Genomic DNA, 144,179 nt, shown 5'->3' with positions numbered 1-144,179 from the left:
TGTAGTAGCAGTCATATTTAAGAATGAGTTAATGAATTTCCACTGTTTTTAAGAGTCGCTACCAGCTTTCATTCTTTTCAGATTTATAATATTTCTGTTCAGTGGCTTTGAGGAGCCTTACGACTTTTTTGCTCTAAGTTTTATGTCGCGTCTGTGGTGAGTATTAAATGGGTGCTTCTTAGTCTTTTTTATACCTGTTATTTTTTTTCGAAAACATTAAAAAACTTAACGTTAACCATAAATTATAAGGCTTGGAATGCTGTTTTTTGCAACATATCACTGTGCTAGACGATGCATCAATGGCTTTAGCAAGAGTATTAGAGTTCTAGGGGCCCGTGTACTGTACGATGTCAGTGCACGTTAAAGAACCCTTGTGGTCAAATTTTCTGGAGCCCTTCACTACGGCGTCTCTCATAGCCTGAGTCGCTTTGGGACGTTAAACCCCCATAAAACAAAAAAAAAGAGTATTAGTGAATGATTCAAAAGGATATTCAGGGCTATTGATCATTTTAATTCGTAAACATTATGTGTTCGGAATATTTTCAAGAAATAGTGATGAATTCAAGCTTTTATTCGTAACCTTCCCGAGATCATCAATAAAGGCAGATTTTATTCGCAGAAAAATTGGCTGATGATTGATTATTTCGACTTCGACTACACCAGCATCGGGGCAAGTAATTAGGATGGAAAACAGATGATCAATAAACGAACTAATGCCGTTTCTAGAGAATCATGTTGGATCCTTTAAAATACGTTCATATCCAAGGCCATTGATACAGTTATTATATTCATGACAAATACAATGTTGCAGGATCTAGGAGGTTGATATTTAGGTCACCCATGTTAATAAAAAATGTTTTCCAGTGAAAAAATATTTCAAATTTAATTCAAGGACAAGCAAATTTCACTTACGAACGATGAATGTGATCGATATATGCGTCCAATGTTAATCTTCTTAGAATCTTGTGACACAAAGTATTTATAAGCTCAATCTATAGAGACTCACAATTAGATGCATTCATTAATAAGTCGGAGCGTCTGTGGTAATGAAACTGAGAGGATATGAAAATAGCAGCACCACCATGGTTGCTATCATCTCGATGAAGTACTCGGCAGTGTAAAATAGAAGAGAGTGTATGTTTTAATCGCTTGAGCTTAGCCAGGCTTCACCGATACAGATAATGGAAAAATTGTTACGAATGGATGATTAAAAATTAGAGGTGTCATTGGAATGTTTGGAAACTAACGCGCTATAAATGAATATATTAACGACAAGGCGTAGCAAGAAAAGCTTCAAGCTCTGAAGGTGAGAAGACGTCGCCATTGTCAAAAAAAGGGTGATTACCTAGCACAAAAGGGCAAATTTACGAAAATATAGAAAAATAAGATTTAGAAGAGATACGGAACAAGTCGCTGTCGTTTGTTTGGCGTTTGCTATGGATCTCCCCGGAAAACACTCGGATCGAAAGAATGCAGTAGGCGACAGGTGTACCCACAAAGACGTACGTTTAATACACCCTACGTGACACGCACGCTAGCACACATTGCTAACAAAATTAACACAAAACCGAAAGACAATAAATACACATGACCTGAGAACACTGCTACCGGCATCTACTACAAGCGTTCCACTGTTAGTGTTCGGCGTTCGTGCTCACGGTTGGTTCGGTGCGGCTGCCGTGTTGTATGAATCCAGCAGCCGGCGTCGAGATGGCGTTCGACGTACTGCGGCTGGCGTCGCTGGCGGCGTCGCTGGCTGCTCGTATAAACTCCCGGTCTAAGCGCCCGTGGAGGTGATGCCGGTGTTGTTCGAGCTGGGATCACCCCCCGGATTGGTGGCAACAGCGCTGGAGACACCCCTGGCCGTAGCTGGTGGTAGCGTCCTCCGTTGACTCCCCGCAACGGACTCAGGAACAGCAAAAAATCCACGAAGCGAAACCGTAGAACGCGAGCTCACCGGAGCAGTGGCCGGCGTCGCTGTCTTCCAGCCGAAGCGTCCCTGACCCGCCGGAGCCTCCGCTTCTCTGATCTTCCCCCACGTGCCTCGATCTCTCTCGCCCTTTTATAGCCTTGGCGTTAGGAAGGAAGGAAGGTAGGCCTCAGACGTTGCTGGCACATACCCACTACGGGGGAGTGGCCAAGACACAGGCGGTTAATGGCTGGGTACAGAAAAGTTTTGACGAGAAAAGGAGTGGTAATAGTATGTGTTGGAAGACGGAAGGAGAGGGGCCCTGTTAAATTGGAGATTGCGGACGGGATAATGGCTTAGTGTGCATAACACTATCCAATGCCTGTAATGATTCAATGTCGTACTGGCTGAGAGCGGGAAAAGAAAATTTGAATGGGAGTCGCTAGGTTTCTTGAAGAAAATTTTGCACAGCAAAGCGCACACTCCTGTCACTTCGTCCAAACAAAGAAGCCCCAATCGAAAGAACAGCCTCGGAGGACACAGGCAAGCCCCGTTGATGAAATGAAATTTGCAAAAGACGCTTCCTCAAATTAGAGAAGCGGCGGCAGAACAGCAGGAAGTGATCTATTGTCTCAGGTTCGGCAAAAAAGGAACAGTGAGGAAGCCGTCAGGCCAGATCTGTGAAGGTAGAAATCTAGAAGCGGAACCCGGCAACGCAAACGCGTGAAAGAGACCTCTATACTGCGCGAGCGCCAGTCTTTGCTACTTCAAGGATGCAGAAGATGTTGATATTTTGGAGATGATGTATGATCTGAGGCAGTAAGTTCCTGAAATATTTTGCAGCGGCGAAACCTCACCGCAGTTGTAGGTGCACACGTTGGCAGGACTGCAATATTTGGACCGCAGAGAGAGGCTCTTGCTAAGGAATCTGCAAACTCATTTAGATGAAAGCCCATGTGACCTGGTACCCAAAGCACGCTTACCTAATTTAGATGGAGCGGAATCAGGAACTTATAGAGGCGTAATGCCAGAGACTCAGTGGGTGAGGATAATGAAGAGCATATGGACAGAGAGTCTGTCATAACCATGACATGCGAAACGGTAGTTTCTAATTTTCGTAAGGCTAAGATTACTGCTAATAATTCAGCCAAATAAATACGAGTAAATAAGGAAGACGGAGAGAAAAAGACCAATCCAGTGAAGGCGATAAAATTCCCGCACCTGCCTATTCGCGATCCTGCGAATCATCGGTAGCAATAATAACATGAGAGGGAAAGGACCTTAAGTGGTCCTGCAACAAACCCTGAAGAAGCGGGAAGAGCTGCAGCTTTGCATTCGATGGGAAAATGTCTTCGGATTCAATCTGGACAGATGATGTGTTGTTATATATTTGGCGGACATCTGTGAAATGAATATTTATGGGATCAAGGAGGGACTGCACGTAACATATCTGCGGAGTATAAAAACGAGACCAAACGGCACTAAAAATGCTAGAAGGTCGACTAAGAAATATTATACTGGAAGCGTGAAGAGGTGAGTGGCACAATTTTAAAATGTTTGAGCTGTTATAAGACGAAACCTAGCTGATAACGATCGGATTCGCGCCTCAAGGTGCAGAACAGCGTTGGCGACAAATTTTGGAAGCCCCAGACAAAGGCGCAACGCCTCACGCTCCAACAGCACAAGAGGGCGAAGTTTATAGGCAGGAGCTCCTGAGAATAAAACACGCCCAAACTACAAAATTGTGCGGACGTACATTTTATAAATCAACAGAAGTGTATGCCTTCTCATACCTGCCCTATCACTAAAATGCCTGCGTAGGATGCCAATGGCCCGAACTCCTTATGCAGAAACTTGCTGAATGTGTGGCCGCCAGGATAGAGTACAGTCGTATATTACTCCGAGATACTTCACCGTCTGAGCTTGAGGTATTATGCTATTTCTATAGACCAGGCAGATATTTACAGGAACAGAAACCGGAAATACTAACAATGCGCATTTCTTCACATTGAGGGACAGAAGAATTCTTCCTAACCAGTTGTCAAGAATATTGAGGTAATTTTGCTGGGTTCGATAAAGAGTGTGAATGTCGCCTGCTGATGCAAAAAATGCAATATCGTCTGCGTACATAGTAGTTTTCACATTCTCAATGCATGAAATTGAGCTTAGAAATATGTTAAAATGAACAGGTGAGAGAACTGATCCTTGCGGTACACCTCTTGTCTCTTGAAATGTCCTTGAGGAAACGGCATTTTGGCAGCAGTAATTTTCTCTGTTTTCCAAAAACACAGAAATCCAGGTTATAAAATAGCTTGGGAAGTTCAGTTCCTGTAGTCTTAGTAAAAGAGCCGGAGTGCTCAGCGCTGTCGTATGCTTTACTGACATCCAATGTGACAAGTGCAGCAAACTGTTTTCTATTTCGAGCTACTTTATTACGACTGTCTAGGTCAGTATGAGCACACTTAATTGAACTACCCGGCCAGAAAGCAATTTGACATGGATTCCAGAGAGCATTTTCTGAAATGATTGACATGACACGGTTGATATGATTGACATGACAGGTTCTAAGAAGCAAATAAAGGAAAAAAATTTCACTAGGTTCGATTTTAATAAAATAGGGCGTATGTTGTCTAAATTTAAGCCCTTCCCATGTTTTTTAAGCAATGGAAATATTTTAGCAAGACGCCGCTCATGAGGTATCCAAGGACACTCAATGGAATGGCTAACTAGAGCCAACATATCTGCAGGAGATTCATTAAAAAAATTTTGATCATAGAGTAAGTGACGACCAGACGAGAATACAAAGAGATCAGACTACGCACGAGCAACGGAGCAACCATCCCGATAGTGCACAGAATTAGGGTCCTTGGCATGATAATCGAAGCCAATTGCGCCAACGGCGAAACGATCAGTAAATTACAGCACAAGACGGCTAACGCCATGCGAATCCCTAAGAGAATCACCTGCAGAAGAAACGGAATGAAGGAGGCGAGTCTCACACGACTCATACACTCTTTCGTCATGAGCCATATTGCATAGGTCGCGGCATTCCAGAACTGGTACAAGGGAGAAGAAGCCAAGATAACGTCCTCATCCGCAGGCAATACAAGATAGCACTGGGTCTACCCGAGTCCACCAGCACGCAACGCTTGCTTCAACTCGGGCTTCACAACACGCTTATCGAAATCGCCGAGGCACAGTGCAATTCACAACTAGAAAGATTGGCGGGTACGAGAGCAGGACGCCAGATCATGGAAAGTGTCGGCATCCCTTACCATGCACAACAAGGCCAGAAATTCGCTGTTCCGGACGTGATCAGACAAACCTTAAGAGTCGACCCGGTTCCACGGAACGTCCACCCAGAACACAACCGGGGAAGAAGAGTGGCCAGGGCCAGAGCTCTCCTACACAGCCAAGGAGACGAAACGGGGACAAGGTAGGTTGACGCCGCGGAATACGTAGAACGCTAGCGATTCGTGGTTGCGGTAAACCTCGCCCTCACGGATCCGACGTGCACCACAGATCAATGCGACTCGCGCCAAATGGTCAAAAACTTCGCCAAAGGATGTATCTCTCAGTCAGCGGCCCGAATCCTGAGCAATCGAAAAGTCCAGTGGGAGGAAGCTTTTAAAACCAGAATCCAGTGGTTCCCGGCGCTCAGGGGAGCAGTATCGAACACATATCGCAACCGAAACGAGACGGCACACGCCAAGGCGCGCGAGGTCGCGAACCTCGCCGGCGACCGTCGTCCACGGGACGGCACCAAAGACAGCTTGACCACATACAACGAAATAACCAAGGCCCTCTGCTTGGCCCGCCGAACCTTCCCTCCGCCCAATGACAAGCTGAACAGGGCGCACGCGGTGGCCCTCAGACAACTGCAGACGCTCACGTACCCCAACCCGGCACAATACCAGACTCTACTCCGGAACATACCCGACGAATATATGCAAGGTCTGCCACACTGCAATAGCAACTTTACCCCACATGCTCTGGGACTGTAGCAAAAACCCTGACAGTGCTAACTCCGGAACCCTCCCGCCACGGTGGGCCGCTGCCATGCGCAGCCCCAGTCTCGATGACCAACTCTGGGCCGTCCAGCAGGCCCGCGAGGCGACGGCGAGGCCACACCTTGACGTCCCCACGTGAGAGACCTAACGCCCCGTCGGCGAAAGCCCTGCAGAACTTTTGAATAAAGTTATTACCAACCAACCAAAGATGAAGTGATCTTATCGGGGCCACGAGCCGCTGGGGATAAGTGCAGAACAATTTGCGACATCTCAGGCATTGAGACCTCAGTGAAATCACTTGAGGTGCATGTGAATTTAGCAGGAGAAGGTAGAGCAGATGTAAAGTGTAGCTCTAGGCTACACGCAATGTCCTCTAAGTCTTTTGCGACGTCAGCAGGGGACTGAACGAAGGATTCAATGTTGGCAGCCGGTGGAATCACCTTGCGGCGCCTCGTGAAATAAACAAAGCTCGTTTATTTCCTGATTGTGAAAGTAAATCTTATTTATTTGTATTATACTCCTTCTTTGCACGGGCGACAGTGCGCTCAAATGTTGCTGCAGCATGCTTATAATCCAACCAATTTTGTGGGAATTGATTGATGAGAAGTTTCTTCCAAGCTGCTTTCTGTCGTCTGTATGCACGCGTGCACTCGGCATTTCAACAATTGTTCGCGGTTGCACCCTTGGCTCCCGTAATCAAAAATTCAGACTTTTGCCTTGCATGTCCAGTACTGAACATAGATGTGCAGCCTTGCTATCGGCACTTGTCTGATCGCAAGGGTATGAAGTGATTTGGAGGGCTGATTTTAGCGTGTCTTTAAAGCAACTGTAATTTATTACCGTGCGCTGATGTCGCTCAGGAAGAGTTAATTTACACGCAAACTTAAAACTAATCGGTAGCTGATAACTGTTTGTTGCACAGTCAACAGGCGCCCAAGACATAACACAGACTCCTGAGGAGGAAAAGGTTAAATCGAAGGCAGAGCGGCATTGACTCCGAACAAACGTAGGCAATGCGGAATTGTGGAGGATCAAGTTGTTTTCAGCAGCCCAATCAAATAGTCCAGAACCAAACCTGTCTGTTTTAAAACCCCACGTCACGTGACGCGAATTGACGTCTCCAAGTAATAGAACCTGAGATCGGCTAATAGACATGAGTGAGTCAAGGGGCCGAATGTTACGCACACCAGACAGGAAATATGCATTAGCTACCGTAAAGGGCTGTTGACCTAGGACACTGGTCAACCGCAAGGATTTCACATTCATTGTCAACATATGGGAAAGAAATGCATGGCCTGTGGCAAAACTTTGCAGAGATGAGCACTAACAACCCTCCCCCTCGTGATGACCGGTCACGCCCGAACGGACAGTAATCCTTGAGACTATAATTGAAATTTGTAGTTAGCCATGTTTCCTGTAAAGCAACTAAATCTGGTTCAACTAAACTAAATCTGAGCATTTTGACTTGCGTTACTTTTATTTGTCTTTGACTGGGGGCAAGATGGACCAACAATATTCAAAGGAGAACGACTTCGTTTCTGGGCGCGGAGATTAGACTCCATATCCATACAGTTCATAGAGGATGCGTCCATAACGCTGTTCAAAGGAGAGGCCTGAGAGGTCTTTTGTTGCTCACATTGTTTTTGGCCCTGTGGAGCGGAATCGATTACTACAGAAGGAGTAGCCTCCAATGCCAAGCAAGGCAAGAGCGGAGCGGTGGACGCCTGCAGAAGATTGGTCATCTGAGCAGCTATGACCTGCGAAATGCACGTTGATACGGTTTCCATAATGCGATCCATTGCATTTGCCACAGCTTTCTCAACTGCCGCTGTAATAGCCTGGGACCAACTAGAATCCATTATGGGTGGGCATATAGCGGACACACTAGAGTAGCCTGAGGCTCTCTCCTTGACTGCGGCAAAAGCCTCTCTCCGCGTGCATCTGCGCTCGTCTAAAAGCTCAAGCACCTGAACTTCTTGTGCTCGTGCAGGACAGTCAGGCGAATCAGCAGGGTGAGCACCACTACACAAACATTTCTCTTGCTGTTCTGAACATTCCTCTCTGCAATGACGTTCCCCACAGGCACAGCAGCGTAAGGCCGAATTGCAGGCTTTGCCCTTATGGCCGAATCGCCAGCAGTTTTGACACTGAAGGGGCCGAGAGTTAAAGTCATCTTCTCGAAAAACTAATAACCAGATTTTAATCTCTGACATGCAAAATATTCCTGCAAATGTGGCAATGACGGACTTCGTAGGAATTTTTACTCCGTCAACAATCCTGCTGCATCGATGGACAGCAATCACTCCTGCAGGCGAGAGGTTCTCAAGCGTTTCCACAGGGCTCAATCGAGAGTCGAGCCCTCGGACCAAGCCTTTGGGACACGCTAGATGACGCGGAATGCGATCACCGGGTGCTTGGCGAAAGTGGTACACTTTAGATGGTCTTCCATTCAGTATTTATCTGGTGACCTGCACAAAATACCACCCCTGCCGAACTGCCGGACATCAGTAATCCGCATGAAGTGTTTGGAGCTGGATTTAAGAGCCAATGTACTGCCTCCGGATTGTTCAGTCGGAGAACGCCTCCATCGGAAGGCACTAAAGCGACCGGAATGCTCGCAACTCCACTGCGGAAAAAGAGATCAATTGGGAGCTGGTCTTGAGGAAGAGATGCCGACCAAGGCGAAAACCCCTGGCAAGGAGAAGAAGACATTAAGCCCTCGTCCCGCGCCCTATCACCCCAGAAGAGGAGCAAGCAGGCACAGACAAAAAGGAGAAAATGAAAAAGAAGCAGTCCACGTAAGCCTTGTCGTCCCACTCTTCTTCTTCTATTCTGCACCAATCACCTCTCTCCACCTCACCGAATGCGTCTTCTTCATCTTCTTTAGTCTTCGGTTATTCCACTTCAGCCTTATCGCTATCCTCTTTGTCTTCTTAAAACTTCTTTCCTTTGTACTTTTATTTCAGACGCCCTAATATATGTGACAAGGGCCCCATCTCTCAATATGTTTTTCGTGAGAAAGTGATTACGTTATCCTCATCTTCAAGTCTTCCATCCGACCGACTAACTTCTGTGGCGATTCTGGACCCAGAGCACTAAACACCGCACATGTTCAGCACACACCAAAAGCGCACCACTAACACAACCCACCAAACTGCATTTTCGAAACATTAACCACCAGTGCCGTTGTCCGTACAGAGTACTTAAAATGCAAGTTACCGCCCACAACACACTGTCTTATATAATCTCATAACAATAGCAAGAACAAGTCAGCAACAACACCAAAAACATACCATCCAGAAATAGCTAGAGCCGTTTAGTTGGCTCAATCTGTAGAGAGGTCTAATTTGCAACAAATGACCTCCAGTTTGCCCCGCACATCTGAAAACACCTCCCCGTTGATTTGAAGTAGCGCTGTGATCGCCTGTCTTCATTCATATTGGGGTTAATTAGTGCCTGATCCCACCCTGCCCTCTTCTTCCCACTGCACATGGGCACCTATTCAACATCATCTGTCCTCGTCCACTACCGAGCATGCTACCTTCGGGGTGTACCGCCGTACGGGACCTCTTTTTTCATAATTCTTCAACATATTTAGACAAAAAATCTTCTTTGTATCATTTATAAATAACACATAATCCAACTCAATTTTCTTATGCGTCACAAGGTAAGGGCCCTTCCACTGCATCAGCAACTTGTTATGATCCATGTATATCAGGATAAGAACCCTGTCGCCCGGATTAAGATTTTTGTGAGTGGCTTTCTTTTCATAGTATTCCTTATAGCGTTCGCGCGCCCTTTCCAGGCCTTGATGCGCCAGCCTGCATGTTTCATCCCACTTGTCCCGCAACTCAAGAACGTTTGTGTATGTTGTCTTGATATCTTGTGCAATTTCCTTATTAGCCCACAGCTCCTTGAGTATTGTAAGTTGACCTCTAACGGTTGTACCATGCAACGTCTCTAAGGGCGAGAAACCGAGACTCGTTTGCGCTACTTCGCGGTAGGCGAACAAAAGAGCTGGGAGATATCTATCCCAATCAGTTGGCCTCTTTTGGCACATTTTATTGATCATATTTTTGAGGGTGCCGTTGGACCGCTCTACAAGCCCATTACACATGAGATTGGAAGGTGTCGTCTGTAACTTCCTCACTGTCAAAAGGCGGTTAACCTCCTTCATTAGTTTTGATGTGAAGTTCGAGCCCCGGTCACTCAAACCTTCCCTCGGGAACCCATAACGCCACGGCCAGGGTCATCTCCAGCGCTGTTGCCACCCATCAGGGTGGTGCCCCCAACGCCAAAACCGGCTTCACCTCCACGAGCGCTTGGACCGGGAGTTTACACGACGCAGCCAGCGACACCGCCAGCAACGCCAGCCCAAGCACGCTGAACGCCGCTTCCATGCCGGATACTGGATCCATGCAACGCCCCAGCCGCACCAAACCAAACGTGAGCACGAACGCCGAGCACGAATAGTAGAACGCTAGTAGTAGACGCTGGTAGCAGTGTACCCGGGTCGTGCGTATCTATAGCCTTTGTGTTTTGTGTTAGTTTTGTTAGTTTTGTGTTCTAGTGTGTGCGTCACGTAGGGTATATTAAATGCGCGGAAGGAAGAGGCGATGCTTCTCTATGACGAGGAGGGAAAGAGGAAGAATGAGGAGGCAAAGATGCAGAGAGAGGAGGCAAAGAGGCAGAGAGAGGAGGCAGATAGGCAGAGAGAGTAAAGGGCGCAAGCACGCGCAGACGCTCGCGAAGCCAAAGAGCGCGAGGATAAAAGAGATCGCGAGGCAGAAGAGCGAGAGGCTAAAAGGATAGATCGGGAGAAGAATTTTCTTTTGTGGAAACAGCCACATGTCGCGGGAGTATATGAGGAGATCACGGTCAGTGATCAACGTTACTTAGGGGGTAGAGAATCTGCTAGACCGACCAGAATTTGTCCAAGGAAGCTGATGGCTCTCTTCTATGACAAAAGAGATGATTTGGACGCATATCTGCAACGATTCGAGCGGATAGCTTTGGTGCAAGGCTGGGAGCGCAGTGATTGGGCCACGGCATTGAGCATGTGTTTACTCGGAGAGGCGCTGAATGTGTTTGGAAGGATGCCCGCTGCTGATTCAATCGACTAAGATAAAGTCAAAAAGGCGCTCCTCCAAAGATGCAGGCTTACGGTAGAGGGTTTTTGTGAAAGATTTCGGACCGCGAAACCTGAGAATTCGGAAACCACTAAGCATTTTTCCTGCAGGCTGACCAACTATTTTGCTAGGTGGATTGATATGTCAAACACAGAAAAGAGTTCTAAAGGGGTGCGTGACAAGCTGGTCACAGAGCAATTTTTAGCGTGTTGCTGCTCAAAGCTGGCGCTATTGCTGAAAGAAAGTAAGTTATGTTCATTTGAAGAGTTTGCCTACACTGAAGACCAATTCCTCGAGGCTGAAGGGCTAAGAAATTTGAGTAAGGCAAAGGAGCAAACCCAAAAGATCCTAGAGAGAGAAGCGGCAGAACCAAGAGCATATGGCGGTACATCGAAGGCACCAGTAAGGTGTTTTCTCTGCGGCACGGTGGGACACCGTGCAAGTGCCTTTCGGACTAGTAGCGCTGCCCAAAAAAACACAGGTTGTGTGTCAAGGCTGTAAGAGGAGGGGTCATACCCTGGATGAGTGCCAATACAGAACGCAGTACCGAGCTGCATGCGTTGTTGAATCTAGGGTAGAACTTGTCACGCCACCCGAATTTCCACAACTTAAAGGAGAGCAAACGCCGCTAGAAAATGAGGCAGTGAGTGGAACACCCTAGTCGAAAGCAGCAATGCCGGTGGTGGTTGGGCAAATAGGGAACCGTCCTATATTGGTGCTTAGAGACAGCGGAACCAACACAGTCTTGGTTCGGAGAAGCCTGGTAAAGGACGAGGATCTTACAGGGGAAGCATCGGCCGTCACTCTGGTAGACAGCACAGTAAGGTACCTTCCTGAATTCAGGATTCTAGTGTCCACGCCATATTATACTGGGCAGGTAGTGGCAAAATGCGTAGACCAACCCATCTACGATCTCATCTTGGGAAACATTACGGGTGCAAGAAGTGTCGAAGGCCCCGATCCCGAGTGGAGGATGCTCGACGGTGAACAACATACAAAGGAGGAAAGGCCCGCGACAGCTCAGACGTGTGCAGTCAATTTCTCCTCGGCAGTAGAGACAAGAGCTCAAGCGACAGCCCGAGCAACGCAGCATCCGCTCTCTACTCCTGTTACGATGTGCCTGAGCGCAACACCGGGCGACATTGCGATTAGCAAAAAGAAGACCCGAGCTTGAAGGCCTGCTTCGAAAGAGTCGGGGAAAATGTGAAAAGAAAGAAGAGTCGGACGTCATTCGAATATCAATTGTCAAATGGTCTTTTGCACAGTGAATGCATAGTTAGAAATGAACTGAAGCAGAATTGACATCTGAGCTAGTTGGTTTTTCATTTTCAAAAATTATATAAATCGCACTTAGGACAACAGATATGGGAGACCAAACAACACAGGCGCTTACTCGCAACTGGGCGTTTATTCGAAAAACACAAAAAAGGAAGAACAATCAAAAAAGAGAGTTTTCTTATCCTGACGCACCTGCATGAGCCCTTTTCCTGTTACGCCTGCGCGATGACTTTTGCTTTGTTTGTGATTGTTCTTCCTTTGTGTGTTTCTCGAATAAACGCCCAGTTGCGAGTAAGCGCTTGTGTTGTTTGGTCTCTCTTGTCTGTTGTCCTAAGTGCGCTTTATATAATTTTTGAAAATGCATATTTAGTTCAGGAAGGCGGGTCCAATAGCTGGTGTTACCATGAGATATGCGGGAGACCGTGCTACGCTTAGGCCATGACGCCATTATGGCCGGGCACCAGGGTGTCAAAAAAACGGTGTCTAGGATCACCGAGGAGCTCTTTTGGCCGATGTTCAGAGTGACGTTAAGCGCTTTGTTCGCTCATGTGACGTGTGCCAGCGCACAGTTCCGAAGGAAAAAGTTGGTCCCGTACCTCTGGCCAAGATGCCAGCCAACGACCTGCCGTTTCAGCGAGTGACGATTTACATTGTGGGGCCAATCTCTTCAGTATTCGCCAAAGGTAATAGATATGTGCTTACTCTGGTTGATGTGGCCACTCAACATATCAAATCAATTCGATTTATTTGAGTTCCTGCGCACAGGGGTCTTCTATTAAATGAATCAGCTGACGCTCTAATGAAGGCAGCCCTGAGTGGACCGATTGTTGACCCCCTTCCAACAACTGCTTACATCACGGCGCCACTATTTCGAATGTACACTGTAATGAAAGAATTTGGCGCATTAGCGCTTACTTCATTGGACGACTTCCAACACCTCCTGTTCCCTTGGAGAAGCACAGCAAGGCGATTGCGCAAACTTGAAGTTTCCTTCACGCGTCTTCGTTGCCGGGTGCCGCAACTAAATTTTTTCCTCTACAGGTCATGTCTGGCGATGTCCCCTTTGTGTCCGTATTGTGTTGAGACGGAAACAATAGAGCACTTTCTTCTCTTTTGTCGTCGCTACTCATCGATCCGGAGGCAACTATTAGAGGTCCCAATGCAGAATCTCAATTTGCGTCTGTCTTCTGCGGTTGTTTTGTCTCTTGGCGCATCTATGCTTGGCCATACCAATGGGAATGTTTGCTCTGCCATTCAAAATTATCTCCTATAATAAAATGGTCTACCTTCATAAGCTTTCGTACTGCCCATACCAGCATAAGCTTTCGTGTTTGGGTAACTACTTTTTGCATTTCCTACTCTCTCTCTCAATCTCTTTTTTTAACTCTTTCCCTTACCTAATATTCAGTTTGTTTGGTCGCCTTAACCTCCTGCAACCTCCTTTGCTACGGAAACAGAGTTACACAATTTTTGTTAGGTCATCCCACGCTTTCCATATGCAATCTGCAATTTAAATTGTCTCCGCCTGGTAATGACCAATCCCCCTTGTGGGTATGTGCCATTTTGAGAGGGAAACAACACCAACACTTTATGCTGACGGTATTCCACTAAGAACGATTGACAGTATCCAAGTGGCGGAGGGTTTCGTGGAAATGTTTTCGCGTTATGGGTTCCCGAGGAAAGTTTTCAGTGACCGGGGCTCGAACTTCACTTCGGAACTAATGAAGGAGGTTAACCGCCTTTTGTCAGTAAAGAAATTGCTCACAGAGCCTTACCATCCCATGTATAATGGGCTTGTAGAGCGGTTCAACGGCACCCTCAAAAACATGATCAAGAAAATGTACCAGGAGAGACCTGCTGATTGGGATCGATATCTCCCAGCACTTTTGTTCACTTGCCCCGAAGTACCACAAACGAGTCTTGGTTTCTCGCCTTTCGAGATGTTATATGGGAGAACCGTTAGGAGTCCACTTGCAGTACTCAAAGAGCTGTGGGCTAATACAGAGATTGCATCAGATCTCATGACAACATACACGTACGTTCTTGAGTTTCGGGACAGGTTAAAGGAAACATGCAGGCTTGTACATCAAGGCCTGGAAAAGGCGCGTCAACGCATAAGGTATATTATGAAAAGAGAGCCATTCACAGGAATCTGAATCCGGGCGACAGGGTTCTCGTCCTGCTACCCACGGACCATAATAAGTTACTGATGCAATGGAAGGGCCCGTACCTTGTGACGTGGAAGAAAAGGGATCTGGAATTATGAATTACTAATAGATGACACTATGGAGGTTTTCCATGTATATATGTTGAAGAAGTACGAAGAAAGGGGTCCCGTACGGTACGCCCCCAAGGCAGCATGCACGGTAGTGGCCGTGAAGACCGATCATGTTGCCGAGGTGCCCACGTGCAGTGGGAAGAAAAACTGAGGTACTGATGAAGCTCAATTTGAAGGAAGATAGATGATTACAGCTCTACTCCAAATCAAGGGGGAGATGTTTTTGGATGGACCAGACAGAGCGGAGGTCATATGTTACAAATTAGAGTTGTATAGAGATAGAGCTAACTGGACAGCTCTGGGTGTCTCGGGGATATATCTTGTTGCTAAGTTAATGTATCTCTGGGATTTACCTTGTTGTCGGTGTTGCTGTGGTTGGTGTTATGTGATTATACAAGGGAGTGTGTTGTGGGCACGAACATGTTTGTTAAGACTGTACGGCAGCGGCAGTGGTGTGTTAGTGTTCTGAAGACGCCGTTCGGTGTGCTATATTAGTGGTGTGCTCATGGTGTGTACTGGATATCTTCGGTGTGGTTTGTGCTGGGTCCAGAATCGCCACAGAAGATAGTCGGTTGGCTGAATGTCTTGAACATGAGGATGACGTGAGCAGTTTTTCATGAAAAAACTCTTGAGAGAGGGGCCCTTGTCACATATAATATGGAGCCTAAGTTAAATTTTAAAGGAAAGAGGTCTGAAGAACACGAAGTGGATTAACGGAAGAATAAAGAGGAAGAAGAAGCATTCGGTGAGGTGGAGAGAGATGATTGGTGAAGCATTCGGTGAGGTGCAGAGAGATGATTGGTGGAGAAGAGAAGACGACGACGACAAGGCTTACTTGAACACCGATGCTGTAAAAGGGCGATTGAGAGCGAGGAACGAGGGGAACAGTAGAGAAGTGGAGGCTCCTGCGGGTCAGGGACACTTTGGCTGGAAGAGAGCGACGCCGGCTACTGCTCCGGTCAGCTCGCAGTCTACGGCTTCGCATCGTGGTCTTCCTGCCGTTCCTGAGGCTGTTCCGGGGAGTCAACGGAGGAAGCTACCACCTGCTACGGTCAGGGGTATCTCCAGCGCTGTTGCCACCCATCCGTGTGGTGCCCCCAACGCCAACACCGGCATCACTTCCACGGGCGCTTGGACCGGGAGTCTACGCGGCGCAGCCAGCGACGCCGCCAGCAACACCAGCGCAAGCACGCCGAACGCCGCCTCGACGCCGGATACTGGATCCATTTAACGCCGCAGCCGCACCGAACCAACCGTGAGCACGAACGCCGACCACGAATAGTAGAACACTAGTACTAGACGCTGGTAGCAGTGTGCCCGGGTCGTGTGTATTTATAGTCTTTGTGTTTTGTGTTAGTGTTGTTAGTTTTGTGTTCTAGTGTGTGCGTCACGTAGGGTCTATTAAATGTGCATTTGTGTGGGTATACCCGTCGCCTAGTCCGTTATTTCGGTCCGAGTGTTCTCCAGAGAAATCCGTGACAACACTAGAATCCTGGCTTAGGAAAAGTACCTTACTGTGCAATCTACAAGCGTGACGGTTGACGCTTCCCCTGTAAGATCTTCGTCCTTCAGCAGGCTTCTCCGAACCAATACTGCGTTGGCTCTGCTGTCTCTAAGCACCAATATAGGACGGTCCCCTATTTGCCCAAACACCACCGGCATTGCGGCTTTCGACTTGGGTGTTGCCATCAGCGCTTCATTTCCCAGCGGCGTTTGCTCTCCTTTCAACTGTGGAACTTCAGGTGGCGTAACAAGTTCTACCCTAGAGTAGACAACGCATGCATCTCGGTCTTGCGTTCTGTATCGGCACTCATCCGGAGTATGACCCCTCCTCTTACAACCTCTACACAACCTGTGTATTTTGGGGGCGCCACCTGTTGGGGGCACCACCCGGATGAATGGCAACAGCGCTGGAGACACCACTGGCCGTAGCAGATGGTAGCGTCCTCCGTTGACTCCCCAGAACGGGCTCAGGCACGGCAAATAGTCTACGATGCGAAGTCGTAGAACGCGAGCTCAGCGGAGCAGTAGCCGTCGTCGCTCTCTTCCAGTGTAAGCGTCCCTTACCCGCCGGAGCCTCCGCTTCTCTGTTCTTCCCCCCATGCCTCGCTCTCCCTCGCCCTTTTATAGCCTTAGCTTTAGTCCACGTAAGCGTTGTCATCGTCCCCTTCTTTTCTTCTCAACCAATCATCTCTCTCCAACTCACCGAATGCTTATTCTTCATCTTCTTTAGTCTTCGGTTACTCCACGTCAGCCTTATTGCTATCCTCTTTGTCTTCTTCAAACCTCTTTCCTTCATACAATTATTTCAGACTCTCTATTATATGTGACAGCGTTCCTTGATGCGAGAGCTGTCATTAGAAAGAAAACATCACTTGCTTTCGTTTTTGAGCTTTAGGGCTTTCGGCAACAGCTTTTTGTTGTCTAGAGAGAGATGAACTTTAAAAAACTGGGTTCTTGTCTTCTCCTCGGAAACTCGAACCGCTAGTGCTCAGTCTGGCCTTTTGAGCCTTCCTCACAAAGCCGCTCCTGTGTGCCCGAGAGTATAATCGTGCAACAATGTTTTGGTCATCCGATTTTGTCGACACACGATGAACGATCTCTACATCAGCGGCCACCACAAGGCAATAGATGTTCTCGCCAATTGTTGTCACGATGGCCTTGAAATTCTCACTGAGTGTGGGGCACGCCCTTCATCTCGACGTTGTTGAGTCGAGGGTATTGCTCGAGATCTATTACTCTTTTTCATAGAGCATCATTCTCAGATTTTCGATCTTTGTTAGAGGCGGCGATGTCAACCTGCTGGTCGCGCACGTTTTCAACGAATTTGTTGAAGATCTGCCGAACCACCTTCGTTCCATCAACTTCTGTTTTGAGGCCACTGACATGGAGAACGTCATACATCAATTTTTCCCTCACACTCATCAGAAGCTGGCCGATAAGTTCTTTTAATTTTTAACTGAAGTAACTTGGAGGTTTTCAGTTTGCATTGCAAGCTCATCATTCGTTGGAATTGTGAGCAAAAACAGTTAGATGCACCTAGATCGCTTAAAATATCTCTTGAACATATATTCAAACAGGTGCAAAAGAGGGGAGCAGCAGGAGCATCTGTGGTTAAATAAGCGAACAAAGATTGCAAAAAGGGTGCCAATGGCACCAATCTCTTCTAGTCATTAAAAGCTGCGTCTGTTGTGAGAGCTGTCTTTTTATTAATAGCTGTTACAGTTTGAAAGTTTGAAATCTTTTTATTCTTTTATGCGATATGTGTTTAACAGCCCCCTAAATTACGGTCGATTTCCGTAGTTAGGCTAAATGTTAATTAGTTGCACTAGCAGTTTGGTTTTCTTTTCGGTTCCGTTGTTTAGAGTCAGTGCTCACGGGTCACAGTTGTTCGAGAAGCGTTACTGAGTTGAAGACCATATATGCGGAAGTGGTCACTTTCTACATTAACAGGTCTCCGCAACTCTTCCTACTTATCCTGGCGCCCTGAAGCAGTTATCATGCGATGGGCCCGTCTATGGTATTTGTTGTGATGGATGGGACTTGGGTTTCTTTGCTTCAGATGTGATCTAGGTTGCTCTTCACGAGCAGCATTTCGTGATTGATTTAGCTACCACCTCACACGTTGAGCAGGTCAACAGCCTGTCGCCAACCCGGAAAATAGATAAATACGAGGAATAGCCACTGTGAGTGCCAGCGCGCTTAAACAGAATGACGGCAACCGGTTTGATACGTTTACTTAGCGAATTCCTTCTAGATGTGTATACCGAACAATTTTTCATTTCCTGTGTAACCTCGCCGTTGTACTCTTGTTCTCGGGAGGCGTAAGCATTCCTTTGTTTTTCGAGAGCTCTGTAAAGTCTCCAACTTAAATCGACAACTGACAAATGTGCTCTAATTCTGTTTTTGGTGCCAGCATATTTGTGAGAAGAAACAGAATGCCAAAGAAGCTTCAGAACATACAATAATATCACAGTTCGGTTGCAGCTCTGTAGAAAAAAGAAGCGCAGAAGCATAGAAAGAGTGGAGCCCGCGTTGCAACTTCCCACTTGTCAGCTTTGGTGGTGCGTAACAGGAGCGGCACCAGTGGAAGAACCTTATTTTGTAAATAGCAATAGTAAAATAGCTCTCACCTCCTGTTTTCCACTAATAAACAAAGCCTCCCTCCCTTGCTCCCTCCCTTCTTTTACAGAACTCTTCTGCTCTTCAGTCATTTGCTCCGCGGACGAAAACAACGAATGCCGTGATCTCGGAAACAAGGCATTCAAAGCTGCTGCTGTTAAAGTATCTGTTTCTTTCCCGTCGCTGAAGCTCAGCTGCACATCTTTCCTTTCGAACTACTTAAAAATATGAGCGCATAATGCGAATATACAGAAGTGCTTCTCTGCGTGACCCAGAATGAAGCTTCCGGAGCCTGCCGCGAGCCGAGCACGAGAAGCGTCCCTCGACTAGAAGCAAAAAGAAAAGCATAGCATCAGTGGTGGTGGGGGTGTGATTGATGCTGGGAGAGTCACGCTTAATACGAGGTGGTGGTAGGTTCCACTATGCTAGGCTTTTTTTTCTTACATTTCTCTCACTAATCGTTCCAACTAAACAGTATTATCTGTAAATACAACATTTTTCTTTGCATAAAAATTCTGTTGACTTCACGCTCACAAATTTTTCATTCTGGACTTGTATTGATTCGTCATCGTCTTGCTTTTGAGCCACGAATCTTCCAATCACTTCGAGCCAACCTCTCCGCAGATTCATTCCCATCACCTTTGCTGTCTGTAAACTTTAGTTTTTGCGCAGCTACGCCACCAAGTGAGCAACGAGCACAAAGAGAGAAAGAGAGCGCGGATGATCGGAACAGGCCAGCGAGCACTCGGTTGATACTATAGAGCTCACGAAGTAAAATAAAATATTCGTAATGTAACAAATATAAAAGCACAGAAGATTTTTACCAAACCCTTAACCCAGCCAAAGTAAAGCCAAATGAAAATTCACTGAACTTAAAGCATAAACTCTTTAGCGAGAAACTGCTTTTGCAACAATGTAGCAACGCTGAAGTGAAATACATTGTCGTAACTTTAAGCCAATGGCGTGAGAATAAAGAAAAATCATGCAATAAAAATAAAAAATGCAAATGTAATAGCTTAAAAGGACATTCTCCTTGCTCAGTATATTGCATCAGTCCGTCAGCGTATTCCAAGTTTCCAGGCCAGCTCGAACGCACTCTTGGAGTAATTAGGCGCGTTATGACATTAGCCATAGACATAGTTTCACACCGCGTACAAGCAAGCAACCGACTAAACCTTTGAGGTCTTGGAGTGGTGTACTTAAAACCAAGGGCTTACAACAAAGAACGGGACGAGAGGTGACAGAGAAAACCCAACTAGCCGCCGTTGAAGCATTGCTTAACCGACTTAAGCCTACTAGGGGCTGCAAATTTATTTGACCTTTGCCACCTGAGAGGGGGCCTTGCCTATGTACAACTGCTGGACGTTAAAGAAGCATCTACTAACGAGGCACTGAGCATATCATGATATTTCTTAGTTTCGAGAAAGTGCGCTAAAGGAATTCCTCAGGGAAGACAACTGAAAGCCACTAACTACTTGAATTATTTTCTGGAACTTCTTGCAGCCCATTTATTTGTTTTCCTGCAGGATGTAAGACTTATTGCACCTAAGCATAATCGAAACCGAGGAACACGGCAACTTCGGTGGGCACCAGAGAAAATCTTTTTTTTTTTAAAGAGGGGTTTTGAAGAGAAGAAAAGGCGCAGTAAATGTTTGAAATCTCAGAAGACACTCGAACCACGCCGTAGTTGCTGGCAGAGGAACATAAAATGATAGAATGTGGGTGCCTGGGTCACACAGAGAGATTACTCGTGGTTTTGATTTGAAGAGAAGAAAAGGGAAAGTAGAGCTGGGGAGGGAAAAGTGCGAGCCGAGAGTTGTCGCAAGGTCGTCTGTTGTTTTATGAGGGATGTGTGTGGCGCGGGGTGAAGTAAACGTTCATTGCGTTAGCGTAGCGTGATGTCGTGATTAGTGATCAGCCGGTCTCTGGCACTTCCTGGGTCTTTCGTAGGCGCCGCTCGGTTGAAGTACCCTTGAGCAGCGTAAAGGGCCGCTTCGTTACCCGGGATGCCTCGAATGGGCCAGTACCCGAACTATTTGGGCGGGGCGCGGTGGTTGGGGGTCTGAGGTGGAAATTTTATAGGCGGCAGCATATATCTGCAGGGGGGCAAAATTTTGAATGGCGGCTTCTGAATCACTCAGGATAGCAGTGGCAATGGAAGACGATATTGCTAGTGCTATGGCTGCTTCTTTGGCTTATATTGAGGTGTTTGCCTTGATAGAGCCCGATGTCGTGTGCTGTAGGTTGTTGGTGAGTACGCAGAGGGCGTAAGCAGAGGAGTGTGTGTACTCTGCGGTGTCTACGTAAACTTCAGGTTCGTTCTCATGTGTTGTTCAATGCGCGGGCGATGGCTGCCTGTCGAGCCTGGTGGTGGACTGAATGCATGTTTTCAGCTTGGCGGCAAATAGTGAGAGAGTCCATGATGTAGAACCTTGTGGCAGTTTATGGGAGGTGGGCTGACCGCTCCGAGCTGGACTCAGGCTAGAATGTGGCGTCTAGTAGTACTGAAAGACAGTCAGTCATTCTGGGCTATGCGGTGTGCTCACGTCAGCTCATTCAGCATGTTGTCGCCGCCTTGTAGGCTTTTCTAATTAGTGAATCTACCTTTTTTTCTCCGTTTTAGTGAGGTAAAGGTAAAGAAGGGAGCATACCATCCGGCTTATCACGAATCGCTGTATTCTGAGGTAGTGTTTGCGCATGCCGCGGAGTTTATTGGAGGAGCGATGTTTTCATGAGGCTGCTGACCCAGCCATGCTAACATCGTGTCCCCGTGAAATGCTTAGCGACGACTCACGTTACCCTATTTGGTAGGCGCCGACGACCCCTATCGAAAAGGGAAGGAGGAGGAGAATGGAAGTGCTCTGAACGGAAAAGAAATAGGAATACTGTCAGCGGCCATAGAATAGCGAGAGAGGGCTGGCCGAAGAAAACACTGGGGAAGTTTTTTAGCGCTACATAAACGACAACTACACAAAAGAAGTAAACAGGACGAGCTATCACTGGACTAGACGTTGCCAGCTTTTTAGAAGGACAGCAGCATATTGGATACGCTTCTTTTGTAGATGGTGAGGGTCTGTTTCATTCTGTACCACATAATCACCTGTTTAGTGCTGTTAAATATTTAATTAGGAAAAGCCGTGTAATTGCCGTTTAGAGTGCAGCTGCGTGAGTGTAGTTAATTTTATGTCACATTTAGAGTTTTATATTAGCGCCACTTTTATGCAGTTTGACTACCGACGGTTTTTGCAGCGTCAGGGCATTTGCATAGGATCATGTGTCGCTCTTTTTTTGTGCAACATCTTTCTTTCATCAATTTACAACATTTTGGCTTTACTTACTGACGATGAAACAGCTGTAAAGAATTGTAGATATGTTAAAACTTTTTTAGTGAATTTAAGACGTGTTACCGGTGGTTATCAGGAAATCGGAAAGGACATTTTACAAAACTAAAGCGGCTGTTTGGGCTTGTTGGTCAGTGAACATGGTAAAAGAATGCAGCGCCTGTCCTGTCCACTTCTGTTCGTCCTTGTTTTTTTCGCGCTGCATTCTTTTACCATATTTTACAAAAGTTCTGCTGTTATGGAAAGGGCTCTCTTTCACCTACAAGTTGCCTGAACAAAGTAACCTTCAATTTTTAGACCTCAACAACAAGCTCGGAGACAGATGTTTTTGCTGGTGTTACCGCCCTAGAGCAGGGATATATTTTTTACTTTTTTATTCGGCACAGTCTAAAACTGTCAAGAGAGCTATTGGGACTCTTTCTCTCGTATCCGCCCTCCTCAACTCATGACCGCAAATCATGCAGGTGAGCTTTCAGGGCAATGTAGCTAGACTGCGGAAAGCAGGGCTCCCTGACCACGTGCTGACAGCAGTGATCGAGGCAATCTTGCCGAAAATTAAAGGGAGACTAAAGAAAGCAAGGAGACAACAACGTAGCAGCGCCAAGCCAGTGTCGATACCTTACATCCATAAGGTGTCCTACAACCTGAAAAGAAGTTGGCAACAAGTATGGCGTGCCGCTCGCCTTCTAGGCGCCAAGTAAATTGGCCAAGTTGTGGCCCTTGGTCAGCAGTTGCGGCCCTGACTGTTCCGGCAGCGAGATGAAGAACACAAAGCCGTACATCCGGTGTGCCACGGGTGTAGCATATGAAATTTCCCTTAAATGTGGCAAAGTAGACGTCGGCAAGACTGGCGGCTGTGTGAACGAACATGCTAGGGAACATGAAGAATTACTTGGTAGCGTTCCCGACTCGTTTAGATGTCAACCCGCACAGTGCCGCTCCTCGAAAGATAAGAACGATCAGCACTGCGAGCCACGACTTGAGCGTATCAAAATTCCAAGCAGAAGTCAGGACAGATTAGCACGTGAATTGTGCGAAGTGTTTTTTATCAAAGAAAGGGGCGACACGTGCGACAGCACATCAGTCTCCCTGCGAGACAGCCAATACAGATTATTAAATAGACAATAGGATTGAGTCTGCTGTACCTAGTATACCGGAAATTTCGCACCCGCATGCGCTCTGGTCATTCATTGTTTATAACTGTAGAATGTGTCTCCTTTATTAAAGATAGTTGGAGTCAGCGCCCGTCTCGTGTACTTCTTTCTGTGTCATTGTCTGTTATGTAGCGCTAAGAAACTTCTTCAAGGAACCATGCCTCAGCAAATAGCCTCACAACGTGTTTTTTTAAAGCACTGAGGCTTGAAGGAAAGGGGCTGACGGGTAGAACGGGAGACGAATCCTGCCTTGCAGACTAGACGGTCGGCAAAGTAAAAACAGAAAAAGCAGAAGACCGGAGCGCCTCCACTCCCTTAAGAGCCCGCGGTCTAGCCGTTGCTGAAGATCGAGCCCCGCCAAGCCATCCCCACGCCTGGCCGTGGCAGACATACAGCCCAACATCGAGCCGCTCATCGAGACGGTGCCACGCCACGCCAACGCAGCTCTCATTGGAGACGAATCTAATGGGTGCCGTAAGCGACATCAAGCCAGTTTACTTAATTAAACCTATTCAAATTTTATTTTCGAGTCGGTGCTTCCATAACCTTGTACGCAGGGTGGACCCAGGACCAGTATAAGCCGCCGGTTCATCACACTATGGCGTGTACTTATAGCAAAAAAGCCGAGAGATCACTATAGTGTCAATGGCCAGTTTTCATAAAACTAACTTAAATTATTGCAATTTCTTTCCTTCGTCAAAAAAAAATACTTTCTATAAAGGTTAGAAAGTGCGCAACGAATCAGGAATGGCCGGGATCACTACCATGACAGAAATATTGCTTATAAAATTCTCGCATCACATGCCAAATCTCCTTCGTTACGAAAGTTTGAATCTGCAGGAATCTGTTTAGAAGGAATTCTTCGCTAAGCAAGGCAAAAAATTAAAGTCGCGTGCGTCAATAACCAGAACTTTAGTGGAAAATGCCGCCCATACAGCCTCCGCTTTAACTTTGCAGCAGGGCATGACGTTCTCTACTTATGAAAAAGAACTGTATCAAAGGAAGCCCTCGATGAAATTATGTTAAATGCGAATGCCTGGCTTCAGAAGCCGGTTGGAATAGCGGGATTTAATTTCGCTGCTCATTGTGAACCGCGTTCCTTTAATTCTTCAGATCGAAATCGAAAACGGGTGAAGCAACAACTCCGCAAAAGAGGATGTCAATAGCAAGCGAAAGTCAATGTTTTAAGAGACAGTACAGCGGCAGGCAACGGTCAGGTGCAGCACTGGAGACTCACGCCGTGTTCATGGCAGGTTAGAACTGTCATACTCGGAAAAGAAAAAGAAACATATCAGGTCATACTCGCAGAGATCAAGGTTTGAAGGCGCTAGCAAGCAGTTGACCACACTAGTGACTGGTCGATAATTTTCAAAATGAAGCAGACATGTTTTGTTGGCCATGTCAAAAACCTTATTTTATTTGCTCCTAACTTCTGCTTAACAACGGCCACCACGATCTTGCTGACACTGCATGATACTTCTTTCTTTTGATTTTATTCGCAACAGTGCCGCGTTTAAGACACGCAGTGGCATTGTTCATTTTGCCTGGTACAGGTTTGGCATGAGGGCGATGGGACTGGGCGAAGCGTGGAGGTTTTATAGGCGATTGCGCGGTGTACCTTTTCATAACGTCAGCACAGCCGAAGTTTGTGTGCGTCGCCTACTATCTGTTCGCCCCCGTCAGCTATAGGATGAAAACATAGAAAGTTTCGCCTCCAGTGCTGCTGCGTTGGCGCACTGACTATGTTTACCTCTATATATCTACTATATCTTGTGTTGACTTAACTCTGTTAATCTTTCTGTTTCTTGCCATTTATGTTTCAATGCTTAATTATGTCGGTTTTGTATTTTAATCCATCGATCCATATGGTTTTATCTGTTTTTAGTTTGTAGATTCTTGAATTTTTGGCCTATTTATTTCTTACTTTTTCTTCTTGCATGTACCACCCCCCCCCCCCCTTGTAATACTGTAAAATTGAGGGCATTTAGGGGTATTTTGAATAAATTAATAAATAAATAATCGTGTGCGATGTTTTTTGTGTCGTTTCCTGAAACCTTGCAAATTATTCATGTATATATAATATATTTTCAGTTTAGTTGATACCATGTTCAAAAAAGAGCACTCGTCGTGGCTATGAGGTTCCGCATTCACTTCCGACGAGAAATTCCTGTATTCTCATCCGCTCCATAGAACTTCTTTCTTAGGTTTTTTCTGATTGTGTGTCCTACAAGGACTACACATATATCGCTGAAATCGGGAAAGCCTGCGCAATAAAGAAGCATAGGATCTGCCGGTTAAAAGTGTACCAGCGAAGCCATTCGTAACCATTTACTCATAGCATAAAAACAACGGCACGTCGCCAGCTTAATAAAATTCTACGCACAAAACAGTTAACTTGTGCTCGATAAAACGCGGCGTACGCTCCTGCAGTCCTCAATACTCAGAGAACACAGAAATTGTCGTGGGAAGATCAAAAAAGCATACCCGAAAGAAAGCACACCAAATGTGCTTCCATCACCTTTTGACAGTCTTCAGATTACTGCTTACTGAACTAAATGCGATTGTATTTGCTACGCATAGGAATAGAGCTGACGTTTACGCTATTACACCAGTAGTTATTACCGAAAATGCTTCTGACTTCACGTTCGACGCAATATCTAGTAACTGTGGGACAATTTTGCCCCATTAGTTAATAGATGTGTGGCGTGAAAACCCTCGTAGGCATGTAAGTTTGGTGTTGACGTCAGGGGTCACATAGTGTCTTGTGGTGTCTGATATCCCAATACAAGTTGATAGGGACATGCAAAAGAAATAAATAAATATAATTACCTGATAAAATAAATTACTTAATTACTAGACGGTGAGAAGCGGACTTTCGTCTCCGGTTTCACGATTTGAGCGCGCAGTTTTTACGCCAAAAATGCATATGCTTTCAAAATAAATAAAGTGAACAACGGAGTTGGCAAAACACCGTCTGCCACCAGATATGATGCTGTTTGAGGTTCCTTCGTATCGGGCACTGCGCACGCTACGCCCTTTAATAACACCATCTGTCGGGCTAGTTGGTTGCGACCTACATGTATCAGCAGCGCGAACACAAAGAGCAAGAAGATGCAGATAGGACAGATCGCTCTGTCCTATGCGCATCTTCTTCTTGTTTGTGTTCGCCCTGCTTATATATGTATATATAATGTATATATATGCATGCTACGCGCCTGCCAGTGAGTGCGATCTTAATTCGTTAAACCCTTTGCGTTAAATCTGTAGCGTTAAACCTTTAGCAGCAATTTGTTGTGCAGCATGGGGTGTACTGGAAGGAAAAAAACACGACCAGCTGACGGTTCTTAGGAATTTAACGGATAGCGGCCCCCGCATGGTATAGCGTTGAGATCTCATTCGGATAACCTGCACATCATCAACGTTGTTAGAATTCTCTCACGAAACGGAAGAACGAGGCCACCCGTGAATACACACAAGGCGCAATTATTTCCTGCATAGCAGTCACTTCTACACAACACGGTATTCTACGTACTCCAAGCATTATTTACTCGGACTTATGTCAGATACATCGCCATATAGACACGGCATCCTCCACTTCTTCCACAGAGGCGAGCTCTGAAGAGTTACCGAACTTGATATTAATGGTGTTTATGATGTCAAAATTCGAAAAACCAATAAAAGAAACGTGGCTGGCTTCGAGAGCATCGGCTTACTTGCTGGGCGACACAGACTCAGTTTTTCTGGAGCGTTGAAAAAAGTAAATGAAACCCTGATCAATATAGCTGGGAATATGTTCAACTGTAGAGAATTTGATAGAGTATTTTTCAGCCTTAAATCAAAGACGTGCACTTCAAGTTGGCCAATTAACCAGAAGATACATGAAGAAGAAAGAGGCAACGAAGCGAAGGTCGGCCTTTTGTTTTTTGATGAATACCGTTTTTGCATATCATATTATATTCTCCCATTTGTCTTTACATCACGCAGTTTATAATCTATTATTGTCACTCAGATGTGTGAACGATCCCCGTCGTGGGTATGTGCCCTCTCTAAAAGCATGACAACAAAAACCGCGCTCTGCGTTGTCAGAACAGCAACAAAAACCTGCAGCCAAATGCCATAGGTAAAATATAAACAGCAATAAGTTAGGTTGAACTTAATCGAAACTAATCAAGCCAATTTATACCTTCATTTCCTCTAGTCTGCGCCAGCAGTCAATTCAAACTGACGAATTAAAGAATTCAAACTAACGAAACTGAATATTCTAAAGCACCCAAAGCAGAAAATTCAAACTAAAGCAAGAAATAAAAAAACTAAAGAATAATTGCCGATAAAGTCACTAAAGATGTAATTCTACCTTTGTCTCTGGTCAGTGAATTACCCCAACAGCCTCAACAGTCGTATGGAAAGACCGTATTCACGTAAATATGTAGGCTAGATTAACCTCGCAACATGTGGAGCAAGGTAGTGATAGCACGCCCGATTATCGTAGCGATAATAATGCCTCAAATCTATGTGCCTGTAACTCGCAGTGAAAACACAGCTGTGCCCAGGGATCTGCCACAGAATGCAGCGCCTCTTTCAAACCTCAAAAATAGCTCAGGTGCTGCGTGCATTGATTCTGATGATGCGGTAGAGAACTAAGGCCGAAAGAGTCTGTACAACGGCATATTTTGCCTTATTTTGTGCAGCTTCTTGTTACGGCTCTCGTAAAACATTGCTAAGCTGGGCCGAAGCGTTGAGCATCGCGAAAATGAAAAAGATAATTGCAAAGCCAACATTCCGAGCTAAACATAGTACGACAAATATGGTGTAGAAATCGCGAAAAAAACAAAACAAAGCTGGTTGTGCATCTCATTTATGTTCTGTTCGTTAGGTTCTAGGTACTTTTTGCCAAAGAATTTGCAGTTTCATTGCGCATAGGTGATGTTGTCAGTTGAATATTTTCAGACAACTGCTTAATATTTTCTGCGCAATAAAACGCATCATAGGTACTTCGGAAGCAATAGGAAGCAATAATAGGTAAAATAAATCGTATTGTGTAATTCGCAGTAAAGTGTTGACCGACATCCTTTCTTTGCGCATAGAACAAACGTTGGTCGTGGCTGAGCTTCTCACAAAGAGAGGTATGGTTGACTGTTACCAGTTTTTCTTAAAAGATGGTTAGTTTTTTCTACTGAGATTTCGTACTGAGATTCATGCTACATGGCTTAAGCTTTCGTAAAGGGCTCACGCTGAACCTTCTTATGTACTCACTTTCGGACATTCAGGAGCACTACACTCTCGATAATGCACAGGCGGTGCTTGTCTGGCGTCATTTCAATGGCCACATATTCACTCGCAGGAGAAGATAAACACCTGTTAGATCAGCCTTCCCAGCATAATCCCACAACAACAGTGCACATTTTTGTTCCCTTAACACTTAGTGTTCTTCGACAGATGTTGTCTGCTGCCGTTGTCGGACGCGTCGAGAGGTATTTAAATTCAAGGATATCATTTCGCCTAGCCCTCTCTCATATAGGCTAATGATTTACTTCCATTTGACGGCAGCAGCGATTCCGCTCTTACCAGCGTTCACTGCGATGAGCGATCATGCGTACTTTGTGGGCGACTCTCGAGAAGGTTTAACGCCTGCTAATGCGCTCAGCTACTATACTTTTGCCTTTGTTTTCACAACAGCGGCGCACGAAGAGTAGCGAATTGTCGTTTCTCTTGCTAAACCTAGAAATGAGGCTAAGGAAGGAGACAACACAAGCGCTGTGTCGTATACTTCGTTCCGAAGTCTGGAAGAAAATACTACCACAGGAGTGCCTTCTTGATGCTTGTGTATCGTCCTGACCTCTGGGACGCTAACACCGGAAAGAAAAATTCTTTCTTTTGTCCCGACTTTCGCGCTGTTTCAAATACGGACCTTCACAAGAAGCCCAGATCACCATACTAGAAATGAGAAAGTGATCAGTTGTAAGCACCGGGCCGGCGCCTTAACACTGGACGCAACAAACGCAAATATCGTATGCAGTTACTTCTGTCCCCTAAAAAATCAGTTTGAGGAAGTGACAGGCGCAGTACAGGAGAGCAAGCTGCCGGGCTTCTTGGTGATGAATGTTGTAAACTAGGAAGCGCAAAAATACCAGACGAGAGACAGAGTAAGGGACACAAAAACAGGCTCACGAGCGCTACTACCAACAGCTTACTCATGCTGAGGGACAGGAAATATATAGGACCAGAATGTCGAGCATGCGCGTGGAAAAGGCACAAAAACCGCACATCAGTCATGCGCACAAGTTAATCAAAAAAATAATCTGAAAAGGCACATTTCGATGAATAAACATATACAGACGTGTCATTGACACAACGTTCAGGCAGCGTACATATATAATAAGCCTCCAGAAAGAGCCTAGCCTTATTATTGCCGCTCTTGCCTAGAATCGTGGTCTTCTCCAACTTTGCCCTACACTTGCACGAAGCATGGTTAGGCACGAGACTAGCACTAGTGTCTTTGTTTTCTATGTTTTTGGCATGCTCCCGTAGCCGGTCATTAATACAGCGGCCAGTTTGGCCAACGTTTGAAGCCCCACACGAGAGGGGAATACAGTACACCACTCCTATTGCACATTTAGTGTAGGCGATCCCATGTTTTTTTGTTGCAGCTTCTGCCGGCACAACCCGTGATGTGAGGGCACAGCGTAGATATCTTGTTGGGTGCTGAAAACACCAAGGGCACACGGTGCCTGCCAGCCACTTTATTTAGGTTGTGGGAGAGCTGGTGTACATATGGGATCCCCACCGGCTTTGAAGAAGGGGTTCAGATTTTTTTTGGGTGCCTTTTTGATTCTGCAGAGCGTTGCAGTGACAGCTGAAATGACCGGGCCAGGGAAGCCTGCTGATAAAAGTCGCGCAACCTGTTCATTGACACTCTGTTGCATTTTATAAGGATAAGATTTTTCAAGCGCAGACTCCAGGCAAAGCGACGCAATACCATGTTTTACCACCTTGGAATGAGCCGAGCCGTAGCTGAGCAGCTCTTTGTTGGCTCGGGGGGAGTACATCCAGCAAATATGGTCTCGGAAGAACCTAAGCTTGAGGTCTACAAAACGCAACGCCTGACTTTCAGGTAGTTCATGGGTAAAAACTAAACCTTTCCCGAGTCGATTAAAAGTAATTAAAACAAGTGAAACAATATGGTCCAGGGATGGAGAGTTCCCTGGTCTTGAAATAATTAAAAAGTCATCAACATATCTAAAAACTTTAAAAACTGGCCCCCCTTCAAAAGTCTCTGCAAGAAGGCGGTCAGTTGAAGATAAAAATGTCACATAAAATTGGGGCTACACATGAGGCAATATAGATACCTTTACGCTGCAGAAAAAACTGGTTGCCATGAGAGATAAAAGTTGCCTGCAAGTAATATTCTTGTAATCTTAAAAAATTATCTACCGAGATTCAAACTGAGTTCTGGAAGGCCACAGCCCCCGAGCCTCCAATGCTTTTTCTAAAATCTCAGCTAAAAGCTCAGCGTGTGGAACAGAATAAAACAAATCTTGTATATCAATGGAAAAGGCTAGATCCATCCGATCGTTCTTCTGCACAAAATCGGCAACTTCTTGTGACTTTTTAATCAGAAAGGGGTCATCAACAGAAATGTGTTTAAGCTTGCCGAGCAAGAAACGGCTGACGTTCTGTTGCCACGAGCCCTTCTCGCAAACAATGGTCTAAATGGCATATCCGGTTAGTGCGTTTTTTCCGGGAAAAAACATCCAGAGAATTCTATGAGCAGGCATTAATGGCAGTTGCCAAAGATGGCAACTGCAGGCCGCTGCTAAAGGCAATGAATTTTGTTTTCACCCTGGCTTGGCTTCGAGCAAAAAAGAGCTGCTCAGCTACGACTCGGCTCATTCAAAGTTGGTATTGCGTCGCTTTGCCTGGAGTCTGCGCTTCTAAAATCTGGCCCTCATAAAATGCAACAGAGTGTCAATGATCAGGTTGCGCGATTTTTATCAGCAGGCTTCCCTGGCCCGGCCATTTCAGCTGTCGCTGAAACCCTCCTGGAGAAGCAAAAAGGCGCCCAAAAAAGATCTCAACCCCCTTCTTCAAAGCCGCTGATGGTCCCTTATGTACTCCAACTCTCCCACAACCTAAAAAAGTGGCTGGCAGGCACCGTGTGCCCTTAGTGTTTTCAGCAGCAAACAAGCTATGTAAGCTATGCCCTCGCATCACGGGTTATGCCGGCAGGGGCTGCAACAAAAAACATCGGATCGCCTACACTAAATGTGCAATAGGAGTGGTGTACTGCATTCCCCTCTCGTGTGGGGCTTCATACGTTGGCCAAACTGGCCGCTGTATTAATGACCGGCTACGGGAGCATGCCAAAAACATAGAAAACCAAGACGCTAGTGCTAATCTCGTGCGTCACCTTGCTTCGTGCACGTGTAGGGCAAGGTTGGAGAAGACCACGATTCTAAGCAAGAGCGGCAATGATAAGGCTAGGCTCGTTCTAGAGGCTTATTATATCCGTAAACTGCAAGGTAGATGTACACTGGTAGCGAAGGCTCCATAGACGCCCATTGGTCCAAAAAATGGCGGCTCGTGGGCATTCCAGCGCCCCCTGGATTTTGGGGAGCAAACTACGCAAACGTGACGTAGAATGACGTCACGCATACGTATGCTTTGGCGCGAATTATAAAGCGGTCTTTCTGTAGAATCCGCGTTTTCGAGCCCGTACCTCTCGAAGGTTGCTGCCTTTCAGCGCGCCCCAACCTTTGCCAGTCAAATGTGCTCGCCTTGTGTGCTCGAGTTCCTGCTAGTTATGGCCTTGTTAATGTGCAATTGGGAACGCAATGAAAGTGACTGGTAAAGGAGGGGCAGCATAGAAAGGCAGCAACACTTCCAGACACTGGCGTGGCCGGGTTAGCCGGGTATCGAAACAAGGCCTGCAAAGACGCGCTGTAATGCACCGCACACTCATGAATAGGGGGCAGGTCAAGAGTGTTGCAAAAATACAAAATTTGCCAGGTTTTAACAAAATGACTTACCTCTTTCATAAAACAAGGTGCTAATATATTTTTTCTTTTCTATTGGCAGATTACATTCCAATTTTGTAGCTTTATCATTTCTTTATATGAGTGTTTAGCCCCCCATCCTCTGGTTGCGCTGCAGTCGCGCTAAACCACTTTTCGGCCCAGCCTTCGCCACCACTTTAAATCCGCCTTGTAAACTGTCCGAACTTTGTGTTAGTGACACGTGTGTGCACGTTTATTCATCGGAATGTGCCTTTTTAGATTATTTTTTTATTAACTTGTGCGCATGACTGATGTGCGGTGTTTGTGCCTTTTCCACGCGCATGCTGAACATTCTGGTCCTATATATCCCCTGCCCCACGGCATGAGTACACAGTTGGTAGTAGCTCTCGCGAACCTTTTTTTGTGTCCCTTACTCTGTCTCTCGTCCGGTCTTTTTGCGCTTCCTAGTTTACAACATTCATCACAGACAAATGTGATCAGGCGAGCAAACCGGCTTCAATGGCAACGTAAAATATAAAGAGTCGTTCCAAAGACTGTTACTTTTGGCCAGCTGCGCTCTTTTTCGTTTCCGCGCAGTTGGAAGGAGCAGGGCAAAAAAACAAAGAAATGTTTCCTACGCGCATACATCCGGAAGAAGGCTGCACAACAGTGTGCCTCTTTTTTTGTTGTTACATCCTGTGGTATACCTACACCAACAAATGCTTTGAGGACGCTACATCCGGTATACCTCTAGGCCAGACTTGCAGCTTGCAACGCTCTCACACTGAGACCTGAACGCGCTCGCCATGTACCATCGAAGGTAGCCTTGTGAATATAGTGAACAAGAAAGCAACCTCTACGGCGTAGCAGTTATACTGTGAGGTCACTTGGAAAACCATTGTCGGCATTTAAGCAGCGGAACAAAAAGGTGAGGGTTGCACGCAGCTACTTCTTTGTTCTTTAGGGTGGCCGCGGTATTGTGGAAAATCACAAGCCATGGAATGTCTTATCAACGAACATGAAATCCGTTCTCCTTCTAAGCGACGAGTTCAGTAACCAGCGTCAGAGCACACTTTCAGTTCACTTCTTTCGTCAGTCGTCTATCAATATTCCGCCTACATTTCCCTTTTCCTAGCGCTTTCCAAATCCGTGATGGCGATCGTCATTTGGGATCCTTAATTTTCATGATGGAGCGGAGCCTTCTTCTTCGCTTTCTTCATCTACTTAACCTAACACCTAACGCTCGTTCCTTAAACGTCTTCCAGACAGTGGCGACCTTTTTTTCTTCTCTGATTTCCTAAAGCTGCACGCTGTTAGCACAGATTGTATGACCTGAGACCTGAGTCCTGTGGCTGGCTTGGCAGCCTCAGCGACAACATGCTAAGGAACCCTTTCTAATTCGTGCTGCAGGTTGTGGCGGTTCTGCTATGAGCTGAGTTATGGTGCAGAAGAGCTTCAATTTGCACTGTTAAGTTTGTTTACTTTTGCCTGTTTTGTTAAACTGCTTAGTTTGTATCCCCCCCCCCCCTGCTAAAATCCGAACTCCGGGATTGCAGTATCAATAAATAAATAAGTCAAATATTAACATTTCTGCACCCAATTTATATATGGCTAGATATGCACAACTCTATCCTTTCTGTATAATTTAGTGTAAGTGTTGCTGGGAGTCTAATTGTAGTATAAAACTGAGTTTATTAATATGAGATCCAATACATACGTAATACAATTAACAACAAGAAATCAGACAAGTTTCAAAATTACTGCTTAGGGTCAGGCAAGTTGAAACTCAGATATTTTGTGGTTTAGGTTTATTTTAACAGTTTTGTTTAAAAGAAAGAGAGATTATTGACTTCAGCACAGGCTTAACTTCAACTGCTACGCCTTGGCCGGTATATCCGACAGCCATGGTTAAAACTTCCTTTCTTATCGGCCTGAGAAAACCAAGTTATTCTTAGGTTGCGAAAAACAGCCGAGGTTTATAGCAGCCCATCTCTGTAAAGCAGTCATATGTCTTAGTATTGAGTCATGTCTTAGTATTGAGTGAACTCTGTAAAAGCAAAACTGGGCTTAGTTTAGTGTGCCGCTCTCTGAGCACATAGCTACTGCCTCTGCAGTGCTTCTGCTTTTTATTGCGCAGAAAACTTCCAAAAGCCCATCTTTGACATACATAGCATACACAGTGGCTCCTCTTAGAAGTTTTCGATTTTTGTTGTGACGCTATCATCTCCTCAAGCTTATATGACGAATAAAGTTATTCTGCCGGTCTTGAGATATATGGAGGTCCCATCGCCTAGCTCTAAAAACTAGACGTGGTCAGCACAGGACGAATGCTAAAATTAAGGCCTCGCAAATTTTCTTGTGTGCCTTGCATACAGAAGCTGCTATCACGAAACACTCTGAGGCCTCTGGAAAAATTTCGATAAGTTCGAGAGTATTAAGATTCTGTGACGTCGTATACAATTAGAACTAATTTTGTGATATCGCGACCGTAGAAGCACGGCCATTCAGCTGATATTTGAACCTTGGTCCACCATCTAAGTGTCTTCACACACTGTTCATTTAACCACCGCTGCGGGTCTCAAGCGATTATACGTGCCGTGGTTGTACGCGTATTTTATCAAAGGTTGTCATTTCACTATTGTCTGAAACATGGTATGCACATAATTTAAAAACTATCACTATTGATTGCTATGAAAAAGTATTTCTATATCGTCCGAAAGATCGAGGTGTTGCAATTTATATTAGTGTAAAAAATTAATGTTTGAAGTTTGAAGTTTACTTTCATTTCAGTAAGAAATTAGGGACCCGAAACAAAACGTGAACGTTAATTCACTTGACGGCGCTCGGGCCCCACTTACATGGCAACACAGCGAGGGGTCGGTAGTAACATTTGGTGCACTTACAATTTAGGCAGTGCATCCTAGTACATTTACAGGCATTTTAGCTCTTAGGACGCATAGTTCAGTCTTTTTGTTGTTAAAGGTAAATGCACAATATGAATTACAAACATTATCAGCGAATAATAGCAACTGTACATAACAACAAACCAACAAAAAATCCAAAAGACACAGGTGAAACACACCTCACGAAGAGCAGAAAAAATACATTTACGAGAGAAAAAATGAATGTATTCTTTTTAAATTACATTTTCAATATTAACTTTATTTTGGCGAAAATAGTTTAACAGAGTAAGCACAGTTTGTGCAAGAATTTGCTGGCCAAACGTCGTTCGTACGAAAGGTACCGCCCAGTTATGAGCAGAACGCGAAGGATATTTTCGTGTAAGTGTTGTTAGATTGGTTATCGAAAGCATTGTGCTCTCACAGGTAGTTATATGCGGTTTATAGCGAACTGCTAAGTTATACGAGTAGAGATAGTGTACTGACATTACTTTAAAATCCTGAAAAGCGGCGCAGTATGAGTGCAGTAGCCCTTTTCAGCTATATGGCGAATAGCATTTTTTTATAATGCATATATTCGACTTAAATTTGTTTCTGTAGTTGTACCCCATACAAGGAAACAGTAAATTAGTTGAGGCAAGAATAATGAGTTATAGACATGCAGCTTAATTTTCGGCTGCAGGCAGAAATGGAGTTTTGCTAAAATACCTACGGTTTTGACAGGCGTGAAATTATTTCATTTATCTGCCTATCCCAGGACATATTTGTCTTGAAATAAACACCTAGTGTTTTCATTTCATTAACAACTTCAATAGGAACATGGTCAAAATTTAGATTTATATTTGAGAGCATGATAGGCATCGGAGACTGCATTGTGAAAAAAGCACGGCTTTTGTTTTGGTTACATTTATCTCCAGCGAATTATGTTTGCTCCAAGCGCTTAAATTTTCTAATGATTGATTAATGTTGCATACAAGCTGGCTGTGATCATTGTTTCGAAATATAACTGTGTCATATTTTGGCTTTGTGCTAATGTTTACAATGTCACTGACATAAAAGTTAAACAATAGGGGCCCTAGGGTGCTTCCTTGAGGCACGCCTGTAGTAACACGCTTAGAAGTAGAAAGATGTTCGCCTATTAGAACTTTTTGTGTGCGATGCTCCAAGTGCGAACGTATTAAGTCTAGGGGTATACCTCGAATTCTATGTTTCTAAATTTCTTAGTAAAGTATGATCATTTAAGCGGTCGAACGCTTTGGAGTAGTCAATGTATACACCAGCAACCATCCCTTTGTTTTCATATCCTTTCAGAATAAAATCTTTCTGTGCCAGGAGGGCCAGTTCAGAGGATTGGCCTCTACGAAAACCTCATGTGCGCAACTAATTAGATTACATTTTTATGGAAATTAAATGATTCTAGATTGTATTAATTTTCCTAACACCTTAGAAAAAACAGGTAGTATAGATATAGGACGGTAGCTCGACAAGTTTTTTTTAGCCCCCTTGTACAGTACGACTACTTTTGATGCCTGCATTTTCTGCGCAAAGTTTCCTGTGGAAAGAACCAAATTATATATAGATAAAAGAGGCAGCAAGATATAATCTAAAACAGGTTTCTACGGCTTAATTTGTATGTCATCGATATCACGAACGTGATATGGCGTCGGCTTTCAGTTCGTTAACCGATGGCTTTTAAATATTATCTCGCCAAAACAAAAATGAAATCATCTTTGCTATATATCGCCCGCCAGACGGAAATGTTGCACGACTCCTATCCTTTCATGAAACTTCAAGAGGACATGTATGCGACAATAATTGTCACCTAATTTGCAGCGGAGACTCTAATATCAAGGTTTTAGAACACAGTATCCCTGTAAACGAATATAACATGCCAGACCTTTATCTGGTTTTGGAATTACAATCAGCTCACCAATTAGCATCGAAATTAGATCGTTAGCACTATATCCTTTTCTCGGAAAAGTTGACACCACGCCTTTGAATGCTATACACTTGCCTGTGGTATTAGGAATCACGCTCCTGCTTTCTCGGTAGACAATGCTGGCTTGACAAAAAGTTTAAAACGCAGCAGTTCAGTTTTGAAATCATCACGTACAATAGGACGGAACTATTAAAAAAAATATAATGTCATTGCTCGGTCATTGCTCCTCTGTATAGAGTAAAACCAATTCCAACAATAACATTTTGCACATATTTATGTGAAGTTTTTCCAAAAAAAAAACTAACACGCCGTCCAAGAAAAAAATACGAGAAAGTTATGAGTTATTCGACAGCATTAGAAACATGTGAATAAAATGAGTCGTCTTTACCATAAAATATTACGAAAGCGCTCTAAAATAGTGCTAAATGAAGTCAAAATATTGCGGAACTAAACGCGGACCTTACCCTGGGAAAGCACGCACATGGCTGCTGATAATATTTCTCGGCGCCCTAACATGATCTGGAAGGTGTTAACAGCCTTGTAGTTCTGGAAAGTAAAATATGTATGGCATATTTTTAAAGGTTTATGGGGATGAATTTTATGGTTCAGCACTTGTATGCTCCTTCAGCCTTCTATTTGTAAACATCTCTGCCGCTCTACACGACCTTCCCGACGAATGAAATCTTCTCTCAAGTATTCAAGATTTGGTTTCGTTATGTTGGGTTTAATCCCCCACAGCGACTCAGGCTATGAGGGACGCGTAGTGGAGGCTCCCAGATAATTACGACGAATAACGGCTCTTTCACATGCACTGACAGGGCACAGTACACGAGCCTCTAGAATTTTGCCTCCAGCGACATGCGACCACTGAGGTCAGGATCAAACGCACGTCTCTTTGGCTATCAGCCGAGCACTATAACCAATGATCGACCACGGCGGCGGCATTATACAAAACCGCATTTATATATACCAGCACATTAATTAAAAATGTATAGCACTTTTTTGTAGTAAAGCAATACTGTATTGTAGTAAAGCATAAAATTTTATTCACCTGCCGATTAAACCAAAAATATATTTCACCGCTCATAAGTCCCGTGCTTACACATAAGTGATTATTATCCTTGAATGTGATACTTATCCTGATGCCATGAAAAAGCTTAGTCTGGGATTATGAGGGTCGTGACCGGGGTTTGGCCACTGACTACTGTGCAATATTAGTGCTGCCAATTTTTCGTAGGCAACAGAAAAAGTTTTTACAAATAAATAAGATTCTTAAAGAAAGAAACGTTACCACGAACTCAAAATTTGGTTTCAAAAATCACAGGCCGTTGGAGGCAACTCTATTTACTGTGAAACGAAGTATTTTAGGAATTATTGACGAACAGATGCTTGCGCTTTCTATCTTCGTCGATTACTGTAAGGCATTTGATTTTCTCAATCACAAAATTCTCAATAACATACAGGCTTATCGACTTCATGGAACTTGCTTAACGCTACTGAAATCTTACCTGAGGGATTGTCAACAGTGCGTATAGTAGACCATCAACCAACAGCTTAATCACACCAGCAAAAATGTTTGCAGTAACTTCGTAAACTAATTGCCTGATTCTCATCCCTCCTAATTAAATTCCTGGCAGGCAACGGCACACCACCAAGCATTGCCGGACTGGCAGGCAATCTATCGAAATATTTATCTTCACTTCTCAGCTCTTAACACTATGAAGAATTGTTAGCAGACTGTAAAAACGTGGCCGAAAAATAAAAACTTCTAGCAATTGGTGATATAAACGGCTCCTGTTCGCCGAAAAAGTTAAGGATTTCTCTTTCAGTTCCTCGAAAACATCCGAGCATGCTCCTTGCTATTGTCGGCACTGGGTGTTCTTTTTTTTCTGTGTGGAACGCTGCAAAATAAAGTGTTTTGTTTGGAAGTCTTCCACTTCCTGCCTGCTTGCCAGAGAGCCGTCTACAAAGTGACATCTGGTGGAGATTCGTGGCATTCTAGCAGTGATCGCAGGAGACGAAGAAGTAGCTGCCGTACGCTAGTGCCTGCGGGGACATGAAATACCAACTATGAAGTGGCTGCCGGGGTAGAACTCTGAATTCTGAGAAGAACAAATGAAGAGACTGCTACGTCCTCAGTGAGGCGTTTCCGGCTGAGCTAAAGAAAATGATAGGCTATTTCGAAGGCACGCAATTATGCACTGCCACAAGGCACCTTATTATACTTATGGACGAAGCACAATGCAAGTGACTGACAACAGCCGTATTTATCCTGCGACTTTCGTAGTGCTGTAGCAATTTCCCCGGGACAATATCTTAGGCACGGGCATTCTTAGCGTCAGGCGATCACCGAGCTTCCGTCGAAGCTAATACCTACTTGATTCGTTTTCCCAAGTACTGATCCTGTAACAAGTGAAAAAAATTCTGATTGCACAGATGTATTTTCTGCGCAATCACGACTTTTAAGGAAAGGAAGTATTTTTGAGGAAAGAAAAAGGTGCAGTAGCTCCCACATCTGGAGACCTAGGTGAACACCTCAACGACGAAAAAGCATATAACTGAAGGTGAAAGAGGGCAGAAAACTGAGCTAGTTGGTATACGTTCATGATGATAAATCCAGGCGCTCACAAACAATGACACAGACGGGACACAGCGCTTACTAGCAACTACAAGAATTTTTATTTAGAGGCTTCTATATATATATATATATATATATATATATATATATATATATATATATATATATATATATATATATATATATATATACATATATATATATATACTACAATAATCTAAAACAAACCCAGAGTAATCGCACGCCACATGCCGACCGATGAGCAGAGAAAAAATTATCACGCTGTTATCAGTCGCTCTTTCAAAAAACTTATTTCCCCATCAGACAAGCCAACTGAAGGGTCACTAACACAGGTATGCCCCATTTCCGCGATATGATAGGATTCAACTATCTCCCGCGTTACACGATCTCGGTTGCGAAAAAGAACACATGTTTTGGAAAAAAGAGAACATTTCTTCTTGCGCTTGCTGCAGTCACGAAAATGAAGAACCATATTGTTTGAAGTGTTACCTTTTTGCAAATCTCCAGCACGCTCCATCAGCCACACATTCAGAAAACGACCACTCTGGCGTATGTACACTTTACCGCACGACATGGGGATCCTTTACACTGTGCCCACTTTGCATGCGACATACGGTGATACATGCCTAACAGCCCAACCTCCTGTTCTTTTCTTCGCGCCCAGCTCCACCTTAGCTTGAATCGCAGGGCATAACGTTGACAGTTTCTTGGGAGCCGAAAAGACACAACAATACCATACCTGCCAGCAACGTTCTTAATTCCGTTTGAAAGTCGATGCACATACGGTACTACCACTGGTTTGCTGTGTTCTTTTTTGTCGTTTTTTCCCCGGCACTTTACTAAGCGAATAACCTTTTCGCTGGCTCTGCCGATCACATGACCTGGATACCCGCTGTTAATCAGTCTTTCCACCTGATAATCGACACTTTCCTTGATGCTATGGTGGCAATACTTTGATGCAGCTGACTTTAAACACGAGACCGCGATTCCATCCTTGATGAGCTTCGAGTGTGCTGACGCAAAATTTAACAGGCTTTTCGTGGAACACGGATGGTAACTCCAACAAAGATGGTCTGGTTTCGTTATCATTCGAAGGTCCAGAAATTGCAACTCTCCATTTGGAACCTCGTGCGTGGACTCGAGGCCCATACCACTATCCTTAAATAATTTCACTATGTCTATTACCCTGCGTACGAAGCTGTCACATTTGTCGACGATGATTAAGTAGTCATCAACGTAACGAAAGGCCTTCCGAAACAGGCCAGCTGAATTGAGACCTACCTTCTTGTCAACAAAGCCTAAGAACTTGCTACTAAGAGCAGGAGCTATCCTAGACCCAATGCACACGCCAGCGCGCTGCACGAAGAAATGGTCACCATAACCAATCACAGTAGACTTGAAATAGAATGACAGAATTTCTAGGAAGGATTCAAGGCACACAGAGCACCTTTCAATAAACACCTTTTCATCATTGTCACCAGTGATGCATGAATGGATGCACCTCATTAACATGTTGTGTGGCATCGAGTAGTAGAGGTCCTCCTCATCTATGCTGAGGAAATGGCACTGACCAGGGTTTTCATCCCTGAGGTACCTGACCACGGCTTCTGATTTCTTTATTTTGTAAGGGTCATCTCTCTTCAGAGATCCTAAATTGCTCTGTACAAACTTTGAGACGTTATCCTGCCACGAGTTCTTCTACGAGGCGATGGAACGCAAGGGCATACCTTCCTTATTCGTCTTCAAGCTGAAGAAGGCTTCCAGATGGGTTGCGAGGATGCCTTCACTGAAGACGCTAGACGTTGAAGGTTGTGGCTCTAAAGAAGTGTCACTGCCTACTTCTTCACTGCGTTTGCTCTGAATTGCACTTCTTTAAAATTATTGTCAACCGCCCCACTTGCCTTTTCCTTGAACGTGCCAGTTGGCATGACGACGAACACTCCATCCTTGTCAGCAACCAGCAGCCGCATGTCATGTTCCAGCATATATTCAACCAGCTGGTCTGTGCTCCCGTGCTTCCTTTGCTTCTCGTCCGTCCTCTGCAGCACCGAAAGGCACTCGTCCGTGATCTGGAACCAAAGTCGTTAGAGACGCACCCATACTCGGACGGGACAATCCTGTTTCAGCGGAGCATCGGAGGGTTTTACAGCTGGGACCGAAGTTTGGTTTTTAGCCCGTTCTTCATCCCGCGGAGAAGGTCGCTCTCTCAAAGTCCGTGTATGTGTGCGGCTCTGGCGACTTTCGTCCTAGATGCGCGGACGAGTGCCTTTCGGTGCTGTAGATGACGGGTGAGAAGCAAAGGAAGCGCGGGAGCACAGATCAGCTGTTTGAATATATGCTGGAATATGACATGCGGCTGCTGGTTGCTGACAAGGATGGAGTGTTCGTCGTCATGCTAACCGGCACGTTCAAGGAAAAGGCAAGTGGGGTGCTTGACAATAATTTTAAAGAAGTGAAATTCAGAGCGAACGCAGTGAAGAAGCAGGCAGTGACAGTTCTTTAGAGCCACAACTTTCAACGTCTAGCGTCTTCAGTGAAGACAGCCTCGGCAACCCATCTGGAAGCCTTCTTCAGCTTGAAGACGCATAAGGAATATGCCCTTGCGTTCCATCGCTTCGTAGAAGAACTCGTGGCAGGATAACGTCTCAAAGTATTTACAGAGCAATTTAGGATCTCTGAAGATAGATGACCCTTACAAAATAAAGAACTCAGAAGCCGTGGTCAGGTACCTCACGGATGAAAACCCTGGCCAGTGCCATTTCCTCAGCATAGATGAGGAGGACCTGTACTACTCGATGCCACACAACATGTTAATGAGGTGCATCCATTCATGCATCACTGGTGACAATGATGAAAAGGTGTTTATTGAAAGGTGCGGTGTGTGCCTTGAATCCTTCCTAGAAATTCTGTCATTCTATTTGAAGTCTACTGTGATTGGTTATGGTGACCATTTCTTCGTGCAGCACGCTGACGTGTGCATTGGGTCTAGGGTAGCTCCTGCTCTTAGTAGCAAGTTCTTAGGCTTTGTTGACAAGAAGGCAGGTCTCAATTCAGCTGGTCTGTTTCGGAAGGCCTTTCGTTACGTTGATGACTACTTAACCATCGTCGACAAATGTGACTGCTTTGTACGCAGTGTAATAGACATAGTGAAATTAAGGATAGTGGTATGAGCCTCAAGTTTACGCACGAGGTTCCAAATGAAGGAGAGTTGCCATTTCTGGACCTTCGAATGATAAAGAAATCAGACCATCTTTTATGGAGTTACCATCCGCGTTCCACGAAAAGCCTGTTAAATTTTGCGTCAGCACACTCGAAGCTCATCAAGGATGGAATCGCGGTCTCATGTTTAAAGTCAGCTGCATCAATGTCTTGCCACCATAGCATCAAGGAAAGTGTCGATTATCAGGTGGAAAGACTGATTAACAGCGGGTATCCAGATCATGTGATCGGCAGAGCCAGCGAAAAGGTTATTCGCTTAGTAAAGTGCCGGAGAAAAAACGACAAAAAAGAACACAGCAGACCAGTGGTAGTACCGTATGTACATCGATTTTCAAACGGAATTAAGAACGTTGCTGGCAGGTATGGTATTCGTTCCATGTTTTCGGCTCCCAAGAAACTGTCAACGTTATGCCCTGCGATTCAAGCTAAGGTGGAGCTGGGCGCGAAGAAAAGAACAGGAGGTTGGGCTGTTAGGCATGTATCACCGTATGTCGCATGCAAAGTGGGCACAGTGTAAAGGATCCCCATGTCGTGCGGTAAAGTGTACATACGCCAGAGTGGTCGTTTTCTGAATGTGTGGCTGATGGAGCGTGCTGGAGATTTGCAAAAAGGTAACACTTCAAACAATATGGTTCTTCATTGTCGTGACTGCAGCAAGCGCAAGAAGAAATGTTCTCTTTTTTCCAAAACATTTGTTCTTTTTCGCAACCGAGATCGTGTAACGCGGGAGATAGTTGAATCCTATCATATCGCGGACACGGGCATACATGTGTTAGTGACCCTTCAGTTGGCTTGTCTGATGGGGAGATAAGGTTTTTGAAAGAGCGACTGAAAACCGCGTGTTAATTGTTTCCCTGCTCATCGGTCCGCATGCGGCGTGCGATTACTCTGGGTTTGTTTTGATTTTTGTAGTATCTATATAGAAGCCTCTGAATAAAAATTCTTGTAGTTGCGAGTAAGCGCTGTGTCCCCTCTGTATCGTTGTTTGCGAGCGCCTGGATTTATCATCATGAAGGTGCAAACATCATCGCTGTGAACCCCTGTCGCAAGCTAACCTTCAACTTGAGAAAAACAAGTGAGCTATATGCAAAGAGAAATGCTATCACTACACCGGGCAGCGTATACGACGAACGGTTCCACAAAATTTTTGTGCGAATGTAGTCGGAAAGGCTGTCATTACACTGATGTCAGCCAGTGATTCCATCGCTTGTAATTTATCTACAACTTCATATATCAAGGGGGTTGGGATTGGTGCATTTAGCTTACTTGTCATGTGACCAGAATTTGCAATTATCTGTCAAATGTCTTTGCATGACATCACGTACATCGTTTTCACGTTACTTGATATGAAACCAGATTACACCGTTTTCATTTGAGTTGGTAGGCCGTTACACTAATAACTAATTGCTAATTCTACTATTAAGCATTATTTAGGCATGTGCAGCAGTGCTCATTTAATAGGTTAATTAGCGTTCAATAATAATGGTATTACGTAATCACCTTCAAAACGACAGATATCATTTTTTGGTAGATGTCTGAGGAAGGTGATTATGTTCTATCAGCAATTATTTAATTCTAACTTATTACATCAACACTAATGAACATACGAAAATAATGCTGAATAGTATAATTAGCAATGATAATATCCGTGTGATGTCAAATCAAGTCAAGTGAGAAAGATGTAGTGGAACGTCATACCAGTCATATGACAACGATGTAATCGGACGTCATATCAAGGAACGTGAAAACGATGTAATGTGATGTCATACAGTCATGTCAAAGATACAGCTTCAAAGGTAGACAAAATCAGAATCTTAAGGCTGTTCATTCAGGACAATGGATATAATGATGTGGTAACCAAAAGGCTCGAGGGATTCGCCACGCAAGCCCTTAGTATATTTAGAAGTGTCGTACCGAAAAGACGAGGCCTGAAGGAAAGAAGCTTTCTTAAACTAACCCAAGCATGCGTAATAAGCCGCATGAGCTATGCCACGCTTTTTTTAAATATTAGGGCTTAGGAGAGGAAGAAACTAGACTCGCTCATTCTACGGTGCATAAAGAGGGCCCAGTGTTTACCGATTAGCACCTGCACAGAGAAGCTCGTCCTCTCTATGGGAGTGCACAATACCTAGGACGAAATAGCGGAGGCTGTCAGAATTTCACAGCTAGAAGGATTAAGCCGAACAACCATAGAAAACCTTACCCGATAATCTTCCGCATATCTTCAGCGTGCAGAAAAGCAGCCCGACGTCTTTGCCGACTGCTTCCGAGACCAACAGGGCACCGACGCCAGGTGCTAAAATCTACGCCGACGACACCAAATTACCAGTCAGGTAACGATGTCTGAGCTTGGACACCCTTTCGCCTCTGTGGACTGAGTAAAAATATTTCGCCGCTATTTTGGCCAGTACAATTTCATTCGCCGACTAGGGGACCTCGGCTGTGAAGTTGTCTCGTATAGCTTCAGAAATGCCGCGCCGACCACAGTTGTGGGTGTCGTGCGTCTAAATCCGTTATATGCGCGCTAATAGTAGTTTAGTTTGCATTCCCACATTTTAATTTCGCCCATTCTGAAGCATCAATTCAATGATTGTTGAGGAGGGAGAATGTGGCGAGCTTTTATTTGTTTGTTCTGTTCGTGTTCTTCGACGACTGCCAAGCACGGTCATTGATATATCGCCGCCAGGTGCTCCTTTGTGTTCACAAGTCAGCCCAAAATATGATTTTGTTTTGAAACCTTTCATTGTCTTTCTGCTTGCCGGGCTGCGGTTACTACATCGCGAAAATATAAGTAAACGTTACAATTGAAGATATCCATTAAGTGCTGCAGCCGTTAAACCGTGTACCAGACCCCGACAAAAATTTTGTAAAATTCTGACCCATCTCGCCGAAGATGCTGCACATACACTTTCGACATTCTTTAAGAATAGTAGTTATTAGGAGAAATACTCGACGCTAGAAAAAAACCCAGTATACTATTCGTGAAACACGGAAAGCCGCCAACTACTGCTGGTGCCTAGAAGCCCATAGCTCTCACCGTTATACCCACACCTTATTCTCTAGAAAAACCCTTGAATATTCGATAGATCTTTGTTCTTAAATCCAACGGTTTCACCAATTCCGCCATGTCATTTTAAAAAGCATGTTCAACAGTTCATCATCTCGTCCACCTTGAAAACAATCCGAATGGTGTTCATACGGAAGCAATACGCTGTGACAGATTTCTGTGATATGGAGACAACTTACGAGTACACATGGAGGTATGACATTTTACATGACCAAGGAGATCTAGGCGCCCGGGAAAGAATGACTAACTGCCTGAGAGATTTCGTACCTTATGGTTCATTTTATGCCCGCCTGCGTAAAGTGCTTTCGACAAAGTTTTTGCATGCAGCCTATTAGTGTCTCAGAGGTCTGTTTTAAACACTGTACCTATTGTTGTCAAAAGAATTCCATAGCTAAAATACTTTCAATTGGTTTGGGTATTCACTCCATGTCGACTGTCTTGAAATTGCATGCACGGGCTCTAGCTTATTACCTTGTTAGAGACAGATACAACTCACAATAAACAACCTATCCATTTGGATTGAAAGAAATAGATTTAGAGTTTCTTCACAAAAAACACTTGCTGTTTTTTACTCAACCAAACCATATTTACCAATAGACTCCGCAAAGTTCCTGAATGCAACCGTGCTACCATTTAAAGTGCACCCTAAACAATGTGATCTTTTTTACCGTTCACAGATTTTGAGTTTAAAAACTGAAACACGTCGATGAAGTCGGCCCAGGTCGATGGTGCAGAACGGCAGAGTTTAATTACGTGATAAAGCTCTATCATTTGATGAATACGAGCGATAATAATTACCTACATTTGTATTTCATATTTCTGGTTGCACGTTTACGCTGCCAAGTTGAGGGCTGTCAACTAGGAAGGTCGGCCTTGTTTTTGTGTTTCTTAATCGTAAAGGGGGGCCGAGTTATTCAGCATCGAAAATGCGCACGGTCATTTTGTTCAGTCAGCTTCTTCGCATTGTTTTTATCAAATGTCGTCGCTAGCCTTTTCAATATATTGCATACGGAAGCCGTTTGTCCATTTGTGTATGTAGCGGAAGGTGCTTTGATTTCGGCGTCAATAACAAGGGCAGAGACGCTCTTTTATAGTTGTGGAATGCGGAAAAACGAACCAAATGAGCTTTGAAATGCGTATACTTGACGTTCGAGATAACACTTTGGGAATAAGATAATTTAAAAACTGGGTTCGCCTTCGATGTTGACAGCTTCTTAGGCAGTCAAGTTGACCTTTCTTCCAAAAATATAAAATAAAATTTAATTAGCCACATTCAGTTAGTAAACGTTAATAATTTATCGCTATTATGTACGTAATGCCCGCCTTTCTGCAGATTCAGCTACACAGACCGCACAGAGGCCTCTAAGAGTATTTAACATAGACCATTTAAACGGTAAAACATATGCTGAAATTTCATGTATAACATTTGGCAAAAAACTCACACTCCTTCCTAGCACAAAAAATGTACTTTCAGGATTTGCGATCACTCAATATCTTTAAAATACTTCCGTAGAGCATGTGGTGGCTGATAGGAAACGCCTTTTACACATTTATTGTTCTCTGGTAGGCTGTGGTCTTCATTAGTGGTGTGCGATGTGGCGCCCAAATGTTTGACTAATTAAACAGTGCGCGCTAAATGGGTATAATATGGTGGCGATTGATCTGCCTGTCTTATCATTGTGCCTAGAGCCTTTGCAGCTGAAAAAACGGCGTTGCTTTGTTCGTTGTAATTTTCTAAGGTCACGTTCCTGTGATTCAGCCCACTTGTTTTCATCCGATATGACGTACTTGAAAAGCGAAAGAATCTCCGGAAAGCGTGGTATAAAACTCAGAAAATCTGCAAAATATTCCCATCGAATCCTAAAAGAAGCTTTCATATATAATGCCGTGAGTTAAAAGAAGGCGTTTAATGGTACAAACACTTCGAATATAGATGAACATACGACGGTGATGAGGAATCCTGACAGTCGTAAATGAGCACAACACTAGAAATTATGCCAGAAGTTCACGAGGCTATTCACCCAGACCGCAGTCGAACAATCCACGATGTATGTATTGTTGCAGGACAGTCATAGGAAACAATGCACCCCATTTTACTGGACAATTTTAGCATAGACGTAATTCTCACAAATTTGTGGCTTGACTGCTAAGCGAAGCAAACAACTTACATTATATTTCTGTCTCTGTGCAACTCGGAAAGCTAGTCAGAGACGACACCAACTTGATCTCCAATTTCATAACCTGTGATGAATTATTGATTTGCAGTTATTATTCTCAAACGAAGCGCAGCCGTTGCAGTGAACGTCCTATGGTTCCATAGCACAAACCAATGGCCAAGCAAGAGCGCGATGTTGCTCAATTCATTTCACCCAAAACACGGGCGTCTAGTTCGCGGTAAGCTCAAATCCGCGCTGATAATTTTTCCGAACGTTCTCAAGATTGACCACACGGAATTCGTACCTTCTGTACAGGGCGTAGTTAGCGCGTTTATTTGTGAGGTTTTGAAGCGTTTAAGTGAGAGCATTCAGAGAAAATGTCCAGACAGTTTGAATAATTAGGATTGGCTTCCACAATATGACAACGCGCCCACTCACACATCATTCGTCGGTCAAAAGGTCCCGACTTCTTGAAACACGAGAGTGCTTCAGAACATGTTTCATTCGCATTGCCTGATAGTCTGTACTTTTTCTTGTTTCTGAACATGAAATTTCTCCTCGCACAGTGTCAGTTTACGCATTTGAAAGGGTCGTTTCGAAATAACAGCAGGTCCTCAAAGCACTCCAAATGCAGACACCTACGGGTGCATAAAAGCACGACAAAAATGCTAGGGTAGGTTTTACACGCTCACGGTGACTACTAGGAAGGAAACAAAGGAAACTGGAGTTAAGCTGAGCATAATTTGTTAAGCGATCAAATCTCCCTCACTTTTGGTTACCATCTAGCCTAGTGTACAGTTCAGCGAGACATTCATAATAAAATTACTAGATCAAGTAAATAATTAGGTCCGGCGCCTTTCGTGCACAGCATACAGAACGTCGCCTGTAATGAGGCTTTATTTAGAAGAAATAAGCCTTCAACGGAAGATAGATGAGGAGCACTAAAATGTGCATATGTTCTTGGAATAGAGTGACGAAGAAAACATGCTCGTTATCCAGTTGTCGCAGCTTTTCCTTCTCGAGTGATAGCAATAATTCCCTAAGAACGACGGATCGCTTTTTCATTTGTAAGAGATGCGCCGGAAAAACGGCATAACGGACGCACTACTTGACATTGTAAAAAGCCGCGTTCCACTGCTGAAAATTTACAGCTTTCCAACAATCTGTCACCTCACGTTTACGCAATTTAACAAGGGAAACCTCACCAGAACATGTAAGAAACGCATGTCTTGCACTAGAATGAAAATATGACAGCTACACCGAGTTTTATACAGAAGTCTCGAATATTTCAGTTTACGTTGAAAGCGCAGTAGTGTAGGGAAACACGAAAAAGGCTTCATATGTGTGCATAGATTTTTTGTCTTCGTAAGTGTGTCAAAATATGTAAATTTCAGCTTCTAAAACAGTAAATTATACTGGTTTCCTCTGTGTAGTCACAGTACTGCACTCCAGATGTGCCAGCTTTTCGTTGCTTAGTGATCACAAGAGCAAGGCGTCGGGCTAGTTTGTACTGCATATCGAAAGAAAATAGCGCAGGAACAAGAACATGAGATGAAAGAGGTGCACACCAGCGACGCTGTATTATAATGCATAGACGATGTGTGATTGATTGTTTGTCTGGTTGTTTAACCTTAGCCTGCTTCATGATAGATTAGCCACCTGCTCACCGGGCTGTGGGCAACCTGACACCTTCCCAACTGATTGCCGACAACTTGACAAGGTTGGGGTCTAGATCAAATACATACCGGCGGCATGCGGTTGTTGTTTCTCCGGGTATTGACAATAAATTATCTTTAGAGATTAAATATTCACTAATAGTCTCAATTGATCAACATATACCACCAATTAAAAATTCTCTACGCTCCTTGGTTTCTGATGCTGCTGGCTTCCATCACACACACACACACACACACACACATGCACGCACACGCGCACACACACACACACACACGCGCACACACACACACACACACACACACACACACACACACACACACACACACACACACACACACACACACACACACACACACACACACACACACACACACACACATGTATATATATATATATATATATATATATATATATATATATATATATATATATATATATATATATATATATATATATATATTAGGCTTCCACCTTAGGAGCGAAGGAACGGCCAGGTGACTCAGATCTAGGCAAGAATGGAACAGCCTGCCTTGGCTTCGTATTGATGTTGATGATGTCTTCGGGCTGAATGGCATGTACCCACAGCGGCGAATGGGCCAGGGTGGCTGCATGTGACACAGCACCGCGCCGTCTTTCTTGTCTTTCTCGCGTGGGCGCGCTTTGCCCGTGCTCTAGGCGCAGCCAATGGAGGGCGCTACAGGGCCCCCCGCCTAGACTTAAATTCTAATCTGCACTGATGGCCGGCAGTGAAAGGGTGAGTCGGAGATCGGAGACAGGGTCAGCAATTATACAGCAGCACTGCGAGCCACTCAATCGATGTCTCCACAAGGGAGGCTCAGGCGGTCCAAAGTGACAGAAATTATTGTGGGACTGTACAAGGAATGAAAAATAAAGTGTTCCGGTCCGTACCAGTAAGTATAACGGGCTTAAGATCCATACTGACATTTGTAAGTTTGGGGAAACCTAAAAGGAATGAAAAATAATCAGCCCTAGCCTGCACCACAGACGTACAACAGGCTTAATCCAATCTTAAATGAAAAGGCCCCGAGACAATGGCATACTTTTTCCACTCGTAGATGGGGAAAATGAAAAAAATAAGGGGGTAAAAAGCTACATACCGGCTCACAGCCGGGAGAGCGCGGGCCCGGGAGACTCCCCTGATCTCGCCAGGGACGTAGCGGAAGGGATTGGATGAACGGATTATGGGAATTTGCCTGGGAATGTGTACAGCGAGTTTTTCCTCTGACCCTTCATTATATCTCTACTCCATTACTCGCCTGCCTGGTCAGGATAGGGAGAGCGCCGAGATCGCCAATTGGTGCTGCCGTGCTCATATAATGCCCGACCACCCACAAGCGCAACGGGCTCCGACCACCGGAGAAAGGAAAAACTAACCCAGGGTCAGCTACCTCAGACCCCTCCACGACTTTCAGTCTCTTCGAGGCCGGTTTGAAGGAGGGAGACATTTCTTATGGTGTGGCGAATGACGCGGAATGGGCCGTCGCAGACCGATGTTAGCGGTGCTTGAACCGCGTCGCGGCGAACGAAAACAATGAGGGAAGTGGCCAAATCCGGGTGAACAGCGATAGTGTTGCGGCGATGAGGGCGACGCGGAATAGGCCGGTCTTTGAAACTGTCGACCGAACGCTACACGAACTCTTGCGGCTGGGCAGGTAGCTGCGTTGATGTGAAGAATTCTCCCAGGAGGCGCAGGGAACTACCGTACACCAGCTCTGCTGCAGAGCACTGTAGGCCGACTTGGTGAACAGCCCGTAAACCCAGGAGCATAAGGAGCAAGGCACAAACCCAGTGGACGCAATTGGGACGGGTAGCTAGGGCAGCCTTATGGTGGCGGTGAAGGCGTTCCACCATGCCTTTGGCGCATGAGTGGTACGCAGTGATGCGGCAGTGCGTGGCGTCGAAATCGCGGTTAATTGAAGGAAACAGTGGGCACTGAAATTGGCGCCCACGTTCCGTTGTCATCGTTCCAGGACAACCAAAGCACGACACCCACGAAGAAATAAAGGCTCGGGACGCATGATTAGCGGTCATGTTACAAATGTGAACAGCATCCAGCCAGCGTGTCAAACGATCGACTATGGTGACAATGTAACGGTAACCTTGGGACACGGGTAGAGGACTCACGATGTCGAGGTGAACGTTGTCGAAACGACGGCCGGGGGGGGGGGGGGGGAGGAAGGCCTCAGCGTGACTCTTAGTATTACGGGAGAATTTTGTAGCCTGGTAGGGGAGACATGTACGGGTCCACGAGCGCACATCACCATTAATACCAGGCGAGGCATAGCGCTGGGTGAGAAGACGCAGAGCAGCCCGAATTCCTGGGTGACAGATGTCGTGGAGCGAGTGGAAAATGGTGCGGCGAAATGGAGCCGGAAAAAAAGGGCGTGGAAAGTCTGCTGAGAGATAGCGCCACAAGGGCACAGGCAAGCACGGATGAGGCGCCGTAATCAGAGAGAACCGAGGTTCTCCCGTGAAGCGTTGAGTTCGCTGTCATCCTACTGTGCGGAATAGAATGCGACCCAGTCGGTGGTTGAAGCCGGAGTGTCAACCGGAGCTGTACGCGGGAGGGCATCAGCGGCGCTCTTGCCAGCACCCTTGACGTGATGGATGTCGGCTGTGAATTCAGAGAACTAGACGAGATGGCGGAATTTGCGAGAGACGAATTTCGATGAGTTGATCCGGAAAATATATGCCAGTGGTTTGTGATCCGTGAGCACGAGAAGTCTGCATCCTTCCAGGAAATGGCCAAAATGCTGTATGAGAGCGTAGGTGGCGAGTAGCTCGCAGCCGAAGACGCTGTTGCAGGTCTCAGCAGTGAGTAGCTTCCGAGAGTAAAAGAACAAAGGCTGCCACTCGTAGTTAATCAACTAGTGTAAGACAGCTCCGAGAGGCACGCAAGATGCATCCACCATTAATCTTGTAGGGGCGTTGCTTCTGCGGATTAGAAGGACAGCGCTACGACAGTGTGCCTGGTAACCGAGTCTAGAGATGGTGCCACCAATCAAACCATCAGTCAAGCTATGACGCCGCACGCTGACGTTTAAGTCAAAGTAGGAGATAAAATCTGAGCCTATGATCTCGTGCGAAGAAGATCCATTGTAAAGTCCTACAAACTCTGAAAGAGAGGGTGATGAAGCGAAGGCCGTACGTCGCTATAGACGACTAGTTGGCAGCACGGAGTAAGTGCCCCGTTTCGTTGACTTGGAAACGTCAGCCTTAGTCGGAGCACAGCTCTGATCTCCGCGCCCATGTCTACAAAGAACCAGGCACCAGATAGCTTGCCAATAATAACAAAAAGGGTACTGTGACGGCAAGCGAGATCACAGGCCGCCGTTAGTGATCTCGCCAGACATTTTCCGAACACGAACAGGGAGATGTGCACCTGTTGGCGCGGTGCCGGAAGCGGTAGTGGTACCAGCATAGAAGCAGAGGGTTCTCGTTGGGCGGGCGCCGGAATTCGGCGGCCGAGACGTTAAGCTCACCGATGCGGGCCTCAAGGCGCGAAATCGCATTGTAAGTAGGCGACAAGACACTAGAAACGGACGGGGGAGCCAGCTCATGAACATGAACAGCGAGGTCCACCAGGCATCGAAGGTCATGTAGCCGGCTACTGCGAAGACAATGCGAATGGGCTGAGGGAGGCAGTTGAGAAAGAGCTCTCGAAGCAACGCGGTAAGGGTGGGGGCGTCCTGCTACTCGAGAAGCTTCCGTATACTGCGCAGCAGTTGGAACCGGCGCAGGTTGCCAAGGTCTTCCGCGGCAAAGGCGCTGCTGGTGGCGGGCGCGGTCCGACAGCGTGATTCTCTCCATCTTCTTTGTCATGAGGGGCTGATGATGCATCTCTCGTGGGTCGGATAGAAGAATCGAAAGTTCGCAGGCAGCATTATGAGGAGCGCGGAGACATCCTGGTAGTTGCGGGCCGTTTTCGAGGTGATTGGGGTGCAGGGTGAACTGCGCCTTGATCTGTAAAAGCTTGACTTGCGGGTTCTGAGGCCAAAAGGGAGGGGGGCGAAGCCGCAGCGACGGGATATCTTGCTGGCGCGAGTCCTGTTCAGTGGAGGGGTTGCCCGGTTCAGTCATGGTTGGTCCTAGATCACCACTGTAGGCTAACGACTTGGGACCGAAGGAACGAGCAGCTGACTCCCACCTATGCAAGAATCAAAGAACCTGCCGTGGCTTCACTTGCCACCGCAACGCGCCGTCCTTATCTCCTGACTCGCGCAAGCGCGCCTTGGCCGTTCTCTACGCGCAGCCAAAGAACTGCGCTAGAAGAGGGAGCAACAGAATAAAGAAGGACCATATTGTGAAAATTCAACAGCCACTGAAACGAGAAGGAGCAATGGCATTTTTTCTGATACGTTATGTTGGTGAATGAAGAATGTTAGTGAATACTTATTTGCTTAAAGATAATTGATTACAAAAAGAGACCTGCGAATTACATGCCCGGTGCTCTACCAGCTGAGCTACAGCACAGCGCTGAGACATCTATTCCGTTCACGTATATTGCATTTACGCATGACCCAACTCGGAAAGCGTTCCCTAGTGTCACCCTCGCCTATAAGCAGTACTGCAGGACGTACTACGTCCGCCCTTATGAACGAGGGTGGCGCTGGTGAACACTCATGCATAGGTCATGCGTAAACCAAAATATCACTGAAACCAAACAATCTGATAGTGCCGTTGCTGTTATTAAGCTGGTAGGGCACCGCACGCGTAATTTGGAGGTCGTGCGTTCGGTTACCATTGGCGGCATGTTGTTGCTTTTATTTATCCTTTTCTGATCAATTATCTCTAAGCTATTAAATATTCACTTACAGTCGCCTTTGATCAAAACTAGAAAAATTAAAAAAAACCTATGGTCCTTGGTTTAAGAGGCTGTTGGCTTTTGGGGATCGAATTGAGGAAGACAGGGTTGGGGTGGAGGATAGAGTGCTTTGTGTAAGCTGATGAGGGGAAGCTTGAATATGATGTGTTTGCCGAGGACTGACCGGGGTATGCCAAGTCGTTACTCGGAAGGTCAGCACTGGCTTTACAGAGGGCGGTTGACGGACAATACGCCCAGGCTTTCGTTAATCGCCTGGAGAATTGTTCAGAACACGCAAATAATGTACGACGCGTGTTGGTCTCTTTCTCGGGTGTTTTTGAGACTGCCCTGTAGGACTGTTTTTTTTTTATTGCGTCAAGGGGTGATTTTTCTCAGTGTTTTTGGAAAAGGGGAGGCTGGTCCGCGATAGGGTATGAGCGCGGTTTTTATTAAAGTGAATTCACAGAGCGTTAACCGTCTGCCCGATGTACTGCATACTGAACACATTGCATTCAAAGAAATATGTAAAGTTCGAGGAATCACAATCAAAGTTGCCATTGATATTTTAACTGAAGCCGGAGGCTGTGCTTATTGCACAGATTGCTGTGTTTATATGTTTACACACCTGGCATCTACATTTTTCTACAGGGTCAACGTTCCAAACCCCGGGTTATTTCTTGTCTCGAATATTTTATTGGTCTTCTGTAGACTTTTGGTGAGGCGCTAGCTTTGTTCGAAGTGTTGAAATGTTTTCGTTTACTTTTGGCGGATTGCTTGCGAATGCAAGTATGGGATTTTGCCGGCGTTCTATTTGCGCTCTGCGTCGACATCCCTGCAGTATTTTCTCTCGGTTGAGTTTAGACGCCTTTTGAATAGAATCGTCTACAGGGAAGTGGCGCATTGCTTAACTGCTGCAGTACGTAACCAGGAGGGGTATGAGGACTCCAAGGGGCATAAGAATAAAGTACATAACAACGAATTTCGCATAGATGGCTATTACCCCATTATCGCTGCCCACAAAATTATATCCATGAAAAATATATCAGAACACCGGACCCCAAGTGAGAACTGAAGTGCCAGAGCACCTAATTCGCATTTCGCCCTAGAACACAAATCGACCGTCATTATTCCTCATACGACGTTTCTATGAGGGCTGCGCTTCTTCACACGGCACACGTACCCCCGCGCTTTGGTGGATGCTTTTGCAGAATTTCATGGCATTCCGACCACTACACCTAAGAATAATACAGTAGAGTGACATTACACACCGGGATTAAGTGGAGGGCTTCTCCTTCGGGCTCTAATTATATTCGCTAATGTTGCAGCCGAAATGTCGAGCGTTTCACAAACCGCTGTACTGTAATGCGAGTTGCAAGCACCCAGACATCCGTACTTTTCTTTTAGAAATTGAACGCTGCACTAAGGCAGGATTTCGAGATTTCAAGAAAAATTTTGAAGGACATCGCTCGTTTCAGAACTGCAGGTGTTCTAAATTATTCCGGAGACCTCCACTACGGCAGCTCTTCCTCCCTGTCTTCTTTCACTCCTTTTTTCTTTAAATCTTTTCCGCTTTCCTTCCTTACGGCGCGCTTAAGGTTTCCACTGAGATATGTGAGACAGATACTGCGCCACTTCCTTTCCTGAAACATCAATTTTAATTTTATTTTTATCCTTTCTCGGTTTAGTGGACATCGCATAAGCAGAACTATTTCCAGGAACGCAGCGAAAGCGACTCTTCTTAATGAATACCAGAACTTAATAGGCGATCAGTTACAACCAGAAGTTCGATAAATACTGATATTAACCAATAGTTTATTTTAAACTCAACGTTTCAAAACAAGCAGTGCTTTCAAAATGGCTAGTTGTTCGTCATTATTATTAGAGGGGAGCGCTCAACTTCGGAAAGCACGAAACGGACGAAAGAACACAAGGCACCCAGGGCAGACTCTCAGATGAGTTTATTTACGACGTGATTGTTTGTTTCTTTTTGACCGAAAAGAAAAAATTGTTTTTGTCAGCTTAAGATGGTTAAGAAGAACTTGTGCGAAAAGGTTTTGCCACGTCCGGATGGTATCATGCTAACTTGGTTTTTGCTGTTTGTTTGTTTTTGTCTCTGTTTTTTTTATGTTCAGGTGCGCACAAATTTGGGCCCCTTCGAATATAAACTCAGTTGATAGTCTGCGTTCAGTGTCTTGTGTTGCTTCATCCGTGTTTTCCGTACTGAAGTGAACCGCTCCCCTATAATAAAAAAAAAATTGAGACCAGCTCGGTACCTTCTTCGGAGTAATCTGAAATGCGGGTTAACAGCAGTGAGCTGCCTTTGCTTTCCCTTTCATAAGACGTGGCGAAGTCGATGAACATACTTGGTGGGGATCGTTGCCACTTTCCTGTTCTCCGCCCCCATTTTTGAGCCGAATCTGCTGTGATAATTGTGACGCCTTTTGAGCCGATTACGCTTCAATGCCAAGATGCTCAGCTCTTCGAAAACGAACCTGCGGTCGGTGTGCTCACAGTGATCGGCAAAGGGTTTGCACTGCGAATTCATTGGCCGGACGTCATTCGTGGGTTGCCTGATTCTTTGATTGGCCTTTTTGAGACTCGCCGATGCATGGGCCTCCGCACTTAGATATTAAAATTTTGTAAATGGAAACAGTAGATTTTACATTGTGCATGTAGTCTTTGAGTCGTGGTAAAAAGCATGTTATGAGACACGCAGATGTGTGCTTTTTGTAGAATGCATGCCAACGCCTCGCTGGCGCCCCTCACGTATGGAAGCGCGACGCGGCGTGTTTTTGCCGAGATGTATACGCCCTCCATGTCATCTGACTATGACGGCGAGACGAGTTGAATAGAGCCGCATGTGTAGCTATTCTTCTGCAGGTTCACCAACACGGACGGTTGCTTCTTTCTATTTTGTCTCTGCTTCAGAAGAGCAGGTGGACTTTCCTCTCCTCAGAAGAGAGTAGCTGAACGATGCCGTGCGCTTAACGGGTTGATTGAAATTATTATTTCAGTAGCGGCTAGCATGAGCTTACTCTCATACACGCCGAACTTAAGGTCTCCTGTTGTTTTCGTATATAGATATCAAAGAATGGCAAGTCGTTGATCTCTTCTCGTTGCACTCTGAATTCGATAGGGAACTGAACTAAGATATATGTGCAAAAGAAGCTTTTCATCACTGATATCTTCAGTACGCAAAAGCAGTTCTCAATCTATCGATTTAATGCTTGATTTTTATTGAAACGAATGGGGTGCTTTTTCATCAATAACCTCCATTATCAAGTTGGCAGTAGTCACTGAGATAGCGGTGCCCGTAGTAGCCATGCTGGTTTGTTTATAGAATTGCTATTTGAATGAAAGAGGTATACTATTCAAACAAAACTGTAGGAGCTGGCAGAGTTTTTCCGAGTTCAGGCTTGTCCTGGCCGCTAGGAGGCCAGCGTCAGCCTCGAAGGTTTGTTTTTTTTTGCGGCGACGGCAAAGTGCACAGGAGCGCTACAAAAGATCTAGGCCTCGTCAACTGAAAGCATGCACTCGTCCGCTTCAGTTTACGTGGAAAAGATGTTCAACAAAGTGGTCGGAGTTGCACACGACCTTTGACGTGTTGCTTGCCTGTCAGGGAGAAGGTGGCTCGATGGAGGTATGCCTGAAGCGGTGAAGTCGATTATAAAGGCCAGGAGAACACTGAATCTCTTAATCTTCGGGAGTCCGTAAAAAGTCCATGGCGAGCCACTCAAGCAGATCAAGCGTAAGTTGTTGCGTTTTGATTCTGGGTAGTATTTGAAAATGGCTGACAACCATTTGTTCACTTTTGTCTCAAGTTGATATGTTGGATGCGTTCCTAATTATTCGTAAGTTGGGCTGACGAGAAGTTTACTACTTTTTGTTCGTAATCTTCCGCTCCAGGACATCAATGAACTTCCTGTCTGCCGGGAGGATGACGACGATTTTGCCAAACGAAGTTCTAAGAAGAGCTGAAATTCCTCCTTCAGCGATGTTCTGCTGTTCGCGACCCGTTAGCGTAGACCGGACCCCGAGAGATTTAAACCTAACGTGACCTAATGTTAGATGACGCTGACTTACTCGACAGAGCACCGTCGGCGCACTCTAGACAAGGCTGCTCCCCACTGTACTTCTTAAATTTTTGATGGGCCATGCATGTGGCCACATTGCCGGAGCTGATGACAAACCGTTTGGCTATCTGTGCTATCTGCTGGCCGAAGTCAAGCCGTAACGATTTGAACGATAACATCTTCGACGGATGTCCGGCCAGTCGGGTTCTGAAACAAAGTGAAAAAACACTGAAACGAACAAAATTTTCAACTTAACCTTTCAACCCAGAGTTTCCAGACCAACTATATATAGGTGCCTTTTCCAAGGGCGACTCAAATACGTGCCAGCAACATTGAGGAGCGGCCCTGGGTCTAACTTTGTCAACAAGCGGCGAAGTCCATTAATATACTCGGAGGGGCGCGTTCCCAGAGTTCCTTTCACCATTGCTTTTGTGAGCCGGATGTGCCGTAAGTCAGTGTGACGCCTCTTGAACGGAATTAGCTCCGTGGTGAAGATGCTCGTCTCTTCGAAGGCGATTCTCGTGTCAGTGCGCTCGCAGTGCCCGGCGAAGGGGTTGCTTTTTCTAATTCATTGAACGGGTGTCATTCTTGCGTTGCGTGATTCAATGATCGAGGCTTTTTGTCCTGCCAATGTATGAGACGATAAAAGAGCGTCATCACAGCGTATTTTGTTATATTCTCATTGTGTTTTTTTTTTGTTAGCAGGGAGCCCTTAAGTGCTTTTTTATGGGTTGAGCATCGCCGCCACCCTCGTCGCCAAATCGGCAGAGCGAAGAAGCGCAGCGAAAAATGAATGAAAGGATACGCGGCGCGTTTGCTCCCTTTCTGAACTCTTTCAGAAAAAGTTCAGTTTCTCTAAGCGCAGAAATTGAATATTTATTTGCTTAGAGACCAAGCTGAGCATAGGTTTCTTTATATGCATGAGTAGTTGCAAGTGAAGTAATTTTTTTGGTTTTCTTTACAGATGAAGTTGAAGACCTTTATGGACAAACAAAACTTGAGATCGAAAGGGTCCCTCCTGGTGTTCTTGCTTTGTGCCTTGCCAGCAGCATGCGTAAGTATTTAGCGCACTTTTATTTCAATTTAAAAGTCGTCACCTTACGTTAATTCCTGAGAAAGTACAATATTCGAAGGCACGCCATGTTTTAGAGATAAAACCGATGTACTACTGGAAGAGATTTTTCAACCAAGACTACATTTCACCCCCAAGCAGCACAAGTAATTGGCCCAGCATTGGAACCGTATTGGCAAAGGCCGGCCCTACAAATGACCAACTTGGGACCATCCTGTGGAATATTGGGCCGATGACCTGTGCTTCTTGGGCCTAAGACAGCATTAATTGTGTTTACTCAAAAGAATTGCGAACGCTTCCAAATTAGCAGCAATTGTGCCTACATAGAATTTATGATTACGCATGCAACGTTTGAAAGGCACAATATCAAAAGTATTTCTGCACAGTATTTCTCCTTTGCTGCTTATCAATCTTTTAACATGGCTCTGTGCTATGTGCTACACAGGGAGTTTTTTTTTTCGGCATAGCATTGTCACTTATGTAGTACACCAGAATACAGTAAAGACATGCTTACTAGCAGGTTGGTTGAATAATAATGAACTAAGTTTTAACTATACCTATTAGGCTCATTAATTACAAATAGGCCTGTAGCCCCTTGTAATATCCATATGTGCTTTTAAAATTTCAAAAATCAGTTGCCCTCGGCACTGCGGACCAACAAATTTTAGGCATTTTGAGTAATTGCATGTGGTGGAGAGGTTGGTATGCCCACAATCTTCTCGAAAGTGCATGTATTTCAGCGCTATATAGCTAGAACTCTTGGGGCGCAGTGCCGTGCGTAACCGCCTTTTAGAAAAGCGAGAAACTGATATGTATATTATTTAAGATCGGCTACGTGCCTCTCAGTAATTAAGAAGCCTAACTGTAATAGTTAGAAAGTTAATATTAAATATCGGTTAACCATCCTGCTAGTTAGCACATCATCTTGGCTGTATTCTGCTGTACTACACCGCTTACAATGCTATGCCGAAAAAACGTTTCTATAGCATGAAAAGACAATTTTTTAAAAAGTTTTAAAGCCTTATGTGAAACACCATGTACAATAATGCACTTTATGATGTTTTTCATGAGCTCGTGTTTATTTATAAAATATCTACTAGCGAAAAAAAGACTCGTTTTCTGTTCCCTAATGACCATACAAAACGCTTTCCGAATGTCAAATAAATGACATCCCTGGAAATAAAGTCCTTAAAAAGCTTGGACAACGTGCGCCTGGATTTTCAAGGCTTTCGGTAATTGAAAAATTGCCGTCTGCTTTCCCAATGGCTACAAAAATAACCGTACCGCAGTTCTGAGTTAACTTCTAATGTACTCCTGGTCAACTAGGTAACACTTTTATCTTATCCCTGCATGAATATTTCGATTTTTCATTCCTATCATTTCATTTGTTATGCCCCTCAGGGCCAGATGTATTACAGCGGCGGATTGGTAAAAATAAAAAAATGAAGCAAGCATAAAAGTTCCACAAATAATAATGTGCACCTGAGTATACAACGTTAGCCATTCACACGCGGAACTGGTCTTTATTAATAATGCATACAATATCTAGGCTGAATTTTGAATTTTAAGTCTAACGAAACCACTCATCTACACAGAAACTGTATATATGCATATATTTGGCCTTATACAGGTTTTTTTTTTTCATGCAGTGCAATGACCGACGTTAGTGAAGTGCGAGTTCTTCAGATTATGCAAGCCGGTGTTACTAAATTTGAACAGTACTACTTTACAGCATGCAATCTATAGACGTTACATAATTTTGATCATTAGTTCCCGAGCCCATACTGCCCACAAAATGTAGGCGTGCACTTGCAGGGAGACGGAAATTGGCTTAATAGTGACGGAAGCAGCTGCACGACATTGGGTTGGGGTATCGCTTTATTCTTCCACATGCTCTTCTGTGATCGCACTAGTTCAAAACACAGGAAGAATCCATATAGGACGGTAGATGAACAAATCATTTCTGTTACCTTTTTTTGAATACAACTTTTACTTTCGCAATTTACCTGCTTCGGAGAAAAATTCCCGTCGACAAACTAATACTGAAAATATGGGTAAGACAAGGTGTTAGTAATTAAATCACGTGTTTTACAGGCCTCATTGGAATATTGCCCGTGTCCGCAGCTCTGCTATTGCTGAAGGCTAAAAAAGTGGCTACAACCTTACTGTTTGGGACTGGCTCTAGAAATACGGCTGGATTACTTCGGTCATTCATATATTTTAGGTCACAAGTGCTGGTGCTAGGGTAACCAAATGACAGAAAGCAGTCATTGAATGCGCTGCGCAACTCAGCGCCTTGAATTTCTGTCCCATCCTTAGCTATAATATTTACCGCTTCTGATGCACTTGTAATTACAATGCTAAGTGCCTTCCATACATTGTCTGTGCGTTCTTGAGTTGAGTTGAACAGGTTAGAATAATATTGCTTTTTTGCATCACGAATGTGCTTAGAGACAAAAGTTCGTATTTCTAGAATTAGTTGTGCGCTTCGGGGTGTTTACTGACTATAAGTCTCTTGAACAGTTTATCTTGATGTTTTATAAGCTTAGGGCTTTCTTTATTTACCTATGGTTTCCGGGTTTCTTCTCATGTTTTAAACGCCTTGATCGGGAAACACGCAAAGTGTATTTCAGAGAACTTTTTAATAAATAAGTTGTATGCTAAGTTGGGGCTGCTCTCTGTTAACACATCAGTCCAGCCTACTCTGCTTAAGGAGTCTCTAAAAGGAGATAGCGTTTCCGGAGTTATGAGTCTGTAGGAATACTCCGAACGCAGTTGTTTAGGTGTATTATGAACTTGACTGACGAATAAAAATATAGGCAAGTGGCCGTTAATATTGTTAATTAAAGTGCCAGCTCTAACCAAGGGAAGGATCTGAATTCCTTAAAAACAGATCTAGAAGTGGTGATGAATGGGGGTGATTCGCGTGAGCGACGTTTTGTAGATTTTGCTGGAATGACAGTTTAGTAATGATTCGACTTCTGTCTTAGCACTGGTATCGGCTAACATGTTGATGTTGAAGTCACCACCTATAATAAGTGCGTGTTTTCTTTCACTCATAAATTCTAAAAGAGAGTCTAAAAATGAAAACTGCGGAAGAACATTAATTGAAAGAGGGCGTTAAAACCACGAAAAAAAAAACAGGAGTACCACATCTAATAGCAAGGGTCTCGTAAAAAGAAGGGATGAGGCAAAATTCAGACATAAATTTGGAATCTATTGAGTTTAAGATTAACACTGCTACGCCACCACCCCTCTTTCCTGTGCGATTCATGTAGTAAGATTTGTACGTCAGAAATGCAAACACATCCTCTTTAGAGGATGTTTCTGAAATCATCACACCATCAAAGCGTATTTGCGCCTCACCGAAAAAATAATCAAGTTCATGATGCTTATTTTTACCCGATCTAAGATTAAAATGAACACAACAACAGCATTTTTGGCCATTAGAATCATATAAGCTTTTAAGCTTTATAACATCTTCTTACCCAATTGAGAAGAGAAGCGTGGTGAGAGGAAACTCAAAAGAAACATCAGGAGGAAGTTCCAAGTGAAATCATATCACAGTTCATCGAGGTCAGCAGCACAACGAATGATAATTGCGCTATCGCCCTCTCTTTTCCTTACAAGAAACTTCCCATTGCTGTGCCACGAAGAACGGCAATCATTGTTTTCTGTCCACTCTTTTGCGCAGCGGAGCAACTCTCTGTTTTGGTGCGTTATGTTTTCAGTGATCGAGACACCAGATGAATCATTTCAAAGGGCTTTCCGCTTTTCCAGCCACTTATCATGGGTTGGATGTTGGGCAAACCACACAATAATCCCAAGCACTTCATTTGGTTTTGAGGAAAGTCTATGAATAGCGCAGATGTTGTTCCCGGTCAGCTCTACCAAGTCTACAGTCTTGGCTATATTCTTCAAATTAGACAGCAAGTCCTCGTTTAGCGTAGCTCGGATGCCATGACCTTCTGTGTTTAACTTCCTGCTACAAAACTCAAGATCATTTACAGTCGCTTTCAGCTGCTGAATATCGCCTGAAGGGCAGGAAGTCTCTAATTTGCCTACACGTCTGTCGAAGCTACTGATGTCTTTCTCATGTTTAATCTGCTGGTTCAGGATGTCATCACATTTCTGGAACAATAGCTCAATAGGGTCCTTGATCTCCCCAACTTGAGTTTGCAGTCCTGCCAGAGCATCGAGCCTTCGAGTTATATCTGCCAGGAAGATAGTTAGCTCAGAGTCATTGATCGCTTTGTCCCCACAATTGGATTTTGATGGACGACAGGCTACACATCGCCATGTCCTCCGGCCGCTCTCGCCTTTGGTCTTAAATGTTGATTCTTACCATCCAAAACAAGTACCAACAAGGTAAGAGGACTCACATTCGCTGCACTTCAGGACGCGTCTGTCATCTGGCAGGGGCTCGTCGCAGGACTGGCATGTGTCTGCCAATACCACAGCTCAGTCCTGATTTACGAGACAATTTCCGGATCAAGCAGCGTTTCCCCATTACCGCTTTAATAACAGATATCCTCGAACTAAGCATCTCACCTCTCGATAAATAAAGTGATAGGAAAGTGCAAATATAGTAAGGACAAGAAACACTAAGTATTATTGGGTTTCTTCAAAGCATTTTTAACTGCTTTCGCCAGGAGCCGCCATAAGTAAAGCGGCTGCGCTCAGGCGTGCCGTCGAAACAGTTAATTAAAAAAATGCTCCATGCTTAGATCGGACCCTAAAGCCGTCCTACTCCCGTTGTTTTCGTTCTGTTACGAAGAAATCTAGGCGGAACCGCGCAAAATGAACGCAAATGTATAGCAATAAAGATAAAACTTCTACAGTTTCTCCTCTTTGCATGCACGAAGATTTCTTTGGAACTCCTGCAAAATTCGCTCAAGGAATTTTCTCATCTTTCTTGTGTTGTAATTCAGCAGCCGCCAGTTACACATTACCGTTCGTGGTTCTCTAAATGCTTGCTGCGGTGCGTGGCTACTATGGTGCGGCTACGTTCATAAGAGCAATGTTATTATTACAACCACGCCAGGACATTGCCATTGGCAGGCAAGGCTTGGCTCTGACATAGAGAACTTAATGGAAAACTGAGGACACAGTCCGTGTTCATCAAAACGCAAAATGTGAATTACGTGTACTTTTCCACTCTTTTTGCCTATACAAGAAAGGCGCTTTGAACACATCGTCTGTTAGTGGCCTTGCTGCTCTTAAAGTACCTGATGTGATCGACAAAAACGACTGTCAATATTTTCAACTATTCTACAGCAATACTGACACTAGATCCTTAATAAGCGTCAAGTTTTACTGCGTTAGCAAACATCCATGGTGTGCGTGTTTGTCTGTGCGTACGTGCGTGTGTGTGGGTGTCGGGAAAAGGCACCCACGCAGAAGTCTCCTCGCACGCATCCCCAAACTACCGAGTACCTTACGTCAACGTAAGGAAAGAGGGGCGGCAATATCATATTCAGAGATTTAATGGGAACATGACCGTTATAACAGCGAAGCGTACGGCCGATATGCTACCGCAGACTTCTCAGATCACAGTATTTTCGCCAGTGCATTTTTATTCTTGAATTATAACGTCCGCTATAACCAGGATCAACAAAACCGTGCAATTAATTCCGTTCTGCGCTGTGCAGGCCTCCTCATCAAACCAACCTCGGCCGTTGTTCGTGTTTGGACACATGGCAAACAGCTTGAACGAGTTGGATTCCTACATGGAACAAGGTGTGAATGCTATTGAAGCCGACTTCACTTTTGCCTCTAATGGAACCGCACTCAAGCTTTACCATGGCCCATCCAACTGCTTCTGTGGTCTTGATTGCGAGCAATCAACAGAGGTTTCGGCCTACCTGACATACCTTAGGGACTCTGTCAGCGAAGGTAGGTGTGAAGCACTAACGAGAAAGCATCCCGAAGAGGGCTGGTATCTATGGCAAGCAGAAACATGCAGCTTAAAGGCCGTCAGCTGCTAACCACACTGTTTTTATACCAGTGGCTTTAATGAAGGGACCGGTGGCAAAAATGTAAACTCTAGGTGAATATTTCGATTGATGTGCCAGACTTAGATTTAAAACTAGTGTTCCCTGTGGTCGGAGCAGCTGTCGCCTGTAGCAGGCTGAGACCGTACAAGCCGATGGTGTCATTCGGTCTGCCATTCACCGTGCGACACGCCAAACACCCCCTTGGCGCTCCTCCACCCGGCGTCAGTCACCTCACCCTGTCTCATCTTCACTCTCCCATTTCGCTCTCCATCGTTTCCCCTTTAAGCGGAGAGAGGAATTTCCCTCTTCCTTCTTTTCACCCGCTACTCGTCGTCTCTCTTCCTCTCATTTGCTCTCCCTCTTCCTCCCCCTCTCTTCTGAAAGTACAGAGGGTGATATAATTTCCTGCACATCGGCGCCTGCCAACCGAGGCTTCAGACGTATAGATGGATGGACAGCCTTGTCCGAAAGCGGGGTTCTGATTCCATCGAATAAAAACCTTGAGTCTGTAATGTTCCAATACGCCCCTGTTGTGTGAGACACGCCAGTTAATAGGATGCAACCTTTTTAAAACTTAGATTCTTCTACTCCGGATAATATGCAACAAGTAATTACTGAATATAGATTCGTTAGCAACATTCGTGAAAAGATTCCTTAAATAGTTTCAGAATTCAATACTCCCGAAGGAACCAAAGTTTTGAGATTTGCAGTTAAGACAAGCGAAAGTTTTTTTTGGCTAACATATATACAAGATAGTGACTTAATCACGAACTAGATGCCACGGTGTCGTTCGGCCGCCTCAGCAGCACACAGCTCCCGGTAAGGCACCGTTCGATGACGTCGGCATTGCTGGCGATAAATCTCCAGAGCAGAGACTTACTCGGAGTAAGAAAGGAAATGTTAGTGACGTTACAGGGCAGGTTTGGTCACTTGGAAGCATTCGAGAAGACACATCTTGTTGCTCTTCTCGCGCAGCCGATCGCGACCAGTCGTTACTCATGACAGCTGCCAAATTCGGCAGTTTGCTCACATTCCTGGGCAGGCTGTGATGACGTCGCAGGTTGATGTGAACTCTGTGGCCCACATTGGTTGCGTCTCCGGGGGTTTGTCGCTCAGGATTCCGCCGCTGCCAAAGGCACGTCGAATTAAATGGGCTTTTAACCCTCTTGAGTTAATAACGGCCGGATTGAAAACGCTGACACGACAAGCCTCAACATGCTTTAGCAACGTGCCTTGTAGTTTTCAATTCTTTAATTTTCCCGAATACCAAAAAAACCTCTCCCGTTATCCTTAGGGCACTGTTTATTAAAAAGTGATGACAAGATAAATGACACAATTTAAACGCTTGGCTAAATGCGCCCCAACTCGGGGCTCGGTATGGTTTGGTTTATAGGGGTCTAAAGCCCCAATGCGACTAAGGCTATGAGGGACGCCATAGTGAAAGGCTCCGGAAATTTCGACCACTTGCGGTTCTTTAACGTGCACTGACGTCGCACAGTAGACGGGCCTCTCGAATTTTGCCTCCATCCAAATTCAGCCGCCGCGCCCAGGTTTGAATCGGAGTCTTTCGGGTCGGCAGCCGAGCGCCAACACCACTGAGCCAACGCGCCGGCAACTCGGGGTTTGAACTACATCTGGCGTGTGCACTCTAGTTTAGCGCAGCTTCACTTTTTCTAGTAGAGCTCACACTAATCGAGCAGAAAAAAAAATTGTTTGCTCTACTTGCTACGATATGCTACGGGAATCTTAACGAAGACGAACTTGTAAGAATGAGATCGCACTTCCAAGAAATGCTATGAGAAACTTCCAAAAATTTTGACGTTTTGTGTACATGCCAGATATTTCGCACCCTTATCATGAAGGAGAGGAAGGCCCAAGTTATGAAAACTTCATTACCTCAGTATGGAAACCTTCATTGCGGGGAGGCTGCCTTACGTCAATCTGATAGCTTCCTTAATGAGGAGACCTTAGTAAACACTTCCTGCTGCTTCGTCCTGGCACGGACGATTGAAACTACTTAACTACTTTCTTACGTCCTTTCATTAAATTGAACGCTTCACAGTGGTGAGGCCCCAGATGACCACTTGCGCATGCGCGTTATCACCTGTTGCTGGCTAGCGCCCAGACGCCAGCGTTGCGTGAACAAAGTTGGCAGTTAAAAGCCCCTAACGCAGACGCAGACAGCGCCAGTGCTGCTATACCAGATCAAGTTTTGTTCTTTTCTGGGTAATCAGTGCTAAAAAAAGCACGCCATTTAAAAACAATTGCGATAACTGCCTCTTTTGTAATGGCTAAAGGCTTTCGCGAATAACTCACTACCCGCTACCTCGACCACAAACATGAGACATTCGTTCCATACTTAAAATTGGCTGAGGGTAGCTTTCAAAGTATGCTGTCTTTTTAAATCGTTGTTTCGTTGTATGGAAGCCTCACGCCAGATTATGAGGTGGTCAAAGGACAGGAAGGCCTCAACGTTTAGTGTCGGAAATTTTCTTCGCTGAAAGTGTAGGGCTTTCATGAGATAATTGTTTTTAGGGGACAAGTGTATGCAAGCAAGGACAAAAAGGCAACAAAAATTACGGATGGCACTTATGACTACTCACGTTCTTTGAATGCGAAAACATTGTTTTATAATTTGTTTACGTTATTTTTGCTTACCTTTTATTTATAGACCTTTTTATTAGCAGCCGCTGCTGTTGCTCAGTGGTCATGGTGCTTGGCGGCTGATCAGAAAAACGCGGGTTTGATCCCGGCCGCGGCATTCGCGTTTCAACGGAGGCTTATTGTTAGAAGCCTGTGTAGTGTGCGATATGAGTGCACATTCAATAACCCCAGAGAGCCGTACTTATCGGGAGCCCTTCACTGCGGCATTCTTCATAGCGTGACTCTCTTTCAGGCGTTAAACCTCATCAGCTTATCCAATCCTACACTATAGCATTAAGTCATAAGGCAGCACATACGTATACCAGGTTGATTTTCGTTCACAAAGATGGAACATAGTCTTGGGGCCTCTGGGGGTCGTGCTCGCCTCGCCATCTGAAAATATTGGGATCAGTTCTTAAACCATCGGAAGAAATTTTAATTTTATTTGGTACCACGGTAACACAATGTGGGATTTTTGGGACCGCTGCTGTTGGTCAGCACCAGCGCATGGTTGTGTTGGAGATGAGCCATGCAATGCTTTCTCATGAAAACAATTCAGCCAGCATTGTTTGCGGCCAACCAACCAACCAACCAATTCATTCGATCGTCACAATTCAAGCAGTAAACTATGTGGGTGCATGTGGCACGTAATTTGCACTTGTTTTCTATGCGCCATGGATCCTTCCGATGCATAAGCGGAAGGAGGTGGGGCTTGCAGGAATAAGGTGGACGCGACTGTCACAGCTAGGACAGGTATAATTGGAGAAAAATGCGAGAGGGCTTTGTCCTTGCAGTGGGTATTGTCTGGCTGAAGGCAATGATGCATCTTTCGCGAATCCTGTGGACTGGCGTTGGGGGTCGGGGTCCTGCTCTTCAGTTACCCCACCCTAATATATTACCTTCTCTCCATCTGTCTACTCTCTGGCCCCACTTTCCCAATTACGAAATTGATTTGCTCCTTTCCTTTAGTTCCTTTCTCCACTACTTAGGTTGGCTGCCGCAGCTCCTGCCTAACGCTCCCCCTTTCCTTCCCCATTTCTCCCACTCCTCATTTCTGCACTCTTCCTCTCTACTTATTCCACTGACCACATCACTCAACAGCAGACAGATTTTGCTACGATGCCTGTAAAATTTATAAGAATTCGAAACAAAAACAATCCCTATCGCCGAGAGCGAACGAAGTTTTGCCGAGCCGCTTTATTCGGAACTGAAAAGAGAAAAAGACATTCCAATACTTTAGGACACCAATCAGCCTGGAAGGAGTATTTCCGTTAACTATTTCCTGATCGCGCATATTGAAATCGTTTGTTTTCCGTGGTGGGGCGAAATGTCAATTCAACTCAAACCGCGAATCTCCTGGACAAGTAACTCGAGTCAGTATGTTGGAAAATAAGTCAATAAATTTCGGATTCAGTATTCTTGTCAGGTCTATGAGAGAGCAATTGTGAACTTCCAGTGAAGCATGTCGCCACCAAGCGGTCACGATAGCCTAGCGTACAACGTGAGTGCCTGGTATCGCACCGACCCTGCCCAGTAACGCTGTGCTCTCGCGATCCCCAGCGTCGACAGTTGACTTTAGATATGAAGCAACAGCTGTCTAAAAAAACAACATCCATTCGTCTGCTTTTAGTTCCGACCACGGGTTGTTCTGACAGAGTCCGGCAGAGCGCTGGTGGCCGTCTGCAAATCGCTCACGCCGTCAACGAAGATATTTGGTGGTCTCCCTGCGTACCTGAAGAAACCAAGCATGCTTTTCAACGAATCCGTTTCGACTGCAGTGTTACGGATCGAATTTTCTTGTATGGAGTCCAGGGTAGATCACTGCCGTGCATTGCGAAGTAGCCGAAAGCCCTTCGCTCGAGCGAATCAGTTTTTAACGCCGTTGCGTTAAATGTGCCGCCTAGAGGAAAAACCCGGCGTTGTCTTCGTCAATCGCGGCGGCGGAGTGAGCCAAAAGACCTCAAAGAAGCAATTAAGTCCCTACCTGCCACCTAGATCGCGTGGTCTTCTGACTTTATTACAACCTGCTAACTGCTTCGTGAGCAGTCTACCCAACGTGGCAGGTGGCAGGAAAACAATGATTGTTTGGGAGAGGCTCCTACGGCGGAGCTTAAGTGCGCTCTCCTGATATTTTTTAACTGATCGGAAATTTTTCATAAGCAATTCTATTGCTTAGAATTCTCGCTTTTAAAAGAGTATGGCATAAGTTGTATAATTTGGAAATTTCGTTCTCCAAATTTTTGGCTTATTATTAATAATGTGAATATTTTCGCGTCTCTAAAATTTTTCTGTAATTTTTTTTCATGGCAAGGAATGCTTCTTTCTTCACGAATTCAAAAAGAAAGTTTTAAAAACTACTTATTGCACGCTTAAAAATAAAGATTCAAATTCATGGCCGAAAAAATAATCCAGAACTTCCCAGTTTTCACAAGGTAAGAAAAGAGTCAAGATTAAAAGGCCTAATGCTGGCTAGTTCGTGAATGAGTATAGATTTTAATAACTTATTTAAAGTATCATGCCGGCAGAATTATTATTTTTATAAATGTGTCGTGCGGTTGCATAGTGATTATGGTCTTGTGCAACCAGACACGAAACAAAGAAGAAAAAACAAAGAGTGAAGTGCTCACCACCAATTAAAATAATAATATTTTCTTTATATTTATATCAGTTAAATTATTTGAGTATAACAAGTTCTGCTTGAAACACAGAAGCTAGGAGAAAAACGTTACATGCGCTGTAAAGAATATATTAAGAACACACAAAAGCACACATGACCGTACCACTAACAAATTGGCAACCACAAATGTAACCCTTTTTTTTAAGGGTTACATCAGCGAATTTTGTTATTCTGAGAGTTTCTTAAATATCTCGTGGCGTCTTGTCATTCTGCTTCCAAGAGATAAGCGTTTCGCCGAACAACGGGGCGGACTTGTGGATCCTTACAAGTTCGGTAAGGTGTGTCCCCGTAGCACTGTTCAAATGACCTTACGTGTTCTCTGACGCCCATGATGAGATACCACTCGATATGTGCCGTGAAACTCAGTCCACGATGCCAACTTACGAGAATAAACCACTCTGCAGACACAAGCCGCAAACGCAGCTCACCATTCCTTTTTTATCCCACCGTTCCAGATCTGTTGATGCACACAAATTTTGCCTTTTGTAACGTAACCTAAACACCTTAGCTCTGTGACTGCTATTTAACTGATGTGACGTGTAATTTTCTCCTCGGTTAGTAACTAGCTTGGAGCAATCACCTCTACCATGAAAAACCAGGAAGCCCCAATTATTGTCTTGTTAGCGACTAAAAAAGAGGGCGAAAATAGCAACTAGCTTTAGTTCTTGCGAGTTCTCGCACATTTCATTTTTTGTATCATTGTTCCTGTGCCTACACCTCACTTTATCTGTGTTTAGCTTTGAACAATAACCTAGAGCTTGAGAACTTCTAAGTTTAGATTTGTGTCGAATATGGCACATGTGCAAACACCCAGACACCCACAAGTGCAGAACAGAGATCGCATTCATATGTTTAGTTCTAATCGATTTCTTTCCTATTCTATGGAAATCCAAATCTGCTAGCACAAATATCAGTGCAGTACTTCACATTTCGGACAACGTTTGCCCGAACCATCTCAAAGCTGTTCTTTTTTCCTTATCGATTTTCACACAAACAAAAGGGGGAAAGTATGCTGACAAGCTGCTACTTTTCTACGCCGACACCAAGACAGATGACCTCTCCGGAGACAACGTATACCAAGCCGGAGTAAGCCTGGCCAACAACCTGATGCAAAATCTTTGGATGAATGGTAAGTTATGCTTGCTTCCTATTGCAAATACTCCTGTGTTAGGCTGTTTGTCTTTTAATGTACAGATTTTACTGATAATTCAAAAAATCTTGTTCCCTTCTCAAGTTTAATAAAGAAGGAAGAAATCGCTTGAGAAGAAAACTGGGCCGTTACTTGGAGCGCGCACAGAACAATCTCAAGACTAGGCAAAGAAAGAATAGTGAAGCGAACTATTTCACTGATAATTTACATTAGCTCTAGCAAAGCATGTGTATTAAGTTCACCTAATTTTGTTCGCGTGATATCCCACTTTCCTGTATACTATGGAGTCCAGCACAGTCTGCCTAGTTTATTCCGCATTATTTTTTTTATATCAGCCCTGGCGTACAACCTGATCTCGGTGACCTGAACCGACAACGCACTCCCTCACTAGAACAGAATTTGGCTCCCTGGAGCAGTACTTGGAAAAAACCTTCTATGAACCAACCAATTAACCCTCGGCCTTTGTCACCAGAGGCTGCGATGCAACTGACCAAGGGGGCTGTCCGACCTTTGGCGCAGCGAAGGAATAACGGTGTGGAGCGCATATGGCAGGTTCTCTCAGATCATGGATTCCAGTTTATTAATATCTTTTAAGAGAAAAGTATACAACAGCTGTATATTACCAGTAGTCACCTGCGGGGCAGTGGCAAAATTTTCAGTGGCTTAACTTTGCTCACCTTGGAATTCAGCGAAAAGCTTCTGCACACATTGTTACTCATCACGTGGCTTCACATCACCCTATCGGATGTTTTTTAGGTCAAAGGTCAACAAATGTCATAGGTCAAGGTCAGACACGGCTATCCTTGGTTGGGCGGAATGTCGTTCCCGGTCGTTGTGTTGCCTACGCGAAGACTGGTTTACCTAGCGTAGTGAAGCTTTTCAGTTAAAAAGAGTTCAGCTCAAGTTAAGGACTACGCGGCGAGCTATGGAAAGAAAACTGGTATAGGTGTAATGTTAAGAGACCGGAAGTGGGAAGAGTGGGTGAGAAAACAAACGCGGATAATGACATCCTAGTCGAAATCAAGACGAATAAATGGCTTGGGCGGGGCAGGTAGGCGAAGGAAAGATAATAGCTGGTCCTTAAGGGTATGGTAGTGGATGCCAATAAAAGGCAAGCGTAGCAGGGGCGGCAGAACGTTAGTTGGGCGGATGAAACTGAGAAGTTTTCGGGCATACAGGGGGGGCAGCTAACGAAGGACAGGGTTAATTGGAAAGAAATGGGAGAGGTCTTTGCCCTGTAGTAGGTGTAGTTAGGCTGACCATGTTGACGAAGCACTGAAACTTGAACGAAATTTCAGTGCTTCAGTGGAAGATGTTTCACTGAAACTTCTTTCAAGTTTCAGTGAAAGAAATTTCAATATATAAGTTTTAACGCCAAAAAGGTACGCGTTGGCTTTCAGGACGTCATACTGGAGGTCTCTGGAATAATTTGGAGTCCCTGGGGTTCTTAAACGCGCACTACATAGCACAAGGGCGCCTTTTGCGTTCCTTCTTCATCGAAAAGCGACCACCGCGCCCGGAAATGGACCCGCATAATTAGGCTCAGTTCTCTAGTGTCCTGACTACTGAGCCATTCTATCGGGTAACACTTTTTTATTGATTGTAGTCAGGTCATTTTATTGATCTGGTGTATGAACCTCTTAAGTGCACACCTTCGTCAATCCCCGCAGTTCTATATATGCGGAATTCTAAATGAGCCTTCCAGGTCCGTGGTTCTATTTCTATTAACTTCAATCTGTTCCTCAGCATAACGCGCCTTGAAGGTTTTGTCGTGTCGATCAATGCACAACTGGGAGCTCAAGGCGAAAACTCAACCTTCAGTCGCCCTACCTTCTGAAATGCATAGTGGTCTTTTGTACAAGCAGATTAGAGCATTTTCAGCCCTTTCCTGGAAATCTCTGTCGCTTTTCTTTTTAATGCTTATTGTTTCATCTACGGCACTACGGCTCCCTTGGAAACCAAAATCTCTAACCCTCAATCAGAACATGCATTAACCTGCATCGGTTTTCACGCGCAATTAGCTGCACCGATTGGAAGCTGCTCTGTTTAGCTCTAGCCAAGACGCTCCGCAGCAGCTGCTCGCATGGTTCCGCAGAAAAGCACAGGCTATAGGAATCCATGACTAAGGACCCTGCCCTCATGTTTTCCACCGCCACCACCGTCGACCGTGTACATGCTGCCTAATGGTCAAAAGTGCCGACTAAGATCTTTTCTACTATTGAGAAGGAGGCACTTTCAGGCACCATTTTTTGTTACCTCTAAACGGCTTCGCCTCCAGTAACACAAATAAAAAGTGCGCAAGGCGGAAATGTTGTTTTCTGAAATCCCAATTTAGGTAACAAAAACTTTTTCTCAAATAACAAAACGTTTCGAGTGGGCATAAAATCATTAGCACTCTAGTGTGTTCCCTCGAGGGAATGGATGGTATTCCGTAAAAAGCAACGCAATAATCTATTGTCGCCGTGGACGGCTTTTTCTGAGTGCGTTTGGAATTTGTGTTAAGGTACCTTTAGGGAAAAGATTTGGGTGCTAAAGCAATGTTTTTTTATTCGAAGTTTTTCCCTTGGAAGATTTGGTGGTATCCTCTTCGAATTACTTTTACGACTATTGAGGGCTTAATGGCGAAATCTCGGGAAGGTATTTTCTATCTTCAAGATAGTATTTTCGAATCAAAAACTATTTCTGCAGCTTTTCTTGACAGTGCTGCAGTCTAGGAACCTTTCAGAAACAACAGTTATACAGTACGAAACTTTTGTTGCGATGTAGTATTAGTAGTAAGTGGTTTAATAAAATAACAATAAAAAGAAAAGAAAATATTTTTGCTAGCCCCGGCATCTGTCATCGATAGTGAACGTCCTGAGCTTGGGCAGCGGAAATAAAGGATAGCAGGCAGTATGAAGAAATGAAATGAAAGAGGTGAGAGCACAGGAATAAATGATAGGGGTATTGCTGCCGTGCACATGATGCACTGTGGACTAAAACATTTCACGATACGGTAAGCAATATATTTTCGCGCTCAAAGGTTAAAAGTAGAGGAAAACTAACATATGCTCAGGGCTATATTTGACTCTATATGATTCCCCGCAATGGCAAAGCTTAAGGGGATCCGACTTGAAGGATAGGAGAGAGTTTGGAAGTGCAGTGTGGGAAGGCAGGCAAGGTCAGGAAAAGAGATATCGCGCCCGCCGAAACGCAATGGCTTGGGAAGTTCACAGATGAGGATGGAAGTGCGTATACATTGCTGAGGGGTGGCCACGTACTATGCTATTCTCGACTGTGGAAATATAGGGGTAGGGTATTTCATATATTAGGATACAGAAAACAACGTACAGAAATTTGGCAGGATTAACGAGAGGATGGCAGTTATCATAATTAGGCATAACAAGAGGTACAAACAGAAGGTCGTACATGCTTACGCGTCTACATACAGCCAAGATGACGAAATCATCTAAAGATTCTATGAATATGTTGAATCAGCAAGTACCAAATTAAAAACACAATACACTGTACTGATAGGTGACTTCGATGCCAAGATAGCAAAGACGTAGGATGGAGACCAGGCAGTAGGCGACTATGGCTTAGATTCTAGGAAATAGCAAGGTTTAGTTAGTGTTAGTGTTCGCCGAAAGAAATAGTTTATAAATCATGAATACTTTGTTCCGCAAACGAGAGAATAGGAAGTGGACGTAGAAGAGCTCCAATAATAAAATTCAATAAAAAAAAATAAAAGTGCGGCTGTCGTGTTTGCGTTCGCTGGCTCGTCGTGGACAGGACCAAGGTGCGCGCGCTGCTAAAGGAGAAACAGAACGGCGTCAAAACCAATAGGAGGAACGGCGAACGACGCAGACTTGGCACAGGCAAGAGCAGTGCCAGCAATATTCCTTAAGGGCGACTCTCAATTCTCTCATTGCCCTCTTGATCAAGGTTCATGCTAGGAGAGCCGTGCTAGAGCGAGAAATTAGTGTCAACGCGAAACAGCCGCCGCAGCCTGCGTGGAGCCACCGACTAACGCCGATTGTTTACGGGGTCATTGCGTAATTTAACCAACAGCTAATGTTTCCACACCAAAGACGACGCTCTTCACGCTGCAACAGCGCAAGGCAGAGTCGAAAATACTAAGCAAACGGCTCTGCCGGCCAGAGCGAGCTGCCATATTGGGCTCCCCGTTGAGATACACAGCGCCGCGCGCCCTAATGCACGTGGTTTTCGGCAAGGTTGTCTCCACTTTTGCCAAAACCTTAGATACACGGGGTATTAGAGTATTCTGTCTTCTCTCTGTTACCCGTTCTCACTTCAAATTGTGTATTAGAACTAATATTTCATTGTTTAAGACAATACACGTACAGTCAAAGTACAAAAACATGAAAGAGAAGCCATAATCAAAGAAATCGCAACAAGCAATATGGCAAATTTTACAATCTGTGAAGATGAAACAGCCTGCAAATAAGTACGGCCCTATTTCTCGTAAGCATATTCAAAATCGATGAAGGGTAATAGTCTTTTCTGAACTGCTGGCTACCAAGAACATCACGGCATTCTTGTGGTGCAGCACATCAAATCAAGGTTAATGCTTTTCCGGCTGTTACGACATTAATTTCCACTAAAAAAACGACTGTGCACAAAATTTTAGTGTTCATTGTTTATTTCTATTGTTGTTCGTCGGAAAACAGGAAGCATTGAGTTAAAATTCATATCAGAATTTGGTTACAGATCTCATTTGGATGTCATTAGAACGCAATAGGTTTAAGCAATCCCACGTAACTGTTGATTGTTGCCATTTCACAACAATACCCCAGTTTGCAAAATCATTTAGAAACTAAATGCACCTTGATTGGCTCCTACTTCTGTCCAGATATTTACTTGTCAATTTTCTAGTTCGCTTTCTTTATTTCGTGTCAACATTCCATATGTATAGGTATCTGAAAACTTTGCTAGTCCACTGCTTTTTCCCCATTTTTCTCAATCGCTCCTCAAATGATATCTTTATGATAGCTTCTCTGCTCTCGAACGACGCCCATCCCATATCACCCTGTACCCTCAGATTTGGAGTATTGCCATGTGCTCCCAAAGCTAGCCTTCCTGCGCCGCGTTGTTTGATTACTAAACTTGCTTGAACATCTGGTCTTATGCACAAGACCGCATTGCCGACAGCCACACTAGGAACCATCGTCCCTTTCCAGATCCCTCTTACAATTCCACCGTAACCTATTTTTCTTGACACCTGCATTCCTACTAGCTTTATTCACCAGATATTTTTTTCATTCTCAGTCACATACTCAGCACCGTTATTTATCCGCGCCCCAAGATACTTCAACTCATCGACTACTTCTAGCGTAAACTAATGTACTATATGCTCGTCGCCCTCATCATTAAATTTAATGACTGCGGATTTGTCCTTACTATGCTTGAAACCTAATCCATCTACCTCTGAACCACATATGTCTATCAATTTCTACAAATATTCCTTGTCAGCCATTACCACAATATTCACCGCGTAATTAGTCCTGCTAATGACTGTCTATTTCATTCTCCTTGCTAGAAGAAAGAAAGGTTGAAGCCTGCGCAGCTCCTCTCTAGTTTGGTCTCTAACCATTTCAGGTACACCATGAACAACAAAGGAGACAGAGGACATCCTTGCCTATAAGCCCACGCCATATGTTTGTAGGCCCTAATACATTTTTCGCAATTTATAAGCACTCTGTTGCCTTTACATATATCCTGTAAAAGATTAATTACTCCATCTTGCACATCCAATGTGCCCAGTATGTCCCACAAATCCTCGTAAATAACGTTGTCGTAGGCTCCCCTGACATCCCAAAATACTAACTATAGGGGCCTGTGTTCCTTTTCTGCAATCTCTATACACTGCTCAATAAAAGCAAATTGTCCTCCAACCTCCTTTGTTTTCAGAATCCACTTTGTAGCTCCCCTAGCACCCCCTCCTTCTCCACCCAAGCCTGCAGTCTTTCCTTTATAGTCTTCATCACCACACTGCAAACCCCATATCTCACTGTTGTGGGGCGGTAGTCACTTATGTCAGCTTTGTGCCCCTTTCCCTAATATGTCATGATCATTCTACTTAATCGATATTTATGTGGGGCTTTGTCATACACTATCATTTTGTTCGTTACCTATGTTGTTTTTTGCTTGTATTGAGGTCCTAGCTTCTTGATTACTTAATCGGAATCATCTGGTCCTGTCGACCCGCCACTAGAAACCTCCTTAATTGTCCGTCCTCACTCTGCTCAAGTGAAGCAATCGCAGTAACCGGTTACCGTTGTTGATAAATTATGTGGAACAATTTTTTTCTTTAAATTTTTTGTTATCCTTCTGCCTATGGATTTCATTGCTCTATCCCCTTCTAGTCGAGTACCCTGATCTGTAACAATAAACCTTTGCCCAAGCCTGGTGTTATTACTCAATGTGTTTAGATGTTTCCAGAATTTCTGAGCTGCTTTTCTCTGCTTTTTATTTAGTTTTGACATCCATTGGGCAACCTTTCTTCAAATTCCTCATTAATCCAATAGAAAGAGTCTCTTCTATACTTTAAGAAGGTATCAAATTTTCTGCCTATTTCAGCTTTGGTTCCCGCCTCTTCTTGGACTAGCTGTGTTCTCTGGGCGCTTCCTGACGTTTCTCTCTCGCCTTCTTGACCTCCTCACTCCACCAACTCTTTGATGTAACAGTAGCTTGGTTTGGGCTAGTTGGTAACAGTTCTTAGAAAACATAGCGCAAAAAGGACACGGACGACACAGAAGTGGACAGGACAGGCGCTAGCGCCTGTCCTGTCCACTTCTGTGTCGTCCGTGTCCTTTTTGCGCTATGTTTTCTAAGAACCACCAACTCTTTGGTTTGAGTTTTTTTCCTTTTGGCTTGACTTGCACCTTAGCTAGTTCTAGCTCAAGTAATGGAGTTAATTTGGCATAAGTCCGTTCTGTTTCATTATCCTCAAAAATTACTTCAATTTGTTTGGCGGTTTGCAATGGCATTTCTGAGTAAAAAAATGCCACCACGATATGGAAGACGAAGTAACAAACGTTGGCTGTTTAGTTTGCTAGATGAAGAAAGCGAAGAACGCACCGTTCATTTTGATAAACGGGATGTAATACCCTTTGAAAAGCGGTGAATTTCCACCATGCTCGGCTACGCGTGCACGAACGCCGCCTAGCGGAACGATCGCCGCCTAGCGCCGTCTATCGGAGAAATTACGATGCACGACTGCCCATTGTCGAGTTGCAGCCCCTGAAGATACGTCTCAAACGGAATTTGCTTCGTTTGGTGTCAAGGTGGGCCTATACTTCGGCTTGCGGTGCGATGTGGTAACGCCTCAAGTAGTAATTGCATGTATACATTTTTTACCTGTTATTTACTGTGGTTTTATTTCTATAAAACAACCTATAAGTTTTTATGTGCCTACTACATTCTCTATAGAACTGTGCCCATAAGGGTGCCCGTTGTTGTCCGAGTATATATAGCGGAACGAATGTATTCATGTATAGCGGTCTTGTGACGGGACAGTGTTCTTACCCGTTTTAGGATATTTTCGATGAGGGAGAAGGAATGAGACGACAAAACCATATTCATTGACCGCCATCTCGTCCCTTGATCCGCCATCACGTCACACTCTCACAGTTTCGCCTCCATCCACTATATTAGACCGTGACGTCATCATTGACATGTGGCAGATGGTCGTTTCTACAATGCTATTGTAAATGGCGCTACAAATGCGAGATTCGCTGTTTTCTAGTTGCAGCCACAAAGGGCGCTTTGATATTAGGGTGGTTAGGGTGCCTCGATGCCAGCCATCACCGGGTGGAGATAACTTAAGCGACGCCGCCATATTGAATCACAACTTGCCTCTCCCATATACTGCAAAATGTTCGACTTGTAGCCTAGTGTAGCTCTCGCTGCAAATGGCCATTCAAGTTAAAGCACTTTGAAGCATGCCGAGAGCATGAACGGCGCCGTTACAACCGCTAGCGCCGCTGATCCCGCGTGATTCAATATGGCGGCGCCGCTGAAGTGTTCTCCACCACGCCGGCGCTGGCATCGAGGCACGCTAAGGGTGGTAGGAGACCTCACAAAATCTCGAAACTTGATGAGTAGTTGCTACCACAGATGGCGCTGTGATCAAGGGTAGTAGCAGACCTCACAATATCTCAAAACTTGATGAGTAAGATCTAACGCTCTTAAAATTCCTCTCTGATTGTTCTTTTTGCTTCAGTCCTACATTGGTTTCTCTTCTGAAACTCAACTTGATACGTTTGTGGTCACTACGTAGACTTCTGGAACCAAATTCATCTATGTTAATTACACCTAACATATTATACATCCTATGTGACATATGTGCATAATCTATCGTCGAGTGCAGACGCCCTGTTTCCCATGTTATGAGCCCTTCACACTTCTCGGTATTGTTGCATACAATTGAATCATGCCTGTCACACATATCCAGCAGCATGCTTGCTGTCGAATCTGTGTACCCATCCAAGCCTTCTATGTGTGCATTCATGTCGCCTGATATAATTTTCTCGCCCTGTCTTCTTAGCTCATGCATGTCGCTTGCAATCCATTGTACCACTTTCCTATTTTCCTCTTTGGCATTAGCTCCTGTCCACAGGTATACAAAGCCAAGGAGTGTTTGCTCCCCTGCCACTTTTCCTTTTATCTCTAATTGTTCCTTGCATCCCAGTTTAACCATCTGAAAATTCATACTTTTCCATACTGGGAATTTCGCCCTCCTGCGGGAGCTCTTCCTACTTTTGTTTGCGCTGAAATTGCAGAATAATGGTTTCTGTTCGTTTTTTCCTTTCGTTACCAAACGATGCAAGCGCCATGCGTCATCTTTCTTCTGATGTGCAAGCGTTTCTATATTTCTTAAGATATGAGTATAATTTTGATTACAGCGTTACAGTTAGAGAGTCATTCTTCAGGGCTTGCCTAACGACCCCCTCCATTAGCTGTTCTCATAGCCTAATTATCACTTTTTTTGGTCGTAGAGATCTGTGGAAGTAAAGTTGCTCGTCCGTAAATGTTTAATTTTCTTGAAATATTTATGGCTGCATTTACATGCATTAATGAGAGCGCTAATTAGCAACAAATGGTTTTTATGATTTTTTAGAGGATGTCAAGCTCTGACCTTTCATCTCTCTCACTCCTGCAGCCACCTAACGTAGCTGCACGTGAAACAGAAAAACTAAACTAAATATTACTTCAATGGCGGAAGGCTGAGTCACGACTTTAGTTTTTCGCTGTCGCATCTCACATAGTCTAGTAAGTGTGCAGAGATGATGCGTCGGATAAACCAGTGAGCATCTGTAGAAGCTCCAACGATGTTAGTGTTTTTTTAAAGAGCATAGTGAAGGTTTTGCAATCGTGTTCCTTCTATTTCAGAAATGCCGTGCACAATAAAAATCACAACACAGACACAGAGACGGTTAGCTTTACAGACCTTAAGCTAACTTCTATTATCTCCTTGTATCCATATGCGAGTGCAATTCAAAAAAGACAACACGAATGTTACCAAGCGCAAATCTAGCCCATAGGTGTCATTCTTTTCGCCCATAGGTGTCATTCTTTTCCTCTCAGGCAGTTCACAAGCCAAGCTATAACCTTCGGTTGTGCTTCTGTTCCGTGATGGCAAATCGTGATCAGGAAGAGAAAGAGTCAGTTTTCTCTCGTTTTTTAAAGTCAGCCGGAACACAGACCTACGCTTCAGCAGCCAGCACTTCTCTTGCGACCACACAGTGCGAAGCAGATTGCGTGGGACGCATTGCCCAACAACGCTTAGGCAGCTGAACGCGCAAACACGTGCAACAGTTGAGAAAGAGCTGGGCAATCACAGCGACTCAAAGCGAGGATTTATGGGCTTTAGTCGGAAAACATGCTTACAAACGCTTGCGTTGCAGCTACGCTGCGGCAGCATCAACACAAAAAAAAATATACTCGTCGGTTTCACTGTGCTGCGTAACTAAGGAAAGTCACCAAATGCGAACCACTCGCTTTTGTGCGGATGAAACTGTTGTTCACGGACAGGTGCGGGAGCTTGTTGCTGAGCCCACAGCTGTTGCACGTCGTACAGACTTGATGTACGTACGCATGCACCATGGGAAGTCCTGAAACGTGCGCAGAAAGTGCGAGGGCACCAAAATATTACGGAGGAAACTTATACTACTTACCTAACTAAACCAGTGCCTCATTCTGAGATATATGTTGCGAGATTCATAAAAAGTAAAGATCACGAGAATAAGAATGGTGAGAAGTGCATTTGGCAGGATCTCTCAGGTCATGAACGGCAGCCTACCAATATCCCTCAAGAGACTGTACAACACCTGTATCTTACCGGTACTTACCTGTGGGGCAGAAATGTGGATTCTAACGAAAAGCGTTCAGCTTAAGACCAAGGCAGCGAGCTATGGAAAGAAAAGTAATAGCTTTAGCGTTAAGACGACGGAAGTGGGCAGAGTGGGTGAGAGAAAAACCGCGGGTTAATGACCTCCTAGTAAAAATCATGAAGAAATTGGCTTGGGTAGGGCATGTAATACGAAGAAAAGATAACAGCTGGTCCTTAAGGGTAACGGAGTGAATTCCAAGAGAAGGCAAGCGTAGCAAGAGGCGGGAGAAGGTTAGGTGGGCGTACGAGATTAAAACGTTCGCGGGGATAGGGCACCCGCAGCTGGGACAAGACAGGGGTAATCTGCCAAATATGGGAGAGACTTTTGTTCGGCACTGAGTGTAGCCAGGCTGACGATAGTGAAGATGACACATACTCATTAGCATACAGTCGGAAGCAAACACATAGACTAGGACCACCCTTATTCCCGAAGAAGCAACGCAGAATGGAGGCCTATGTTTGCTCTCACGGGCGGCTTAATTTTAATTTTTGAAACGGTTTTCATTAAAATGCCATAAGACCGTACACTGCACAGCTTGTGAGGCTAAGTAATAAGGCGAACAGACACGTTCACGCACAATGAGGACCATTATTGTTTTGTCGCTCAACATGTCCTAGTTAAGGTTAAAGAATCAATCATTTTCCAATTGTCTCTTTTGTTTAAAGCTGTCTTCCTATTTTCCGTAGCAGTACCACCCGCAGTAGAAGTAACGAAAGACAAAGCTTACTTTTAGCGCACGCAATCCCCGGTCAATTCATGCAAAGCGGCATTAGCTTGCCTGAAAATTACGTTCGAGAGTTCGAGACGGCGACGGCACGCTTGCCAGAGTTGTTGTTTGCCTCACAATAGTTCTTGTGTAAGCTCTAACTTCAAGTTACCTACATCCAAATTTCAGATTGTCGTTTTCTGCTTCAAGCGATTTTGAAATGGCTGTGTGTGAAAGGCCGGAATTCTTTATACTTGCTCATAAAACTCTAGTTGATTTTCTTGATATTTTAATGCGGCACCGTAAATTAAGATGATTGTTGAGGACATGCGCTTGTTATCAGCGTAGACCCTGACAAGCCAGTCCTGACAGTATGGATCAGCAGCGCGAACACAAACAGGAAGAAGGTGCAGATACACGTGTGCTGCAACATATGGATCGCCACCAACTAGCCCTGCAGGTGGTGTTATTTCCTGACACGTGACTACATCCCAGTTTGGTTCAGCGGTGCAGAACCATTCTTTCTCTTTAATGAGCTGCAAGCAGATTCCGGCTCGAATTTAGCTAAAGAAACATTCAAATTAAGCCTTCTGCACGCTTCATTTAACATTTGTGCCTGTTGATTTGCAAGCGTGGTTTCTAAATGCGGCAAATACTTTGGCCGAATTCATTTTTTTGGACCACGAGCAGCAGTACAAATGTTATGCTGCTGTCACAACCAGCATCAACTACAATATATTGTACAAGGATCCAAAAACTATGCAGGCATATGTTTGAAGCTGCTTCAATTCAAGGTTTTTCATGGCCTCAAGCACTTTGAGTGTTGCCAAGGTTAAAATTTTCGTTTACAAACTGTAAGCAGCTCTTGATATAGAATGAAGTCTGATCAGTAGCAGTTTCTTCAATGCGATATGCACACGCAATTTCCGGGTTTAATGTTTCGTTCTATCCTTATCTGGCCCCGAACATGTAATACGCTCTCTGAGCGCCTCTGTAGTAGGGTGAATCGTCAAGAAAAGCTTGCCTTCAGGACGGCCTCTTTCGCATGAAATGTAACCGAGCAACCTCCACCCCCCCCCCCCCCCCCCCCCCCTGTCGTGCCCTTTCGCCACCAGACCGGCCACTTGTTCCGCGCTAAGGATGGATGGATGGATGGGAGATAAGGACGTCCCCTTTGAAAACTTGTGTTTGCAGTTGCAACCATGCTCTACTTTTTATTTATATATCTTCAACGATGTTAACAGTGTCAAAATTTTCCTGTAAATTTATCAATTTAAATAAAATTTTTTAGTCCTGCAATTCTAACCTCTCTACCTTTGAGCCGTGAATCTTCCAATCGCTTTTTGCAAAATTTTACTACAGAATAATTCACACCACTATTATTTCTAAACCTTGGGGCCTCAGGGAAAAATTGTATGATAAAATCGACATAATGGAAATCTCCACGTTCTGGTATGAGGTGCTCAATTTTTTTCTGGACATTTACCGTAAACACTGAGCATATAAAGGAGCTCAAGAGCGCCTCTGCGGCAAGAGATCTGCAACTGGCATCACTTATCTCCACTAGGGGGCTGGATGGTGTATCGGGCGCCCTGAAATGAAGCCCCCGGAAGTAAGCTGCCTAGTCCCAGAAATTAGCCTTTGCCAGTGCAAAAAAAGTGAGACCTCGGCACTGTTTTTCAGTTTCAGCTTTCGTTTTCCACTTATCTTTTAGTCTTTTCGCCGTTCTTGTCTTTGCCCACGACAATGCCTACCTGTTGCGCCGTCAACTGCATGAGGAGAGCAGCAAACTCTTAGGGAAAGACGTTTCAAAAATTAGGGTCCATTGCATCGCAATGAGGCTTCACTAGCAGACAACAGGATGTCGCAGCACAAAACAAGTAGAGAGTCTCGTCTGCTCAGCTCGGTATTGTCCCCTTTGCGCTAGCGTCGCCAATTCTGCTCCTTATTGTGATTCACGTTGTCAGCTCTAAGCCCAAGTTATACCATTAAGGCGGGTTACATTGAAAAAAGAATAGGTGGAAACCTTCACCAGGCAGACGACTTTGCAGTTACAGTTTTACCGAATTATGTTTACACTGAACCGTAGCGGGGGCGAGGCTACTACGTGGTGAGGTGTCGACGGTGTTCTTCTGGTTCACATTACTGCCTCCAAAAGGTGTAGTACTGCTTTTTCGCCGGAGAGCACCAAGTACTGTTTCGTACTGTAGCAACTTATCCCTGAATGGGCTTTTGTTCGTGATGCTTAGTGCAGTTAACTTCTAACATGGCTTGTCACGTGCGCTGCATCGTTCGTATTTCTCCTCAGGCGTTTCTCTGCCGCTCTGCAGCTTAAACGTCCCTGTGCTACGTAGTTAGATTAAAACGCATCTGGAAGGTAAACGACATCCTAAAGCGATAAACATCCCCTGCCATAGATGAGAAGATACATCGTCCGCCACAAACCCGGAACTGAAACTGTGGGAGCTGTATAATGTGTGGTTCTTCTAGTGTCAGGATTTTTGCGGCATCATTCGCTTTTTCTTTGTCGCTGGAAAAATCAGTTTTAACTTTACCTAGCCTCATTGTCATTCTAATAATTTTCCTAATTACGCTCGGAAGACAAGAACCAGATGCAGGGTGAGACCTGCATGCCTGTTTTCTTCGGCTGCTCCTAAATTAGAGGCTTTCCCAAACAATTCTCATGTTGCTCGCATTGAGAATGCTTACTCCTTCCACATTACAGTAGACGTTACACGAGAACAACGCGAAAAACTAAGGACAAAAAGGCAGAAGACGCGACTGTTTGAATTGATAGAGTAGACACCAGATTTCCGGGACATGCCGCCCAACCTCCGATGGCTTCAATAGCGGCCACATCGGAATGCGGGAATGCGGCATCTAGCCACCTAGTGGGGATAAGTGATTGGCGGTCCTGGAGAAGCTGCGCCAGTCGACCGCACCTCATGCTACCTTCGATGTCAGCTAGTGGCCCGCATTGTCAGCCGTGATCACAACCGCAACCGCCGAATTACATCAATATAAAGCTACAGAAACGCGAATACTGTTTTTTATTTCTTTGTCTGTAAAAGAATCCTGTCGCAACATTTCCTATTGTCAGAACAGTGGTAAAAGTACTGGTATTCAGTCGGAACATTTGTACATCTCACCTGCTTTGATTCGTCTGCACGGCTGAGGGCATTTTCTTTAACTCATTGAAATATAATCAGCAGTTGAACTTTTCGGTTGAAACTGAAAATAACCAGTAAAAGTATGCGGCCTTCACTTTCATAAATTCTATTACCACTTGCTCAGAGCAGTTGGTCGGTTCAGCAGGCTAATCAGTTGCATGTCGAACACTGACACAAAGCAGCGCACGGGCTTCATCAACAGGTGTCTCCTGGCTAACGCGACAATTTTTTTTTCAATTCAATTCTTTTATTTTTCTAGAAATAAAGGATCCCGGAAAGGGTCAAGAGCTAAAAGCTGTCTCGACAGCTTGACTAGGCCCATGACCCCTTCTACAAGGCAGTAGTGGTTTACAGCAACATGTAGTGTCCATATTAAATAACATCAATTAAGAAATGCAAAGAACAATGAGTTATACAATAGCAGAAATGCAATTTAATTATTAACTAAACAGCATATGATTTCAAAATGTGTCAACAAAAACCGTACTTATAGTTTTGAACACAGCACGATACCAACAAGAGAAGTTAAGCAGACAGAAATAGAAAGAAAAATAGAATACATACATGTTCTTTAAAAACAGCACATGTAAAGGAAAAGGTAAACACGCGTAGCCATTGGTTCTTTGAATCGAAAAAAACATTCTCAGTTCTTTTATGCCACAACTCCTCACACATTTATGCTCATTTAGAATTAATGGCAGATTATGCTGTAGTGACTGAAATTTATAATTACTTCGAAATTTCGGGCGCACCCAGACATCATCATGACGCGTGGATAGTGCAACATGTCTTCTTTTTAGAGATCCTAGATTCATTAAAAAATCCTGAAAAAGCTACAGTGGAAAAGTAAAAAGACCGGAGCAGGCGATATGGATACATATATTCAGCACTAATGAAGTTATAGCTTATAAAAGCACTTCGCGTAGGAGACAGGTAATCAAGGTTTGCAATATGTCTCATGATTCTCTTTTGAAGTACAACTATCATTGCAACGTTTCCTCTTGTCGTTGTAGCCCATACTAGACCACAGTAGTCGATATGTGAAGCAAACAGTGCGTGATAAATTTGGATTTTGGCCTGTGTTGGAAGAAGATGTCGGCAGCGAGATAAGATTCCCGTCACTGCGGCCAGTTTTCTACAAACATCTTCTACGTGTTTATCCCAACTTAAGTTCGAAGAAAACGTAACCCCGAGAATTCTATGTTCATTCGCTACTTGAACTTCTTGGCCCTGGCATCGGACAACATGGCATCTCTTGACTAACTTATTTTTAGCTCTAAATATTACTACTTTCGTCTTCTTAGGATTTATCCTAATGCAAGTTAAATTTGACCAGAGGTGTAATTTGTCAAGTATTTGATTACATTTGATAATTAAATCGTCTACATTAGGACCCGAAATTATTATGCTGCTGTCGTCTGCATATATGATAAATTTTACGTTTGAATCAATCTTCACGATATCATTTATATATATATTAAAAAGCAAAGGGCCTAATACACTGCCTTGTGGTACACCGTTTTGCACTGGTAAAAACGGGATTTCTGATTATCTATGTGCACTGCCTGCTTCCTGTTTTTTAAGTACGACTTTATTAAGGCAATATGTGTTCCGCGGATTCCACTGAGTGAAAGCTTGTAAATTAAAATATTATGATTTAGGCAGTCAAATGCCTTACTAAAATCAATAAACAGGCCGAGGGTGAAAAGGCTTTCTTGAATATTTTGCACAATAACTTCCTTAAGCGTTAGCAGGGCGGTTTCTGTTGATCGCCCTTTCCAGAAGCCGAATTGTGCGTCACATAAAATATTCTTAAAAAGGAAAAATTTAGACATGCGAGTGAATATCACCTTCTCTAATCCTTTAGAAAAGACGGGAATGGCAGAGACTGGCCTATAATTGCTTGTGTCGTTTCTCTTACCGCCCTTGAATATGACGCTCACCCTACTTTTCTTCATTTCAACAGGATAGACGCCCGTTTCTCGAATCAGGTTAAAAATATGAGCAATCACAGGAGCTATGAATTTTATGACATACTTAACTGGTTTTAGTTGAAGGTTATCTGCGTCTAGGGCCTTGCTATTGTTTAAGTTCATGAATGTCCTGTAAACCTCTAATTCGTCGGTAGGCTAAAAAAAAAAAAGACTGTCGGCGCATGTCTTTATCGGCGTTTCTGAATTGGGTATCTTATTCACAAGCATTCTAACATTCGTGAAATGACTATTGAAATGGTCAGCAAGTGAGCTCTCTGACAGCTCACTTCCTTTATGGTTTATTCTTCCGACTGACGCATTCTTTCTGCCGCGGCCTATAACGTCATTTATCAGCTTCCAAACTACGTTGGGCTGTTTCCTCGTAAGTTCAGAAAATAGTTGCTGATAATATGTTCGCTTGGCGTGTCTAAGCTCAGCGTTTAGTTTGTTTCGTGCGCTTTTGAATGTAATCAAAATTTCTGGCGACCGAGTACGTAGAAAAGCGTGGTAAAGCTTATTCTTGTTTATCATTTTAATATCTGCGGGTGCGACCCACGGTTTTTTTTTTTTTAGTGCTTCATTTCTTTGAGAGGAAAATGTGAGGCGTATATTGTTATAAATTCGGAAATAAACTTTGTGTACGCAGCATCTGCGTCTTTTATCTTGTATAAATGGGACCAATCGTGAATACTAATGTCATGCTTGAATGTTTCCAGAGCACTATGTGATATGTATTGAATGTAAATTGGCGTTTCAGTACGACTGCAACTTTTCGGATCTGTGTAAAAGAACATAAACACAGGACAGTGATCACTGACATCTGAGGTAATGGTACCAGCTTGGTTGACGATAGTTTCAATATTAGTAATGAGCAGATAAATACAGGATGAAGTAGTCTGCGTAACACGTGTATGTGTGTTGATTAAATTCATGAAACCAGTCGACTGAAGGTTTATCAGACAACGTTGGGTTAAGGTGCTATCCTCTGCGATATCTACATTGAAATCACCTCCGCAGATGAGGCGAAAATTGTTTTCACTAACGTAGTCTAAAAATGTTTCAAAGAAGTCTATGAAGCTTGAAATAATGCCGTTCGGAGGCCGGTATACTACCGTTATAATTTCCAAGTTGCATTTCAAGGTTAACATATCATAATCACTCGTTGAAATGCAGAACTCCGGAACAGGAACGCAACGACGCTGTGTTTCAATGTATGCGGCAACACCGCCATCACGCCTGTTTGGCCGATTTATGAAATAATTGCTGTACCAATTTAGGCATAGTGCGCTGCTATCGCTATTGAACTATGTTTCGGTTAGCATAATAATACTAAAATGAAAACTGAATTGGCTCAGCAGTTCTGTTATATGGTCTTCTTTATTATTAGCTGAGCGAGCGTTGATATGTAAAACTGAACTAGGAGGCTGGTTTGGAAGCTGAACGCAAGAGGGTAAAATGAAATCGTGATATTCCATTTTGACCGTTTATGAAGACCTATCGATACCGGAACTTGGTTCAGGGCCCGCCTTGGCCGAGTCCGCTTCAATAGATAAAGGAGCACCTGTAGCTTCAGGGACGGGGCCTATCTTTGCAAGGTCCGCTTCACAAGATATATCCATAACTTCAGAGCCATCAGCCCGCCTTGCAAAGATCTTACCATTGTTTGTCCAAACTGATTTCCATTTATAGTCATGCTTCCTTTTCACTGCCATTCCTAGTAGTTTTTTCTGCGCCGGACAAAGGTGTTCGTTCACATATAGCGGTGTTTCGTCCACTAGTCTTATGTCGTTGTTAGTGAGCCGTGTCCTCTTTGCTTTCCTGAGGGCAGCGTCACGCTTTGTTCTTGACTTAAATTGAACCACTATGTTTGTTATGTCAGGCTTGCGGGTGGGCACTCGATGACATATTTCGATGTCAGATTCAGTGATAGGTTTTTTGATGGCGTTACCAATTTCGAACAAAATGGCCACAACGTCTTCGCTTTCCTTCTCGATGACCCCAAAAATCTCAAGATTTGCTTTCCGCGTTTTTCTAGCTCTGAGGCAGTCATTTCAAGAGTAGAGCATTTATCATTAAGCACATCATTTTCACTTGCCTGCTTTGCGCTTTTTGATCTTTCGTCCTTCAGTTCTTTCTTCAAATCACGGATTTCAGCATAAGCATACTCAAGACTCTGAGTAAGATTACGTGTTCCATCGCCGCCATCAGCACGCAGACCATGTATTTCCCCGCCCTCTTGCTCATCACAGCGCCTGTTAATTAACGGCAATTACTGGTAAATAAATTGTTCAGGATGAGAGAAACGCCGATACAGACATTAGGTGAATTTTGAACACACAGATTTGCTACAACAAATCACCGAAAAATGTCAATACATCATTAGCGGAAAATTATATTTCACAAAAAACCAATTCTTGCATGCCGAAATTAGAACACAAGAACGTCCGTCAAATTTAAGAAAAAGTAAACACCGAAAAGTCCTACCATTAAATATATTGTATAGAATCACCGGCATTTGAAATTCGGAACTTTGCATTTTACTTTATCCCGGATTTGCTGGCTTTCTGCAATGAAGGTTGAGTATTGCCCAAACGAGCCCTATTACAGGGACAGTAAAAGGGAAATATTGACTAATCGAAAAGAATAAACCATGACTATGGAACACCACCAACGTATTTTCTGCGAGGAAGGGTCGAAAACGTAATAACTCATCCTTTCTATTCTTGGAGCCTGTGTCGTAGTGTCCTACCGCTTGATCTCCGGTCTGCTTCTTTTTACCTACCATAGCATTAAAGTAACCCATCAATACTTGTACTCTGATTTCAAAGCGAAAGCCTTTATAGGCTCATGCCTCGCCAGCGTGTCTAATCGTGCTTTTGTCACATGTAGCTGTCAATCGAACTGATGACATTGATGACGTCATCAATGGTGTATGCCAAACCACAAAGTCATCACTGACTATATATATAGCAATACTCTAGTTAATTAGTAATTAGATATCCAGTTAATTATGATTATTTAGGTCAAATATTAGTAATAGTAATTAGGTAATTGGTCACTGAGTTTGTAATTTGTGATAGTTAATTACATTGGTGTAGTATGCCATAATTGAAAAATCGCGGCACGTTGAAAGCACTGAGCATGCGCAAGCAGATGATGCACCTGCGCTTCAGACTACGATCGCATAGTCTTTAATTTGTAGTATCAGCACACAAACAGCGACAGAGGCAACAACACCGCGCAAAAAGGCTCTTGCCGCATTGCACTTTAGGTCACCAAAGTGCCTCCTAATTTTTAGTCTGTTTATTGACGATTATCTGTTTTGATAGAAATTTCAATGTTTCAATGATCTGGCCCTCATGGCTCAAAGTAGGCGCGTAGCTCTTGATCACTCTTAGCTTGTACCTGTTAGTAAGCTGATCGCTACCTCCCTCCCGTTTATACAATAGAAATTCTCTATGCTGGCAGCTATATCCCGAATACTGAGGAATCCCGTACCTACTTCTCGCTTGTGAGAAAATCTTTGATAGCAGCGTAGATCGCCGCCCCTGTGTACTGCGTGCGCCTCCTCTGTCCTCCTAACATCACTAAGCCCTAAGACATCTCATTTAATACCCGCTAGTTCTATGAACAGCACTACTAGGCCAGCTTCACTGGATAAGGTCTTAGGGTTAAAAAGCTGCCAGGTGTAGTTTCCAATGGTGGCCTGTCCGGAGCTAGTGATTCTTAGCACCCTCCTCGGCGTCACAGGTCTGACCGCCACCATGGTCAGTTGCTGTGTGACTGCTGCGACTAAGGGCTGAGAGTTGTCGCGTTTGTTCATAGAAGGCTGTGGCCCAGTACAACACCACAGTGGCCAAATCGTGCTCTGGTTAAGGAGTGCGTTGTCAGTTCTGGCCAGAGAGATCAAGCCGCAAGCCAAGCCCGGTTATACAATTCCACCAACACGCAGAGTATTTTTTTTCAAAACCCCGGTAGAGATTCCCGCAGCACAGTGATTCGAACACCGTTCCTCTTGCACTTGAGGCGGATGGTCTAGGTCTAAAACTTCGCTACACATTACAATAATTAGTTTTAAGAAAAGGCTACTTGGTTTTGCAAAAACTTAGGGATTCTGAATGAGAGCGATTTCAAATATCAAGTTACAACAGAACAGTGTGTCCGTTTACAAAAAAACAAGGCATGTGAGGTGGCTAGAAAGGCGCAAAACTTCTCTTAGGTGCCAGTTCCAAGGGTGCTTCTCGGGCGTACACGGCCACTGTCGGCGCCCTTATCGTACGCCAGACCCGGTCAGCGCAAGCGCACTGCTGAAGACGCCGGTGAACCTGGACAACGCGCCGGTATCTGACCGTGCTAGATACCGGCGCCAGCGCACGGGCGCTCGCGTCCGCTTCGGAAGATGAGTCCAGTTTACCCCTATCGGAGAATCGCGGGGCTCTCCGTGACTCTTCTTCACGGCTTGAAGCTCTTTCGGGTTCCCCTAACTTTGCTTCGCGGTTTATGCTATCCTTTTAGCACCCTCAACTCCTTCTCTTCACGGCTTGAAATTCTCCTCATCGGCTGGAGAGGGGGAACAAGCCAGCGCAGGGAACACGGAAATGCATGCCACTTTTCGACGCCCTGTCCGGCACACACAAAGAGCTCCCGCGCGTGCGCCCAGGAAGGGCCCTTGGAGTTAGCACTACAGGGACTCTATGCAGAAGACAGCCTCCGTGGTCAGCGAGGAAAACGATCGGCAACAGCGAGATTACTCGAGGGAGGCTCGGAAAAGTCGGCTGCTTCTGTAGCCACTGGAAAGACTGGGTGTGTCGAAAGCCCACTTAGCGGGCCGGTGTGGTGGCTTCCACTTCAACCCTTCTCCTAACAGTGCCCGGTCATTAGTGACTCTAGCGCAATTACAAAGCCTGGCAGGTTCTGGTGGCGAGATCTGGTAGTTATCCATGGTCCGCGAGCAAAATTGCTAGGAAAGCTCGGTGCAGATACGTAATGACGCAATAATTCGTTACGGCTTTATACTATGTGTACTGCAGCCGATGTATCGAAAGCTGCAGTGTTGGAGCCTACCCTGCAATGCAAAGCACACATAACAAAATGAAAAATATTACTTAGCCTTCCAATTAGGCCAACGCATAAGATATAGACATGCCACGAAGCAATCAATCAGCTCCATCATCTGCTAATAGGAATTTCCTGGGTTTTATGCCATTTTACTTATTCCTCTGTTAGCCCTGAAGGAATTTGCAAAAAGTTGAAACAAGTGTAGCGCTATGCGCTTAGTCCTCCCGTGATTGTTCCAATTTTGCTTGAACATAACATGCATATTTCGTTTTCATGCAGTGTTTTGTATGTTTTTATAGCTCTTCGGCTACATTATTATTTATAATCTACGAGTAGGAGTGCATCAGATGTACCTCGTTATTCGCTGAAGCCTATCCTTCTTGCCTTATAGCAATATACTGCCCAATAGAGTAATCAAGGTGCACTTTCCGGCTTTTGCTATCGGCCTAAGCACAGCTTGGCATTGGCGACGACACGGAACGAACATCGGCTAAGCACAGCTTGCTTTTTCTGCAGATCGAGCCCTGGATACCAGATTCAGTGCCTTCCGCTGTATGAGCGTCCCGCACGTGTCAGCACCAGCGACGGATAAAGAAGATCAAAGATCCGGGGGCGTGTCAAATCACTGAAAACTGCAATCTCCAGCATCGGTTCTGACGTCACAGCAACAGAATCTACAAAAGCCGCCTGCGACCACCGGGTGCTTCACTTGGCATTGGCGACGACACGGAACGAACATCGGCTAAGCACAGCTTGCTTTTTCTGCAGATCGAGCCCTGGATACCAGATTCAGTGCCTTCCGCTGTATGAGCGTCCCGCACGTGTCAGCACCAGCGACGGATAAAGAAGATCAAAGATCCGGGGGCGTGTCAAATCACTGAAAACTGCAATCTCCAGCATCGGTTCTGACGTCACAGCAACAGAATCTACAAAAGCCGCCTGCGACCACCGGGTGCTTCACTTGGCATTGGCGACGACACGGAACGAACATCGCCTAAGCACAGCTTGCTTTTTCTGCAGATCGAGCCCTGGATACCAGATTCAGTGCCTTCCGCTGTATGAGCGTCCCGCACGTGTCAGCACCAGCGACGGATAAAGAAGATCAAAGATCCGGGGGCGTGTCAAATCACTGAAAACTGCAATCTCCAGCATCGGTTCTGACGTCACAGCAACAGAATCTACAAAAGCCGCCTGCGACCACCGGGTGCTTCACTTGGCATTGGCGACGACACGGAACGAACATCGCCTAAGCACAGCTTGCTTTTTCTGCAGGTTAGTGCTTGGATATAGTTTTTGAACCCATTATTGTTGCTTCGGTCGTCGCCATTGCCAAGTTGTTCACAGTTGTGTGTACCCTTGTCTGCCGTGGGGCGTCCTGCACAGATGGCGAAAGAACTAGCAAAGTTAAAGGAAGAGATAAGACAAGAGTTCACCCAGTTAAAGGCAGAGCTTCAGCAGGAAATAAAAACTGCTCAGGCGTCCCTGGAAAGGGATGCACGAAGTGAACTTCGCGAACTGCGCAACGAGCAAAAGAGTTTGACCGAAAGTCTTGAATTTGCACATGCTGAAATTGAAACACCGAAAAAGCAACTTACTAGTGAGGTTGAAAAAAACGCAAAGCTAAGCACTGAAAAAGATAACGCTGAAGCGAAATGTGCGGCTCTGGAACAACAGAATGAGGAGCTTGAAAAGCGAGTAGTTCAATTAGAACAGTATTCAAGAAACGTGAACTTGGAAATTCAGGGAGTCGAAGAGGAAGAAGAAGAAAACATACCAGAAATCCTTACCAAAGTTGGGATTGCTATCCATGAATCAATCACAGACAGTGATGTTGAGATATGTCACCGTGTTCCCACCCGTAATGACGGCAAAACAAAGAACATAGTTATTCAATTCAAGTCCCGCGCCAAACGCGACAGCGCTCTTGAAAAGGCCAAAAAGACTCGCCTCACAAACAGAGATCTAGGATTTGAAAGCTCCGATCCCATATACATAAATGAACACCTTTGCCCCTCCCTGAAGAAGCTTCTCAGCTTGGCCAAACAAAAGAAAAAAGAACAAAACTGGAAGTTCGTGTGGGTTCGTGGCGAAAAAATCTTTGCTCGCAAACATGAAACGTCAAAAGTTCTTCGCATACAATGCGAAAAAGACATTGGAAAGATTCAGTGAGCACAACAACTTATCTAGTATCCCATCTTGTCATTCAGAATGGCATTACAGCCTGCTGAAGTTAACAATCTTATCACATCTGGAAACATGAGAGGTCTTAAATGCTTCCATCTGAACATAAGATCAAGTCGTAATAAAGAAGACATACTTATTATTTTTCTTGAAAAATTTACCTTCCCTTTTGATGTGGTCCTGTTAACGGAAACGTGGTCTACAGCAGAATGTGATGCTATAATTGATGCAAATTATAAAACCTTCTTTTTGAACCGATCGAAAAAGCGTGGTGGCGGAATTCAATTGAATATTAGGAAGTGCTTTCAGTGTGACTTACTTGATCAGTTCGCTGTTATCAATGACTACATCGAATGTCTTGCCGTAGTTAGTGAGCCCTACATTTTCGCTGTGATTTACAGGCCGCCTGAAGGGTGCATGAGCAGTTTCTCTCAATTTCTTGAAACCACCATACTTGATTTTTCAAATAAGAATGACTACACAACAATCCTGGGAGGTCATCTTAACATAGACCTGCTTACCTCGTCCACCTCTGAGCAGTTATTACAGACAACACTCTTCTCGCAAGGCTACAGTAATATGATTCAGACTCCCACAAGGATAACCACAAAATCATCCACACTGATAGATCTATTCATAACAAACCTGCCTAAGCACGAAACAACAGCAGGTACAGTTTCATCAAAGATCAGCGACCACTTGGCTATAGTTTTACTCTGTAAAACAACACCTAAACGTACGAATACTGTATCACTTCCAAGCAGAAAAATTGAAAACATCAGTGAGTCTACAATATCTATTTTTCGTAGTAAACTTATACAAACTGGAGTGATGTTTATAGCACAACATCAGCTGATGATGCATATAATAAATTTTTAAATAAATTAATAGATGCATATTCGCAGTCGTTCCCCTTCATTACTGCAAAAAAATTCAAGAAATCACGTAAACCTTGGATTACCAAGGAGTCCCTAAAAATGATAAAAAAGAAAGACAAACTCTTCCATAGATTTCTAAGCACGCGCGATACAGAAGATTGGAAAGCCTTCAAAAAATATAGAAACAAAACAAACGCCATACTGCGGAAAGAAAAACAGCGGTATCTTTACCTATTCTTTGAGACGGGTCATACCGTAAAATCTGACGTTATGTGGAAGAAATTAAATGAGCTACTTAATCGAAACCCCCATTGTCAGAATACACCTGAATTAATTATAAATGACAAAGTTATTTGTGGACAAGAGCTAGCTGAAGAATTTAACAACCATCTAGTCAACCAGGTTACTAGTGCTCACTGTGTAGAAGCAACGGGAAATATTGCTAGAAATTTAGACAGCATTTTTTTTGTTCCCACAAGTGAAAGTGAAGTCCATGATGCATTTTAATTCTCTTCGCAACAGTTCGGCGCGGGACATAAACGATCTTCAGCTAAGGCCTATAAAAGGTGCACTTGACTTGCTTACACCACATCTCACTCATATCTACAATTTAGCTCTCTCCACAGGCGTTTTCCCAGCAAAGATGCAAATATCTAAAATAATAACAATTTTCAAAGGAGGCGATCGCAACAATTTATCAAACTATCGCCCAATATCCTTGCTACCTATCTTTTCAAAAGGACTTGAAAAAGTAATTCATATCCGCATCATCAATTTTTTTGAAAAGCACAATTTGTTAACACCGACACAATGCGGCTTTCGCAAAGGCAAATCCACAGAACTAGCATTGCTCACACAGAAAGAAATTATACTAAAAGCATTTGAAGAAAAAGAAGCAGTAATTGGCATCTACATTGATTTTTCTAAAGCTTTTGATCGTCTTAATCACATAACATTACTAAAGAAACTAGAAATATATGGAGTAAGGGGAACACCACTAGCACTTATAACATCATATCTACAACATCGAAGGCAAAGCGTTTCAATAGATAACAACATGTCATCATACAGACCTGTAACCACTGGCATACCTCAAGGAAGCATACTTGGCCCTCTCCTATTTAACATATACGTAAATGATATCACATCTGTTAGCCCTGTTCCACATTATATATTCTATGCAGATGACCCTACCTTATTATTCCACGAGCGTAACTTTCAATCCTTAGAGGCTGGTATTAACGCGATCCTTCAAGATCTCTACCAATGGAGTAAAGCGAACTCCCTGGACTCTAATACGAAAAAAACAAAGGCAGTCATGTTCACTCCCAGGCAATCGAAAGCACCACACTTCTTAAATATCACATTAGGATCCGAACCAATAGAATTTGTTGATTCAGTTAAAACACTTGGCGTATATCTGCACAAAAATATGCTATGGGACACTCACGTTAATTATGCTATAACAAAAATATCTAAATCTGTCGGAATACTAGCGAGGTTCCACTCTTTCCTACCACAAGCAATTAAACTGCACATATACAATGCCTTGATTCTATCACATATAAGTTATTGCTTTCTTGTTTGGGGGAGAACAACCGTCACAAATCTAAATCGTTTGCACGTACTCCAAAAAAAATCTATTCGGCATATCGTAGGGGTCGACTCGCAAGCCCACACAGGCGAATATTTTATGCAGCTTAATGTAACAAGGGTACATAATCTATACCTATATACATTGGCAAAAAGATACAAACAACAACTTCGTAAGAGCCAGCAAGAATTAAAATATATGGCACAGTTAACTCGAACAACACATGTACGTGATACACGCTTTTCAGAACCTTGGAAAGTTCCTTATTCCCGGACAAATTATGGGCAACAAATGCTACGTCATTCATTACCAACACTTTTAAACAATCTTTAACATAACGGAATTGACATTAACCACATTAGTATTTCAAAAATTAGGTCTTTCCTGTCGGAGCAAGCATCAGACAACCCATACTAATTAGTGCACCTGAAATAATAACATGCAATTCTGTTGCAAAACCGTTTGCCTTTATGAATATGTACCTATGCACGTTCCATTCTGTTTGTAAATTACTACAGTTTATTTTGTTCTGTCTTCGTACTTGCTGTACATATAAAAAATTGTTTAAGTTCCACAAGAGAGCTTTGTAAAACCACTCTATATTGTGTAACCTTGTACGTTTTGCTTGCTTTGTTTCATATTTCCATATTCCATGAGTATGCTTTATATAATGTCCACCTATGTGTCGTCACTGCATGCCATGTAAAAGGGGGCTTGAGCGCAATCAAGTGAACACGTTTCACTTTTTGCTCGAGCCTCCTCCGTTGATTTCTTTCTGACGGAAAATAAACTGCATTTGATTTGATTTGATTCTCAACGCCAATGTCAATTGGTTTCTTTTTGTGAGGTTTGACGTCGCGAACCGACTCGGGCATGGGGGATGCTATAGTGGAGGGCTCCGGACATTTTCGATCACCTGGGGCCCTTAGCGTGCAATATCACATAGAAGAAATTTTTCCTCTTTCGAAACTCCATCGCCGCGGCTGGGAATAAAACGCGTTTTTCCAGTCAGCATCCGAGCACTAAACTGATGAAGCCCAGCCGAAGCTCCAGATAGGTATAAGAAATATATTTAAGTTTTATTAAGTAGCATCATATTGCTCATCTAAATTAATGGCAACTAGATATACACATTGGGACGTTGCTTCTTTGAGAAAATGTGGGCCTTTCCAAAATAGTGGCTCCATGGAGTAAAGTTACGCCATCTCTGCGGCAATGATAGCATTCTATGCCATAATTTACGCTGCTCTCTGATTTGCGGCGTGTATCTGTTTGCAAGGGTATTTGGGGCTCGCTTGCGGTTACAAAGTCAAAGCAATTGAGACCATAGTATCTGTACAAATATCCCAGAGGGTGCCTTCTCCTTTAGGCACAGTAGGCAAAACGTTACCCTACCCGCGATTAGTCGTGAGGTACACATATATCATGACAAGTATATGGACTTCAGCTCTTGCTGAACCTTCATACTTACGTGGTGTCTGCTCCTTTGTGTCCAGCTCTTCAGGCTGTTTTGCGCATTTCCAATGCTGTCCTAAAGAAAAAGCTGGTCTAGTCTCACTGTAGGACACTTCATCCGATAAGGAATAAATCCGGAACTTCTTAGTGCGAAAGCCGTACTTCACAGGGTGAAACCCAAACGAGAATCTTGTGGCTTGCATAATTTTCATCATTATTATGAATACTTATGGCGCAAGAACATCTATGGTCAAAGTGCGCCATGGCCGAAGGTATTTTCGATTCTTCAAGGTGGGGTTAAAGACCCATTGTATAAGGATTTCTCCGCTGATAAGCCGGCCGCCAGGCCAGGGGAAAGCTTGTACCCATCGTATTACCTTTGGGTACCCGGCGGCACTGGGGTCAAACCATGCACCTCCCGCATGCGAGGCGGTAGCGCAATCACTTGGCCACTGCTGCTGTGTATGGCTATGAGGGTGCAGAAATAAAATAAGCAGTGCTGCGCCCCATGGTGGCGAGAACAGAGCAGCTTCGCTGGCCACTGCACGAGCACTATGCCACCGCCGGAGCCGTTCGCGCATCATGTTAAACTGCAACGCACTCTCGCGTGACGAATTAAATCGCCGTATCAAAAAAAAAACTTTCATCTGCCGCGCAAACAGACCAGATCAGCTTAACCTCGATTAGAGCTTGAATTTTATATCGCCGCCAGACGTTCCGACGCCCCCGAAAAGCGAAGCCATGAGCCAGCAAGGTTGATAAGTGTTCGCACGTCTATTCGGTTTGACAAGGTTAAACCCCTACCGCTTTTTTATTGAACAACATGAGAGGAAAGATCAGACGTCATCTTGATTGAACATAATAATGGACGCTAGGGCTATAGAGACCGACTGCACTTGTTACTGTGACGATGCCATGCAACGAAGAAAAGTGTAAGTGCACGTAAGTATAAAAACGGGCCACCTAAAGAGAATGGATGCGCGGGTTCAGAAATATTTTCGTTTTGGTTTTTTCTTTTGCCAGTTAATAGCACCCATGAAGGCATTTTTCTTACATGCATAACTTGCGCACTGCCTAAAATCAGGCCAACTGACCGCACGCACTTTCAATTTTTTTGTACTCTTCCACGCAGTTCCCTTCGAGCACATGCTCAATGTCATCGTCTCTATTTTCAACCTCAAAGCCAAGGATCTCCTCAAGGGAGCACTGGACACATTCTCGCAAGCTGAAAATTCTTCTCTTTATCTGGATCACGTTGGTAAGAATGAATTTGATGGGAGTTCTAATGCCCAGGCGTGTGATGTTATGCAGGCTGCCTTTTTATGTTGTTCAAGGAAGCATCTCCTGTTTGCTGGTATCTCATGACGCGACTGATTTCCATATAACAGTACCTATTTCTGGGCTAGAGGGTGTAACATTGTGTAATAAAAGTTAAAAAACAGCGCTAATTTTTACACAAACCACACAGAAAGACCAGACAGGATGGGCGCTGTCCTTTCTGGTCTTTCTTTGTGGTCTGTGTCAAAATTAGCGCTGTTTTTATCTTTTGTTACACAATGATTTTCATATCATTTCGTTAATAGGTTCGCATCTACAGACTGCCTGTCCTTTACTTATTTTTGAAGAGAGACATGAGTAAGCAAACGGAGCAGATTGCAAAGCCCTTCTTGCATTGTGGATACAGTTCTGAGGAAAAAAAATGTATTATCGGGTGAATAAAGTGACCACGTCGGTCGAGCTAGTTTGAATATTAAGCAGAATGCATTTCAGAAACTAGAAGAGAAGAATAATCAGGACAGACTCTTCAGTAAATGTCCAAGCTTTCTCCTCCTTCTTTCGTTTCAACTTTTGTACACGTCCTTGAGCGGTTCCCATAAAGTTTTTAAAGAGGACTTTGCAGCCTATTACTCCTGCAACTAAACTGCTTGTGAACGATGACTTCACCACATATTGTACATATTTGCATAGATATTTGTTTCCACGAAGGCTATGAGCATACGGTCAGAGCGTAGAAGTAAATGTAACTAAAACAAATTTAAGGCATTGTTCTAGCGAGCGTTGCAGCTTGGTGCTGAGTTCTACAAGCAAAAATGTTACGTTATCTGCTACGTCGAGACGATTTCATTTCTTGGTATTTTTCGGACAGCGCTTTTTCATATGATGCAAAAGAGCCGCCGACATTAACACGTGGCGTGGCTAAAAAAGCAAAAGAGGATCGCTGAAGGCGATCCTAAGTGCCGCTTAAAATTCTTTTCCTTTTAAAACTTACCCCGCCGCCAAGTTGTTAACAGCGCATCTTACGAAATTTGACGCCAAACAATGACTCGCAGAACGGTAAATATATGAAAATTTAGGCAATGCCTTGTAAGTTACAGCAATTTGCAAGAGATTGGCGTTGTGTGCGAAACAGCATGGAAAATCACAATAAATACAGTAGTCCCAAAGGCGAACAACGACGTGATCGGGAAACAGGACGATCGCTTGATTAGCAGGAGGTTTTATTTCACTAGTGCCCCTTGTGTAGTTCATTTTCACTCATACTCCAATGCACTGGCTCTATAAAGTTACGTGCCAAAAGACATCAATCAAGAAGAGGGACCATCACAGGTGTTTACAGACGTTATTAAGGCGACAACTGGGGATAATTGGTATTCCATAGCTGTAGTACAAATAGGCTGAGTGTAACAATCACAGCACGAGACACGACTGGACGAAGTGAAGCTATCAACTGAAATTTATCTTGGAAAATAGGACATAAAAAAACTAAATCCTTCAAGGACCATGCGCAAGATCCTTTTCACGCGTAAATGGCATGAGCTATTTTCGAAAAAAAAAAGCCATCTCCCTAGCCGATAGCAGCATTGAAGGTGTGCTGGCGCAACCTTCGCTACAATTAGCTTTGAAGAAAGCCTCAACAATTTCTCTGCTGACTTTGCCTGAGCGCATGGCCAGCACATGTGTTTTTTTAGACGTAGTTTTCTTTTTTGCAAGGATCGCAAACTTTAGTGATCTGCACGGGTGCCTGGACCACTGATAGTGCCCCGGTTTTTTGAGTGCTGCAATCTAACGTTTAACAGCGGCCAAGAAAGGATTGCTGTAGACTACACCCGTTTGGCAGCGCACAAACGGTGCTTTATATTGTTGAGCACACGAACTGCGGCTGCCTTGCTTCTTGATCCTGTTGACCCTCTGGCACAAGGATTTCAGTTTTTTTTTTTTGGAGCAGAGAAATCTACTTTTACGTTATGCCCGCTACCGATGTTTTTGATGCGATGCGAGGTCTTATGAACATATGGAATGACGACTGGGCTTACTCTTTTGTTCACGCTCTACAGCCGGTGGGCGCTTTCTTTTGAACCTATTCTGGCAGTCCTCCGCTACAAATCTTCTAACGTCTGCTGGGAAGTTACTTTTCGAAAGCCTGTCAACTTGTCGGTCTAAGATTTTTTCTTCAAATTCCTCAGCAAAGAAAGCTTGCTTGCACCTTGTGGTTGCTAGACTTCATCATCTCGTACAGGCATGTCTTTGACAAGCCCCTTTCAACCACATTTGAATGGCCTGATTCGAATTTTAGAAGTGGCTTCTCGCTCTTAACCATGTACAACCAGCACGTGTGATCATCTCCTGGGATTCTGCAAATGTTTAAAAATTGGCGACAGCGATCTTTTGGAACCTCCGCTATGAACAATATGCCTTCGCGCGGCGCTTCGAAATACCCCCAACCGCTTCCGGCTCAATCACGTGGCTCACTGGTGCGAGGAGTAAGAATTCATCCACGTAATGGAAGCACTTGGCAAACCCACGACTCATAAGCTCTTGTTCCAATGGTCTGTCAGCTAGCCCTAAACCCAGGCCTGAAACGATAGGCGCAGTACACGAGCGTGCAAAGACTCCTTTGCAGTGAGTGTATAGCACACCTTCATGCTGAAAAAACAAACTTCTTAAATACACTTGAAGCAAATCAAGGAAGGAATGCGGCTAAAGACGTCCCACAAGAATTATGAAATCGCACGAGGCCATATTTTTCGATGCCGGCTTTAACCGGGTTCTGCACCGGACTATGTCCAATGTTACAATAAATATCCGTTGCTTCAACGGAAATGCTTCCAGAGAAGGCGCCTTCTTTAAAAAGTCAATCACCTCAGTAGAGTCACCTTCAACGGATCGTCGATTGGAAGAACGCCCAGATGCGTGTGTAAGAAGTCCGCCACCACCCTCTGCCATGAGCACTAGTCCTTGACGATGACTCTGGGGGGACATGTCTAGAAATGCCATTTCACTCCCGCAAAGCCCTTCAGTGGTATCACTGGTAATGTTGTCTCCTGGTTTCTTGACAAAATATGCTTCTACAAGTTCTCGTTTTCTTTTTTCACGGCTGTTCAGTAACACTTTACAGTCCGACAAGCGAGGACCGCTGGTGACCCGATTCTTCATCGTGCATGCTGGGCAGTTGTGTGGAAGATACGAGTCGTTTTTTTGCTAGTGAATTCTGGCAATCACTCAACCGATCAATAAGACGTCCGGTTTGCCTAACGTATACCTTGTCGTATGTAAGCGGGAACTCATTTACAACTGCTTTCTTGCAGGTTGCGTGGGGCTTTTCGTGTTTTACCTGACACTCTTGCACTTTCATTTTCCTACCAATTTGTGAGCAAAAGACGGTGAGCTTTTGAGCGGAGCAGAGAATACTACGTCTGCCCATAACCTATTAGCCACCTTCTTTATGTTGTGAGAGGCTTGGTGAACGTAAGGTACGACCTCCGGCCTTCAACGCTTCCTTCCATCTTGTGCTGTTCGCACTCGTCATGTTCCCTTACTTCGTCCGTGTTCCCCTTTTGCGCCACTATGTCTTTCCTGAATATGTAGCAACACGTCCAGCTACAAGTGCCTCAATGAGAATCAAAATTTTGGCTGGTTAGCCTATGGCTTGACGCGGTTAATTCAGAGAGAAGCTCTCATTGGCTCGGTACCTGCTATGGCTGTCGTTCGGTTTCTGAGTTACATGGGATATCTGTAACTGACACTAAATACTAGTTACAGAACAGTGGGGCTGCGTTGTTAGTGCCTTATTTGTTTATTTTTCGCTGCATAGTGCACCGCTATATTATGAAGCTGGTCGTGTGTTTCTTAGTCTTCGTTTCCTTCTTGGTGCAAAGGTTGCACAGACCGTTATCCCTGAATATATTACTTAAACATCTTTTCTCTGCAAAATGATAGAGAATAACAGGTTGTCTCGAACAGCAGTGGGTAAACCAGATCTGAAAAGTGTCGTTCATACCTCAGCAGGAGCTTTTTTTTAACTCATGAAATGCATAATACGAGTACCCTAACATGATAGTCATATTTAGAAATTATGTTTTGAAATTAAAGCGCAGATTATCTTGAAAATTGGAATTGGTTTCACGGGTACTTCAGAAACAACTTTCAAATGCAACATTTACAGAAAGGAAAAATTAGCGCTGCAATCTTTTTCAGAGGTATACTGTCGACAAATCGCCGGTAGTCTGTAAGAATTCGTTGCCATGTTGTAATGACAAATACAAAAAACATTTAGCATAGTGTGTGCAGCCTGTGCTGCTGCTTACCGCGCACCGCTCGTCGTAACTGCGCATGCGTCAATCTGCCAGAGGGCGGCAGGTAGCACCAGGTGCCGGCCAGCTGCGCGCGGTGTACACCCACCGCTTAGGCATCAGGCAGCACGTGCGCACTTAGAATACACGGTAAGCAGCAGCGGCTGTAGTTCTGGTGCGCGCAATGCGAAATTGCTCTGTTACTTCCACTGAAAACTTCAAAGGGGTAAACAACTATAATGTAAAAGTCAACGCAACTAACCATTGTCTCATGGAAACTCCGCGCGTCGATGGCATTTTTTGGGCGCAGACAACTGAAGCTCTATTAGATCACCGTTCACTTCAAAACAATGTTCAGATTTCATTTCAAAGCTAAAATCACGAATTTTGAACATCAAGCGGGAAATATATAAATCAAACTTTCGCAGGAATAAATGGTCAATACAAATGACACAATTAATACTGAAGACACTAACTGGATTGAATGTCTTCACCCTGCTTTGAACGTGCCTGATTCAGCGTGCTTTTATCAGTTCACCACGTTTCTACCTGGTGCAATGTCTTGGACTTTTCACCCATCATGTGGAGAACAGAGATTTAGGCTCAGGTCTGCTTGGCCTTATACAATTTAAAGGCTGACCATTGCCCCTTTTACTTCACAATAGGCAGACTTGGTAGCAGCAAACTTTTTCGGAAATTACTTTAATGACAGAAATTATGAAAAGTCAACATATGCATCTGCCTGATATTGTCTGGATCCCAAATTTGATTTCTAAAAATTGAAAAGAGAGTTGCGTACGCTACATTTTGGCTGAGCGTAAAAAATAAAAAAAACTTCACGCAATAAGAGGAGAGTCGCCCGTTTGTAAAAAGAGATTTTATGTACCCTTTAGCGGAAATTGGCCTTTTCGGTTTGAAGCCAAAGGTGATAATTTGGAAATATTTCAAACTTGCTTTGCATTCGTCCTTTGCATTAAGCACTGCAACGAAGAAAAATATAATACAATCTGTGCGCAGGCTTCGACGTCAGTGGCTACAACTTTCTCGACGACATCGCTAGCACCTACAAAGAGTTGGGAATCGACAGACACAGATGGCAAGGTGACGGTACAATCAACTGTTTGATGAAGATCTACCCGTCACTTCGGATGTCCTTTGTGACAGAGCGGCGAACTGCAGAGAACTCTACCCGAAACTACGTAGACAAGGCTTATGTCTGGACCGTCGATGACACTGGAACCATCAGGCGATACCTGAGGTGGTCCATTTTTTTCTAGCTTGTTGATAGATGTCAATTCGCGGTCGAACGCTTATATATTTACAGTAAGGTTCCAAAATTGAGAGGCTGCATTGGGTTTGACAGGAATAGCCGCCCAATAGTCGACTGCGCTGATGGCATCCTTGTCGTCGAGTGAGTGCAGAAAGTTTGTAGATGTCCAAATTGAGCAAATGGTGTGAAATGTTCATTTAGCGGTAAGAATATGGTCCTAGCACTTACTATATAGATCGGAATTTGATGAAAAGTACAACCTAGTCCCTTACACCGCCCCCCATACCATATGTAGCAGTTTTAGTTGGTCATTCTACAAGTAAAAGCTAAAGCAGAAACGGCCACTCAGACTCTAGCCGCCGGGGGCTTGCAGCTGCACTGAAGAATCATTTTCGACCTAGCAGCCCTTGAACCTCAAATGTAATCAGTTCTTTTTCGCCAGGCTGCTGCGCTCCCCATAAGACACTATTCCGCCTTTCACCGCCAGCAGTAATTGTGAATTCGTGCTCGATCAATGGCATTACTGGCGCGAAGATACACGAGGCGCCGTTTGCTACACTGACTTGTGCTCGAAGGTTGTTACATCGTATTCCTGTTGATACATCTGACACTGCTGCGATGGCGCTGAACGCATAATATGCACGACTTCCATTGCACAACTATGTCGAAGGGCTCATGTTCCTGAAGAATAGCGTGAAGTTTGACAAGGACTTAAGGAAAACACATAGACGGGCGCTGATGGTCTTCCTTCGGTCCTTGTTCAAGTTCGCACTGTTCTTCAGAAAATTATATCGGTTCTCCCAAGCATCCGCTTGAAGCGGTCATGTCTTCAGTATTTGGTGGACGTTAAAGATCACCAGCTTGTCTTAATCAACCAGAGACTATTAACTACGGCGCATCTTAAAGTGTATGGTGTTGCCTTGGAACGTACAACGTTCAAGGTAATCATCGAAATCATGAGCTGACTTACGTTCACTACGGCACAAAGCGCTCTACTACACCTCTCGAATTAATCCTGTCCTTTGCCTACTCAGCCCACCTTATCTCTGATTCTTGCTATGCACATCCACCCTCATATTTATCTGACATTTGCAGCGTTTACGTGCTCTAGAAATCGACTCGTTTCCTAGTAGGGACCAGCTATTATTTTCTCTTGATTTACGGTTGCGATCGATTACCACTTTCCATTTTTGATTTCCACTAGGATATAATTACAGCGTTTCTTCTATAACACATTTTGGTCTCCTATCTCATTACGTGGCCCTCACAATTTTCCATAGCTTGCCGCGATGTGTTTAATTTATTTCAAGCATTTCTTGCTTCGAGAAGAGACATCTCTAACATTCGTGTATTCCAGATTTGCGGTCATTCCTTTCTCTTACTACAGGGGCAACAAAACAAATTCGAAGAGAGGCGCGCTCCGCTGTGTGCACTTCTTTTCATGGTGCTTGCATCTTGGTCGCAACAGAAATATGGTGGAATCGTCTATGATGTATTATGGATGATTCTAATGTCTTTTTCTACTATATAGCCCAAATTTATTCTCTGACAGCTTCAAATTTTTTGTTTTCTATTGTAGACTGGTCTTCCCTTCTCATACGTCTGGAGAGCACTATATTGCTCTTAAGTTTAGTTTTCAGATACACGGTTCGGCTGCTCCCGCTTTAGTCGTCATCCGTACTCTCAGTAGTGCGTGCTTTCATTTCCTTAGTTGGAAGATATGATCAGCAAATCGGGTGAAAAATTATCATACATTAACTGTTATCCTGAAGGCAGTTCTCTGACCAGGCCGCAAAAATCATTGTACCAACGAAGGGAGATCACTGCCAAAGTCGGCATCAACGGCGGTCCAACACTGGCATTTAAGGAAAGCGGTACCATTTTGTCAGTTTGGGCCGACAATTAAGCCCCATACCCAGATGTTTTGATTTAATCTAACATTTCACTGTAGCAATCAACATAAATTCAGATTATCCGACGGCAGTCCAAAACCTTTTCTATTAACGTTTTTGCTAACGTCAAAAGCGTTCCCCTTTGGTTTTCTACGGCAGTACTAAGTTTTCTACGTCAGTCTGAACTGTTCAATGCTTCCACTGAAAACTCTTTAAAAGAATGATTTCGCTACATAACTGTCAATATTGCTGTTAAAGTATCTTGCATTTTTCTGAATCCCAAACTCCTATCAGAAATTTCTGGGAGTGATTAGCAGAGCACTCAACCGATCGCGCCGCCAACGCTGGCCTGTCGTTCGTTGCGCTACATGGGCCAATGTTTTGAGATTGGCTTTCCAGTTTTCGAGCATTGGCAAGCAGCTTTAGAAAATCGGCATCCAATCTTCGAAAGTAGGGACCCATTTTTTAAATATCGGCAAGTGCAAAAGAAGCAACAACCCAGCCAAACACTGGAATTGTGGATCTACCATGCTACCCAGCAAATAATAATTCTAAAAAAGAACACGCTATTGCATCTACTTACAAAGGACATGCATTAGCGCACGAACAACGGCTTGCACACCGTCAGCCATCCTGGAGAGGAAGAGAAAGGAAGGCTGAAGAAGAAGGTGGCAGGTGCTGTAGGAAAACGTCTCAAGTTTAGTGCTGTAATGGTGATTCAGGTAGGACAACACAGCTTGGCACGCTGCTGTGGCACGTCTGGGGCATCCATAAGTTGCTTAATGGTGCTGTTCACTATTGAACTGATGAGTCATGTCTGAAATACTTGGTGCCGTCCTCTTGCAAGAACACTTTGGCACTCTATTCCTCGTCTAGCTCTTCCACGATTACCTCATGATACCTGGAACCTGTAAGAAGAAGCATGATGTGGTCATGATGAGGCGAAGTACTGTCATCGTAGGAGCAAGACAAATATACTTAAGAAACACTTCATTTTCTGAGACGCTACGCGCGTGAAGGTACTCCAAGACAATTTACTAGATAACTTTTATATGATGCGTAAGAAATATTACCATATTTCAAAAATTGGTACTGAACTTACTAACTATTCCTTGTATTTAACGGTTGATTTCTAATATTGTTTGACGCGTGGCACTCCCTAAAATATTATCAAAGTATCAAAAGCAAATCAATCTGGGATTTAAAGCAAATGGACGTATAGTTTTATTTTATTGTAGCTGTGTACCTCTAAGTTGTGAGTTTTCTTCTTTTATTCAAGTAAAGTTATGGCACAGGTTGCAGAATCGCCGTCAATTCCCATAAAAAGAACATCTTTGAACAAGGTTTCCTTTATGTGTGGTGAAAACGATGGCTTGCACAGTTCTGCAAAATAAGCAACCCGCAGGAAAATGAGGGTAAGTATGTTGTCGGAAAAATCTAAGCAGTTTATCTCCGTCGCTTCGCGTGGATGCAAAATAGGAAATAAAACTCTGCCTTCAGAACTACAAGAAAACACTCATCTGACTGTCCTTAGATATCACTTTATTTTTCACAGACTAAACTAGGCAAAATTAGCTGGAAAGAGAAATTCTCCATTCAGCAGTACGCCAGCAAGTACACAAGCCAAAATGAACCAGCACGGAAGTATTACACGTATGCTTACCGAATATGCCGGTAGTCGAAGAATAAGCGGTTCTGATTTCTATTGTGCGTAATGTGAAGATGACAAACATCTTCCCGAACGCATCGTATGTTATATGACATGACATTCCAGCTCGCTGATGGACACGGGGGCTAATGTGTAGTGAATTACCCTTGCCAGAAACGAAATGTAAAGTTCTTACCATTCGGGCAGCATTGGATTGCGCACTTCGTGAAGCCAGACATTTCGCAGTGAGAGAAGGTACAGAGGAGTCGTTTTCATGCTTTGAATTATTTTTTTCCTGTCGGAACAAATAAAAGAGTCCTGTAGTCAAAGCAACAATCTTTCCGAAAGTTCTATCCATTTCCTAACGTATTTCAGGATAAAAGGATGGTAGTACTTACATATAAGATCTTGCAGGCCAGGGTACTGTACTACGTCCTAGCTCTCATAACATAGACGCGGCTTTTCGCTTGCGCAGACTACGAAAGGCGCAAGTTCAGCGCACATGCTTTCTAGTCGTGCTGTACGTACGGCCACGGTGCCAGCCACAGGCAAGACTTTACGATTAAAGGCAGCGGCGTGGTGATCCATCGCGCTATTCGAAGGCACGTGGTGAGGGAGACAACCACTGAGCGTGATGAGAAGGACTTAGGGTCATTATATTTTCTGGAGTTTTTGTTGCCTCAAGAGGTTTTGCAGCTGAATTGAATATCGTGAAAGGGTGCATGAGTGGAAAAATGCGTAGCTGCGCGTGAGAAAAAAAAAACAGGTTGGATAAAGAGTGCATAAAACACAAGAAAAAGCGTTTCGCGTGCTGGGGGCTAGCTAGCACGCTTCATAGCAAAATGCGCGGCTGGGAAAAAAAGTGGCGAGATATGGACAAAGGAGAGAGAATGAGTTACGGCGAAACACGTTCAAAGGATAGACAGTTTTGCCTGAGCGATAAGGATGTCGTTCGCCAGTTTTTTTAGCGGAGCTACACTATAATAGCGCGACGCAATCTTTAGTACTGCATCGATTTTCAACTGCTGATTTGAAAGATTTCAAATAAAGAAAATTAAAAGCCAACAAAACGGATTAGCAACTATTTTTGATGCTTTTCCTTAAAAAAGGCTTGTTTTGAATTAATCAAAATCTACCAGTAAATAAGTGAACAATTTACCAAGAGCAATCTCTTATTAAAAAAATGGTAAACCACAATAAAATGCACATAAAACAACATTTTAGAATACCATGATTGCCAGCCAAGGAACGAAACAGGAAATCGAAGAGAACAAGAAGATGCCTAAATACAGAGCACAATGTACAAAGCATAGGAACCTACTAGCACGCATCCTAGTGCGTTCATGAGGCTGGCCTAATATTTCGCATCAGCGCAAAGTATAATTTTTGGCGACGTAGGCCCTCGTCGGGGCGCGCGAGCGCCCAACTGCAGGCACAAATAAAGTTTGCTCCAATCCAATTCAATTCAAATTACAAAGCCATTGCTTTGGTTATGGCCGTTGCTTAAACTGCGCACGAAGTCGGTACCATCGGCACCAAGCAATTACGTTTGATTCTGCATCTTCCTTACGCATGCATCCGCCGGGCAGTTTGGCAGTGAGGTATGTAGAGAGAAGGAAAAAATGTTTTTTAATTAAGTAATTTACTGAAATGTAACCTATTGTTTTTAAAGAAGCGCATTTGGGCTGGCTTCCATATACTGAGATGAGACAAGCTTATACAGGTCTTACGTTACTTAGAGAGCTTAAGCCAGTTTTTACGCGTTCTAAAATTTTAAGCTCCCAAGATGGTTATCTAGACAATGAAATTACGTTGTATGCTGTAGCAATACTGAGTGGTGGCGTGCCATTTTAAAAGACGGCACAACGTTGACCAACCTTTGCCAGTAGACTTTGAATATTGTATGAGTGATGGCTAGTTAACATAACCAATTATGGCATAACCAATTATGGCAAAGAGCTGGGTAGCCTGAGATAATATGACACATGACTTCCAGGTTTAAATGATCACACAGGCAATAGTGGCAAAAATCTAGAAACACTGTCTAGCTTGTCCCATGACTGCCAGACTATCATGATGGCAGTAAAAATACTGGGGATGCGATGTAAAACCACGACCAACATTGGACACGTTAAAGGCTGGAATAGGCAATATTAGCAACACATCGGCAACTGCAGGCCTCTTTAGGGCCAAGCTTTAATTTGGGTCTTAATTTCGCTACACGCCTTGTGCTACATGCGTCGTTACCTCCAGTAAACACGGGGCGAAGATTAGTCAACAGATCGCCTCTTTCTGCCTGACGCCATAAGTGGTCAAGGCGCTGTCACTTTCTGCTCATGTAACTTAACTCAGTGTGCAGTCTCTGAAGATATTTGACAACCAAGCTTTATTAGCTGCCATGAGGTTTGAGGCGCGTCGCTGGTGGAACGCATCACAGTACTTCAATGTCTCGTCATGTGATTGGTATTGTGACTTCACGGTAACATCCTAAGGTCACGAAAAAGCAAAAACAGAAATCGCGAAAGCACGGCCAGGTAAAATACTATTAAGGAAGCAGAGTTTTAAAGGATTTTAGTACCGTTTTACAGGCCTCTTCTATGCCTCGGTTACACACTGTCTCGATCATTGCTGATGCGTCCGCTGAATAAAGTGCTTACAAGTAATAAATGAAAGCTGTATACAAGGATTTCTTTATATTCCAGGTATTTCTCTATCAGCTTACTGCTAATGCATATGTGATATAATGCCGAGTTCTCTTTCCGAAACCAAGCCTGATTTTTTTAATTGAAAAAGGTCCAGTGGCGGCTCCGGTTTTCTTACGTTTGCCTTAATGAGTAGCTTCTAATTGAAGGGAGGTAAGCAGATATGTCCAATGGTGAGATGGTCTTTCCATTCCGTTTCTTATTGCATCGAAAAAATATTGCCGTCCTTTCATGGCAAGGACAGGCTAGCGGTATTAAGGAATTGCGTAGACAGAGTTGCAAACTTTCCTTGCGCAATGTCTCAACCATCCTTCATAGATATGACGTTACGTAATTCTCAGCCGCCAGCCAATTCTCCCCCTGCATTGCTTCTGAGGGAGTCTATTTTTTCTTTGGTTGTCGGTGCAATATCTAATTACTTGACTCACAGCTTCGAGCATTAGCGTTATGATTACTGATGATACTGTGCAGACGGTTGTAGATTTCTTCGGCTGAATAAATTATCTTAACCACACCGCTAATGGTATTGCCCTTCTGTGATTGTGGGTACATCTGATTTTCACCAATGCATATATAATTTTTTCTTTACCGTCTTTAGCTGCTTATATTCGTTAAGGCATACTGAATCATGTATCCGTTGTACTTACTTATCATATCTGTAATAAACTTTCACCTACTTAACATATGGCTCACCTCTGCCAGGTAAAATTTATTTCTAGGAATCAAATCCTTCATTCATCATCGAGTTTAATCGCACATTTCTTTAAAAGCGCTGCCACTACCTCCCTTGCTACCCGAAAGACTATCTTAATTGGGCATTTCAGAATTATTTCGTTCGGCGACTTTTCCTCGCTAGCATACTGAGGTCGTTACTTCACTTAAAGCGCAATATCTGCCTGCGAATAAAATCTTAAGCTGCTCTACTTTCTCACCGTAACAAATTTACGTACCTATTCTGCTCTCTTTTTCTCTGCTTTTTATCCGAATCTAAGGTCATTATAAACCTGACCTTCCTATGGTCACATCTCCCCTTGCCTTGAACGACACATTTTTCAACGCCAGGATAGGCGCACAATACTGCCCCGAATACGAGATGAAAGTAATAAAGAGGTGGCGTAGTGGAGGGCTCCGGAATAATTTAGACCACCTGCGAATCATTAACGTGCACTGGCATCGCACAGCACACGGGCACCTTTGCGTTTCGCCTACTTTGAAACGCGGCCGCTGCGGTCAGGTTCGAACCCGGGCACTCCAGATCAGAAGCCGAGCGCCCTAAACACTGAGCCACCGCAGCGGGTCATTGTTTGATGAAAAAAAAAACATTTCTGCGCAAAATGGCAACTACTAGGAAATAGAAGCCGAAGTCGAATTGCTTAATGTCCTGTTTCTTATACTTCATTATTGTGCTTAACAGCTATTTCCTTTTCGTAAAACGCACCATACACTAGCTGAGTAACCTATACGATATTCTTCATTATATAGGCCGCAAGAATTTACTGTTCACAGAAAAGGAGGCTGATTTTCCAATTTTCGCTAACCTGAAGATAGTTTTTCGGTAGGTTGAAGCTATGTTGAAAATGAATGCACATATAGGTGAAAAAAGCATATTCGTGCTACGGGGCAAGCAGCAGCTGGAAGGTAAGGGTGCATTTTGACCATGTGGGATTCCTTGACGTGCAACTGAATTGCAGTATATGGGCTTTTTCGCAAGCGTTTTTTCAGTGAAATGCAATCTGTGCATCCTTGTAAGGAGTCTCCGTAGTTGTGCTCAGAAAAAACTCGGAATGGGCTATGAACTGTTTCGGTGACATCGCAGGCATGTTTACTGCTGGCGTGTTCGGCTTTTGAAAGATTCATTGGGTGAATTTGCTTTTATTGTGAGGTAATAGTGAAGTTTCGTTATGCATGATGCGGGCATAACTTCTAACCTGCAGAGTTTATAAGCAGAGTAGCAATTTCGTAAATTTCTTAGATACAATATACTGATCAAAAATGTTATGTGCTTAATCACCACTTATGGTTAATCATTACCGGCAATGGTCTTGTGAAATAGTGGCTGAGTACCAAATACAGGCAGAAGCCATGCTCAAGAAGTTACAAGGTTAACTCAGCGACGTAAGGACATACCGTTTACCTTGTGTCTCAAGCATTGAAACATAAGTGCCCATGATTTTGTTTCTTTTTTCTCCTCAGAAATGACGTCGACGGCTTCGTAACCAACAAACCAGGCAACGTATTCAAGGTTCTCGCGGAAGATCCATTTTCTAGCAGCTACAGGCTTGCAACCAGCGATGACAATCCGTGGCAGCGGATCCCTTGAGCACCATATTTTAAAGCAGTGCTCTGATGGAAGCCTTAGGAACACAATCAAATAAACACGTCGGTAAAGCATTCACGACAACTTTACGTCATACGTTGAGAGTCTTGGGCAAGAAACAAAAACTTTCCCAAGAGGCCGCTTTGAACACACGTTATTTCTTAAGCGATTCGAAAGTTGGCCAAGTGGGGGCTTGTAATCATCGCTACAACGCAAAACACGAATACAAGACGGATACACACGCACAACTCCATGCCTGTGCGCTCGTCTCGTGCACGTCTTTTGAGCTATAGCGATATTGACTTGAATGTTCTCCCTTCTTTCGGGCATTAGGACAAGCAGATTTTTCCTGCTGTGATTATTACATAGTGTTCAATAATAATGATGGCGCAGGATTAAGGAATCAAGCGGTTAACAATGTGTGTTTCGTTCAGCCATCGCGCTAAAATATTTCATTCAGCTTGTCTGATTTTTATCCCATATATATATTCGCTTGAAGACGCGGGCAAAACAATGTGGAGGGATTACAAAGAGTTAACTTTCTTTATGTTGGCCAAACTAATACTTTTGGATCCTTGATGTGGATGTAAGGGGTTCTCGCTTCTATTGGGATTGACTCTGGTGTAGTACTTTGTAGGGTAAAATACCAGCGCAAAAAAAAAACTTCATGAACAAGCTTCATTATATTTCATAAGTTTTCGCTCACGTGGTTTTCTCCTTATGAAGCAGTCCGTGAAATAAGCCCGAAATTATGATGACCTTGAGGATGCAATAAAATTAAAAGAACACTTTATGGCCATTATTATACGTAAACTAAAAACATAAACTGAAGCATAAAAACTCTTATCCTCTCATCTACTATTCTCTTGCAAATGATGTACAGCCCTAGTCAAAATTGTACAGACCATGGGGTTTGCGTCTAGGCTGTTTAGCGCGCCTCCTTAACATATCTTGCAGTCCAATGCCTGGGACGGCTATGTACTTGAAGCCGTTCTTCTTTCTAGACATAATGGTTGCTGAGGATGTCTACCGAGGCAAGCTGCAGGCTTCCCAACTAAGCCCCTTGGGCTGCATTCATTTGACGCGGCTGTACTGACATAACAGCGGCGATGGCACTGTGACTCGATTTAAAAGTCTCATGGTGACAGTGCCAAAAAAAAGGGCTTGATGGTATGCACGGATATAAATGGCGAATGGGGGGCCCGACATAAGTCGTCTTAACTTGCACTTGTGGTCATAGAATTAAATTGCAAACAAGCACGAATAGAGGGGTCAATAAAAGTGTAGAGATGTAGACAGAGCCTTTTGTGTGTCTTGTTTTCATCGCAATTATTAAGTTATACATTGTGTAATCTCGACTGCTATGCCGCAAATGGCACATTTTCTAATGATTTCAGGGAGTTCAAATCTTGTGACTTGCATCTTTTGGCCGCAGGCCTTCTCATTGAGCTAGAATTTAAAATGGAGCTCATCATCCTGTTTTACACGGGTTAGGTCTACAGGACTTCGAAAAATTAAAGTTTACTGTAATATTTTCTTTCATTTTAGTAGGAAAAGAATTGTATCCATTTTGGTACGGGTACATTCACATTGATTAGGCGAAAAAAAATTTCAGAGATTCTTGAAAACGTTCGTATCAGCGAAATCACGGGTTTTTTTCGGCAACTGATTTTGCATCCATGAATGACACAAAGCAGGCGCCCACATGATGACTTAATCAATGTGTGGTGCTTTTTAAGCGGGCACGCCAAATACGATTTTGCTCGGGTCGAAACCACCGGATTAGTGCTGCCTAGAAGGCGCCGCTCAGTAGCGCTCGTCCTAGTCTCATACACGCAACACGCGCTCGCATACACGCAAGAGACGATTTTGCTGGGCTGTGAGTGCCCGGATTTGTGCTTTCGCCGTAAAATGGAATATGCTGGTTTGAGCAACCGAACTGAGGACATCCGCATGTCACACTCTACCACCTAAAGGCAGCAGCTGTCTACCCCTTCATTCTTCGGCGGCAGTTATGCGGCCAAGAATTGAGACCAACCTTTCAATGAATCCGCACACAACCAGAGCGACGCGAAGCATTGTAATGTTTATTTGTTCATGCAGAATGTGGGCTGGCACGCGGCTCTACCCAATTTTATCTTGTATCATCGCAGCCAGGCAGAATCGATTCTACTTCGTTAAAAACTCGTGTGGTTATTTTGCAGGCTTTATCTCGAGAGTTCGATGTCAGGTTTAAATTGAGCATGGCTGACACTTTCGCAGCAGGCATTCTGTTCGACGACATCTGAGCAGGCTTGTTTCTACAATTCCTCCTAATCATCCAGTTGTTCGTAGGCGCGAGTCAGCCAAACAGTTTTGTTTGGGAGACTTTTCGCAGCATTCCTGCTCGACGGGCCACCGCCATGACGATGTGACATCTGGTTTAGATGCTGAATACAAGAGGTGCCCAGCTATTGGTTTGTGGTGCGAAGGAAGGACAAGGAGGCGCGCGGTCTTGTTGGGGGCGAAGTTCTTCATAAGGATGCAATTTTGCAGATAGGAGGAGAGCTAAATACGCTCGAACGCTGCTGGGGGTGAAGTCTTGGCTTTAAAACCTTTGATTATACCCTGCTGGTCGGCTTCCGAGCATTGGTTTTGCACGAAGTCCCGTGCTTCGCAGATTCAAGGAGGTATCCTGGTTGTACTATTCCGGCAGCCTGTCGATAGGGGCTCGAGATGGACAGACCACACCAGTGTGGTTGCGTCAAGATCTTTAGAGGACGGCGATGTCAAGCAATTGGAGGCGCAGACACCATCAAGCCAGGCGACCGGAGGTGTCCTTCAAATAGACAAACCAGCACAGTGCGTGGTGACCGCTGACCATCTTCAATGCCCATCCATAGAGGTAGGCGTGGAATTTTGACTTTGGACTGATAATGGCGATGCATTCCTTCTGGGTTGCCAGACAGCCCTGGCTTTTGACAGGGAACGGCTAGCGTACGCGATCACTTCTTCCGGTTCGTCGCTTTTCTGAACTTCAACGGCAACTAGGCGCGCTTTGCTGGCGCTGGTACGAATTTCAGTCTCGACGTTTGCATGAAAGTATCCGAAGACTAAGGCGAATGTAAGCAATGCTGAGGTTCTCTGATGGCTTCCGCTTGCACTGCTTTCCATTTCAATGACATGTATGCATTTGTGAGATGGCTCAGAGGTTCGGCGATGCGCGGAAAACTCTTGACAAGTCATTGATAATACGCTCAAAATCCAAACAATCGGAGCACAGCTTTATTATCGACAGGCACCGCGCCAGCCCCTCGACATTCCATGTGTGACGTCACACTTGTGCGATAGGAATGTTTTCTCCCAGACACAATAACACATTGCCCTATTCTGCATTGTCTGTGATTTCGCTGATCTTGGGCACACTACCCTCCTCCTATCTACTAGCGATTGTTTTCACGAAGTGCCTGCTGCCGGGATTTATCCCGATCATGCCCACCTAAGCATGACACGCTAGCTCTCGTCGACGAAACCAAATTTTTTTATTCCTAACGTCAGCGTTTTTCTCACCAGTGACTTCAAACTCTGTTAGTAGTAGTTATGCAAGCATGGATTTTCAAAATACATTAAATGAATATCACCTCTTGCCTAACAAAAAATAGACAAATAAAATGCTTTTATTTTAAGGTGTTCCTTTCGAAATTTGTCACTCATGTCATTTCGTATGTTGTATACGTCGTTCTCGTTTGTCGCTTTCATATCTTAGTGCGCGGCTGAAACCACTACCCTTAATCAGCTTGTTGTTCAATTAACGCAGGTCCCAGCTGAAGCACTGTTGCATTCTTGTGACCCTGCACTCGGTTTTACAAATAATTAATCTGAGAAAGACACCGGCTCTATATGGGAACCGTTTCAGTTTTAAATCACGTCCAGATATAAATAAATGCGGTCTACGCGCTCAAAGTATGTGTATTTTGCACCACACGTGTGTTTCGCACATTCCGCAACATCATTAAAGTTTCAGCTTTCCATGATTAGCGTCAGTCCCTCACTATTTGCGTTCCTGATGCACTGATCTTATCGCCATCAGTCAAGATGCATTTAGAGTCGCCCACAACCATGAGCTGTACCTACAAACCGAAACGCTATTCACGAGAGTGCTCTTTCATATGTCCCATTTATGCATAGAAACCGACAATGTGGTGGTCAGTACTGCCGAATATAAAAAAGACCACAACGCAACGCATGAATGAATCCGAAAATAGGGCTCCACTAGAACACAAGCCAATTTCTTAAAGACACAGGCATGAGATGTGGCGATCGCATCGCTCAATATTGCCTGGAACCGAGACGTAAAACGTCGCACCAAGCTTCATGTCTCTTCCACCCGGACACATTTCCTTTCCTTCACGACCAATACATCAGTATCATCCAGCGTATACGTACCTACTACCTCCTTCCTGCCAAAATTCTTCCATTAGATATAGCTACTTTTAATGGCGATGCAGGAGCCAGTTTTATAAAGGGTGAGCAGACCTTGATCATGGCAGTTACCTGTCGCCTCTAGCTGACGGCTGGGCTTGTTCCAGGGGCCTGTTATCGAGGGCCCGCTTTTCCGAAAACAATTTTCGCCATGGCCTGAGAGTTGCCTCATGGCTTGGGCCGTTCACGCTAACGGGTCCGCAACGTTGCAGGATGCGGCTTTGTATCTTTTGTGGCCGGCATGAGAGTTGTGGAAATACGGGGGAAACAAAGGCCTTTCGCCCCGCCCGCACTCCCACTCCGCGGATGCAGCGTTCCCGCTCGCTAACCGCGGAGGGGTTCGTGCTCGAGGGACAAAGGGAAGGGACGACACAGCGTTATCACTCATATGCTATTTATTACACTTGCAATTAATACACAGAGTGGGCCAGCTAGCTACAAAACATCAACGAGGCATTCCTCGGAAATAGAAGGCTATGTAAGAAGGACTTCCGACTTACCGGCTGGGGAAGGGGTGCGACTTCGGCGGTAACGGCGGCGAACGTTTGTATGCGCCGATAATGGCGGCCGGGTTCTCCCGTGCGCGCCGCATTCTTGAGGCAAAGCCTTTCCCTAGCATTTGCCGGGGAAGGCGACCAGAGCGCGCGTTTGCTGCGCTCGCTTCGCTGCCTGGAACCAGAAGTCCAGCGGCATGGCACAACGGATCCCCGTGCGCCTGCCGCGGAAGGTGACGAGAGCGTGCTGCTCCAACCGCTCACGACGCTGGCCGGATCCCGAAGGGCTTCTCTCCGGTTCCGCAGAATTCCGCGTAGCCTACGAGGTGGCGCTCCCGTCGCCGTTCCCTTTCCCCCATGAGGGAGACTTCCCTCCTCGCCCAGCCGGGGGCTGTCCGTCCCGACGGCCGACGATGAAGATGGGCCGCATCGAAACGGAGGGGGGAAACAGGTTCTCCACATCCCTCCCTCCTTAAATGTGGGCCTACGGTTGAACCCGTCCATGGATGCCATCGACGAAGGGGCCACGAGCGTTGCGATGATGACTGCAAGACAGCTCGTACAGGCGGGGTGCCGGGGTCATCCGATGAGCAGCAAGGTCACCGGGCACCCGTCCTTGTCCCGCGGCAGGCATCCAAAATTAGCGTGTCGGGAGGGTGTTGTTCGCGCCGACGCGCCTTTGTTGGAAGGTAGAGGGGCTGGCCCCCCTCTCGTAGCCGCTGCAAACTGCTCGCCGGAGGCTGCAGCTCGATGACTCATGGCCGCAAGGCAGTAGGCAGAGACCCATACAATGGACAGCAGGCCGGGGCAGCTTCTCTTGAACTCTGCATATCGCTCCTAGGATCTCCAAAAGTTTGCATCAAAAACAATGGAGACCGCGTAAACCCACCATTTGGTAAAGTGCGGAGCAATGCAAGTGCCAAACAATCCTATCCGGCACCGCCCAAACGCTCGGTTCATTTGAACGTAGCTGGCTCTCTTCGGACGAAGCACATTCGCGGTTCGCTTTCCGGCATGGTGATGTTAAGCTCACTTGAGCTGCGTTAGCGTCTCTGGTTCCGCGAAATTATAAATTCGCTTCGCAGCCCAAAAAGTAAGTTCGTTCGAACAAAGTCAGCTTTCTGTAGTTGAGCGAGACCTCTCGGCTCTAGCGAGGTTAAATATACAACAAGCAAGCCCGTTTGCGCGTGCTTGTGCCACGGTACGACTGTGTCCTCCCAAAAGCGACAGGCAGCTCCCGAAGAGCCTTAGGCCTACTCGCTCTTACACTTCCGGGTGCCAACAAAGGGCCAAGGACAATAGCTAGAACACAACGCCACGAGGAGATACGTTACTGCCAAGGTGACCCTAACGCGAACGGCGCCTACCGCTTCCCGCGGTGTCGCAGCGCCCCGGTGCTTTTCCTGTAATCACGACTGCAATCCAAAACAGCTGACTACGGCACCCGGCTCCCAGAGCCAAAGAGACAGAACAGAGAATATTTACAACTATGTACAAGAAAAATCGGGCCACCCTCCAGGCTTCCGCATTCACTCGCTTCTGGCTTGCTGTTCTCCGTGGGCGTCTCGGTCTCGCTCTTCATGAGCGGACCTCGTAGGTTCACCTTCCACAGGTGTACCGATGAAGTGCTCATCAAAAGCTTAGCATGCACGGCAATCCTCCCATGCTGCTATTACGCTCATCTCGCTGTCAAGAAAGCATCTTCGCCTTGCTAGCAACTCCGAATTCGGTTCAGGCCTAACGCTGTTCCAAATCCGGGCGGGCATTCCACGAACCGAACTGACTGCCGTCCCTCGTCCCAAGAGCTTGCCACACGTTGGGACGCCATTGTGGAAATATGGGGGGACAAAGGCCTTTCGCCCCGCCCGCACTCCCACTCCGCGGATGCAGCGTTCCCGCTCGCTAACCGCGGAGGGGTTCGTGCTCGAGGGACAAAGGGAAGGGACGACACAGCGTTATCACTCATATGCTATTTATTACACTTGCAATTAATACACAGAGTGGGCCAGCTAGCTACAAAACATCAACGAGGCATTCCTCGGAAATAGAAGGCTATGTAAGAAGGACTTCCGACTTACCGGCTGGGGAAGGGGTGCGACTTCGGCGGTAACGGCGGCGAACGTTTGTATGCGCCGATAATGGCGGCCGGGTTCTCCCGTGCGCGCCGCATTCTTGAGGCAAAGCCTTTCCCTAGCATTTGCCGGGGAAGGCGACCAGAGCGCGCGTTTGCTGCGCTCGCTTCGCTGCCTGGAACCAGAAGTCCAGCGGCATGGCACAACGGATCCCCGTGCGCCTGCCGCGGAAGGTGACGAGAGCGTGCTGCTCCAACCGCTCACGACGCTGGCCGGATCCCGAAGGGCTTCTCTCCGGTTCCGCAGAATTCCGCGTAGCCTACGAGGTGGCGCTCCCGTCGCCGTTCCCTTTCCTCCATGAGGGAGACTTCCCTCCTCGCCCAGCCGGGGGCTGTCCGTCCCGACGGCCGACGATGAAGATGGGCCGCATCGAAACGGAGGGGGGAAACAGGTTCTCCACAGAGTATCGACGCTCAACTTGGGCAGCGACACTGACACTGTAACCATCTCTCTTGTCCGCCTGCTGATATCTCCTCGATGGTATCGTGCCAATGGCTGCCGAGATACTCGCCCCACCACTGCGCATCCCTTCGTTTGTCCTAAGCGAGTGTGCCGGTTTAGGTTGCTTACCTTCATCTCCGGACATGGTTACTTCGATGCTGCCAGGAACCGATGTGCCCTTCATAGCTGCCGCCTTTCCTACTGCCTCGGTGTCACCTAGTCCTCCGCCTCATCGACTTCATCAGCAGGTCTGCCGAAGAGCCCCTGGTTGGAACTCTGGCAGCAGCGGAAGCATTCAGTGCACACATGGCAGTACAGGTGTGAGTAAAAATAATAGGCGCAAGTGACTGACTACGGAAACGGCGAACTTGGGGCGAAAATCGCTGCACGTCAATACAGGAATACCAAAGAAGGGCGGTATTGAAACCAGCGATGAGAAATGAAGAATCTCCAGCACCCTCCCTTTAGCTGTGAAAGCACGAAATTGTAGTTAGCACAAGCAGGCTATTTGACTAGCGGCGTGGGTACGTCCGGCTACCCTACACAACGTTTTGAAGGCGTCCTGGCGAGAAGCGTACATGATTCATGAATATTCTGGAATAGCCTGAAGCCTGCTTCATTCTTCTTGAACATCGTTTAAAAGAGGTCTGCAGGTAATTCACGTTTAACCGGTTTTCATTTCGAACGGCTCCCCGGACACTCTTAACTACAATTATATCCCCTTCCTTGGGAAGCAAATGAGCTTTTCGTAGAGATACGCAAAGAGCTGCTACACACGCCTGCAGTAAAAAAAATTTACACGCAGCAGACGTGCAATAAATGTGGTAAAAAAAAAAGGCGGAATAGCGTATATATCAGGTTAGACTGATTAAAGCAAAGGGAGTATTTCCTCCACAGTAATGCGCTCATCATAGCATAAAAACAATAAATGGTTGCCCGTCCGCATACACGACTTCTATTTCTTTAGCGCGTCATCAAACATGTGAATATGATGATTTAGGTGACATAATTTTTGGAAACTTCAACACACATATGAAGTGAAAACAGCGCTAATATGCTCACAGTTTTCAGCTGCGTTCTTTTAACTTGATAGCGCACAGCGGATGTTCGTAGAAAAAAATTGCGATCTATTTGCGTAGTTAGGCCAAATATCAATTAGGTGCGCTAGAAGTTCAGTTTTCAATTTGGTTCCGTTTATCAGATCCAGTGTTAACGGATGGCAGTTGTTCGCATAGCGATAACGGCTTAATGCCCATATATGCGGAATTGGTCATTCTCTCCATTTATAAATCTCAGGAAGTGTTCCTGTCGCTTCTGGCGCAGTGTTGCAGCGGTCAGGCGGTTCAGCGCTCTGTTCTCTCACCATTTCTTCCTGTGTTTGTCTGTCTGCGCTGTGAACCCCTGTCAGTATATGCACCAACTATCCTGCGAAAACGTTCTCGCAAGCGATGCGTAACTGCCTATCTATGGCAGGTGCTTGGGTGCGGTTCCGATATAGGTTGACGTTTCCGAGCAGCCTAGGGAATAATTGAGGTGCCACACGACACAGTGTGCAGGCTGCTCACCTGCGCACGACTCGGTGGGCAGGTCAGCAGTCTGCCACAATACCGTCTTTCGACAAACACAGACAGACACAAAAACAAACACACAGCGGCTAAATGCGGGGAAGGAAAGCTAGCGCAGTAAACCTCTACGTGTTCTCACAGAATTCAGGATCCGTCGCCAGAGGCCGTGACTTGACTCCACAGCCAACCAAAGCGAGCGAAATGTGACGTCAGATATGGAAAGTCTACGGGCTGCTGGGGTGCCAGACAAGCAGCGGCCAGAGCGTATGCACAGTTTCTGCTGCCCTGCAAACGGCGCCTAGTGTCATGTGACAGGGTGCGTGACGTGAGTGTCAGGACAGAGGAGAGGTGAAGGGGCTATTCCTCAAAATAAAGATGTTCCGAGGCGGACGCGTACGTGCCGTAAAGGTGCATGTGTAGTTGAAAAAGAGGGCTGTGTGACTTCTAACGCTGTCGCGTTCGGCTGCCTAAGGGTAGGTCAGGAGCTTGCAAATTTTTCTAATCTATTCCAAATCTTGCCTTCTATTCCTGCATGCACGCTGGTGATAAGGATGCGCTGTTTATGAACGTGTCTTTGTTGCGCCGTTCCCTTCACTGCGCACCTTTAGTTTGCTTGCGTTACTGAAAAATGATTTGTTTCTCACACACTCAACAGGCTTCCAATAAAAATGAAATTATACTTGAGGGCAGGCATTGTGTGTTGCTGCTCACAATACACGCATATTCACCTTGTTTTGACATCAGCAGCAGCTTCTGGAAATCAGGGTAGTTGGTTAATCCACTTTAGAACGAAATGCTGCTGTTGTCATTCTGTAATATGCCAAGTGTGAACACCCTTTGTTGCGATTTTTCATTTAGGGCTTGTAGTGCTCTCAGCTGCTGAGTGGTTACTTCAAGCTGTTGCTGCAAATTTACAATCTGTGTGCGGGCTCGCAATCCTTATTTCTACTTCAAGGCCACCTATTAAATTGTGTAGAGAACTAAGATTGGCTACATAAGCACAGATATGTTTATGTTTTATGCACCAGGCCTGAGCGTCTGCCATTCATATAAAAGCTTCCTATATTCTCTAAACTATATTCATTGACCAGAGCATTCAATATTCTGCACTCTTATCACGTACGGGCGAAAGCTTGACCCGATCGAATGCCTGACAATTGTTCACGTCACCTTTGAACATAACCTTGACACATTTCAATGACTCAATTTGCTCAAAAAACAATTTGTTTCATTTCTTCATTTGGTGCGTACACACATATCACTAAACAATGTACGTCACAGTACAAGAAACCGGCAACCACAAGTCGACTGCTTCGACACGAAACGAGCGACTGCATTTTTATGCCGTTATTGTTCCTAATAAAGAGAACACAGCCGCCTGACGCACCGACAGAATGACACACACACACACTTCGAAATACGCACGAAAGGTAGAAGCCATTTGGTCTGTCGATTCTTGGCTTTCAAATTTGTTCCTTGGATTGCAGCTATGTGAAGGTCGTTCTGAAGAAGTGGACTGAGCTGACAATGTCGCCTTCTTGCTCCGAAGACTCTTACGTTTCAAGTGGCTACACATAGCGCTTCGGGTAGGTTAGCTGCAATATCCAAAACAAAGGATGCCTTATTGCGCCTTTTTGTATCGTTTCTGCCTTCGTGACATACATCTCTGATCCCCCCACACCCCGGCAGCAGGTTCAGGAGGCTGTTTATCCGCCTCAGCGCAACACAAATGGGACACAAAACGAAGGACTAGCACAAACAGGCGCTGACTATTAACTGGTTTTGTTTTGAAGAACGAAAAGCGTATAAATACAATCAGTGAACTACTTATCAATCAACAAATGTTATCTGGAAGGCACGTTGGAGGTCAGATAGCTCAATTCTCTCTCGGATAACGTTATGGAATTGCTGCTGATACATTTTGTGCCGTTGTGGTGAATATAAAGAGCCTCCATTAACTCGCGTGTTAATTTATTGTTATGACGGAACAGGGTGCACGTGTTCTTGTAATCGGGAACACATTGGCACTTTTAGCACTGGAAAGACGCCTGGGCAAGGGGGTCCCCTTTAGTTCTCCTTCCTCCATGATCCTTTTCATGCCTGCATTGGCATTGCCTGCTGTGGGAGCCTTTGTGAGACAGGGGGTCATTTTTCCTGGTGTTTTCATGCTCCATCAAGCGTTTGTTAACGCACCTGCCAGTCTGGCTAATGTACATGGCACAACAGGAGAAGGGGACCTGGTATACAAGCCCTACTTCGCAAGGTATAGATGGCGACACATGACGCGCCTGACAAGCATCCCTCTTGCTCTTGCCGCAGTGCCTCTGATTGACCTGTTTGCACATTGCACTAAGTTTTCAAGGTGCAGAAAAGACGACATCAATTGATGTCGTCTTTTCATGTGTCATTAAAAAAGACCACTTTCTAATACTTGTAGAATACTCCGTTTGCAGCAACCAAGCTTGCCAAACGGCACGGCGTAGACTTACAAGGAAGAGATGACAACTGTATTATCGCGAAGCCCCTCTCACTCGGTCTTGATGGCTGCCCAGAGAACGCCCGCAATGGCATTCCCAATGAGCAGCCTCATTAAGTGGTCTTTCGTAATGCTCCAGACGTTCTCTATGGGCTTAAGCGTGGTTGCTGCACAATTACAAGGCACCGGTTACATTCCACTTTAAACGACCTGGTACTGACTATCTTTATCAGCGTTTCATCGTCTTTGAAAGTCACTGCCCAAACATGATTCCTGCGACACTCCCCCGGGGCGACCTCTTCAGGCTAGAGCGATAGCTGGGCGAGCGTATCTCGCAAATCTTCCACTCGGAGTGGGCGGGCTCTGACATCACCGTGCGAAAACACGGTGCTCACAACGAAACGCCCGTGAGGCAGACTAGGAGATAAAACCTGGTACTTGGTTCCTGAATGAAAAGGAGCAGCAAAAGACCTGTTTGCGCGGCTGAGCATGACCGCTGTAGCCGCTCCAACGGAGCTACTCATTTCACACCCGTAGTGATCGGTGGTCGGAAGTGGAATCCACTGAGCTATTTCGGCACAATGGAGGGTGGCGTCTGCTGTGTACGTAGGAAGACGGCGATTAGTGGGCCGGCTGTCTGACACCGGTCCGTAATTTTCGGCTTTATTTTCTCACTTCAGAGGTTTTCCAGTCTTTTTGGCGTGTGTCCTCGACGTGCGACGACCTGGGGGTCCCTGGCCGCCGGCAAAAGCACGTCAAGCGACCTCCTCAGCGCTGTGCGCCGTATCAACGCCGACACGGAACATCACCGCCAGCTGAACTCCATGCTGCACTGATGGCAGCAGCGCCAGCGGCGGGTCCAGCGGCCCCTGTAGTTGCGGCTACAGACCAGGCCACGCCAAACAAGAGACTGCGCGACGACCAAGCCAGCAACGAGCCTCTGACCGACCATCCAGAGGACATGGACCAAGCATCATTTACAGTTGTATCGTACAAGAAAAAGAGAGCTACCGGTGTTCCTGTAGTTTTCAGGCCCACTGAGGAAGGAGGAAGCCTATGGAAAGCCAACCCCAACGTTGTGGCTTCGGCGGTTGTAGCATCGGCTCAAGAAAAAGTCCTCAGCCATCGCATTCACAAGGATGGGAGCCTGATGGTTACAGTATCGACGCTGCCCGCCGCCAACCGTCTGCTCACCGTAACTAAGCTGGCTGGAGTGGCTGTAGAGGCCAGAGTCCCATACTCTTACATGGCAAGCTATGGCAAAATACAAGATGTACCTGTCACCTACACAGACGAAGATCTGCAGGAATATCTACGCGACCAAGGTGTCCTCTCAGCAAGGAGGCTAATCGCCTACACTCCTGAGGATGGTGGAAAGATAAAAGCGGTACGCCGTCCCACAGTTATATTGGAATTCGCAAAAGATGCGCCGCTACCAAAACGAGTAACGCTGGGGTTCTGTAGTTACCCTGTAACTGAATACGTCGGAGCAGCAACTCAGTGCTATAAATGTCAGAGGCATGGCCACATATCCAGACACTGTAACGGCCCCGTGCGCTGCAAAGTGTGTGCTGGCCCCCACTTGCACAAAGAATGCACTTCGAGAGCGCAACATAAATGCGCTAACTGCGGTGGCCCACACCCTGCTTCCTATGGAGGGTGTTATAAAAAGAAAGCAGCCACAGTTGCTCGCACGGCAGAGCAAACACAAGGGAAACCCCCTAAGCGCCATGAACCACCACCTAACGCCGACGTGGTTTTCACGACTACGGCAGCTCTTTCCGAGAATCAGTCAACACAGCGTGGCAGAGCAGCTGACAAGACCTACGCAGATGCGGTAAAAAAGAAGCGTGGGAAGTCCGTTGGTTCTTCTCCTTCATCAAAGCTACTGCAACGCACTACACATGACCCGACAAACAGCGTCGCTTGCTCTGACCCTAGGGCGCCACAACATGACAAGAAGATCAGCGGCAGACAGCAAACCGGAAGCTCTGAACAAGATGTCACATGCCTACTGATTCCGATGCTGTTTGCAGCCATCAAGGCTCTTATCCGTGCAAACCCCTCGTCAGGAAGACTCCCAGAAGTAGAAGCTGTCCTTGCAATGGAGCCGTTGGTGTCGGTCTCCTACGCTCCGCAGGGGCGTAATACCACACTTCAGTAATCATGGCTTCCACAGCGAGAACTTCACCGCAGCTGACAATCCACAACATCTTTCGTACATGCACCATTTTTCAGTGGAACGCTCGCGGGCTACGCTCTAAACTCTCAGATTTCCGACAGCTCGTGCGAGCGTACCGCTTCCCCTTCATAGTCATCTGTGAATCACGCGTCGAGGAATCTTTCCGACTCAATGGATACTATTTCCATCATTCACAACGACCAGATAACGTCCGCAGATTGCTGATAGGCTTTCGCAAGGATATCCCGGCCTCACCGGTTGATGTCCCGCCTCACAGCGACAATGAATACGTATGCGTTGCCACTGTTATTGTCGGACAACAGTACACTCTGATTGGAGTATATCTTGAGCCAGGCACGCCATTTGATGCTTTGAGACTTGAAGACTTGATAGCAAGGACGCCCTCTCCGCATATTATTTGCGGAGACTTCAATGCTCATAATGGAATTTGGGGCAGCTCACATACATGTGCCCGAGGTGCCAAGCTTGCAAAACTTCTCTCCAAGCATTCAGTTCAGCCATTAAATGACGGCAGCATCACCTACCTCCGAGGCCCGACGACTACCAGCAGCATCGACGTGATATTTTTCACAAGTTCATTCGCCCACAACTTTGGCTGGTGCACTGATTTGGAGACACGTGGAAGCGACCATTACCCAATCCTCATATCGGCTTTCCATGCGCAGAGGAACCCAAAGAAATTCCTTATAAAATCTACAGACTGGGACGCATACAAGGACGCTGTAAGCAGAGGAGTTACTGCGGCAACTCGCAATGAGGAATTAGCATCGACAATTGCGTATTGCCTTTTGGGCGAGTACACAACTTACAGCTAAAAATGATAACCTACCTTCAAATAATGACACATTCCAAAGACTTAGCGCCATACGCAGGCGAGCTGAAAGGAAAGCTCTGCGCACAAAAAGCCTCGATGACCTACGTGCATGCCGACGGGTACAACGTCACATTCGACGCTACATGGATAAACTCAGTCGGCAAAAGTGGCGTGACTTTTGTTCTACGCTGGATGTGCGCAAACCAGTAACCAATATTTGGCGGATAGTTAGAGGTATGCGCACGCCACTTCAACAACTCCACCCCTTTGCTGCACTCTCCCTTCACGAACAAAAATATATAAAAGAAGTCTCAGAAGAATACTGCAAGCTGCTGTCGGCAGGGTCAGGGCATTCGACACTCTCCGCAGATGGTCAAACAGGCATCCCAAAGGCGGCAGTGCCAGCGTTAGACCTGCCTTTCACAATGAAAGAACTATCCACAGCTATCGCGGAGACAAACAGGCACACGTCTCCGGGTCATGATGAGGTGACCTATGACGCCATTGCAAAGCTACACCGCACCTCCCGTCTTCGACTCCTGGATATTACAATTCTTCCTGGATGGCTGGTGAGCTCCACACGGAATGGAAGCTGGCGAAAATCGTGCCCGTTTTGAAACCCTGTAAGCAGCCAACAAGCTACGCATCATTCCGGCCCATTGCCCTACTGAGCTGCGTAGGTAAGCTCATGGAGAGCATGATCTGCAAGCGCATAACTTGGTTCCTAGAAAGCCGAAATGAGTTCCCCCAAGAAATGAATGGGTTCCGTCAAAACAGGTCTGCGACTGACAATATCATCACCCTCGTCTCATCAATTGAGGAGTACCTTCATGCTGGTTACATCCCAACAGCCGTTTTCCTAGACATCAAGGCCGCTTTTGACTCCGTCTTTCACCATGCAATTCTCGCAGCCTTTGGCAGTCTTGGCCTTGGAGGAAGGCTATACAAGTGGATTGGGCATTATTTAAAAGAACAACAAATTTTTATTCCCACTCCAAACGGTCCAACACGCTTTCACGCAGTGGAGACGGGCGTACCACAGGGAGCGGTGCTCAGCCCTCTCCTGTTCAATATTGTCCTTATTCACATAAGAAGACACCTTCCGCGAGGGGTCCGCATAACAATTTATGCTGATGATATCTGCATCTGGACCGCGTCACGTTGGCGCTATATTACCCAGCAACGTCTTCAGAGAGCACTATTGCACATTTCGATGTACCTGGCTTCCAGAGGTCTTGTTCTCTCGCAAGAAAAGAGTGTTGCAATGGCGTTTACAAGAAAAACGATGACTCGATATCCGCTGCTCCTAGGCGGACGATCGCTGCCATATGTACGATCTCAGCGATTCCTGCGTGTTGTAATCGACTATAATCTGTCATGGTCATCATCATCATCATCATCATCATCAGCCTTACTACACCCACTGCAGGGCAAAGGCCTCTCCCATGTCTCTCCAATTAACCCTATCCTTTGCCAGCTGCATCCACCCTTTGCCTGCAAACTTCTTAATCTCATCCGCCCACCTAACCTTCTGCCGCCCCCTGCTACGCTTACTTTCTCTTGGAACCCACTCTGTTACCCTTAAAGACCAGCGGCTATCCTGCCTTCGCATTACATGCCCTGCCCAAGCCCATTTCTTTCTCTTGATTTCGACCAGGATATCATTAACCCGTGTTTGTTCCCTCACCCACTCTGCCCGCTTACGATCTCTTAACGTTACACCTATCATTTTTCTTTCCATGGCTCGCTGCGTTGTCCTTAACTTAAGCTGAACTCTTTTCGTTAGCCTCCACGTTTCTGCCCCGTAGGTGAGTACCGGTAAGATTATGCTGTTGTACACTTTTCTCTTGAGGGAAATTGGTCACCTCATGGTCACCTCAGATCAAAAAACTCCGTGCGAGGATTACTGCAGCATCGCAAGTGTTGAGGTTCATGGCTGGAACAAGGTGGGGTAGCAACTGCCGATCAATGCTTCTGCTTGAAAAAGCCTACGTTGAAGGAACCTTGCGCTACTGTCTACCAGTGCTTCAAAGATTATCTACATCAAGCAATAAGACTCTCAATGCCGCACGGAACAACTGCCTGCGAATATGTCTTGGCCTCCCAAAGGGTTCCTCTGCATCAGGAACAGTAGCGGAGGTAGGTTGTCTCCCACTAGAGGTAATTACCGCCCAGGAAACTATGCGTACCAATCTCCGCCATGTCCTGCAAGGGAAGAAGCACTTCCTACACCGTGTCCACCTAACTCACTGCAACTCTAGCTTTGGCCAGGCAGTGCAGCTCCTGCCCCTTCCTACTATTAATCAGCCTCAGAAACTACTACCTCTGGCCTTTCCTCCATGGACACTCTCTCCTCTAAAGGTGAAGAAGTCTGTTCCAGGTGTGAATGGAAAGAGCCGCATGCCACAGGCAGCACTTCTGCAAGCTACTCTCGCCTACTTAATCGAAGAATATACGCAGCACACCCATATCTTCACCGATGGTTCAACTACTAAAGAAACTTCTTCTTGTGGCCTTTATGTCCCCTCAACAGGCGATGCCCTTTCTTACCGGCTGCAGCGGAGGACCTCCTCTACAACAGCTGAGCTTCACGGCATTAAGGAAGCTGTTTCTTATATCCTGCGCCGAACCGCCGGCCGTTGGGTTATCTTCACCGATTCAAAAGCATCTCTGCAGATCCTGGCCAACCTGCTGAAGAAAACGAATCACCAGCCAGTTTCCCTGGACATTGGGTATATCCATCATTTAGCTATTGCCGCAGGCCACTGCATAACATTTCAGTGGGTACCTGCTCACTGTGGCATTATGGCTAATGAAAAAGCAGATGAAGCAGCCCGTAAGGGCCGTCAACATCAGAGATACATTCGAAGTTTTCTCACGAAATCTGATGCGCCCCAAATGGCTAAAAGTTTTGCGTACGAAGAAACGTATCGGCTTTGGAGTTTGCCGACACATCAGTACCAATTTCTTCACTCAATCGACCCACATCTTAGATCAAGACTCTCACCCAGAATTCCTCGACAACTCGAAACACTTTATCACCGACTTCGTCTGAATGCTGCATATACAAATGGCCTGCGATACCGTTTTGGACAAATGAACAGTCTGCATTGGGACAACTGTGCTTCGATAGAAACTGTGGAACAAATCCTGCTTGAGTGCCCTGCGTATGCTAACGAGCGTGCGTACTATGAACATTGCCTGCAGAAGCTCTGCCCAGTGCCCCTAACAATGGACAAAGCTTTAGGCCCCTTAGCCTGCTTCAGGCAACAGAGACTTGCAATGAACATTCTTTTTACATATTTAAAAGACATTGGACATCTCGATAAGCTCTAAATTCACTTGCAGGTTACCTTCATGCATTCTTCTTGCAGTGAGCTTCGTCAGCCTATTCGTCGGACTATGCACTCCATCATTCCATAGGTTACATCAATACTCGCCACTGCATCCTTAGTACCCATTTCATGGCTGCATTTTATCTTCGTTTTTTTTTCACCTCTTCCACGCTGCTCTCCTTCAGTCTTTATCTCCCAAATTCCCCTCCCTACGCAGAGTAGCATGCCAGCGATATTGAAACGCCGGCGAAATTCTCTGTTTCTTCATTAAAGAGTCTCTCTCTCTCTGTGTACGTACTCAGCTGAGTGTGGGAAGGCAAAGAAAGAAGGGACCCTGCCGAAACCCGGGACCGAACCAGGGACCTTTAGATCTTCAGTGTAACGGTCTACCAAGTCAGCTATTTCGCGTTTTTTCTTTATTGCCTGGCTTTGGCAAAAAATAATAGTAACACACGCGAACATGTGCACAGAGCGTTCAAACAGCCTAAAACCCACGAGGGGCTGGCATTGTTGGGTTAAAATTTCTTAAGTACCTTCAAAGGCTCCAGCCTCGCCACCCATTCGGGATGAAATGCTTGCAATTTCACCGTGTCCAGCCATTATCTTTACGCTTTCACGGAAATGCATGCGTGCCGGTGTTGCATCCGAATCTCAATGATAATCGGCCATTCGAGAGCGCCATATCTGTCGAAGCACATTTACATAACCTGGTCCAATGGGACATCCACCTGGTTATCCGCTGGAAAATATCTAATCCCATGAGGATTAAGTGCCAACTCTTTTTTAATTGTCCTTTGCAGCACATCTCACAAATACACTTCCTCCCAGCAAAGAAGAAACACATAATCTACCGTCTCCGGCTGTTTGCAAATGAGACAGTGGGCACCCCACGGATGGAACAGGCACTCTTTCTCTAGGAATGAGTTTGCCGTCAGTGTACCGGCGTGTAACATGAAAAAAAAGGTTTTGCTCCTGCTGGAACTTGCATTTTCTTTGCACATTTCCATACATTACTTCCTGTGCCTCCAGAGTACAAGGGTCTGTGCAAGGGCACCGGGAACACTACATCCCAAAGATTCTTTCGTCATGTTTTCTTATCAACCTTACTCAAATACGTCATCAAAAAACGTACGCTAAAGAATTTCACATTTACAACAATCTCTCTAAAGAATCCAAATACACGACAGGGATACATACCGTATGAAATACAAAATCAAGGAATGCTCTACCTAGCCTTCGTAGGCAAACAGTTGTCAGGAATGGGTCTCTTACATCCCTAAAAAACAAAACCGGTTCACGATCTGGCGTACAAATAAATGGCCCAACCCAAGCCCCCATCCTTCACTTGCCTAAACAAATTTGTTTTACTGCACCCTTCCCATTTGTAGGCCCAAATGATCACGGCAAATACTCGGTGAAACTTTTCACATTAACAAGAGAGCGATGCAACGCTTGCATTACATACCCTAACTTCATTATTAAAGACACAGAAAAAACTGTTACTTTTGCAAATATTGACAAGTGAGCGTTTTTCCATTTCTCCGCTCTCTCGCGGGTTTCTGGGATCTGTTGTGTCCACCATGGCTCGGTGCCCTTATAAAACTCTAAAGGCACTCCAAAGTATTTGACAGGCGTTGTAGCCCATAATATATTGGCTAACGTTTGAGGGTGATGGTAATTCTCCGTGCCAAAACCCCAGGCACTAACCCAAGATAACTTGACTAACTGTGACTTCGCAAAAATGGTTCACAGCATTGACTGGCTTCTTTATACTCTCCTCATTTAGACAAAAACCGCGACATCGTTTGCCTAGGCCACTAGTTTAATTTCAGTCTCCCGCAGTTGGAAGCCATAAATGTCTGTATTTCGTAGACACAACGCTTAAACACAAAGCTTCAATACAACTGCAGAAAAAAGAGGTCTGAGGGGGCAGCCTTCGCGCACTGAAAGTCGAGAGCTGATGGGGGCCCCTCAATGAAATATTGACAACTAATGTCCAAGTGCAATTACGGTACGCCAAGACCACTCCGTCTCGAATAACTGCACCAAGAATAATGTAGTCTAAGATAATGAACAGGATGTTAAGTGGCACACAATCGAATGTCCTTCTATAATAATGCAGCACATGCATGTGTTGCATCACAGCAATCGAGCGTACTCCTTTCTTTATGGAGGTCCGGAAAAATCCATCGCCCTTTGATCCCACACGTTTGGTGGGGCCAGATGTTTCGGTTATAACTGTTTTAAGCTTGCCAGCAATCTCCTTCATATGAATCTTACCACCAACGTTCGTCAGACCAATGGGACTGTATGACGACACCTCTTACGGTTATCTGGTTGGTCAGTTTTTGAGATAACCACCGTATGAGACGACCCGAGCGATGCTGGAAATGCCTTCTGTTCTATGCCTCAAAATTGTTCTTTGAAAGCTTTTTAACAACCGCACTCAGGGTGTTGGGCTGGGTGATTATCGCGGGTTTAGGTTATTTATTGCCTGCTGCCTTTCTTGTTGGTTTATTGGCCGTATAAGTCTAGCTTTTTGCACGCCGTCCATTTCTGGCATAATCTCAAAAAAGCATTCTTTAAATTGAAACAACTTGTTATTGTGGTGAGAGCAAAGCTGTTAGTAGTTTTCAAAAACGTTTTCTATATTTATTCGTTTTCGGCTCCGGTGCGGCCCACCCATTCTATCTCTACCGCGTGATGACGCCTTGCGTTCTGCTTTTCAATTCATAACGATCTTTCGGTCGGCGCTTCGCCCATGGACAGTTTCTACGCTCTCGCGCACACAAGTGCTCTGCGATAGCGGTCTTCGTCATTCAGTTCAAACTTTTGTTTTTTTCTAACATCACCAATGCATAACTAGGCGCATTACACTCCCGAGCTAGCAATTTCTCATGCAATGTCGTTAAATGCATTTTTTTGTTTTTCTTTACACGGTATGAAGCTGGATTATTTAATACATTTTACCTTAATCTGTTGATAGCCAATTCCTATTCTGGACCCAGTCCACACTTCTTATCCAGAGCAAAGTTACTAGTTTCCACTCATACAAGTCTAGTAAACGGATCATGTTTACCAGTTTTTTGTTGAACTTCCAAAGGTCCCACTGTAAACCGCTTCTCTATCTAAATCCAATCGTACACTGAAGCAAGCAGTGGTCCGAATATGTTATGGGTAGATCTTAACATTTGCACAGAAACAGGTCCGCAGATATGTTAATCCTGTCAAGGCGGGCGTGGCTAGAGAAATTTAATGCGCGTACTGCAGCCTCCCGCTGCCCGTCAGACATTCCGCCGCGTCTTCCAAAGCAAACTCGTCAATCGCGTGAGAAAAAATTTCTCTGCTCTTATATCTAAATGCACGTGGGCTAGTTTTACCAGCGGTGCTCAGAGCACAATTGAAGCCACTCATAAAGACAAGTTGTTTGTGCGTATTTAAATCGGGCAGAACGATATCAAAGAGGTGCCCTTTCACCCACTGAAATCTATGCATTATTGAGGTAGCACGCCATTGGGTAAACCAAAAACTTAAATTTAGGACAACTCCTCTACCCAACGATAAACAAGCATGCGCTTGAAAAATAAGATCTGGCATATCTTTAGCCAACAAAAAACATCCTCCCGAAGTGCCAACCGCGTGACTCACAACACTAAAACCAGGACACGGTGAAACGTTGCACCATGCTCTCGGTCTCTTCTTCGGCCGGGGCCTTTGTCTCGAAAACCTAGAATATCGATGTCACTGCCTCATTTAAGAGGCGCTTCTCTTGGCCTCGCTTCCTTTTACCAGGGTTCACCAAGGTGGCCCAGAATTATTCAACCCTAAAGGGTCGCACACCTGCTTCTCCGAGCAAGAAAAAAAAACAGTCTTCAAAACCGCACATCCGGTGGGCAGATTCGACGAAATTATCTGCTATTATTTATCGCCATTTCCTTCAAGCATGTTACTGCGGCCAGCCTGGGTCGCTATTAACGCTCCACTGGAGCTCAAAATTTTACTTACGCACGCCCCGGTCCCGGGAAGTAGAATGCCAACTCAGATATTTCGGCACGACGGAGAGGCGGTGGCGACTGCAGCTAGTGTACTCAGCTTATTATTGGAGGGAAAAAAGCTCAGTGCAGAAAACGCGCGATCGAAACAGGGACCCTTGGATCGTTAGTCTATCGCTCTCCCAACTGAGCTATTCAATTTTTTCTTTATTGCCGGATTTTGCGACATAACATTTAACCAAACAATCAACAGAAACACACAAAACGCTATGTACATACGACACTGTCGTAATCAGCCAGAATGAGTCTGGCTTTGTCATATTAACATTCCCGTAACATGCACTATGGCTCTACTCTTGAGAGCCATTCACTTCTTGAGGACAAGAAATCACGCCATACTTTCCCGAAAATAAATTCGGACAGGTCGTGCAACTGTATCACAATGATAGTCTGCCATTATGGAGCGCTATTTTTTATAGAGGCCCATCAGCAAAATTAAGTCAAACGGTACCCCATCCTCATTTTCTACGCATAAGTGCCGGATTCCGTACGGGTCTAGTGGCAATTCTTTTTTAGGGTTCTCTGCAATACATCCGAAAAATAAACCCCTTCCCAGGAATGTAAAAAGAACGTGGTCTATTGTTGCGGCTTCATGCAAGTGATATCTCCAGGGTAAAAATAATTATTTTCCCTCTGAAAATTTTTCAACAGGTAAGGTTCCCATGTGCAACTTAAAAAATAAGGTTTTTTTCCTGGCGGAAGCTGCATTTTTTTACTCTTTTTAAAACATATTTGCTTGGGCCTCCACTGTACAATGCCCTGCACAAGGGCACCGGGAAAACAATGTCGCACAAAGCACGGTTCTTCCGCTTCACCGTATACAAAAAATCATGCGATACTCGGGCGGAAAGAAATCTTACAATCTCTACGATTTCCCGGTAAAACCCCCTGATCTCACCAGAAACTTGTTCAGTTGTTACTACGCACCCCGGCAGCAGGCGCCGTAGCCTAACTTGGCATACGGATGGCAAGAATGGGTTTGTTGTGACCCGAAAAGACAAAACCCGATTGACCAGCTGTCGCTAGAACAGGTGGTCCAGTCCCAGCCCTCCCTCTTGTACTGGACGAAACAAGTTGGTCCGGCTGCAGCGCTCCCATTCTGGCGACCAGATAAAGACGGCAAAAATCCTCTGTAGCTCTTAAATGCTTAGCTGTGAACAGCGCAACACCTGCATTACGTAGAGTCGACGACAGAAATCTCTGGACCACGTTTTTCTCAAGCGAAGCTCATTGCTCTGTTATTAACCCGGTGGCTAGAGACCACACTTGTGCAGAAGGAAGATCAAAATATTAACTTTCACCTCCAAAAGAGTGGTCTCCAGCCACAGGCTAATAGCAGAGCTATATGGGCTTTCGTTTGAGGAACCCGTAGTCCAGAGAGTGTTGTCCCCGACTGTATCAGAGCTTTCTGATAAAGAACATGTTGAAAACAGCGGCTGTGGTAAAAATCGACATGGTGGCCCCTTTCCACTTGTCTGCTCTCTCCCGCATCTCATTAACCTGCCCTTTTCAGTACTGCTCACTGTCACGGTAAGGAACGAGCGGAAAGCTGTAAGCAACAGTCTGGTGTCGTCGTCCAAGGCACACTGGCGAACCGTTTCGGCGCAGTTGGCCAACTTCCATGCCAAAGCCAGACGCACTTCGACCAGTTCACCCCGCTGTCGGTGAATTGGCTGAATTCGCGTACACATTTAACAGCCTATAGCCTATGCCTCCCTCTTGAAACGAAAACACAGCAATATCCTCTGTATACGACAAGAGCTTTACTTTGGCTTCTTGTGAACTAAATTCATTAATGCTGCTGTTTTTCAGTATTTTCAAATAAATGGTCTCAGTGTAAATACAAAATAAAATGGGCTGAGTGGGCAGCGCTGGCGCACCGAACGCTGCACGCTAATGGGGCTCCCCAACTCTTGTAAGCGATCAATCTCGTTGTGCAGTTCTGGTGCGCCAGGGCCACACCACTGCGGATAACAGAACTGACATCCACGTGGTTTAATACGGCAAACAAAAGTTCATGGGTGACGCAGTCAAGTACCTTTTCTATATCAATGTAGAGAATGGACACCCGACCATCAGTGTCATCATAGCGTTCTAAGGTACTGCGCGGTTTGTATATGATGAAAAAAAAATAGACCGCCCTCTAAATTCACAGGCCTGGTGAGGACACCCTATGTCAGAATCACGGCCTGCAGGCTTCGCGCCAGTATCTTCACAAACGTTTTATACTCGAGGTTAGTGAGTGCTATGGGTCGGTACACTGCGACCAGTCGTATTTTGTCCATGTCGTCTGTTTTCCATATCAGCACAGTGTGCGACGAACCATAATACGATGGCAATGCTTTTCCTTTAAAAGATTCATTAAAGATTACATTCAAAACCGGGGAAATTTTATGCTTGAATTTTTTTGTAAAAAGCCCCGCTGAACACGTCTGGTCCAGGCTACTTACCGTGGTTTAAACTGTCTATTGCGTGCCCCACTTCCCCTTCAGTTATGTCCCGGTGTAATATGTATTTTGTTTCGTCATCGAGACGCGGTATCTCGGCCAGAAAAAGATCCTCAAATGTGATAGCGTCCACCGAATCCGATGCGAAGAGGGATCAGTAATGCTCGAAAAATGCTGCTTTGATGTGGTTGGTGTCTGTTGTTAAGTTAAAGAACGCAGCTCGAAAAGACAAGGACCAATGAAGAAGTTTGTTCGTTTGTCCTTGTCTCTTCGCGCTGTATTCTTTAAACGTGATGCCAACAAGCGCAAACAGGCACTTAAGTTCTGTTGTTAACACCCCTCCTCCTTCTATTCCGTCAATGCGATTTTTTTCGGCACGCGCATTTTCTAAACCAAGCGCTCATTTCGATGGCGCATCCCCTGGAGCTGTGTCTTCCGCCCTTGCCCTCACCAGCGCTTCCCGATAGAGTTTTCCTCCAATTAGCTCTAGCCTTTAATTTTCATATGTCTTCCAACCATTTACCCGGCACTCTGCATTCCTCTTTTAGCATCTTATGAAGCCATTAGCTCCGTTTCCTTTTATTTCTCTTTATGACGCATACATGTAACCCTTTCTATTGCTTTTAATTTTAAAATTTCTTTAGTGAGCTCTCACTGCTGCCAAATCCTCATGTTTTTACTTGGTTGTATTTGCGCTATTTCTTCTGTTACGGTTCGGTTATAAAATTTGTTCTGAAGTAACCGGTCATTTAACTTCCACATTTCCCTCGAAAAACAATTCCCCTTCTTAACGATTCCTATGCACCACCAAACAATGGTCTGCAAAGGACACCGGCATTACTTGATAACTGTTGGATTTAAGTACGATATCGACAGATGCATAAATGCGGTGCAGCCCTGTATGAATTGAGCCCTCGAACCGCGTGTACTTTACAGCACATGAGCCTTCGAGACGCTTTGCCGCATCCTCCAAGTTGCAAATCTCAATTATTCGCAACAACACTTCAGTGTTCTTACCACGAGCACCTCAGAAGCTTGTCTTGTCACGCGCGCTAAGGACACAGTTGTAATAGTCTATAAAAATAAGCTGCCTGTCCGTGCGAAGCCGTTATTCGACATTCTCAAAATACACGGCTCGGTCATCAACCGCTCTTGGCGCGTACAAGCGAACAATACGGCACTTAATGTTTTTCAGCGAAAAGTCCAGGGACACATATAGACCCGAAACGCACGAATTATGAACGTGTACCTCAAACCGCAGCAATTTCTGAAAAAAAAAGAATACAGCCAGACGATGTGCTCACAGCATAGCTAACGACAGCAAAAAACCAAAGCGTGAAATGCTGCACCATATGCTCCCGGTCTCTTCCTCGCCGTCAACTTTAGTCTCCTGCACAGCCTGTATTTCTGTATCGTGCTCCGTTATAAGTCGGTATAGCTGGCTTTGCTTTGTTTTAACTGCCAGGCCTCTGACGTTACGGGTGACGACTTTGAACGAAGACGAAGAAGCCATTTTTACACAGGAAGAAGATACCGAAACAACAACAACAAGAAGATACCGAAAGGCCCGCGCTTGCCTTCCGCGTCTAGCATGTCGCTAGACGTTGCCGTTACCGCTGGTGTCATCCGGCGAGAGCAGCTGCCCTTGGTAAGGAGCCGGCTTGTCACCGGAACGCCTTTCGGTCGAAACATTTGGGCGGGGCCGCCGACTGAGCCGTCGTGCTTGAGCCGTCTTTGCCGTTGTTTCCTCGACGCTGGGCTCTGCTGTCTGGTCGCCGTCGGCCTTCGTCTCGGCGTGCGGATGTTTCGCATGGGTGGTGGCGCCGGTGTTCGTGCGCTCGTCGGCCATCTCGTCGCGGGCCTGGCTGGCCGCTTTCGCCTGACGTCCACGGGCACTAGTGGGCTCGCTACATCTTTGGCGTCGCCTGGCTCGTCGAAGATGGCTTGCTAGTCGGTGGCCCACCCACCTGTGCGACAGCCGTGTCGGTATTGCCGCTCGTACCCGCTGGGTGAACGACCACCCCAGCCGTTCTGTCAGCGTCGTCGGCTCCGCTCGCCGCTTCCTCCGCCTATACAACATCAATGAGTTCACGGAGCCACTCGCCGCTCCGGCAGCTGTCGCGTGGGTGAGAGCGCGGTCTCCTTCCGCGTGTCCATAGTGCCGGCATTTCCAGCATTTGGGCACCTTGCAATCGCGGCGAACGTGACCAGTACCGCCGCAACGCAGGCACTGCATCGGTCGCCCGGGCACCAACATGAGGGCCAACTCGCCAGTGACTCCAACCTAGTGAGGCAGGTCGTCCACCTTCATGCCTGGATTCAGCTTGAGTAGCACGGTCCTCGTGGCGGACCCCTTCCCCTTCATGCCGACGACTCGCCAACACTCCCGGGTTACGTCTGTCGCATTGCCTCACACCGCGAATGTCATGCGGATGTCGACGTTGGCGAAGCCGTGGAGCATCCAGTGCAGGCGCAGCTTTACCTGCTGGTCTTCTCAATCAGAGACGATGCAGCGACGTCCCTTCACTTCGAGCGCCTTCAAGGCGGGCAATTATTTTGTGGCTTCCGCGCTGCTAAAGGTTATCGCCCCGCGTGGTTTATCTGGTACGCCCCCAACGGCGGAAAGCGCACCAACGTTGGCGAGGGCGTCCCTAAAGCATTCGACCCTTCAGGGTCTCACACGCACGTCACCGTGCAGAAACAGTGGGTTTTATTTAAAACAACACGTTCGGTGGGCATTGAAGGCAGAACCATCTCGCACTTTTTATCGTCGCCGCTCTTAAACCTTTTTCCGCTACTAGCAACGGCCGCTATCGCCGGTCCATGGGAGCTCATGATACTGCGACTGTTCGCTATCGCTCCAGGAAGTAGAACGCTTTCCTAACTGATCTATTTCGGCTCAATGTAGGCGGCGGCGTCTGCTGCGTGTGTACTCCGCTTATTATGGGACGGAAAAGAAGAAAGGACACTGCCGAAATCCGGGATCGAGCCAGGAACCTTTAGACCTTCAGTATAACGCTCTCACAACTGATCTATATCGGCACGACGTATGCGGCGGTGTCTGATGTGGGCGTACTCTGCTGATTATGGGAGGGAAAAGAAAAGACGCCACTGCTGAAGCCTGAAACCAAACCAGGGACCTTTAGATCTTTAGTATAACGATCTCTCAACTATGCTATTTGTTTTCTTTATTGTCTGGCTTTGACATAAAGATGGCAGCAACAGAGGCGAACATATATACACAGCGTTGGAACAGACTAAAACCCGCGAGGGGGCAGGCGATGTCTTGCTAATATCCTTTCAGTACCGTCAAGGGATCTAGCCTTGACAGCCACTCGGGAACACATGGTTGTAACTTCTCCGTCTCCAGCGATATCTTCGATTTCGCGAAAATACATGCGCGCCGGTCTTGCATCCGAATCGCAGTCATAACCGGTCATTCGAGAGTGCCATATACTGTGGAGGCAAATCACATAACCTGGTCTAATGGGGCATCATCCTGGTTTTCTGCTGGCAAGTATCTTGTCCCATGAGGATCAAGTGGCAACTTATATAATAGTCCTTTGCAGCACATCCCACATATACACCCCTCTCTGCAATGAAGAAACACATTACCTATTGTCTCCGGCTATTTGCAAAGGAAACAATGGGCCCCCCACAAAAGGAGCAGGCTCTTTTTTCCAGAAATGATTTTACCATCAATGTACCGGTGTGTAACATCAAGAAAAATATTTTTCCTCCTGCTGAAACTTGAAATTTCTTTACACATTTCAACCCATTTCTTCCTTTGCCTCCAGAGTAAAATGCTCTGTACAAGGGCACCGGAAACTCTACATACCAAAGATGCTTGAGTAGTGTTTTCTTATCAAGCATCCTCAAATACTGCATCGAAAAACGTACGCTGAGGAATTCCACACTTAGAACAATCTCTCTAAAGAATCCAAAAATACGGCCAGGCATGCATCGGGGATGAACTACAACATCAGGCAATGCTCGACCACGACTTTGTCGGCAAACAGTTCCCAGGAATTGGTCTCTTACACCCATAAAAAAATAAACCGGTTCACGATCTGGCCACATATAATTGGCTCAACCCAAGCCCACCTTCCTTTACCTGCGCAAACATATTTGTCCTACTCACCTCGCCCAACTAGAGGCCCAAACAAACACGTTGAAAATTCGGTGCAAGCTTCGCAAATTAACACAGGAGCAATGCAACGCTTGCGTTATATACCATAAGTTGCTTCTTGAAAAGGTGACAACTGTTGCTCTTGCAAATATAGACAAGTGAGCGTTTTTCTATTTCTCCGCTTTCTCGCAGATTTCTTGGATCTGCTGTGTCCAGTATGGCCCAATGTTCTTACAAAAATATTAAGGCACTCCCAAGTGTTTGACAGGCGTTGCAGTCCGTCACATATAAGCAAAGGTGTCGGAATTTGTCGGCCATTCTCTATGCCAAAATCCCAAGCACTTTTCTGTGATAACTTGACTTCCTGTGGCTTCACTAAAATTCTTCACAGCATTTACTGACCTCTTTATGCTCTCCTCATTTACAAAAAACCGCGACATCTGCGTAGACAGTTGTTTAATTTCATTCTCCTGCAGTTGGAAGCCATCAATGTCTGTGTTTTGTAGAATGCTTAAGCACAAATCTTCAGTATTAATACAGAACAAAAGAGGGCGTAGGGGGCAACCTTGGGGTATCGAACGTCGTACGTTGATGGGGGCCCCCAATGACGTATTG

General features: G+C 45.1%; 1 protein-coding gene across 7 annotated transcripts; it reads left to right on the top strand.

The window, feature by feature from the left end:
• Window positions 1-32,968: 32,968 nt before the first annotated feature.
• On the top strand, window positions 32,969-115,091 carry LOC144103988 (dermonecrotic toxin SPH-like). Of its 7 annotated transcripts, none has more exons than XM_077636745.1 (8): window positions 32,970-33,142; window positions 45,100-45,204; window positions 59,640-59,723; window positions 65,393-65,636; window positions 72,058-72,186; window positions 100,749-100,874; window positions 106,204-106,444; window positions 114,892-115,091. In XM_077636745.1, the coding sequence occupies exons 3-8, from the start codon at window positions 59,652-59,654 to the stop codon at window positions 115,016-115,018; spliced, it is 939 nt and encodes a 312-aa protein (XP_077492871.1). In that variant the 5' UTR covers window positions 32,970-33,142; window positions 45,100-45,204; window positions 59,640-59,651; the 3' UTR covers window positions 115,019-115,091. The 7 variants fall into 7 exon arrangements, with proteins under 7 accessions (XP_077492872.1, XP_077492871.1, XP_077492869.1 ...); XM_077636743.1 differs by having other exon boundaries at window positions 59,634-59,723; XM_077636746.1 differs by lacking the exon at window positions 45,100-45,204 and having other exon boundaries at window positions 32,969-33,142.
• The last annotated feature ends 29,088 nt before the right edge of the window (window positions 115,092-144,179 follow it).

Source organism: Amblyomma americanum, chromosome 9 (assembly GCF_052857255.1).
Source record: "Amblyomma americanum isolate KBUSLIRL-KWMA chromosome 9, ASM5285725v1, whole genome shotgun sequence".
Lineage (NCBI taxonomy): Eukaryota > Metazoa > Arthropoda > Arachnida > Ixodida > Ixodidae > Amblyomma > Amblyomma americanum.
This window is presented reverse-complemented; position numbering and strand designations above follow the sequence as displayed.

Coding starts and splice junctions, on each gene's coding strand:
- LOC144103988 (XM_077636741.1), top strand. CDS start 58,318: ATGGCGAGCCACTCAAGCAGATCAAGC. Junction 59,724..65,392: donor GTGCCTTGCCAGCAGCATGC/GTAAGTATTTAG, acceptor TGCGCTGTGCAG/GCCTCCTCATCAAACCAACC. Junction 106,445..114,891: donor ACCATCAGGCGATACCTGAG/GTGGTCCATTTT, acceptor TTTTCTCCTCAG/AAATGACGTCGACGGCTTCG.